Here is a 140,486-nt window from a genome sequence, read left to right on the forward strand (position 1 = left end):
AATGTTTCTAGGGCAACTGCAGTACTGTAGCAATGTCTCCAAACATTGGGTCTTACACAAGTAGAAGGTCTGTTGATAACCATCTAGCATCCTGACGGTGAGTTTTTTGGTTTTTGTCACAAGGGCACCTGAGTTCCCAGACCAGGGGTCAGATCTGAGCTGCAGTTGCAACCTAAGTTGCACCTTCTGCAGCTGCCAGATCTGTTTGAGGAGGATCCTTTATTCTAGTTTTGCTCATTTGCACCCAAGCATGACTTCACTAACTGTGGATATTTTTACCTCTCAACATAGTTGTGCTCTCATTTAACAGTTCATGACATGGCCTGCTGAGCTCAAAGTTCACTCTCACAGATGGTGCTACAATATGTAATTCTCAGTTGAACAAAAACCCTGCACATGTGAGAAGAGTCTGGGATACAGGTTGAGAACCACGGTGAAAATCGGGTTGAGAATTAAGGCATGAAACACTCTGCATGTATGGAAACAAGTTCTTTTAAAATCTAAATGTCTTTGATAGAATCAAGACATTGAGAGTATAAGTATCTTAGTATGTATGACTGATTATCATCCTCAAATTCCACTCATCGCTTTCGTATACTCCATGTAATTGCTTCGCGTCCTTTCTTCGTAACATTGTATGAAGGATTGAAGGAAACCAGGCAAGACCAAACATTTTCAAGCCTTTTTCACCTCAAAGTACTGAAAAACATATATCTTCCTAATGTTATTTATTGAACAATTGTTAAATTACAGGCGCACTAAGCCTTTTACATAAATTATACCATGTAAATTACATCTTCTTTCATCCTCGTAATTCACAAGAATTTTACCTGGATTCCACGTCGGATACCGTTTGTGTGAAATACTACACATCACACAAAAGTCTATTAGGAAGAGCTAAAGGGACAAGTCACTCAAAGTTCCCGCGGCCCTTAGCCATTTTTGTAGACTGTAGCCGACAAACCGAAAGAACAAAGCTCAGGCCCTTTCGATAGCTATAAATCGAAAAGATTTCCATTCAAGCTCAGCTTGGTTACCATTTTGCAGCGGTATGCTTGCTGCTCTGAAGAAAGTCTCTCGATTTTTCAACGAGATGAGTAAGACCCAGACTCTATCCTTAAACACAGCTCTCAGCGCTCAACAGCTCCTGGACTGAGGCTGTGGTCTTAAAAAGCCTCAGAACCCAAGAGGTAGAATAAAGCGGCGGGCGTTAGGGCCAAGAAAGCGGCAGACAGCTGACGATTCTAGTTTCCGGGTTTGGCGTAAGGTCGGCGGCCCGGGTCACGTGAACACGCCGTCACGTGACTGCGCCCGTGGGCTCTGCTGGGGAAAAGCCGATTCAGTTGGATCGAGGGGGGAGTAGGGGGCGGTGGGGCAAGATGGCGGCGCACCTATCCTATGGGCGAGTTAACCTGAACGTGCTGCGCGAGGCGGTGCGTCGCGAGCTGCGAGAGTTCCTGGACAAGTGCGCGGGAAGCAAGGTGAGGGACAGTGCGCGGCGACACCGCCCTCCAGCGCCGTCCGACTTGGCCTAACCCGGTCCTTGACCGCCTGAGCTCCGGGTGTACGAGGTCCCCTGGGGCTTCCAGAGAGGAGAGCCGGCGGGTATGATGAGGCGGGGAGAGGGGACAGCTGGTGGGGCCTGGGGCATCCAGCCTGGATTCTGCGTGGCATCGCGATTGTTTCGTGGAAGCGGAATAAGCCACTGTGCTACCTTAGTCCCTCACGAATCAGCTTGTGTCAGTGCCATTCAGGTCCAGAGGGGCGAATCCGGTGCCACCCCCACCCCTACACACTGTTGAGGCGGGCCGGCCCGAGGACGTAGATGATCCAGTGTCCATTCATTACAAAGATCATACGTGTGGTTAGAAACCATACCTTTGAAAGTCTGAAGCACCACTGTCTTACAACCTTTTCTTCACATGGATTATGAGAAGTGGTAGCATTTGAGGGTTTTTTTTTTTTTTTTTTTTTTTTTTTTTTTTTTGTCTTTTTGCTATTTCTTTGACCGCTCCCGCGGCATATGGAGGTTCCCAGGCTAGGGGTCTAATCAGAGCTGTGGCCACCAGCCTACGCCAGAGCCACAGCAACGCAGGATCCGAGCCGCGTCTGCAATCTACACCACAGCTCACGGCAACGCCAGATCCTTAACCCACTGAGCAAGGGCAGGGACCAAACCCTCAACCTCATGGTTCCTAGTCGGATTCGTTAACCACTGCGCCATGACGGGAACTCCAGCATTTGAGGTTTTTAACGTCAGCCTCTCGAAACAGAATTGTTTCTCCTGTTAGACATTTTTTTTTTTTTCCTGGCCACCCTGGGGCATGTGGAAGTTTTTGAGCCAGGGATCAAACTTTCACCACAGCAGCAGCGTGAGCCCTGCAGTGACAATGCCAGCTCTTTAACCGCTGCACCACATGGGAACTTCCAGTTAGACATTAATTAGCATCCAGCTCACAATGGAATGGGAAACATAGTAGGTAAGGGACTTCCCAGCATTTCGTTTAAGTGGTATTACCTTGACCCTCTCTCCTTATGATTTATCAGTCCCCATAAAGTAACTGGCAATAAAGCTCTGAAGAGAAAAGGAAAATTGGGAAAACTCTGAAACGAATATTAGAAAGAATAGCACTCTGTGGAGTTCCTTTTGTGGCCCAGAGGTAAGGAACCTGACTAGCATCCATGAGGATGTGAGTTGGATCCCTGGCCCTGCTCAGTGGGTTAAGGATCCCACGTTGTGGCTGTAGCATAGGCCTGCAGCTGCAGCTCCAGTTGCACCCCTGGCCTGGGAACTTCCATATGCCACAAGTGCAGGCCTAAAAAGAAAAAGAAAAAAAAAAAAAAAAGAATGGGACCCCAAGAGGTAGAGTAGGTGCTAGCAGCCATTGAGAGAAGACAAAAGCAGGCAAAGTCCTAGGTGCTCAGTTAAAAGTCGGGAAATGATGCTGAAATCTGAATGAGAGCATGGATTATGTCAATTCAGTATCCTGGTTGTAACACCTATTGTGCTGTAGTGTTGCAAAATGTTTTGTCAGAGGAACTGAGCAAAGTGTCTTAGGAATTGTTCTGTACTGTTTCTTACAGCTGAATATTAATCTATAGTTATCTAAAAATTTCAGTCGAAAAAAGAAAAAAATCCCACTGGAGTTTGGCAGCAGAAATGCTCCTAGGGTCCCAGAGCAATGGCCTGTGAGATTATAAGTCCTAGGTTGGAGTCCTGACTTCCTTATGTTATGTATGTCCAAGGTCCCTATGTGGCCTTGGACATGTTACTTAAACTTCCTGAGCCTTTTAAAATTTCCCCTTCTGTCAAAGTAAGATTTGTAGGAGTTACCACTGTGGCATATTGTGCCGATGATGTGGCTTGGTCTCTGGGGAGGTGCCACTTCCACCCCCAGCCTGACACAGTGGGTTAAGGATTGGGCATTGCTGCGGCTGTGGTGTAGGTTGCAGCTCCAGCTCAGATTCGACCCCTGGCCCAGGAACTTTTCTATATGCCTCGGTTATAGCTGAAAAAGAAAAAATAAGATTTATAGTATGGGTATCAGAGGTTTTAATTTTTGTAATTGGATTATATGACACATATAAAATACTAGGTTGCAATTGGCAGCTTCCAAATGGTTCAGTGTAATAATTAATACCATGACACAGATACTCAACAAACTATAGTTCCTTCTGTCTGTTTAGGACAGCAACTCTTAACTTTTCCTTGACTGACATTAACATCACTTGCCCTGATGTTATTTGTCTTAGACCTGTAGGATATGAATGTGATCAGAGCCAGTTACAATCTTTGTTAATTCAGACTTTGAGGGCAATATTTTTTACCATGTATGACTGCTATTTTCTGTTGATATTGTTGCACTTCCTGTTATTATCAGTAATAAGAGGATGTTTCTTCTCTCTTACAGGCAATAGTTTGGGATGAGTACCTCACAGGACCATTTGGCCTGATTGCACAGTACTCATTACTGAAGGTAAAATAACCTATTTGGGTTCTGTTCAGGGATTAATCATTCTGTATTTTAACAATAACAGTAAGGAGATTTTTTTTTTTTTTTTTTTGGTCTTTTTAGGGCCTTACCTGCAGCATATGGAAGTTCCCAGGCTAGGGATTGAATTGGAGTTACAGCTGCCAGCCTACACCACAGCCACAGCAGCAAGGGATCCATCCTGCATCCTGGACGTACACCACAGCCCATGGCAATGCTGGATCCTTAACCCACTGAGTGTGGTCAGGGATCAAACCCACATCCTCATGGATCCTAGTCAGGTGTGTTAACCACTGAGCCACAAAGGGATCTCCTGTTTGATCTTTTAAATACTGATACTAATGCGTGGGCTGTTTTGTACACAGTGGTCCTTTGGTCGGTGAGTCTGTAATGATTCAAATTACTTGCTAGTAACTGTTACATGGTATCTGTGGTAGTTCATCACCTGAGGGTCATTTAAATTCAGATCCAGTAGCGGTGGCTTCATCCTGAAACCGTGTCCTTTATACAACTGGCTCTGAGAAATCTAAATTTTGATAATAAAGTATTGATGTGCATTTGACTTGTTTATGGTGTCTGAGCCTGGATATGATAAGCAAGTTTCAATGGTTTTTGTTAATCTTTTGTGTATGTGTTTTCCTAGGAACATGAAGTGGAAAAAATGTTCACACTTAAAGGAAGTCGTTTGCCAGCAGCTGATGTCAAGAACATTATTTTTTTTGTCAGACCCAGGCTAGAATTGATGGATATAATTGCTGAAAATGTGCTCAGGTATCTCTAAGAACTTCTCTTTGAGCCAAAAGAAGCAGATTCTTCTAATGGTTTTAATGTCTTGAGTTTTTCATTGCAAACCCCTTCTCTTGTAAGTGCATTGGAAAGTGGTCTTTTTTTTAAATTATATTTTATTTTATTTTATTTTATTTTTATGGCCTTACCCACGGCATATGGAAGTTCCCAGGCTAGGGGTAGAATTGAAACTGTAGCTGACAGCCTACACCACAGCCATAGCAACACCAGATCCTAGCTGCATCTGTAACATATGTCACGGCCTCTCGCAGTGCTGGATTCTTAATCCACTGAGCAAGGCCAGGGATTGAACCCATATCCTCATGGGTACTAGTCAGGATCCTTACCCTCTGGGCCACAATGGAAACTCTTGGAAAGTGGTCTTTGGGAAAACTGGGATAGGCATGGAAGAATATAAGAAGGGAAATGGGAAACTTGTGACATTGTTCAAACTGAGAGGGTGGTTAATCCCATTCTTTCAGGACTGCTAAAAGTTTGGGCATTTATCAATAGAAGGGACACTGATTAAAAAAACAAAACCTATAATGGCTATTTTTCAATAACCTGAATATAGCTTTCTGGATTTTCATAAGCAAAGTAAGAGCTGATTAAAATTTCATAGAACATCTAGTCTAGAGAGGAAGTTATCCCAGCCCACTCTGCACTCTGTGGTCCAATCGATTGTTGTGGCCCCTGAAATCTTAAAAGCATATGGGCTATTTTGGGAAGATCACTGTCAGGGAAAGTAGAGTGAGGAGTCAGGAGTGATCTTTCATTTCAATATGAGACTCTGCTGCTACATTGGTTTGGTTAAAGAACCATTTGTTTTCAATAAAACATAGCTATCCTGTTTCGGGAAGCCTGAGAACTTTAATGCCCCCATAAATAGTTAAAGAGAAAGCTAGAAGATGCATCACAAATATTGAAGATGAATCAATGCTGCTTTCCTGTCAAGGACAAAAAAAAAGAGAGAGAGAGATTGAGTGAGAAAGCAACTGTAACAGTTGGTCTGAAAGCAGTCACTATTCATATGTTTATGGAACCAGCATTTATTTAGTGCCTGCTGTGTGCCAATGGGAATGAAGTAAGTGAAGTAGGCTGGGGCTCTAAAGAGCTCATAAGCTAACAAATGTTTCTTCTTTTGCAGTGAAGACAGACGTGGCCCAGCCAGAGATTTCCACATTTTGTTTGTACCACGACGTAGCTTATTGTGTGAACAGCGGTTAAAGGATCTGGGTGTCTTGGGATCCTTCATTCATAGGGAGGAGTACAGCCTAGATCTCATTCCATTTGATGGGGATCTCTTATCCATGGAGTCAGAGAGTGCATTCAAAGTAAGTCTGGCATCTTCTTTGTTTTTTTTTTTTTTTTTTTGTCTTTTGTCTTTTGTTGTTGTTGTTGCTATTTCTTGGGCCGCTCCCGCGGCATGTGGAGGTTCCCAGGCTAGGGGTTGAATCGGAGCTGTAGCCACCGGCCTACGCCAGAGCCACAGCAACACGGGATCCGAGCCGCGTCTGCAACCTACACCACAGCTCACGGCAATGCCGGATCGTTAACCCACTGAGCAAGGGCAGGGACCAAACCCGCAACCTCATGGTTCCTAGTCGGATTCATTAACCACTGCGCCACGACGGGAACTCCCCGCATCTTCTTTGTTAATGTCAGACTTTAATTTTCATCACATTTATGAGCATGACAGTGTCAATGAAATCAGTTTGCTTGCCTTTTTTTTTTTTTTTTTTTTTTTTTTTTTTGTCTTTTTAGGGCCACACCTGCAGCATATGGAAGTTCTCAGGCTAGGGGTCGAATCAGAGCTGCAACTGCTGGCCACAGCCACAGCCATGTGGGATCCAGCCCGAACCTTCGACCTATACCACAGCTCACAGCAATGCTGGATCTTTAACCCACTGAGCAAGGCCAGGAATAGAATCCGTAACCTCATAAATACTAGTCAGATTCATTTCTGCTTCGCCGCAATGGGAAGTCCTCTCAGGACATTCTTGATTTTGACATGTCATATGCAGTGACATGTTAAAATCATAGCCTTGGAAGAGCTACCTGGTATTACTTTCAGTAAAGACCAAGCACTCCTCACAGGCTCTTTCCGGGAACAGTCCCCCTTCCTCCCAGGGCCAGAGCACATGGGAAAATCTACACCATGTTTATAAAAATGGCCAGGTGTTCTGTGGTGTGGTCATCTGGGACTTTGGGGGGTTGCGGGGGGGTCAGAGTATATGCGCATTTATGGGTGTTGGCATGTGCCTCTCTCACAACGTCCTACCAACCTTTACACTCACCAAAGTGAAGGAGAGAACTCCTTCCCCAGGTAGATCTTCCCTAATAAGTAGCTTGTTCAGGAGTTGATAAACCGGGATGGAACATGATGGAAGATTAGTGTGAGAAAAAGAATGTATGTGTGTGTGTATGCCTGGGTCACTATGGTGTACAGCAGAAATTGGCACAACATTGTAAATCAACTATATTTAAAAAATACAAAAGAAAAACCTAGGCATAAATTTTTTTGTTTTATTTATTTATTTATTTTTTTGCCACACCCACGGTATATGGAGGTTCCCAGGCTAGGGGTCTGATCAGAGCTACAGCTGCAGGCCTATGCCACAGCCACAGCAATGCATGATCCAAGCTGCATCTGCAACCTACACCGTAGCTCACGGCAACACCACATCCTTAACCCACTGAGGGAGGCCAGAGATCAGAACCCACATCCTTATGGATCCTAGTCGGGTTTGTTAAGCACTGAGCCACGAGGGGAACTCCAAAATTTTTTAAGAAAAAGAGCTGATAAACTTAGAAGAGCTGGCATGCCTGGTGAACACTCTGCCCCAGGGAGAATTGCTTTCATTGGTACCCCCAACAGCAGAGCCGTTGGCCTTGTAGCCTGGGCTGCCAAACATCAGCTTTGTAAAATGGACCTGAGTCCCCAGCTTCCCTGGCAAAGTGGGGAGTAAGTGGAACAGGTCTTACCCAGTGACCGTCACATCCCATCACCAGACAGAGGCTGCACCCTCAGGCCCCAGGATGACCATGGCCTGACCATAACCGGTCCTTTCTTCCCAAAGGAATGCTACCTGGAGAGCGACCAGACCAGCCTATACCACGCTGCCAAGGGCCTGATGACACTGCAAGCTCTGTACGGGACGATCCCCCAGATCTTCGGGAAAGGAGAGTGCGCCCGGGTGAGAATCGGCAGATGATCCTGGTAGTAAAGGGAGGGGGAGGTGTGGGAATCTATTTACAAATACAGTTGATCATTTTTATTTGGGAGTTTGCCTACATGCTAAAATGTATCTGTAGCCCACAAATCGATATCCACAGTGTTTTGGGGATGTGCACAGCGAGGCCGTAATTTGAGCTGTTCACTGTCCATGTTCCCAGCTGAGGTCAAACCGACCAACCCTCTTCCTTCTTGTTTCAGCCCATACTGTGAACAAGTGTCCTTTTTTCGACTATATAGTGCCATGCACTACTCAATACCACTTTTTTTTTTTTTTTTCATTTTTGTGCTTTTTTTGTTGCTGACTTTACAGTTTAAAATGGCCCACAAGGGTGGTGCCAAAACACTCTCTAGTGCTCAGAGCTGGGAAGTCCATGGTGCACCTTAGGGAGAAGACTCATGTTAGGTGAGCTTTGTTCAGGCTTGAGTGATAGTGAATCTAAACAGAATGTGTCTCTAAACAGAAACACACATAAAACAAGGTCATATATTGATCAGATGATGAAAATGTTATAAGCAAAGGTTCCCGGAACCCTAACTGTGGATTGCCCATGGGAGCAGTGGTTCAGTTTTCGCTGATTCAGTATTCTCAGTGACTTTATAGTACAGAACCACTGTGCATAACAAAAATAGACTACGTGATTTTATGCCTTCTTGAGAAATAGCAGCTGCCACTGCTAAAGTGTAAGTATCACAAGGGGCAGCCTTCAGCATGTGCTTTTCTGGTAGCTGCTTGTTTCTTATCAGTCTCACTCTTTCACAGTTTTCCTCCTTTTTTTAAACTTTTTTGATGCTTTCCATTGTTAGCTGAATTTTTAAATCTGCTCAGTCCCAGGAGGGTCCCACCTGATCCAATGTTTTGTTTCCAGCAAGTGGCCAATATGATGATTCGAATGAAGAGAGAGTTTACAGGAAGCCAAAATTCAATATTTCCTGTTTTTGATAATCTCCTGTTGCTTGATCGGAATGTGGATTTATTAACGCCTCTTGCCACTCAGCTTACATACGAAGGACTCATTGATGAGATTTATGGCATTCAGAACAGTGAGTAAAGAAACACCAACTTTTACTAAGAGGTAATCTGATAAATATACTCCAAAGGCTATTTTTTTATAAGGCGTTTCCTTTCTAAATACATCAGAGAATATTTGAAAAAATTAAAGTACTGACTTTAGACCTAGAGACACTAGGATTAAATGACATCTGAGCGAACTATCGTCATTGGTCACACAAGGGCTGGCAGATGTTTAGTGCATGGGACTGTGCCTGCCTCTCTGAGCAGAGGGCAGGGGCTAAATATGGATGGCACTGCATTGGAGAATGTAGGCCCCGTGGCTAGAAGGCATTCAGGAAAGCTTCTGGAAAATGTAGCGTTTGTACCGAGTTTGGAAAGATGGATGGAGTTTAGAGGGGGTGCTGGGGAGTGGCATGATAACTGCAGTGAATTGTGGTACCACCAGCTTGCTGAGGCAGAGAGCACAGCTGGGGACATTCTGGAGAAAAGACTGATACAGGAGGTTGGGGATACTAAATGAAAGACCTCAAAGGCCTGCAAGATTTTAGGCTTGACCGACTTGGGGTCAGAGGTTACAAACATGTTTTATTGGGTTTTGGTCTATATGATGTTTGTTTGTTTGTTTCTGTCCAAATTTAAAATTAGGGAAATTTTAGAGTTCCCTCTGTGACACGGGGGGTGAAGGACCCAGCTGCAACAACTCAGGTTGCAGCGGAGCCATGGTTGTAATCCCCAGCTGGGCACAGTGGGTTAAAGGATCAAGCATTGCTGCAGCTATGGTATAAGTTGCAGCTGTGGTTCAGATTCAATCCCTGGCCTGGGAACGTTCGTATGTTTCCATTTGCTGCTTTTCATGGTGCAGCAAAAAAAAAAAAAAAAAAAAAAAAATTGGGGAAATTTAAAAACAGGAATTCTGATGTCTGCCAAGTCTTTAAAAACATCTGAAGCCCTGGCAACCCTGAGGCCACATTCCCACATGGCAGCTGGTGTCCAGTGGAAACTACCCTACCCCACCCCCACTTTAGACAAGCCCTTCTCCCCAGTTCACAACAGACTCCACCACTCCCTCTGTCCCATCCTGGCCTGCTTCCCTCATTTACATCAGTCTCTGGCCTCAGTTGCCATGGTGAATTACGTCACAGGGAGCCAAGGAATGGCCTGGAGGGAGAAACAGACAGAAAACAGATTAGTGGTTGCCAGGCCTCAGGAACAGGGTGGGAGAGGGACTGCTTATTGGGTTCAGGGTTTCCTTTGGGGATGAAAAATTCTGGAACTAGATACTAGCTGTGGTTGTACAAAGTTGTGCACATACTTAATGCTTTTTTTTTTTTTTTTTTTTTTTTTGTCTTTAGGGCCATACCTGCAGCATATGGAAGTTCCCAGGCTGGGGGTTGAATTGGAGCTGTGCTGGCCTACACCACAGCCACAGCAACTCAGGATCTGAGCTGTGTCTGCGACCTACACTGTAGCTCACGGCAACGTGAGATCCTTAATCCACTGAGCATGGCCAGGGATTGAACTTGGGTCCTCATGGATGCTAGTCTGATTTCGTTTCCACTTAGCCACGACGGGAACTCTGCTAAATGCTCTTCAAGTGTACACTAAAATGGTTAAAGTGGTAAATTTTTTGTTAGGTGTATTTTGCTGTAAGGGTGGATGGATGGATGGCCGAAGGAATAAAGACATAGATATGAAGAGGCGTTTCCACAAAATAAAGAGTCTTGAATGATAAGGTTGTAAAAAGTCTTATTTTTTAATTATTCATTCCAAAAGATGGCATTATAGATACTTTTAATTTTTATTTATTTACTTATTTGTCTTTTTTTGGTGGTAGGGGGGCACACCCGTGGCATATGGAGGTTCCCAGACTAGGGGTCTAATTGGAGCTACAGCTGCTGGCCTACACCACAGCCATAGCAACGCCAGATCTGAGCCATGTCTGCAACCTACACCACAGCTCACAGCAACGCCGGCTCCTTAACCCACTGAGCGAGGCCAGGCATCAAACCTTAATTCCTGGTCGGGTTCATTTCTGCTGTGGCACAACAGGAACTCCCATAGATACTTTTTAAAACTCTGTTTCTTTGACAGAGGAATTCATTTCATTTCATTGATAGAGGAATTCTGGTGGGTAGGAATCAAAGAAACAAGGTAGCCTCATCTTAAGGCCCCAGAGAGTGAAACACCCAGGAGACCATGGAAGGGAGCCAGGCATTAGGGCAGAGAGGTGGCCTGTGAGACAGCCTCAGCAAGGGCTTTGGAAATAGAGGATTCTCCAAGAAGAGAAGGAATACATGTGAATTCACAGTTTCTTTGCAGCGAATTTTTCATAATATATCAAACATTGATTAAGGGAAAATTGGGAAAATAAAGACAAAAAACATAGTTCTCCAATTATCCCTGTAACCCCACCCCCAAAACCTTGGCACAACCAATGTTAATGTTTTGATGTATTTCCTTATAGTCCTTTTTCTATGTAGAGTTTATTTTAGCTAACAAAAAACAGAACCAGCTTGTACAAATTATTTTGAACCTCTGTTTTGATCTGGCATGATATGAGCATTTTATCGGCATATGCATAATTTTAACAGCTTAATTAAAATCCGTAATATATATTATACTGTCATTTGCATTGTCGTTCTCCTAATGTTGGGTATTTTAGGTTGTTTGGGGTTTTTTTATGATTATAAAAGCATTGGTAGGAGTTCCCATTGTGGCTCAATGGTTAATGAACCAGACTAGTATCCATGAGGACATGGGTTTGATTCCTGGCCTCGCTCAGTGGGTTAAGGATCTGGCATTGCCGTCATTTGTGGTGTAGGTTGAAGACGCCACTGGGATCCCGAGTTGTTGTGACTGTGATATAGGCCGTCATCTGTAGCTCCAATTCAACCCCTAGCCTGGAACCTCCATGTTGCACCCGTGCTGCCCTAAAAAGACAAAAAAACAGGAGTTCCCATGGTGACTCAGTGGTTAATGAATCCAACTGGGAAGCATGAGGTGGCGGGTTCCGTCCCTGGCCTTGCTCAGTGGGTTAAGGATCCGGCATTGCCCTGAGCTGTGGTGTGGGTCACAGACGCAGCTCAGATCCCCTGTTGCTGTGGCTCTGGTGTAGGCCGGCGGCTACAGCTCCGATTAGACCCCTAGCTTGGGAACCTCCATATGCTGCGGGAGCGGCCCTAGAAAAGGAAAAAAGACCAAAAAAAAAAAAAAAAAAGCCATCTGTATACATAAATTTTTTTTTCCTATATCATATTACTTTCTTTCTCTGCATTCTCTGATGGAGGATTGTGGGGTCAGATGTGTTAATGTTATAAGCCCTTGGTTCATATTGCCAAGCTTCTTAGCTTATGTGCTATAGGTAGTTCATGGGGATGACTGGGGTGTTCCCAGCAATGGCGACTAAATTGTTTTGACATGAACAGAGTTGGGAGAAGTAGGTTCAGGCTGCTTAGTGGAGGAACTGGGTACCATGCTGAGGAATTTGGGAGCTTATTCTAGAGCAGGGTGGCTAACTTCTCTTAAGTATTTTAGGTCATGTGGTGTCTCTGTGGACTCTCACTTCTGCATTGTAATGTGAAAGCATCCCCAGATAAGACATAAGGAATAGACATGGCTTTGCACCAATAAAACTTTATTGTTAAATCAGGAAGTGGGCTGGGAAAAAAAAAAACCAAGGAAGTGGGTTGATAGCTTTCAAACTATTTTCAATAACAATCTATAGAAAGAAATGTATCTTATGTCATAACGTAGCACACATGCTGTATGTGTGAATCTGAAGCAAAATTTTATTAAAATAAAAAAACTGGAGTTCCTGTCATGGCTCAGTGGTTAATGAATCTGACTAGGAACCATGAGGTTGCAGGTTTGATCCCTGGCCTTGCTCAGTGGGTTGAGGATCTGGCGTTGCCGTGAGCTGTGGTGTAGGTCTCAGACGCGGCTCGGATCCTGCGTTGCTGTGGCTCTGGCATAGGCCTGCGGCTAAAGCTCCAGTTAGACCCCTAGCCTGGGAACCTCCATATGCCAAAGGGAGCAGCCCTAAAAGGACAAAAGACAAAAAACAAACAAACAAACAAAAAAAACAAAACTTCTCCTACTTCGTGTGATATACTATGGTACTTAATATTTTTTTTGCTGTTTTATTTATTTATTTGTTTGTTTATAATGCTAATTGCCACGCATCAACTTGATTTCATGATCCACTCATGGGACATGACCTACAGTTTGAATAACACCAGAAGATAATGGGGAGATCCTTAAGTTTTTTTAAGTGAAAAAGTGACCTAATCCCTGAATAAGTGGAGGAACTGGACATTGTTGCTGTGATTTAGATGGGTGCCTCCAAAGAAAAGTAGAACCATGATATTGCTCTTAAAGAGTTACTGCATCCTGTACTTTGATCATGGAAGAAGAAGAACCTCAGTGCTGTGCGCCATTTTTGTCTAAAGCTGGTTGCCATTCTCTCCTGAGATGGAAAATTCTGCTTTGTGTCTGGGCACTTGTTTGAACTCAGGGCCTTGTCTCCCTCCACTGTTGTTCAGGTTTCGTGAAATTACCTCCGGAGAAATTTGCACCTAAGAAACAGGGTGATAGTGGGAAGGATCTTCCCACGGAAGCAAAGAAGCTTCAGCTGAATTCTGCGGAGGAGCTGTATGCTGAGATCCGAGATAAAAACTTCAATGCAGTAGGCTCCGTGCTGAGCAAGAAAGCAAAGGTGATCTCTGCAGCGTTTGAGGTGAGATGGTCTGGTTGTCACCCTGCTTCTGTAGGTTCCACCCCACAAGGGGAAGAAGAGCCACCCTAAGGTGCACAAGGCTGCAGGAGTTGCAGTGGGTTAAGGATCCAGCTCTGTCACTGCTGCGGCTTAGGTCACTGCCATGGCGAGGGTTCATTACCTGGTCCAGAAACTTCTGCATGCTGCAAGCATTGCCAAAAAGAAAAAAAAAAGACAGGGCTGCAGATTCAGCCATTGGAGGACCCAAGGTTTTCTTTTTAAACCTCCTCAGACCCATGAGAAAAACTGTGAAGTTTTTCTCCTTTGGGGGGAGGAAGGGGTAGTATTTGCAGTTTATAAGCTTTCACCATAAATATTTGCCTTACTTTCTTTTTAATTATTTCCTGTCTCACTTAAGAGAGAGCCAGCTGTCCTCTAAATAAAAGATCCTCTATAATAGAACTTGCAGCTCGGGCCAAAAGCTCCCAGTTTAGCCAACATGCCAGGGGGACCCTGCAGAATCGGTAGGTGATAATGAGAGTGAAAGAGAGTGAAATCCCAGCTGCCCAGAGCTTTTAAATTGGGGGCCTCATTATCACCTTCTTGCCTCCTCTTGCCCGGCCACTGGTTTATTCTTGGTTAAGCTCATTTTTTAAACATGGGAATTCAATAAGATGATAAACTCTGCATATTTAGTCTTCAGAAACTTAAATCAGGAGAATTTTTTCCACTGAGTATGTCTTTCTAAAGATTGTATTCATTAATTGATTTTCTTCAAATTTCTGAAGTTACTTTTGGGTTAAATTATTGAATTTTATAAAAATAATTTTTTCGTCACTAAGTGAGTTTCACTTTTTTTTTTTTTTTTTTTTTTTTTTTATGGCCGAACCTATGACATGTGGAAGTTCCCAGGCTAAGGGTTGAATTGGAGCTGCAGCTGCCGGCCTATGCCACAGCCACAGCAGTGTGGGTTCTGAGCCACATCTGTAGCCTACACCACAGCTCACAGCAACACCAGATCCTTAACCCACTGACTGAGGCCAAGGATCAAACCTATATCCTCACGGATGCTAGTTGGGTTCATAACCTGCTGAGCCATTACTAGAGCTCCAAGGTTCACTTTATTCATGGACAGTATTTGAGATTGAGGTTCAGCAGTAAGAATGGATTTTTTTTTTTTTATGGAGGAAACTTTTCACTGTTTATGAAGCTCATATTTTCATTTTCATTTTTCATTCAGAAATGTTTGTGGATAACCTAGTACTGTCCCCTACAAAGAGTTATCACAGTATGATAGGAGTTCCCATTGTGGTGCAGTGGGTTGAGAACCAGACATAGTGTCCGTAAGGATACAGGTTCAATCCCTGGCTTTACTCAGTAGGTTAAGGATCCAGTGATGCCACAAGTTGGGGCACAGGTCACAGACATGGCTTGGATCCCAAGTTGCCATGGCTGTGGTGTAGGCTGGCAGCTGCAGTTCTTATTCGACCCCTAGCCCAGGAACTTCCATATGCTGCAGGTGCAACCATAAAAAGAAAAAACAAACCAAAAAACTCAGTATACGGAGTTCCCCGTCATGATTCAGTGGTTAATGAATCCAACTAGGAACCATGAGGTTACAGCTTCAATCCCTGGCCCTGCTAAGTGGGTTAAGGATCCAGCATTGCCGTGAGCTGTGGTGTAGGTTGAAGATGCAGCTCAGATCCCAATTTGCTGTGGCTGTGGCATAGGCTGGCGGCTGGCTGCAGCTCCAATTGAACCCCTAGCCTGGGAACCTCCATATGCTGCGGGAGCAACCCTAGAAAAGGCAAAAAGACAAAAACAAACAAACAAACAAAACTCAGTATGATCTGGTGCCTGGAAAGAACGAACTTTGGGCATTTGCTTCCTGAAGAAGTACTGAGGTGGATTTCCCTGATGGCACAGCAGATTAAGGATCCAGCATTGTCACTGCTATGGTATGGGTTTAATCCCTGGCCTGGAAACTTCTGCATGCCTCATACATGGCAAAAAAAAGTTTAAAAAAAAGAGAGAAGTATTGATGCAGTAATTAGGCACAGTGAGCTTATCTTTTCTGTTTTTCTATGTAATGGGGGTAGGTTTGGCCTGATTTATTTGTATTCTGTTTTCTTTCCACATTAGCATAAATTAAGTGTCCTCTAAATAATACAAAGAACAGAGCACTTAAAAATAAAATGTCTTCCCCACTTGATGGTTCTACTGTTTTACACGTTTCAGGAAAGGCACAACGCCAAGACAGTTGGGGAGATCAAGCAGTTCGTTTCACAGCTGCCCCACATGCAGGCAGCAAGAGGCTCACTCGCAAACCATACCTCGATTGCAGAGCTAATCAAAGATGTTACTAGTGAGTATCCTTGGGAGTGATCATGCTCAGCTGGGTGGGGAGGACGTCCACGCACCACGTCTGACCCCATGGTCATTGGCACCACCATATTCCCTTGGGAAAGTCAGCTCTGTTTTTAATACTGTGTATGATTCTCAATGTTAATTAAGTATACACATGTTCATAGTTAAAAATGTTCCATTTTGGGGAGTTCCCATCGTGGCACGGCAGAAACAAATCCGACTAGGAACCATGAGGTTGCAGGTTCGATCCCCAGCCTTGCTCAGTGGGTGAAGGATCCGGCGTTGCCATGAGTTGTGGTGTAGGTTGCAGATGCGGCTCAGATCTGGTGTTGCTGTGGCTCTGGCTTAGGCCAGCAGCTACAGCTCCAATTTGACCCCTAGCCTGGGAACCTCCATATGCTGCAGGTACAGCCCTAAAAAGACAAAAGGCAAAAGGCAAAAAAAAAAAAAAAAAGTTCCATTTGTGGTTAACTCAGTCTTTTTCCTTATTAAAATAGTATAATCATATAACAAAATATTTGGAATATCAAAATGAGAAAAAAAAAAGTTATTCCAGGGGTTGGGGGGATGTGCCTGGGCTGTGGGATGGAAATCCTGTGAAATCAGATTGTTATGATCATTATACAACTACAGATGTGATAAATTCATTTGAGTAATTTAAAAAAATGGAGGAAAAAAGAAAAAAGTTCTTCCATAAATTTACTTCCATAATATGGTTAATTTTTTTAGTTGTTTTTTTTTTTTTTCCTGTTGTTAAGGATTACTTAATTAGGGCATCACAATGTTTGTTTTAGTTTTTTTGGGGAGGAGTCTTTTGTCTTTTGGGGGCCGCGCTCGAGGCACATGGAGGTTCCCAGGCTAGGAGTCTAATTGGAGCTATCGCTTCTGGTCTACGCCACAGCCACAGCAATGCCAGATCCAAGCCACGTCTGCAACCTATACCACAGCTCACAGCCACGCCAGATCCTTAACCTGCTGAGTGAGGCCGGGGATCGAACCTACAACTTCATGATTCCTGGTTGGATTCGTTTCTGCTGTGTCATGAGGGAACTCCCATCTTTTAGTTTTTGTTTTTCCTTTAAAGACTGAAGAATTGGTGGAGAGCATATGTTAAGTATTTTGAAAGAAAGATGTATATTGCACCAAAGATGAGTTTATTCATTAAAGCAGAAGCTGGAGAATTTCCTGGTGGCTCAACAGGTTAAAGATCCGGTGTTGTCACTGCTGTGGTTTGGGTCTCTGCTGTGGCATAGGTTCGATCCCAGGCCTGGGAATTTTCACATGCCACAGGTGCAGCCAAACAAAAAAAAAAAACTCACAAAAAAACACAGAGGCTGTAAAAGCTAAGTAGGAGATTGCACAATGCCCTGTTTACTTTGAATCTTAAACAGTGTTGGAAAATCAATCCTTTGTTTTCATATTAATTGAAGTAGAAATTAGACGAAACTGGGTTGATCTGATGATGAAAGTGAAATGCTCTTGGAAAATTAGCTTTCATTGATACTGAGGAAAAATTCTTGAGATCTTATTAGAGTCCTAAAGATCAATGCTTTCTGATGTAATTTAAGAGTATAAAGTTATAGGTTTTCCATGTTTCTTAGAAAATTCTTTTCAGGAGTCAATTTAAACTTTTTGCATGTCTTGTTTCTTAATCATGCTCTGTGTATTAAAGCATTAATATTTATTTACTTTCTTAGTTACAAACTTGCTATTTCTGTTTTAGCTTCTGAAGACTTCTTTGATAAATTAACAGTGGAGCAGGAGTTTATGTCTGGAATAGACACTGATAAGGTATGTAAACAATAAAATTGTTCTAACAAATAATTGATACCTTATCATACATAAGATTACAGCTAGCAAAGCAGTTGCTTGGATTCCCATGCTTTGTCTAAATATTTTTAAGAGCAAATGCAGAAGGCGAAAACAGATTTTTATCAAGTATCATATATTTAACACGACTGTGTGCAAGGCACTTTCTGCTGTGCATGGAAAGGCGAGACCCTGCCCCTAAAATCAAAGATCTTTAAGGGCTGTAACATAAATTAATAGATTTTCTTTCTGAGAGAATTGGTCACATAATTTCTTTACAGATCCACCTCTATTACTGAATTTAAAATTATTCAATTTATGAAAATTCCCATCTTCTAAAAAGATTCCTGTTACTTTGTGCTGTAAATTGCTGCTATTACTGAGGTGGTCTAAATCACACACACCCTGGACATGCAGCAGCCTTTCGGGAGGTTGTCTGTGAGACGGATGAGTCCAGACAGGCCACTGGATTGCCTGAATGTGTCCTTGCCGGCCTCGCTCCCCATCACTGGTGTGTCTGTGTGGTGGCGGGGCTCTGTGTGGCAGGGGCGGGAGGAGCTACTTTGGAGGGGACTTTGGGGAAGTGGAAGAAGAATGAACCATTCTTCCACACAGCTTCTTTATTTGACTTTGAAAAGTAATAGTAAATATCAAGTTCTTTCGGTTCCCAAACCAGATGCTGGTACCTGTGTATACTTCACTTCCAGGTCAACAGTTACATTGAGGATTGTATTGCCCAGAAACATCCACTGATCAAGGTGTTAAGACTGGTTTGCCTCCAATCCGTGTGCAATAGTGGACTCAAACAAAAGGTTTTGGATTATTACAAAAGAGAAATTCTGCAGGTATATATATATATTTTTTTTTTTCTTTTTTTTTTTTTGTCTTTTTGCCTTTTCTAGGGCTGCTCCCGCGGCATATGGAAGTTCCCAGGCAAGGGGTCGAATTGGGTCTGCAACCTACACCATAGCTCACGGCAACGCCGGATCCTTAACCCACTGAGCGAGGCCAGGGATCGAACCCGCAACCTCATGGTTCCTAGTCGGATTCGTTAACCACAGCCACGCCCGGAACTCCAGTGTATTTTTTTAAAAGTACTAGTTTGCCAGGGGTAAAAACATCTTTAAAAAAAAAAAAAATTTCACAAAGCTGCTATTTTGGTATAGTGTTTCTGCTGTCTTTTAAATTTTTTAATACCTGAAGGGATTGTCCTTGGTATTAATCATTGTTTACTGGGTTGCCGGGCTTAACTAGAAGATACATATATATATACATATATTTTCATTTGTTTAATCCTCACAACAGTGCTGTTATATACTTCATATCATCCCCATTTTATAGACGATAAAACTAAGGCACAGAGGAGTGCTGTACCTTGCCCAAGCTAGTAAGTGGCAGAGCCAATGCTAAAACCTAGGCATCCAGGGTCTACTGCCCTTACTCTTAACCAGGTATTTGAAGGAGGAAGAGAACTTTTTATAAATTTCTGATTCTTCTTTAGCAGACTTACCTAAATTTAGCCTGCATTACTTTATAATAGGAAAAGCCCACTATGGTGTGTTTTCTTTTCTTTTGTTTTTTAGGGCTACACCTGCAGCATTTGGAAGTTCCTGGGCTTGGGGTTGAATCAAAGCTGCAGCTGCCGGCCTACACCACAGCCACATCAATGCGGGATCCGAGCCTCATCTTTGACCTACACACCACAGTTCACGGCAACGCGAGATCCTTAACCCACTGAGCGAGGCCAGGGATTAAACCCTGTGTCCTCATGGACACTGTTGGGTTCTTAACCCACTGAGCCACAATGGGAATTCTGACATCATTGTTTTTAAAATTCTCCCCTGTTTAAAAATCTCAGGCACTATTTATTTGCTATTACTAGTCATGGTTAAGTACATTATTGTTAAAATTGAACACTCATTCTGTTTTCAGGGGTTTTTTTCCTTTTAAAAAATTACACAAATTACATGTGCATTCTCATTATATAACATTTAAATAAAGCAGAAATACATGGTGCAAACTGTGACTCTCCCTGCCTTCGCCCCATGCCCCCCACCCTATTTCCCTCAAAGGGACCGATTTCAGCAGTTTGGTTTGTGTGCTTCCAGATTCCCTTCTTTGCATTTTTGTAATGTTTACATACAGGGACTGTGGGGTGGGACCAGCTGGATCCAAGTTGTGTGACCTTGGGCAAGTTATTTAAACTTCTCTGTAAGATGGATATAATAATATCTACCTTGTGGGGTTATAATAAGAATAACTGAGTTGAGTTCCCATTGTGGCTTGGTGGGTTAAGAACTCGACATAGTGTCCATGAGGATGCAGGTTTGACCCCTGGTCTCACTCAATGGGTTAAGGATCTGGCATTGCCACAAGATTGCAGCATAGGGTGCAGATGCAGCTCAGATCTGGTATTGCTGTGGCTGTGGCATAGGCCAGCAGCTGCAGCTCCGATTTGACCTCTAGCCTGGGAACTTCCATATGCCACAGGTGTGGCCATAAAAAGAAAAAAAATTAAAGAATGACTGAGTTAACATATGTAAAGCGCGCAGAACACAAGAGTTCCTTGCACATAGGAAGTGTTATGTAAGTGTTAGCTATTATTATTATTTACTAGATTTTTTTAACAAAAATAAAACCCTAGGGAGTTCCCTTTGTGGCTCAGTGGTTAACAAAACCAACTAGGATCCATGAGAATGCAGGTTCAATCCCTGGCCTCACTTAGTGGGTTAAGGATCCGGCGTTGCTGTGAGCTGTGGTATAGGTTGCAGATGTGGCTCAGATCCTGCATTGATGTGGCTGTGGTGTGGGCTAGTGGCTGCAGCTCCAATTCAGCGCCTAGCCTGGGAACCTCCATGTGCCACAGGTGCATCCCCCCCCCCCAAAAAAAAGGCAAAAATAAATAAAATCCTACTCCATGTAGTATTCTATTATTTTATTTTATTTTTGTCCTTAAGAATAACTCCAGAAGATCTTTCTTATTAGGATGTGTAGATCTGCCTTGTTCTTTTTTTTTTAAATAGCTAATTATAAAAATACACTGTAATTTATTTGATCCTCACTTAAGTTGGATCCAGATATTCTAACTTTAAAGTAAAAAAATAGACATCCATTCCTTGAGATAGGGAGCTGGCTTCGTTGTAATGGGCAAGCAGTTTTAGGGCAAGCTCATCCCTGCCCTGTTCCTGTGCCTGTAGACAGTCATTGCCTGGATTTTGATAACATGCCTCTGAGCACAAACCCAGTTGATTTGTTGGAAGCGCACTTTTTTACAAGCCACAGAAACTATTTTCCTGGTCTGACATCAAGGCTGCACAACTTCTCTTGCAGACCTATGGCTTTGAGCACATACTGACCTTACACAACCTGGAGAAGGCTGGCCTGCTGAAACCACAGACAGGGGGCAGAAATAATTACCCGACCATTCGGAAGACATTACGCCTCTGGATGGATGATGTAAACGAACAAGTAAGATGCTCCTCCTCTTCAACTCAGTTGGGTTAACCTGTTGACGATTTATTGCAATGGCCTATGTGACTTGATGCATGCATCCACCTTGCTTTCTTAACAGTCTCTAGAATGTTTGTGAAAATGTCATGTGTCTGAGTGAATCCCAGCAGGAAGCAGAGGGCCCTCTCACTTGGGATAGCTGGAGTTTCCTAAAGGTGGAATGGGTCAGCGAGAGGCAGGGCAATGGGGAACCCTCCGCAGCCTAGCCTGAGGGCAGGGGGAGGGAACTCTTCCAGAGCCTCCAGGGAAGAGCTGTGTGGAGAGGCTGTCTGACACAAGAGGGACATAACCACCCTTGGCAGCGTCACACAAGGAAGTCAGGGCAGCAGGAACCTGACCTCACGCTGCTGTCCTGTCTCCAGTTTCTCTCAGAGTGTGTTGGTGTAGATCCCCCAGGGCCACCTGCTGGGTGCCTGGGAGAAGGGTGGGGAGGATCAGAGAAGGGTCCAGTACAAAGGAAAGCACACAGTGAAAAGCTTCCTCCCACATCCAACTTCAGTTTCCCCTCAGAGGCAAGCATTATAACTGGCTTGTTATTTATCCTTCCAGAAAGAGTCTGTGTACAGACAAACATTTTTACATAAATGGTACATATTCTGCACCATTGGTCTCCAAAGCAGGTGCACTTTTCCTTATGTTTATTATTTATTCCAGTCTTTATAAATTTCATTTTTCTGGAGTTCCCTGATGGCCTAGCAGGTTAAAGATCCAGCTTTGTCACTGCTGTGGCTTAAATTCAATCCCTGGTCCGGGAACTTCTGCACACTACAGGCACATCCAAAAAAATAAAAGTAAAAAAAATTTCATTTTTCTTCTTTTTTCGTTCTTCATAAGGGTCTTTTTTAGGCTGTCTCTTGCCATAAAAGCTAATAATTAAACAGTCTCCTCTCTCAATGGTAAAATGGGTGTTTTTCCCCAGTGGGAATGTAGATAATTCCTGGGTTGCACAATGTAAAGAGCATATTAGTTTGGCTCTCTTCACTGCTCACACCTGCCTCACCCCAACCCCCACCTCTTAACTCTGTATCTTGAAGAGCCTTCTGTGAGCTACCCCATTCTTTTAAGTACTTCCTTTTTGTTGTTAGGACCACACCCAAGGTATATGAAGGTTCCCACGCTAGAAGTCAAATCAGAGTGATGGCCATCAGCCTACGCCACAGCCACAGCAATGCCAGATCCAAGCCGTGTTTGTGACCTACACCACAGCTTACGGCAACACCAGATCCTTAACCCACTGAGTGAGGCCAGGGGTCAAACCCTCATCCTCAAGGGTACTACTTGGGTTCGATAACCACTGAGCCATGACAGGAACTCCTTAAGTTCTTTTTCTGCATAACGGTTTTTCAGATAAACCTTATTTTATGATTTAACAGATTTCTGTTGATAGGAATTCGGGTTGTTTGCTGTCTTTTGCTGGCACATACAGCATTGAAATGTCTGTACTTTGGTCTTTTCTTTCCTGGAGTACAGGCCCTTCTGTGGGATAAATGTCTGAAAGGAGAACTGCCCAGGTCAAAGGCTATGTTTCCCAGCTAGAGAGTTCCCCTTTACCCTCCAAGAAGTTTCTTACCAAACCAAGTCACAATTTTTCACCTTCAGTACTTAGAGCTGTTCTGAATGGCTTTTCAGGATTTCAGTTGAAAGTGAACCCTGGGCTGCTGAGAGCAGACCCCTGCTGGGGTGGATTGGAGCAAGATAGTTCAGTATTGGAGCAGGATCTTTCAGGGATTTGTTTGTGTTCCTAACCCTCAAAGCCAAATCAAATAATTTTGGATTATCCCCAAAAGCCACAGTCAGGTGGCTCTGTGTGTGTCTCCCTCTACAGGCCTTTCCCCTTTATTTAATAGAATCCCACGGACATATCGTATGTGTACAGTGGCTATGCCCCTCTCAGTGTGCGGCTGGCCCAGCTGCTTTCCCGGCCCGGCTGGCGGAGTATCGAGGAAGTTCTCCGCATCCTCCCAGGGCCCCACTTTGAGGAACGGCAGCCATTGCCCACAGGACTGCAAAAGAAACGTAAGTCCACGGCTGGTATCTGCAGATAATTATGTACTGTCAGTGAGGTTTCCACCTATTGTGCAGTTGCTTTGCAAAATACATTGGTAAAGTACTTAGGAGTCAGAGTCCAGTATACCTCTTGTTGTGAATTATACTGTAAACACTAGAACCCATTATTCCCTCAGGAGTAGCAGCTTTTAATGTCGGAATTGAGGCTCTCAGAAAAAACATTGATCAAAATCATGTTCTTGAGTTTCAAATGAACCATCTGTACCAGGACATATATGACTTTTTCTTATGAATGGCGCAGTTTTTGGGTTGTTTTTTTTTTAAGAGGTGGGACGAGAAGTATCAATAATAAATAATTCTTAATCGTGAAATGTTTGAATTTTAGGTCAACCAGGAGAAAACCGAATCACTCTGATATTTTTCCTCGGGGGTGTAACCTTTGCTGAAATTGCTGCCCTGCGATTTCTTTCCCAGTTGGAAGACGGAGGTACAGAGTATGTAATCGCCACCACTAAACTCATGAACGGGGCCAGCTGGATAGAGTCGCTAATGGAAAAACCTTTCTAGGGCATTCAAAGTACACCTACCAGTGAACTACAGAATAAACTGCTCCTTTGAAGAAGTTGCTGGAAGGAAGTGCAACCCTATGGAGGAATAACACGAGAATATAGAAGTTACTCTGGGGTCAGCTTCTTAAATTATGCTGTTTTCTCCTTTCTGCTTCTCTTTTGTCTTCCTAATTTCTTAAAGAAAGAAGAATGGAAGAGAATCAACTTGTGTAAAAGAAATACCAGTTTTTAAATGTTAGGAGCTCAGGATCTTCATTAGAGACATCTGGAGATATATTTAGGATGGTGGGGCTGGATGATCTATACAGCCACACAAAAGGGGCCAGTTCCAAAACTGCTGTGGCTCTGGTTACAGCTGTGGCTCAGGTTCGTTCCCTGGCCTGGGAATTTGCAGCCAAAAAAAAGCAGGGACCAAGCAGGCAAGCAGGTAAAAATGAAAATCAAAGTGGGAAGTCCAACCCCCAATAATAGTGCTGAATTTCTGGAAGATGTACCATGCATATGGAAGTGGTTAAATGTTGAGGGGCCGAGAGTTAACATTATGACTGATTTGAGATTTCTTTTTCCCGCAGAACATGACACATTACATTCAGTGTCCCCAGTTTCTATTTTATCTGGTCGTTAAAGCAAGTTTATGGTTCTTTCTGGGTAGGTTTTTGTTTTATTTTGCCATTTCTGTGGCATGCAGAAATTCATGGGCCAGGGATTGAACCTGCGCCACAGCAGTGATAATGCTGGATCCTCAACTGCTAAACCACCAGTGAACTCTAGGTTCCTCCTGTTTTTTAGTATCTTGGTTTTTTTTGGCCACCCCAAGGTGTGTGAAGTGTCTGGGCCAGAGTTCAGATCTCAGCCATAGCCAGGACCTACACTGCAGCTGCAGCTACACTGGATCCTTAACCCACTGTGTGGGGCCAGGGATGGAACCTATGTCCCAGAGCTACAGATTCACCGCCAATCCTGTTGTGCCACAGCAAGAATTTCTTCTGTTTTTGTTTTTGTTTTGCTTTTTTTCCCCACTTTTTAGGGCCGCACCCGTGGCATATGGATGTTCAAAGGCTAGGGCTCGAATCGCAGCTACAGCTTCTGGCCTACACAGCCATAGCAATAGGGGATCTGAGCCACATCTGTAACCTACACCACAACTCACAGCAACACTGGATCCCTGACCCACTGAGCAAGGCCAGGGATCGAACCCACATCCTGGTGGATACTAACTAGTTGGGCTCGTTTCTGCTGTGCCGTGACGGGAACTCCCGTTTTTGATTCCTCTTCTTCTATAAAGCAAGAGGTGTGGAGGAGTTTCTTTCCCCAGAACATAGATAGGTTAATGATCTGTCTGATCAACTAAATTGGTTGATCCCATACTTACCCAGGACTTCTCACATTGAGGAACATAAAATTAGGGAGCAGCTTCCTGAGAATTTAACTGTTTTTTTATTTTGTTTTGTTTGTTTGTTTGTTTTGTCTTTTTGCCTTTTCTAGGGTTGCTCCCGCAGCATATGGAGATTCCCAGGCTAGGGGTTGAATCGGAGCTGTAGCTGCCAGCCTACGCCAGAGACACAGCATCACGGGATCCAAGCCACGTCTGTAACCTACACCACAGCTCACGGCAACGCTGGATCCTTAACCCACTGAGCAAGGCCAGGGATGAACCACAACTTCATGGTTCCTAGTCAGATTCGTTAACCACTGAGCCATAGCGGGAACTCCCTGAGAATTTAACTGTTTAAAGATGCTTTCTTAGTGCACGTGTTATTGATTCCAAGACGTTTCAGTTTTCTTCCCTGCCCATCCTGGGCCTTCCCATCCAGCTGATCCTACTGTAAGCAGCGGCAGCTGCAGACACTCCACATACAGCCTCTCACGTCCATTTTACTTGAAAACACCCAGTTCCAATTCAGTCCCTGGTCTGGTGACCTCACCCCCCTCTGGTGCAGCTTGTCTATACCCTGCAGTCCAGCGACCGTAGCTGCTACCCCTCCCACAGGAGACTGCAAGGCTGTGGACAGGTTGGAAATCTCCCTCCTGCTCTCTGGAGGAGGTAGGGCCAAGAAGGGGACCAAATGGATGGTTTCCAGCAAAGTTAGCTGATTTCTCCCTCCTTGCCAGGGACTCAGTTAGCATCCCTTCCCAGGTGTCATTTCTTTTATTAACTAGTACCCATACATATTTTCCTCACTTTTCTTCACTAGTGGAATTCTGTTAGCACACTGCATATTGTGAGGGAAGGAGAAATTCTGTATTTTGTAAAAAATCTCAGAGTCCCTGCTGTGGTACAAGGGGATCAACAGTGTCTCTGCAGCAGCAGGGACACAGGTTCAATCCCCAGCCTGGCACAGTGGGTCAAGAATCCGGTGTTGCTGCAGCCATGGCATAGGTCACAACTCCAGCAGTTCAGATCTGATCCCTGGCCCAGGAACTTAATATGCCATGGGGCAGCCAAAAAAAAATGGAGTTCCCACTGTGGCACATCAGGATCGGTGGTGTCTGTAGAGCACTAGAGTGAAAGTTCGATCCCTGGCCCAGCACAGTGGGTTCGAGATCCAGTGCTGTCACAGATGTGGCTCGCATCTCATCCCTGGCCTGGGAACTCTATATGCCTCCGGGGAGCCAAAAAAGAAAAATAAAAAATCTCTTTAAGAATGAGGAGTAGCAGAGAGAATATTTAAAAGGTTAGCTTCTAATGGATTTAACTTGGCTTTGACATCCAGTATTTGGAAAGGTCTTAAAGAAAACTCTTCTTATTTCAGGAATCCTTTTTCAAATACTTGCTATCCCAGGGAGATTAGCTTATACCTTCCAACCCCAGCAGTGGTCAGCCTCAGCTGCTTTAGATAATGAAATCTACCTTGTCCCTTGGTGTTTTCAGCTCTTGGGATTCGATTCAAGTCCAGTCAAGTCTCCTTGGCGGGGGTTTTGTCCTGTGAACAGATCCTCAGTTGTGTCTGCATTCACTCGTGACTCTATACTTGCTTGCTCGGAGCAGAGTTAGGTCAGCTCCTAAAAATGCATTCCACAGAAGACTTCAAAACATCAATTGCTTCATTTGTATGCAAATACAAAGTGGTGGATAATTATATATTATACGCCTTTGTGTAAGTTCATTTAATACTTGAAGTAGTCTTTGTCTCAAAGGAGTGTGCCCTTACTGAGAAAAAGGGTATGTGAATGGTACGTTTATTCTCAGAGAGGATGGATTGTTTACATCATGTCTGGACTTTTGTCTAGTTGGGTAGACAGTTCTCCTACACCACAAAAAAGAAGTCTTCATAGATAAAGAAGTCTACATAGGCACTGTTTTGTGTCTTATCGTACACTTTTGAATTTTAGCCAACAGAGAAATAAGCATTTGAACTTTGTTTAACTGTGGATCAAGAGACTAATGGTTGAAAGGAGGAGGATTAAAAACAACTCATTTAGTTCTTGAACTGGGAACGGAAGGTCTCTATGTGATCGTCCACCACAGCTCTGCCCTCAACTGCAAGTGGGTTATGGTTAATCTGACATGCAGTCTGTTTCTTGCTCTCGCCTGTAACCAGCAGGAAGTGTTTGTATTCAGCAGAGTTGAACTCAAGAGGAAATACTTTTAAAATGCCAGAACGAGGAGTTCCCGTGTGGCTCAGTGGGTTAAGGAGCCAGCGTCACTGCAGCTGCCGTGGCACAGATTTGATCCATGGCCTGGAAACTTCCATTTGCTGCAGGAATGGGGCAAAAAAAAAAAAAAAAATTAAATACCAGAATGGGGAGTTCCCATTTTGGCACAGCAGAAACAAACCCAATTAGTATCCATGAAGATACAGGTTCAATCCCTGGCCTTACTCAGTGGGCATCTGGTGTTGCCATCAGCTGTAGTGTAGGTCACAGGTTCAGCTCAGATCCTGTATTGCTGTCGCTGTGGTGTAAGCTGCCAGCTGTAACTCCGATTCGACCACTAGCCTGGGAACTTCCATATGCTGGGGTACAGCTCTAATAAATAAATAAGTAAATAAATAAATAAAATACCAGAATGAACTGCCAGGAAGAGGAGCCATGATCAAGATGGCAAGACAGAAATACAGGCATCAATAGACTGAATTATGAACAGACTGAATTATACTATAGAGCCTGGTGTATTCAGCCATATCATTTGACAATGAGGTACTATAGAAAACAGGATGCCTTTTTGTCGGGCTAACAATCAGAAAAAGGCAGTAATGGAGCTCCTGTCGTGGCTCATCAGTTTCCTGACATGGTTTCCGAGAAGATGCAGGTTCAATCCCTGGCCTCACTCAGTGGGTTAAGGATCTGGCATTGCTGCTGCAGTGTAGATTGCAGATGTGGCTCGGATTTGACCCCCAGCCTGGGAATTTCCATATGCTGCCAGTGAAGCTGTAAAAAGAAAAAGCAGTAATATAAAATTTCTGATTCTCTTATTTCTAAATGAATGCATGTGAACTTCAAGCTACATAATATTTCTCAGCTTCAGTTAACTCCGCTGCTGTAAAATACCCCAAACTGGGTGGTGACTAGAGGCTGCAAAGGCTGGAACACATAACTGCCTTGTGATATCCATTTGAAGGATGTGAGAGTTAAAGGGGAACAGTATCAGGGCTATTTTTAATAGCCTTCATCTGTTACTTTGGTGAGGGTATAAACCTCGCCATGCTTTCTTTCCCGTGACTTGGCAGGACACAGAACCCTCCAGATAACCAGTTCTCTGGGGGAGCAATTACTACTCACTGGCTTCCTGCGCAGCTTGATAATGTTCTGCTCCTGTTTTCAGCCCGGCTCCAGCGGGGCAGTGATTCGATAATAAGAGATCCTGATCAAATTAAAGAGCCATTTGCTCTTCTGGATGATGATGTTGATAAAAGGGTTGATGTCCACACTGCCTGTTTTTTTTTTGTTTGTTTGTTTGTTTTAAGGTCAAAACATAGTCTAACTATAAACTACTACAAAAAAACATAAGCAGCATAAAGTTTGCACTGTCTTTTCCCTTCACTGTTACTTCTGGGAAAGGGTCTGTTCTTTACTGGCTCAAATACTGATTGGCTTTTGCGTTGCATTTAAGTTGAAAATTGCAAGTGGGCACATTGGGAAGGCGACTGTGTAATGAGTCTCTAAACCGCTCAACTCTTAGTAGAAGCACTCAAGTGCTTTTCTTCTCTTGCTCTGTCTCACACACACACAGGAATGCTCGAACTTGCATGTTTTTTAAGACAACAGCTTTTGCTTTAGTTGGGCAATCTTAAGTGAATGTTTTATGTACCGTGGTTCTTGTCTGAGACTCTAGGATGGGACTTCTTTTAGCGGGAGTAAGAAAAGCATTTGGACTATGTCCCATCTGCAGTGTTTAGGAAAAAAGACAAGAGAGGCGTGAAATGCCCCCTAGTGTGCCCCTTGCTCAGCCCATCTAAGTCCGGAGCTTTTTGGGGAACCTCAGAGCTCTGGGGACCGTGATGGTGACACAGGCAGAGGGTGTGCAGAGTTGCCAGCTTCCGAACTGGCCTGGGATCGCCTGTGCGCAGCTCCCTGATAGCTCAGGGACCACGTGGAGATTGTGATTGGTCTCTAGACCACACCTAGTTGGTGAGAGCAGCTGCTGCCTGAAAATCCCTCAGCTCTACTGACATCACTGGAAAGTGCACACAAGCCTACCTTCAGACACCAGACCAGAGAGGGACCGTGGAGCTGCCCTGGTGGAGGAGCCGTTCAAACTTTGTTGAGTGAGTGAAATGGGGAGAGGGGGATGCTGGTGGCTGGCATTGAGGGGAGCTGGGCAGGGCAGCAGTGGAGGTAAAGAACTGGTTTGTGATTGTTACCATCTGATTCCATCTGTGGTGGAAGAGATGGGGCTGGAGCAGGTGCACAAGAGCCCGATGGGGAAGGAGATGAGCCCAGAATCCAATTGATACCCACCTCTTGGCACTCTGATCCTGGCTGGCCAGAAGGGCAAGCATGCCTGGCCACAAAGCAGGGATCCTCAGACTCGTGTGTACTAATAAGCCTTGGGGCTAGAGGTATTGCAGGGGGGGCTGCTTTCTTTTCTTCCCCTCCCAAGCAGTGCCGACAGCCAGGGGTGCAGCTTGAGTGATGGCAAAAGCAAGCTTTATTCCACCAGCCCATTAGCAGCACTCACAACATTAAAAATGCAGGAGGTGGATGGGAAGAGAAGGCTGAGGATGAAGACCAGTGCAGCGGCGGCGGGGGGTGGGGGGGGGGCTGGTAACAACCAGGCTTCTCTCCTCTAAGCCCAGGTCCAGGTCGGGAGCAGAAGAATGAGGGGAACTTTCAGTTTAAAAGAATTCTGTAGTGTAAATACAGTGTCCAGTGATTGCTATGAAGAAAATCAGCACTTTGGGTTTTCTTCACCTTAAGAAAAGTGTTTACTCTTTAGAGGGCCGGGACCTAGTCTAGCCCCCTGTATCCTCAGTGCCTAAAACAGTGCCTGGCTCAGCAGCGCTTGTTCAGTGTCCAGCAGAGGGTGGGCAAGGGAGGGAACCATCCTCTTTGCGTGCTCAGGGTCTCCCGGGTGCCCCTGCCCGCAGGTCCTCGGGCCTCCCGCGCAGGGCGATGCCGGCCTCGTCCACCATCCACGTGCTGCAGCTGCTGCGAGAGCTGCTGGCCTTCGTGCTCCTCAGCTACACCGTGCTCATCGGGGCGCTGCTACTGGCCGGTTGGACCACCTACTTCCTGGTGCTGAAGTGACAGCGCCGCATCCCAGCTCCCCGCCCCTCCCGCCCCCAGTCGCCTACGCCACCCTTCCCCCCCACCCCCACCCCCGCCGTCCCGGAGCTGCTCGTTCTGTGGCCTCTGTCCTGCCGGACCCGCAAGGCTGACTAACGAGAGAATCCTCCGCCTCACGGCCGGGCCGGGGCTGCCTCTCGAGGAGAAGCCCCGGGCCCCGATTCAACCACCCCTCAGGACAGCCGACTTCGCTCCGTCTGCTCCGTGCCCTCAGGCCCAGAGTCCGCCCAGCCAGAAGCGGAAGCTCGGGCGGTTGGGTGTTCTGCGAGGCCGTTACAGCCGTTACCCTCAGCCCCGCCCTTTCCTCCCCGTCTGTCCAATCCCGACTGCGTCACGGGGTGGGGGCGTGACCATGGGCCCAGGCCCACCCAAGTAGCGCCCGCGCCCCGCCCCCGGCTCACGAGGTGGCGTCACTTCCGACGTGTGCGTCCGGCGTCCGCCTTCCGCGGGATGGCGGCTCTGCGGAGTTGGCTGTCGCGGAACGTAGCTTTCTTCTTCAGGTACCGCTACGGTTGTATAGGAGGTCAGGGTCGAACCAAGAGAGTTGATGCTGAGAGCGCCGTGACCGACCGCAGCCCCGGCCCTACGGGCGAGCAGTTTCCTTTTCGGCCGAGCGGGTCACGGCGTCCCGCCTCTCTCGGCCGAAGACGTCCCGCCTCTGCCCGGGTCCGGAGGTCTCCCGCTTGCTGGGCTAGGCCCGGGCTTCCTCTCTTCCCGGCGGCTTTTTCGTCATTCCACCTACTGAAAGCGAATTTCCCCAACCTTGGGCTTTCTTTTAGGGGGCTCAAGGTTTGCCCGCGAAGTGACTCCCGTTGGCGCATCGAAGTCAATGGGGAGAGTAGAGGGAGAGCCCCGGGCAGGCGGCAAACCTGGAGGAAGTTTTCCCTGAGGGCAGAGGAACCCCAGGAACAGAGTCTCCCTGCGAGTCCTGTTCCCTACGGCCTCTAGGCTCCTCTCTCAGTGCCTGCGAGCTCCAGGTGTTGTGTCTCAGGGAGCATGAGACACCTTGCAGCCTAGGGTAGAGGACCAGACTTAATCTTCCCTGTAGAAAGCATTTTAGTATGAGATTTTTAAAAGCTTTGAGACACCTTTTAAACGTTCACACCTGGTACCTCTTAAACTCTGAAATCTTTCAGCCCGCATTCCCGCACGGTCATGGTTCTCAGGAGCCAAGTAGCGGTTGCTGATTTCTGCGAGTCCGGGCCTTTCCTGTCCACCACCCTCCCCTTCCCACGGAAGGCCATCCTACATCGTCATTTAAGTTCCACCGTGGCCCGAGTTTGAGTTTCCAACCCCTGCAGATAAATTGAAAAGATTTTTACAGATTGGTGGTTGTGCGGGCTCCTGCCATGGCACGGTGGGTTAAGAATCCGACTGCTGCAGCTCAGGTTGCTGCGGAGGCACGAGTTCAATCCTTGGCCCAGAAACTTACATATGCCACAGATGTGGCCATTTAAAAAAAAACAAAACAAAAACAAAACAGATCGGTGGTTGTGCCTTATTAAATTTGACTTCTGTTTCTAGGTACAGACAATGTGTTCCAGTCGTGGCTAACCTTAAGAAGCGCTGTTTCTCAGAACTGATAAGACCATGGCACAAAACTGTGGTGGTTGGACTTGGGGTAACCCTTTGTGCAGTTCCTATTGCACAGGTAAACTGTCTTGTCACTCAGTGTTTCTTGTTTTAGTGTATTGTGTCTTCTTGAAGTCTCAAGTGGGCACTGAAACATCTAACTAGCTCTCATGGTTTTACCCATGCATCCCATACATCCCCATGTGATCATATACTTTCTTCTATACCAGCATCATCTTTTAGAGTTGAGCTAATGTTATATTAATATTTTCATTTTGATAGTTTCATTTGGTAGGAACAATATGTCAAGTTCACCAAATTTTATAAAGAGGGAAGAAAGGAAAGAGCATATGACAGTATCAGCAAAATAGTCTTTCAACAAAAATTTATTGGGCACCTTTTTTTTTTTTTTTTTTTGGCCTTGTGAGGCATGTGGAAGTTCCTGGGCCAGAGACTGAACCTGAGCCACATCAGTGCAACCTTGAATCCTAAACTACTAGGCCACCAGGGAACTCCTATTGGGCAAGTTTTACGTGCCCTGCATTGAGACCGTAAGAGCACATCAAAGTTTCTGCTTTCATAAAGCTTAACATTTTGGAGACAAGGAAAAGGAGAAAGTGGAATGAGAGAGAAACAGTAATAGATGAGGCCAGAGAGTTACCTGAAGACCAAAATGTACTTTGATTTTTATACTTTGTGGGCCATTGTAAAGCTTTGGATTTTATCATGGAAAAGAATCCACAGAGGATTTTAACATGAAATTATTATGTTCTGGGAGTCCCTGTTGTGGTTCAGTGGTAACTGACCTGACTAATATCCATGAGGATGCTGCTTTGCCTCACACAGTGGATCAGGGATTCGGTGTTGCCATGAGCTGTGGTGTAAGTTGTAGGCACAGCTCAGATCTAGCATTGCTGTGGCTGTGGTGTAGGCTGGCAGCTGTAGCTCCACTTTCGACCCCTAACCTGGAAACTTGTATTTGCTTCAGGTGCAGCCCTAAAAATCAAAACAAAGGGTTATTATGATCTGACATAGGTTTGTTTGTTTGTTTGTTTGTTTTGTCTTCTTGGGCCACACCAGCAGCATATGGAGGTTCCCAGGCTAGGGGCTAAATCAAAGCTATAGCCTGAATCAGAGCCACAGCAATGCAGGATCTGAGCCATATCTTCGACCTACACCACAGCTCACAGCAACACCAGGTCCTTAACCCTGAGGAAGGCAAGGCCAGGGATCGAACCCTCGTCTTCATGGATGCTAGTTGGTTTTTTAACCACTGAGTCACGATGGGAACTCCTGACATAAGGTTTTATTTATTTATTTATTTATGGGGTTTTTTTTGGCTTTTCTGGGGCTGCTCCCGCGGCATATGGAGGTTCCCAGGCTAGGCTCCTTATGGTTCCTAGTTGGATTCGTTAACCACTGCACCACAGCGGGAACTCCCTGACATAAGTTTTTAAAGGTTGCTATGTGAAACTTAAAAAAAACCAAGGAGTCCAGACATGAAGAGGTCGTAGGCTTGGAAGTGGGCTGAAAGTGGTCAGGAGTTGCTGATGGGTTAGATGTACATAAATTAGGTTATATACTTAATGTAAGTTAGATTCCAGAGCTTTTAAAAGGCCTAAACAACGAAAGAATGGTGTTGCCACATATCCAGATGGAGAGGAGTAGATTTGGGGAGGAGGAAATCAAGAGTTCAGTTTTGGAAATGCCAGTCTGAGATATCCAGTAGACATCTAGGTAGATCAGTCAGCTAGACAGCTTATATGAAAATGGTACCTTCTTAAAAAAAAAATCATTAGTAATATGCTTTATCAGGAAGAGCTAAATAGGAAATCAGCAAACCCCCATTTGGCGAAATATTTCTGACACTTGAATGTGTGCTTATCACAACAAGATTAATTCCATTTATTGGGGGCTTCTGATGTGGTGCAACTGTAGGGACAGAATCCAACTGCAGAGGCTCAGGTTTGATCCCTGACCAGACACGGTTTGTTAAAGGATCCGGCATTGCTATAGCTATAGCGTAGGTCACAGATGTGGCTCAGATTGAGTCCTTAATCTGAACTTCCATATGCTGCAGGTGCAGCCATTTAAAAAAAAAAAAAAAAGATCAATTCCATTTATCACAAGTATTTTCAGTATCTTCTAAGGTTCAGTCATGGGCCCTTCCCTTTTTGTGCTTGCTTCAGCCCTCATCTTTGTGTACTGATGAATCTTTAACCCTAAAACCCTTAACTTGAACATCGAGCTATTTTCAGTCATACTTAGGAAAGCCTTTTTTTTTCACTCCTCCAAAAGGTTTTTCTGTGTTTGTCCCTTCTAGCTCATATACTGTTCTTAAACCCTAATAACCTCAGTTCTATGCCACATGCCAGGAGCCTGTAGTTGACAGGAGCCTCTAGTCATTCTCCTGCAGGAGCATCAGTGCCACTTCTGTTCTTCAGAACCTGCATGGCTCTCCATTATGTTTTACAGAACTAAAATACAACAAACTCTCTCCTGCACTCCAGTGCCCTAACCAGTCTCACCCCCCTTTTGCATCCACTCCAGCCAGGCCAGATTCCTGAACAACCCCTGCATGCAACATTTAGGGCCGTACCCATGGCATATGGAAGTTCCCAGGCTAGGGGTCAAATCAGAGCTGCAACTGCCAGGCTACACCACGCTACGTCGACAAGGGATCTGAGCTGCATTGGTGATCCTATAGTTCATGGCAAGACCAGATCCTTAACCCACTGAGCGAGGCCAGGGATCGAATCTGCATCCTCATGTATGCTCGTTGGGTTTCTTACTGCTGAGCCACAATGGGAACTCCCTCATTGTTTCTTCTAGTCCAGGAGGCCTGTCCGTTGTAATCCTAGTTATCTTCAGACCCAAATCCCACCTCTTTTTAAAGCATTTCCTAGTTACTGGCCAACAATCATCTCCCTTTCTGGCTGCTTATGTTGTACATTTGATAATAATCCTTTTTGACTCCCCTGAGTTAGCAGAGCATAATGAAAACTTTGGAGTGAGAAGATTTGGTTTGAGGTCTAGGTGTGTGACTTTTGGGAGAGGATACATAACTATTCTGAGCTTCCATTTCCTCACCTTTAAAAAAGTGGTAATACCTGGAATGTTGTGGGGAACAAGTCAAAAATACATTGTTAAGTGGAGGGCATTATGAAGATATCAATTATCAGAATATGTCAGAATTAGCTTCTCATAAACAGAGATGATGTCATTCTTTCTAGCCCCTCAATGCAAGGTACATAATGGATAAATAATTCTTTGAATGAAATGTAAATGTGATAATTAAAATTTGTGATTTGTTCATGTATTGAAGATATTTCTTGGCTGCTGCTTTCGGAAGGCAGTGATGCAGTGTATATATTCTAAATAGCAAAAACAAGACAAATGATAAAGAGATTGTTCTTTCTTTTTCCTTTTTTTTTTTTTTTTTTAAACCCACGGCATATGGAGGTTCCCAGGCCAGGGGTCTAACCAGAGCTGTAGCCACTGGCCTACTCCAGAGCCACAGCAACATGGGATCCGAGCCGTGTCTGCAACTATACCACAGTTCACGGCAACGCCAGATCCTTAACCCACTGAACAAGGCCAGGGATTGAACCGGCAACCTCATGGTTCCTAGTCGGATTCATTAACCACTGAGCCATGATGGGAACTCCTCTTTTTTCATTTTTTAACATAGTTTATTTACAATGTTCTGTCAGTTTCTGCTGTACAGCAAAGTGACCCAGTCTCACATTCTTTTTCTCAGATTAGCCTCCATCATGTTCCATCACAAGTGATTAGATATAGTTCCCTGTGCTGTACAGCAGGATCTCACTGCTTATCTACTCCAAATGCAATAGTTTGCGTCTACTAACCCCAAATTCCCAGTCCATCCCACTCCCTCCCCCTCAGCAACCACAAGTCTGTTCTCCATGTCCGTGGGTTTTTTTCTGTAGATAGGTTCATTTGTGCCATTTATTAGATTCCAGAAATAAGTGATGTCATATGGTATTTATCTATTTCTGACTTCACTTAGTATAAGAATCTCTATTTCCATCCATGTTGCTGCAAATGACATTGTTTTGTTCTTTTTTATGGCTGAGTAGTATTCCATTGTGTATATATACCACATCTTCTTAATTCATTCGTCTGTTGGTGGACATTTAGGTTGTTTCCATGTCTTGGCTATTGTGAATAGCAGTAAATATAGGGGTGTATGTATCTTTTTCAATGAAAGTTTTGTCTTGATATATGCCCAGGAGTGGGATTGTTGAATCATATGGCAGTTCTATATTTAGTTTTCTGAGGTACCTCCATGCTGTTTTCCATAGTGGTAGAACCAATTTACATTCCTACTAACAGTGTAGGAGGGTCCCCTTTTTTCCACATCCTCTCCAGCATTTGTTATTTTATATTTGCTAATGATGGCCATTCTGACCAGTGTGAAGTGGTACCTCATTGTAGTTTTGATTTGCATTTCTCTAATAATTAGTGATGTTGAGCATTTTTTCATGTGCTTTTTGGCCATGCCATCTCTGTCTTCTTTGGAGCAAAGTGTCTATTCAGGTCTTTTACCAAATTTTCAGCTGGGTTTGTTTGTTTTTCTGTTGAAGTCTGTATATTTTGGAGATTAAGCCCTTGTCAGTACCATCATTTGAAACTATTTTCTCTCATTCTGTAGGTTGTCTTTTTTTTTATGGTTTCCTCTGCTTTGCAAAAGCTTGTAAGTTTGATCAGTTCCCATTGGTTTATTTCTGTTTTTATTTCTATTGCTTTGGGAGACTGATTTAAGAAAACATTTGTATGGTTGACATCAGAGAATGTTTTGCCTACATTCTCTTCTAGGAGTTTTATGGTGTTTATATTTAAGTCTCTAAGCCATTTTGAGTGTTTTTTGGGATTTTTTGGGGGGGAGGTTGTCTTTTTTTATCTTTTTTAGGGCTACATCCACAGTATATGGAGTTTCCCAGTCTAAGGGTCTAATCGGAGCTGTTGCTGCCAGCCTATGCCACAGCAACGCCAGATTCGAGTGACCTACACCAAAGCTCATGGCAACCCTGGATCCTTAACCCACTGAGGGAGGCCAGGGATCAAACCTGCAACCTCATGGTTCCTAGTCGGATTCATTGCCACTGTGCCACAACAGGAACTCCGTTTTTGAGTTTATTTTTTGTGCGTGGTTTGAGAGTGTGTTCTAGTTTCATTGATTGACATGCAGCTGTCCAGTTTCCCCAGCACCAACTGCTGAAGAGACTGTCTTTCCCATTTTATATTCTTGCCTCCTTTGTCAAAGATTAATTGACCATAGGTGTCTGGCTTGTTAGTTCTGATACAATAAATCCTCTGCTGAGAAAGAAAAAGGCAGAGTTAGGGATGACTTGTCATCACAGTTGCCAATATTTATTCAAGTAGCCACATTGTTTTAACTTCTGAGGTGCTTGTACTGGCTTTTTTTTTTTTTTTTTTTTTTTTAACATAATAGCTGAGGTCAGAGGGAAGCATCTCCTCCCTCCCCCCAAAATTGTACTGCTCATTCTGCAGAATTGCCCTCCCCACCATTTATTTTCTTAGTCTTTCGTAAGTTATTCAACATAGAAGTGACTGTTCCCATATGTGTGCCTCTACAAACTTCTGCCACAGCTCCTACCGTACTTGATTGCATTAATTTCCAGGTCACTAATCCCCTCTCCCCCACCTGAAATCTTTGAAGGCAGAGAATATCTTATTTATCTTTAGATCCCAAGCACCTAGTACTGTGGTAATGAATGAATCATAACTTCATGAAATTTGTTGGCTATAAGTACTAGCCTTTTATATAAAGAAATGCTTTGCTTTTCAGAACAGAGAATAAAGAATAAAAGTAGGTAGAAAGCATACTGTAGAATTATTTTCATACATTGTCTTATATAGAGAAAATAAAACTTAACACTGAAGCAGTATAGTGTATTTATAGCATGAGAATTATGTTTTTCACTTGGCTGTCTATGATCTCAGCTTGAGCTTTAGGTTAGAAGCTGAGTAAAAATGTTTGTGTCTTTCAGAAATCGGAGCCTCATTCTCTTAGTAATGATGCATTAATGAGGAGGGCTGTGTCTTTGGTAACAGATAGCACCTCTACCTTTCTCTCTCAGACCACATATGCATTGATTGAAGCAATCACTGAATATACTAAGGTAAGTGTCCTCTTGTTAAGTCTCAATCATCTAAATCAATGGTTAGCAAATTATGGCTCACAGACCAGATCCAGTCTGATGCCTGTGTTTGTCGTTTGATGGAATCATAGTAAGGCTCACGTGATTGTGTAGTGTCTATGACTGCTTTTGTGAATTGAATAGTTGCAGCAGATTGAGGAGTCACTCTCTGGCCCTTTACCAAAAATTGGCAGAGCCCTGATCTAAATCACTGCTTTTTAGACTGTTTTTCAGGAACCCTTTTTATTTTTTTTTGCTTTTTTTAGGGCCGCGCCCACAGCACATGGAGGTTCCCAGGCTATGGGGTCCAGTTGGAGCTACAGCTGCCAGCCAACGCCACAGCCACAGCCACACCAGATCAGAGCTGTGTCTGTGACCTACACCACAGCTCATGGCGACGCCGGATCCTTAACCCACCGAGCAAGGCCAGGGATCAAACCTGCAACCTTATGGTTCCTAGTCAGATTCGTTTCCACTGAGCCACGATGGGAACTCCAGAACCCTTTTTAAAAGAAAAATCTTATAAGACAGGGGGATTATGCTGATCTGGTTCATTTAGGGGTAAATGAGTCCAAAAGTCTACCACCAGCAGCACCAAAGGCTTTTGTGGGAAGATTTTGAAAACCACTGATGGGAGTTAATACAGAATAAAATCAGTCACTTATATGTGTATTTACTTTCATTTTCCAGCCACTTTTTTCTCAGCCTTCTGAGTTTTTTTCTCTATGTCTGAAATGCCAACAAGCTTTTAAAAACACAAAAGTTGACAAGTGGAGATACTGATATCCCAGGATAATGCCTCTGCCTCACACAGTAGTGCAGTTGCAGTGAGGCAGAAGGACTGAAGAGTCAGTGGCTTCAGTGGCACTTCATCACCTTAAGGTTTAAGTCTGACTAACCCTAATATGCTTCACTTTACCCATTTTTTTTATATTTGTAGGCTGTTTATACCTTAATTTCTCTGTACCGACAATATACAAGTTTACTTGGGAAAATGAATTCACAGGAGGAAGATGAAGTATGGCAGGTGATCATAGGAGCCAGAGTTGAGGTAAACACAAAGTTACTTTCATTTCTGTGTTAGTGTTCTGTCAACTGGAAAAAAAAAAATTGCACAACCTGGAGTTAAGGTTATGTTTTATTCAGCAGACTTTCTGAGGACTATAGCCCAGGAGACAGGACTCAGATCACTCTGAGAGACTTCTCCAAAGAGGCAGTGGGGGAGCCAGGATACATAGGAGTTTTTGCAACAAAGGCCAGGTAGTCAAAAGCCAGGTTATAGTTAAAACCAGACACCTCCAGTTAATGAAATTAGCACTTTTCTATGTATGGGAAGATGCAAAATCTAGGCTCATTGAAATCATTCCTTTGAATATGTACCTCAGCTGTCTGGGGCCAGCCAGTATCCTGTGTTTTCTCCTGAGTCTCCTCAGGCTGTACTGTTTTGGGGATGGCTGCAGTGGTGGGCATTCTGTTTCTGTTCTCAGAGAGGCTATAATGTGATGATTTGATGGCTGTAGTTTACTGGTATGGCAGGCAATATCAATATCAATGTTTCATTCACAGCTCCTACCTCATCGTGATATCTAAGGTATTGAATGAAGGTGTCTTACCAGTAACTGTTCTCTCAATCCATGATTAAATTGAGTCCATTTAAATGTGCTTGATGACATAATGAAGAGTCATGTTGTCTGAAGCACTTGTGGTTAATTTATAGATGACTTCAAAACAGCAAGAATACTTGAAGTTGGAAACCACCTGGATGACTGCAGTTAGCCTTTCAGAGATGGCAGCAGAAGCTGCATACCAAACTGGTAGGTTAAAGTTTTTACTCTGAAGGTACTGTTTGAGTTTTCATCTAGCTGTAAAGTGAGGGATATCATGCCTCTAACTTTGTGAACAAATGTTCCCATTGCCAGTCTACTAACCAATATTTCATTTGGACAAAGGAAAAATTAATGGCCCTGTAGACCAGACCAGTAGAAGCTAGGTAGTCAATATCTAGAAAATGTTATAACACAAATTTTTATTCCTTCCAAATAGTTTTTAAGCATTTTTTATTTTTTAATAACCCAGATTATTTATGAATAACTAGTATCTATATTTCAAGTTTTGTGGTAAACATTTTATAGATATTCTTAATTCAGTCCCCATAGTAGGAGTTACTATCATTCCCACGTTAAACTAACAGAGGGATTAAGTAATTTGCCCAGTATGCTGAGTGCACCAGCCAAACCAGGATCCAGCAAAGTAGATGAAGTCCTGAAGCCCTTGCTCCTGGTAGCTAGGGCTTCATCCTCTCTGCCTTGGTGTCTCAGTATAGAAAATGCAGTTTTTCACTCACCAAGATGTTTTCTAACCATCGTTATCCATCCAGTGGGCTTGAGTTAAATGATTTTCTAATTAAATGTATTTTGAAGGAAACCCTCATTTGACATCTCACCTGATTGGTCCCAAACTATGTCACCACAGAAATTCTTACTTAGCATGTGGTTTGTTAAAACGTTGTTTTCTGAAATCTTATAAGATACAATAGATTTTAAGTGAAAACAAGTAATTTTAACAAAGGCCCACAGAATCAGAGATTCTGAAAACAGGATTAAAATGAAGACCAGAATAATAGAAGTATAAAAGCATTATGGTAGTGGCACACCAAAGGTGGGAGCAGGGTTTCCAAGTGCAATAATGAACAAGATTTGCTGAGAGTACTACAGCAGAAACATCCCCAGTCAGCCTTCACCACTCACTGGGCAGGTTAGATCTAGCAGGAAAAAAGAGGGAGAATAAAGTGTAAGTATTATCTGAAAAAACAGATGTTTTCCCAGAACTGACTGAAAGGGTTTACAAACTTTCTGAACAGAATTTAAGATATGACTATATTATGTGGCAAAGTAGATTCAGAATGTAAAATATACATAGAAAAATCTTAAAAACTAAGAAAAAAAACAGAGTTAGCTACAGTGGAAGTATGATTAAACATTAACCACCTTATCCACAACCCTGGATGCAAGGTGACAAATCAATAAACTAGAATTTTATGTCCATCCGAATATCATTAAAATGGGAAAATTAAAGTTATTTTCAGATAAAGGTTCAAAGCTTACCAACTACATGTGCTTTCTGGAAAGACTGAAAAAAAAATTAGAAAGAAATAACAGATACCCAAAAAAACAAAATTTAGTAACACCTGTCAAAATCTGAGTATTAAGTTTTTAAAAATTAGTTTGAGGGAAGAAGTTAAAGCACGCTAAACTTTCTTATTTGAGAAGAGAGGCACTGGCTTAACATTAGATATTGTTAACTGCTTCAAAAAGAATTAGGGGGTCAGCAGTCCCACTCCTGGGCATATATCCAAACTATAATTCAAAAAGATACATGCACCTCTGTGTTCATAGCAGCTCTATTTACAATAGCCAAGACATGGAAACAACCTAAATGTCCATCAAAAGATGAATGGATCAAGAAGATGTGGTACATATACATGATGAATACTACTCAGCCATAAAAAAAGAATGAAATAATGCCATTTGCAGCAATATGGATGGACCTGGAGATCATGATACTAAGCAAAGTAGGAAATATAAGGACAAACACCATTATGATATCACTTATATGTGGAATCTAAAATATGATACAAATTAGGAGTTCCTGTCATGGCTCAGTGGTTCAGGAATCCACCTAGAAAGCATGAGGTTGCGGGTTTGATCCTTTGCCTTGCTCAGTGGGTTAAGGATCCGGCGTTGCCATGAGCTGTGTTGTAGGTCAAAGACTCGGCTTGGATCTGGCATTGCTGGGGCTCTGGCGTGGGTCGGTGGCTTCAGCTCCCCTTAGACTGCGAGCCTGGGAACCTCCATCTGCCACAGTGCAGCCTTAGAGAAAGGCAAAATAAATAAAATATGATACAAATCAACTTATCTGTGAAACAACTGATGCACAGATTTGTGGTTGCCAAGAGGGAGAGGGAGGTGGGGTGGGGCAGGGGAAGGATTGGGAGTTTGGGATTAGCAGAGGCAAACTGTTACATATAGGATGGATGAACAAGGTCCTACTGTAGAGCACAGGGAACTATATTCAGTAATCTGTGGTAAAGATAATAGAACATAATATGAAAAAATATGTATAACTGAATCACTGCTGTACAGGAGAAATTCATACAACATTGTAAGTCAACTATACTTCAATAAAAGTTAAAAAAAGGGGGGAGGAAGGGACTAAGAAAACTTGATAAATTAAAGCAGAAACTGTTTAAGAAATAAAAACTTAATCAGAAAATGCAAAATAAAATAGAGGAACAGGAGTTACCGTCATGGCACAGTGGAAACGAATCCAGCTAGGAACCATGAGGTTGCAGGTTCCACCCCTGGCCTCGCTCAGTAGGTTAAGGATCTGGCATTGCCATGAGCTGCTGTGTAGGTCGCAGACGCAGCTTGGATCTGGCTTTGCTGTGGTGTAGGCGGGTGTCTACAGCTCCAGTTGGATCCCTAGCCTGGGAACCTCCATATGCTGTGGGTATGGCTCTAAAAAGACAAAAGAAGACAAAATAGAGGAACACATTTAAACATCAGTAATCACAATAAGAATAAATTTATTAAATGATATTTTTAGATTATATTAAAAAATAATTCTAGCTAAAATTGTTTACAGAGGCACATTTAAAACAAAGCATAGGATGGAGTTCCCGTTGTGGCTCAGCAGTTAGCAAACCTGACTAGCATCCATGAGGACATGAGTTTGATCCCTGGCCTTGCTCAGTGGGTTAAGGATCCAGTGTTGTCATGAGCTGTATAGTGTAGGTCACAGATGCAGCTGGGGTCCTGTGTGGCTGTGGTGTAGGCTGGCAGCTGCAGCTCTGATTTGCCCCCTAGCCTAGGAACCTCCATATGCCATGGGTGTGGCCCTAAAAAGGACAAAAAAACCAAAAAAAAAAAAAAAAAAGCATAGGAAGTTTGAAAATTATTAAAAGATAAACTGAAACATTAACAAAAAGGCTATCCAAAAAAAGGCGGCAGGAGTTCCTGTTGTGGTGCAGTGGTTAATGAATCCGACTAGGAACCATGAGGTTGCGGGTTCAATCCCTGGCCTTGCTCAGTGGGTTAAGGCTCTGGCATTGCTGTGAGCTGTGGTGTAGATAGCAGACATGGCTCTGATCCCACCTTGCTGTGGCTGTGGTGTAGGCCAGCAGCTACAGCTCTGATTTGACCCCTAGCCTGGGAACTTCCATATGTCACAGTTGTGGCCCTAAAAGGACCAAAAAAAAAAGAGCACATTGAAACAATGAAAACATAAACATACAAAAATCTAAAGGATGCTGCAAAAGCAGTTCTTAGAGGGAAGTTCATAGCAATACAGGCCTGCCTTTAAAAAACAAAATCTCAAATCAACAACCTAACCTACCACCTAAAAGAATTAGAACAACCAACAAAACCTTAAGTCAGCAGAAGGAAGGAAATAATAAACATCAGAGAGGAAATAAAACAGATTAAAAAACAATAGAGAGGAGCTCCCACTGTGGCACAACAGGGTTAGCAGTGTCTTGGGAGCACTGGGACACAGGTTCCATCCCCTGTCTGGCATGGCAGGCTGTGGATCCAGCGTTGCCACAGCTGCAGCTTCAGTCATAACTGTGCCTTGGATTTGATCCCTGACCCAGGAGTTCCACATGCCCCAGGGCGGCCAAAAATGGAAAACAAATAAACAATAGAGAAAATCAATAAAATCAAGAGCAAGTTCTTTGAAAGGGTAAACAAAATTGACATACCTCTGGCCAAACTCACCAAGAAGGGAGAGAGAATCCAAATAAACAAAATAAATGAAAAAGAAGAAATCTCAACTGATAACTGCAGAGATTAAAAAAAAAAAGAATACCATGAACAATTATATGCCAACAATTTGACAACCTAGAAGAAATGGACAGCTTTCTAGAAAAATACACCCAGAGTTCCCATTGTGGTGCAGTGGAAACGAATCTAACTAGGATCCATGAGGTTATGGGTTTGATCCCTGGCCTCACTCAGTGGGTTAAGGATCCAGCATTGCCGTGAGCTATGGTGTAAGTCGCAGACTTAGCTCGGATCTGGTGTTGCAGACTAGGCTGGCAGCTGTAGTTCTGATTAGATCCCTAGCCTGGGAACCCCCATATGCCATGGGTACAACCCTAAAAAGCAAAAAATAAAATAAAAATAAAAAATAGAAACATACAGCCCACCAAAACGGAATCATTAACAGACCAATCACTAGAAATGAAATTGAAAAAAACAAAAACAAAAACAAAACCTCCTTACAAACAAAAGTCCAGGACCAGATGGCTTCACAGGCAAATTCTACTAAACATACAAAGAACTTATACCCATCCTTCTTAAAGTCTTCCAAAACATTGCAGAAGAAATACTCCCAAAGACATTTTATGAAGCCACCATCACCCTAAAACCAAAACCAGACAAAGATATACTGAAAAAGAAAATTATAGGCCAGTATCTTTGATAAATATAGATGCAAAAATTATCAAAATTTTAGCAAGCCAAATCCAACAGCATATAAAAAAGATCATATACCACAACCAAGTGAGATTCATCTTGAGTTCACAAGGATGGTTCAACATATGCAAAACAATCAATTACACACCACATTAACAAAAGAAATGTCAAAAACCACATGATCATCTCAATAGATGCAGAAAAAAGCATTTGGCAAAATTCAACGTCCATTTGTGATAAAAACCCTTACCAGACTCAGTCGGTTAAGAACCCAACATAGTCTCTGAGAAGATATGGGTTCAATCCCTGGCCTCATTCAGTGGATTGAGGATCCAACATCGCTGCAAACTATGGTATAAATTGTAGATGTGGCTTGGATTCAGTGTTGCCATGGCTGTGGCATAGGCCTCAGCTGCAGCTCTGATTGGACTCCTGGCCTAGGAACTTTCATATGATGCAGATGAAGCCTTAAAATTTTAATTGATTAAATTAATTAATTAAAAGATCTTACCAAATTGGGTATAAAGGGACTTTACCTCAACATCATAAAAGCCATTTATGACAAATTCACGGACAATATAATACGCAGTGGAGAAAAGCTGAAAGCCTTCCCACCAAAATCTAGAATGACAAGGATGCCTATACTCACCACTTTTATTCAACATAACATTGGAAGTCCTAGCCATAGCAATCAGATGAAAATAAAGACAAGGTACCCAGGAGTTCCCATCGTGGCACAGTGGAAACAAATCCGACTAGGAACCATGAAATTGCAGGTTTGATCCCTGGCCTTGCTCAGTGGTTTAAGGATCTGGCATTGCCGTGAGCTGTGGTGTAGGTTGCACATGTGGCTTGGATCCTGTGTTGCTGTGGCTGTGGTGTAGGCCAGCAGCTGTAGCTCCAGTTCCACCCCTAGCCTGGGAACCTCCATATGCTGTGGGAGCAGCCCTAAAAAGGAAAAAAAGAAGGAAAGGGAAGGGAAAGGAACATAAATTGGAAGAAAAGAAGTAAAATTTATCACCATATGCAGATGATATGATACTATATATAGAAAACCCTAAGGACTCCACACAAAAACTACTCAATCTGATAAGCAAATTCATCAAAGTATCAAAGTGCAAGATTAAAATTCAGAAATATGTTGCATTTCTGTACACTAACAATGAAATATTAGAAAAGGAATATTTAAAAAAGTACCTTTTAAAATCACACCCCCAAAAAAATACCTAGGAATAAATCTGACCAAGGAGATGAGAGACATATATGCTGAGAGCTGTAAAACAATAATAAAGGAAATTAAAGAGGATTCAAAGAAATGGTAAGGCATCTCATGCTCTTGGATTGGAAGAATTAATACAGTTAAAATGGCCATACTGCCCAAAGCAATCTACAGATTTAATGCAATCCCTATCCAATTACCCATGACATTTCTCAGAACTAGAGCAGATAATCCAAAAATATACATGGGGAGTTCACATCATGGCTCAGCAGTTAATGAACCCAATTAGCATCCATGAGGATACAGGTTTGATTCCTGGCCTCTCTCAGTGGGTTAAAGATCCAGCATTGACATGAACTGTTGTGTAGGTCACAGATGCAGCTCAGCTCCTGTGTTGCTGTGGCTCTGGCATAGGTCGGTGGCTATAGTTCTGATTCAACCACTAGCCTGGGAACCTCCGTATGCCACGGATGCAACCCTAAAAAGCCAAAAAATGTTTATGGGACCATAAGAGATCCAGAATTGCTAAAGCTATCCTGAGGAACAAAAACCAAGCAGGAAGCACAACTCTCCCAGACCTCAGACAATGTTACAAAGCTATAGTAATCAAAACAGCGTGGTTATTCATACAAAAACAGACATACAGATCAATGGAACAGAATGGAGAGCCCAGAAATAAACCCAGACACCTATGGTTGATTAATCTTCAACAAAGGAGGCAAGAATATAAAATGGGGAAAAGTCTCTTCAGCAAGTGGTGCTGGGAAGACGGGACAGCTGCATGTAAATCAGTGAAACGAACACACCCTCACACCATGCACAAAAATAAACTCAGGAGTTCCCGTCGTGGCGCAGTGGTTAACGAATCCGACTAGGAACCATGAGGTTGCGGGTTCGGTCCCTGCCCTTGCTCAGTGGGTTAAGGATCCGGCGTTGCCGTGAGCTGTGGTGTAGGTTGCAGACGCGGCTCGGATCCCGCGTTGCTGTGGCTCTGGCGTAGGCCGGTGGCTACAGCTCCGATTGGACCCCTAGCCTGGGAACCTTCATATGCCGAGGGAGCAGCCCAAGAAATAGCAACAACAACAACAAAAAGACAAAAGACAAACAACAAAAAAAAAAACCTCAAAATGGCTTAAAGGCTTAATCAAAAGACATGAACCATAAAACTCCTAGAAGAGAACATAGGCAAAACATTCTCTGACATAAACCATAGAAATGTTTTCTTAGGTCAGTCTCCCAAGGTAATAAAAATAAAAACAAAAATCATCAAATGGGACCTAATCAAACTTTTAAGCTTTTGCACAGCAAAGGAAACCATAAAAAAAAAAAAAGATATCCTGCAGACTAGGAGAGAAAACAGTTGCAAATGATATAGCTGACAAGGACTTAATATCGAAATATACAAACAACTCATACAACTCAACAACAAAAAACAACACAAAAATGGGCAAAAGACCTAAATAGACAGTTCTCCATAGAAGACATGTAGCTGGCACATGAAAAGTAGGCACATCAAAAGATGTTCAACATCACTAATTATTAGAGAAATACAAATCCAAACTACAATGAGGTACCATCTCACACTGGTAAGAATGGCTGTCATTAATAAGTCTACAAATAAATGCTGGAGAGGGCATGGAGAAAAGGGAACCCCCCTCCACTATTGGTGGGAATGTAAATTGGTACAGCCACTAGGGAAAACAGTATGGAGGTACCTCAGATAACTAAATAGAAAACTACCATATGATCCAGCAGTCCCACTCCTATGCATATATCTGAGCAAAACTGTACTTCAAAAAGATGCATGCATTCCTATGTTCATAGCAGTACTAGTCACAAATAGCCAAGATACGGAAACAACCTAAATGTCCCTTGATAAATGAATGGAGTAAGAAGATGTACACATATATTCAGTGGACTACTACTCAGCTATAAAAAAAAAAAATAATGCCATTTGCAGCAAATGGATGGAACTAGAGATTCTCATACTAAGTTGGAAAGAGAAGGACAAATACCATATGATATCACTTACAAGAATCTAAAATAGGGAGCAAGTGAACCTATCTACAGAACAGAAACGGACTCACAGACACAGAGAACAGACTTGTGGTTTACCAGTGGAGAGGGGGTGAGGGAGAAGGATGGACTGGGAGTTTGGTGTTAATAGATGCAAACTATTATACTCAGAATGGATAGCCAATAAGATCTTACTGTGTGATAAAGGGAACTATATCCAATCTCCTGGGATAGATCGTGATGGAAAATAAAAGGAAGAACAGTATACATATATGTATATATGTATGTATGACTGAGTCATTTTGCTAAAATTGCAAAATCGTCACAGCAGAAATTGGCACATTGTAAATCAACTGTATTTTTTATTTTTATTTTTTTGTCTTTTTGCCATTTCTTGGGCTGCTCCCGCAGCATATGGAGGTTCCCAGGCTAGGGGTCTAGTGCGACCTGTAGCTGCCGGCCTACACCACAGCCACAGCAACACAGATCTGAGCTGCCTCTGCGACCTACACCACAGCTCACAGCAACGCCGGATCCTTAACCCACTAAGCGAGGCCAGGGATTGAACTAACAGCCTCATGGTTCCTTGTCGGATTCATTAACCACTGCGCCACAACAGAAACTTTTTTTTTTTTTTTAATTAAAAATATTGTGGGAGTTCCTGTGTAAGCCGGCAGCTACAGGTCCCACTAGACCCCTAGTCTGGAAACCTCCATGTGCTGCAGGTGTGGCCCTAGAAAAGACTAAAAATTAAAAATATTGGAGTTCCCCTCATGACTCAGCGGTTAATGAGCCCGACTAGCATCCATGAGGACGAGGGTTCGATCCCTGGCCTCACTTAGTGGGTTAAGGATCTGGTGTTGCTGTGAACTGTGGTGTAGGTCGCAGACGTGGCTGAGATCCTGCATTGCTATGGCTGTAGCACAGGCTTGCAGCTACACCTCCAATTCAACTCTTGGTCTGGGAACCTCTATATGCCACGGGTGTGGCCCTAAAAAGACCAAAAAAAAAATATTAAAAATATTTAGAACCGTCTTGGCAAGTCTAATATATAGCAGACCCAGGGAGTTGGAGACACAGTAGCTCTTAATTAGAAACTAACCCCCTTATTTAAAGGTATGTATCATAAATACAAAGAGGAGTAGCCATGAATGACAAGTAATAGTCACTGTTCCAAGACTGAAAATAAAATTTTAACCCAGTAAGTTAGAAAAAGAGCAAAATAAATTGAGACAGTGTAGAATAAAAGAAATAAAAAGATATAAGATTAAAAAGAAATAGTCAAAAAAGTCAAAACCTGGTTCCCTGAAAAGAAAAGGCTTTGGCAAGTGTAATTTTTTAGAGAGCAAAATTAACATCAGGAAGGGCTATTATAGATATGGAGGTTTTTTTTAATTCCATGAGAATATTATGATCTTTACGTAAATCCCAAATTGGCTCAAGAATTGAAGAATCCAAGTAAGACCAATAACTATGAAAGTTGAAATAGTATTCACACAGATTCTATGTCCCCAAAGTAGACACTAAAGCCTAGGCAGTTTTATGGGAGAGTTCTGTCAAATATTCAAAAAACTTCATGTGTCAAGAAAGTATACCAGACGATGATAAGCCTCCCAACTATTATAATTGTATGAAGATAGCATAGGCCTGATCCCAAACTGGACTTGGCCAGCACGAAAACAATGTAGTTCAGTATCACTTATGACTATAAATAATAAATCAAATATAGCCATTTACCTTTAAAATACAATGATAGTTCAGCATTTTAAAAAACCTATCAACATTTAATTCACTGCTTGAGATTATCCACAGTATATTAAAGGAGAATCATATATGTAAGTCCCAAAAGACTTCAGTAAAATGTAGTGCCCATTTTTTATTTAAATATAAGTACAATTACAAACAGAAAATTTTCTCTCTTTTTTTGGCTGTACTCCAGCATATGGAAGTTCCCAGTCCAGGGATCAAATCCAAACCTCAGCTGTGACTTGTGCAACAGCCACAGCAATGCCAGATCCTTAACCCACTGCACTGGGCCAGGGATGGAACCCACACCACTGCAGAAACAATGCCAGACCCTTAACTTGCTGTGCCACCGTGGAAACTTAAGGATAATTTTCCTAACATGATGAAGGTTTAAGTAATCCTAGTTCATAGAGAAATGAGAGAAGGATGCATGCTATTCTCCACTACCTTTCAACATTGTACTAAAGGTTCTTATTACTGCATTAAGCAAGAAAAGAACCACCCAAATGTTCTGTAGATGAATAAACATGCACATCTATAGATGAAATACACTAGCAGCAGGTAAAATGATAGTTTTGTTTAAAAACAAAGTTGCTGGGAGTTCCCTTCTAGCTCAGTAGGTTAAGAATCTGACTAGTGGAGTTCCCGTCATGGCTCAGTGGTTAATGAATCTGACTAGAAACAATGAGGTTGCAGGTTCGATCCCTGGCCTTGCTCAGTGGGTTAAGGATCCAGCGTTGCCGTGAGCTGTGGTTTAGGTCGCAGATGCGGCTCAGATCCCATGTTGCTGTGGCTCTGGCGTAGGGCAGGGCTACAGCTCCGATGAGACCCCTAGCCTGGGAACCTCCACATGCCACGGGAGCGGCCCTAGAAAAGGCAAAAAGACAAAAAAAACCAATCTGACTAGTATCCATGAGGATGCAGGTTCGATCCCTGGCCTTGCTCAGTGGGTTAAGGATCCAGCATTGCTGTGAGCCGTGGTGTAGGTTGCAAACACAGCTCGGATCTGGCATTGCTTGTGACTGGCATAGGCCGGCAGCTCTAGTTCCAATTTGACTCCTAGCCTGGGAACTTCTGTATGTTGTGGGTTGGGCCTAAAAATTTTTTTAAAAACCTTTATAAATGTCTATACCAAGAGCTGGGTAGCTAAGATGATTGTGGGAATGCATTTGTTAATAACTATAGGTGCTGATAGCTGGAGGAAGCTGGGGTTTTGACATTAAAGAGTAACATGCAGACCTGGATGCTGAGGTGGAGAAAAGGCTGCCAAGGAGGGCAGGGAAAGTGGCTCAAGGAAAGGCTCAGTTGACACCCCCCAGAGCTCTCAGGCTTTCCTTGTGTCTACTCAGCATAATTGGCCCATCTTCTGGCAGGAGCGGACCAGGCCTCTATAACGGCCAGGAGTCACATCCAGCTGGTGAAATCACAGGTGCAAGAAGTACGCCAGCTTTCCCAGAAAGCGGAGACCAAGTTGGCAGAAGCGCAGACGGAAGAACTCCGACAGAAAACACAAGAGGAAGGGCACGAGAGCGCTGAACCAGAGCAGGAAGCCTACCTGCGTGAGGATTGAGGGCCTGAGCTGCTGCCCACATCTCCCCACTCTGCCCGGGGAAAGCAAGGGCAGATGCCATCCAGCACAGAGTTGGCACAGCTTTCTCTGCAGAGGCAGGTTTTGCCCTGGCCCATCAGACCTGAGTCATTGTGAGCTGTGAGTGCCTGACCCCTGTCCCCATGGTCTCAGGCTTGTACCAGACCTGGTTCTTAGCCCATGGGCACTGCACCCTATTGAACATTTCACCCACTCAGCACAGCTGCCCTCTCACCCTTCAATCTTTACCTCCCACCAGAACATCTCACCAAGCTGGCCAGAGAGAGGGCACCTTCTCTGTTAAGTCCACAAGTTCAATAGTTGTTTAACCTCAGTTTCCCATCTTATTCACATTTTCAAATATGATTTAGTATTTGTTCCCTCCATAGGGATGTGAGTTTTTTGGGGGAGATGGAGCCTGTCCTGTAAGATTTCTTATTGTTCTGTTTCTAATGCCTTGGCACCACTGCCCTGTGAGGACAGCTCAGGCCAATGAGCCAAAAGTCCTCTGTTCTTAGGGGACTGAATGTGGAGTGTTTACCTGGTGCTCTCAACAGGACTTAATTCCAACACATGCTTCTCGTTTCCTTCTTTCCTTCAATTTTCTGTTGTAGCTGAAGAATAATTTTTTTTTTTTTTTTGCATTTAAAAACAAAACTGTGTGTCTTCTGGAGCCCTATGTAGCCTCCACTCCTTCACCTCAAAACTGGCAGAGCCCCAGGGGGCTCCAGGAGTCCCCCATGGAGTTCTAGCAACTTGTGCTAAGCTTTGCCCATTTAACATGTGCTGGTACAAGTTAGCTGGGTTTCAGCGTTTTAATCAAAATTAGCAAGGTTTGGGAGGGGGTTACAAAAATGAAGTCAGCATTTCCTGTAGACCATCAAGGGCCAAGTTTCAAGGTTCTCAATTTCTCCTTGTGATTGGAAAATTAAGTCCACTCACTCAACCCACCCCTCGAAGCTGGGACAAGGGGGCTGCTGCACACTTGAGCCCCTCATCTGTCACCAGTGCCCACATGGTCCACATCTCCAGGGGTCTGAGGCGGTGTACCAAAAGAAGCCCTCTGTACAGGCAGGGGTCCAGAGGGTCCAGCGGCCGCTGTATTCCAAATGTTTTGAAGCCGGCATGGTGCGTGGGGCTCACCCCCAGCTTTCTCAGGCACATCCCCACAAAGACATCATCAATGGGAAAGAGTTCGGCCTCTTCCACGGCTGCTTGGAGGCGCTGCACAGTGGCTCTGGACATGACGTACCCTCCGCCCCCAGCATAGGGTGGGTAATAGTTGGCCCTATACATGGTAGGAGGGATGAAATATTTGACGTTGGTGTTCCTGTTGGGTGGAGCCTGGCGGATGACATCTCCCACTAGGAGGTCCTGGGCTGGGTCCCAGCCATCCAGGAATTCTAGGACATTGGGGACATGGACAAAGACATCATCATCTCCCTTTAGCATGAAATGGGCCTGGGGACAGGCAGCTGCCACCCAGCGCTGCAGGTGTAGCTCCTTGAGTGTCAGGTTGAAGAAGTCCTCAGCAAAGTCCCACTGTAGGATGTCATCAAACTCCCGACTCTCGTAGGCCAGCAGCTGGGCTGGGGGTGTGGGTCCTGCCACTCCTAGGAGGAATACCAGCTTCAGCTGCCGGCCCTTAGCCCAGCTTCCTGCACGGCCCCATGTGTTGCGGATGGCTGCACGCTGTTCCACATGGCCAGGCTGTGACTTGATGGCCAGGAGCAAAAAGGTGTCCTCAGTACAGCCTGAAGGCGCCAGCAAGATGGAAAAGTTGCGGCAGTGGCGATAGGTCAGGAAGAGGCGGTGACGGTTAGGCAGGAACAGGAAGGAATTAGCCACTGTGTGGTTGGGTGGACACGAGCTGTGCCGGGGCCCTGAGGGAGCCCAGAAGGGCTGTCTCACCACAGGCCCCCTCGCTGGCTGGGCATCTCTCTTCAGGAAGAACAGACAGCTGAGCAGTACCACGAGGCTGTATAGGACCAGCCAGCCCACCCTGCGGAACATGGCAGGTCCTGCGAGGAGAGAGCTGATGAGTGAGCCAGCCCCCACCACCCATCACCCCGCCCTGCCCCGCCCCAAGAGCAAGTTACCAACATGTGACAGCTAATTCCTTTTTGTTTATTCTTTTCACATGTCCCTTTCCCAGATGACACCTGCTATGCCAGCCCTTGTTTCCCTTCTGCTGTCATTAGAGGGCTCCTGAGTCAACTTTTTTTTCTAAAAGGACTTGTAGTCACTTTAAAACTGAGGCACCACAGCCGTTTTCAGCATTTCCTAAGAAACCCAAGTACCTAATGAGCTTTAGTGAAAATGGCACAGGTTATTTCGAAAAAAGTCTTGAGTCTTGGTGGCAGGCCCTGTGTTTTGTGCCTTAGAGATGACAGCCCCTGGCACTGCCCTTAGGGAGTTTGCTCCAATCACTGCAGTGCAGCAGCAGGTGGCTGTGGCCACCACAGCACACATCCTTCACCTCTGCCTGAAGTAGCCTGGGTTTCCTGGGGAGGAATGGGGCTTTAGGAAAAAAAACACATACAGGAAGAGCAGGAAAGCAAGTAGGAAAGCTGGAGACTTGTACCGGGATGGCTCCCCTGCCACCTATGGAGCCCTGGTTTTCTCTGAGCAATCCAAAAGAGAAGGCTGAGAAAGGATAACTCGGCACAGTAACCTGCCAAAGGTCCACAGTAGCAAAGGCAGGCCTTCATCACTTCCTCTTTACCTCCCCTGCTGTGTCCTGATGCAGCTGCCATCACTTTCATCCAGTCTTCATGCCCCATTAACCTCATCCCGTCTGTTCCTTCTGCCACTACTGCAAAAGCATCTCTTATAGCTGCCAGGGATGCAGGCCAGACAGGCAGAGTCACAGCCCTCACAAAGAGACCAGAATGCCAGGTAGCACTTCAGAGAGTGCTGAGAAGAAGTTAAAGCAGTGTAATGGAACACGGTAACCGGGAAGGCCATTTTAGCCTCTGGTAGTTGAGAACACCTGGGCAAGAACTGAATGGAATGAGGAACCAAACTGCATTAAAGATCTGGGAGACAGTGTTCTGGGCATCAGAAATACTTAAGTATAGAGCTCCTGAAGAAGGAGGTGTGTAGTGTGGCTGGAGTGTAAAGAGCAAGGAGGAACGTGGTAGGTGGTGAATCACGAACAATAGCCTGAGGAAGGTCACCTGCAGGGACCACGGTGAGGGGTTTGGGAAAGAACTCTGTAAGCACCAGAGATTTAGCAGAGGCAGCAGAAGAATTTACATTGTTTGGAGGGTCACTGCTGCTGCTGCTGCTGCTGCTTAGATAATGGATGGTGGAAGGGCAAGTATGGAAACAGGAGACCAGCCAGCAAACTTGCATCAGTCAGGACGCGAGCACAGCTGAGACTGCTGGTGGCTGTGGAGGATGTAAGAACCATTGGGTTTCAGGTGTGAAAAATTACTTCCAGGTGTGTGAGGCACCCAGCAGGAGTTGGGAGGTGGGTCAGTGGTGCTGTTTACTGAGAAGGATGTAAAGCCAGTGGTTTGGTCTTTTTTGCTTTTTAGGGCCGCAGGTTCTGCATATTGGAAGTTCCCAGGATAGGGGTCAAATTGGAACTGCAGCTGCTGGCCTACACCACAGCCACAGCAACGGAGAATCCAAGCTGTGTCTGCGACCTACATCGCAGTTCATGGCAACCCAAGATCTTTAACCCACTGAGGGAGGCCAGGGATGAAACCGCGCGTCCTCATGGATACTAGTCAGATTCGTTCCGCTGAGCCACGATGGCAATTCCAGTGGTTTGGTTTTGACTTGGGCCTCTCAGGGGCCAAATAGGCACGCTGTGGACCCTTTACCCACAGAGTTCCCCAGGCTCGCATCCAGCGCTCTCCCCCCACGTCCCTCCACTGTGGGAATGAACCCGCAACTCCCAACCGCAGTGACGGGGGCCATTCATCTCCTCCCCACTCCACACACCTGTGAATCCAGTTCAGTACCTGCTAAAGCCTCCCTCTGCACTGCGAGCCGCCAAGCCTAGTCCTTAAACTGCAGGGGCTTAAGCGAGCACACGCCCCCCTTCAAGTGGGTGCTGAGCTCCAAGGTTCTGACATTGTCTCTAGGGTGACAGCTGCCTCGGGTCCTCCTCACAGGTCTCGGTGACCCATCACGCTCCAATGAGGGAAAGGGTCGAGAGCTGGTACATCTCCACTCGCGCGTGTCTAAGGGGCTGTTGTAGGGTCCCCAGAACCCCGCGGCGGACACCCCTCCTGGCCTGAGCACAGGGAGCTGCGCTGCCCGGTGGAGTCCAGCGCAAGGGCCCAGGTTGGCCCCGTCTACAAGCCCTGGCTCCGGCCGCCCAGCGGAGCGAAAGAAGCGGAGAGGCAGCAGGAGCCCACCTGGCCCCAACAGTCCACTGGGGGCCGGTGACCGCTCCCGCAGTGAGTGCGACCACGACGCCAGCGCGGCCAAGTCTGCGCCTCCCAGGCGAGGTCTTGGCGCCCCTCAGACCCTCCCAGCAGCTGGGTTCCAGGCGCCCCAAGCCAGACACCACTCATCCCTCGCGGACCTACCTGAGCCCTGACGCCGAGTCGACACCGACCAGGAGCTCGCTCCGCTGGGCTCTGACCTGGGGCAGGGCCGGGCCGTAGCCCTAGAGCGCTGGCCACACCCCCCCCGCCACCCCCCACCCCCCGCAGCCCGCCTCTCCAGCTTTGGAGGCCAGGCTTGGGGCGGGGCCTCTGGAGGGGCGGGCCCGGGGCCGCAGCAGGTGCCCTCACTCAGCTCCCGGCGAACCAGCCGGCGGAGGGGACCCGTTCTACCGAGGTCGCCACCTGCTCTCCCCCGCCAGCTCCCCGCTCCTTACCACCAGCTCCCAGTCCCGGCCACGCCCCCAGCGCCCCCAGCCAGCACCCGCTTCCCAGGACGCGCCACCGAGGCGGACAGAAGCGGAGCTGCGGAGTCGGAACAGCCTTTAATCCCGCGCTACAGAAGCGTCCGGAGCGCCTCCTCTGTCGAACGGCACTGGATCAACTGGATCTGGACCTCCACCGTCAGGGCGTCGGGGACGTAGTCACCGTCGTTCACTGTAACCGCAGATTTTAGCTCTGAAAAAATAAATGTGAATCTGGAGCGATAAGCGGGCTGGCAGTGCCCGGCTTCCCCAGACCGGCTCATTCCACATCCCCCAAGCGCAAATCTGACCCCGGTCCCAAGGCAAACAGGGTTTTGGAATCAGAATCCGCCCTTGGGTCTTAACTGTAATGAGGAATAATATTAAATTACATCTTATTAGAGCATTTAACAAGTCTGAGTTACAAGCAGAACTAGCTGCTTTTCCTTGGAACACCTGTTAACTTGAACACTGACAAACCGGTTATTTCGACGTGAATATTTGGCAAATGTTTTCTAAAAAACAAAAAAAAAAAAAAAAAAGAAAGAAGCAAGCCTTGCACTTGAGGGAAAAGAACTGAAAGGATTTTGATGAACACATAGCATTTGAAATTTTAAGTAGAAATTAGAATTTTGGAACACTGTATCAGCCACAATCAACTTAGTTTTCCAAACTCAAGACTTTTCTAATGATGAGAGTGATAATAAGGAACATATGTGACTGGAAGTTCGCTTGTGGCACAGTGGGATAAGGATCTGGTGTTGCCACATCCCTGGCCTGGGAATGTCGACATGATGCAGATGGGGCCAAAAAAAAAAAAAATTATTTTTGGATAAAACTGTATAAACAGATGAAAGATCTGCGTAATTCAGTATGTTACAATAACAATAAACAGGTGTGCATGAGTAAGACAGCAGTTCAAAATGCAATGTAAAAAAGAAAAAAAGGAGTTCCTGTCGTGGCGAAGCGCAGCGGAAACGAATCCAACTAGGAACCATGAGGTTTCGGGTTCCATCCCTGGCCTCACTCAGTGGGTTAAAGATCTGGCGTTGCCATGAGCTGTGGTGTAGGTTGCAGACGCGGCTCGGATCCCGTGTTGCTGTGGCTCTGGTGTAGGCCGGTGACTATAGCTCCAATTCGACCCCTAGCCTGGGAACCTCCATATGCAGCGGGTGCAGCCCTAGAAAATACAAAAGAAAAAAGAAAAAAATATTTCCCTTTTTTCCAGTTACATGTCCATGAGAGGATGGTTTTCTTCAAATACTTCAACTATAGCAACACATTAGAGACTGACTGCAGAAGCAGCTATGCAAATGCAACTGTCTTCAGTCAAGCTAGACATTAAAGAGATCTGCAAAAATGCTTTTTTTTTTTTTTAAATTTTAAAGCCCTTTTACCCCCCAGGGCCCAATCACAAATCTCATGTCCATATTTGTATGTGTCATGAATTCCAGCAATGTGAGTCCTTTGTTCTTTTTCAAAGTTTTGTCTATTCTAGGTCCATGAAATCAGCAAGCTGATTCTCACCCCCCCCAAAAAAAATTGCTCCAGGATTATGACTGAGATTTTGTTGAATCTGTAGATCAATTTGAAGAAAACCAACATCTTAACAATATTGAATCTCCTGATCTATGTACATAGTACTCTCTCCACCTACTTAGGTCTCCGATTTCTCTTAGCAACATTTTATAGTTTTCAGTATATAGAACTTCTACATCTTTATCAGATTTGTGGCAATTTTATACTTTTCAATCCTACTGTAAATGGTATTGTCTTAAAATTTTAATTTCTGATTATTCATTGCTAGTATATGGAAACAGTTTTGCATACCAACCCTATAGTCTTCAACCCTAGTAACTCACCTATTGGTTTGAGAAGCTTTTCTAATTTTTTTTTTTTGGTCTTTTTTTTTTTTTTGCCATTTCTTGGGCCACTCCTGCAGCAAATGGAGATTCCCAGGCTAGGGGTCAAATCGGAGCCGTAGCTGCCGGCCTACGCCAGAACCACAGCAACGCAGGATCCGAGCCGCGTCTGCGACCTACACCACAGCTCACGGCAACGCCGGATCTTTTAACCCGCTGAGCAAGGCCAGGGATCGAACCCGCAACCCCATGGTTCCTAGTCGGATTCGCTAACCACTGAGCCACGACGGGAATTCCCAGCTTTTCTAATTTAAGCACTAAAATTCTTTAAGCTATAAAATTATTTCCAAATATTGCTTGTTATATTTTACTAATTTTGATATTTTGTGTTTTTATTTCCATTCGGTTAAAAATGCTTCTTAATTTCCCTTTTGATTTCTTTGACCCATGGGTTTAGAAGTGTGTTAGTTTCTAAAAATTTGGGGATTTTAAACAATTTTAATTTTTATTAATTATATAAGTATAGTTGATTTGCAACATTCCTTCAATTTCCCCTGAACAGCAAAGTGACCCAGTCACACACATATACACAATTTTTTTCCCTAAAGGTGGTGGCTTTTTCTTTTTCTGCTGTTCTATGGCATATGGAGTTCTTGGGCCAGAGATCAGATTCAAGCTGCAGTTGCAACCTACGTGGCATAGGCAATGCAGGATCCTTTAACCCACTGTGCCATGCCATGATGGGCTGGGGTTGAACCGGTGTCCTGGCACTGCAGTGACACAGCTGATCCTGTTGCACCACAGCAAGAACTCCTAAAAATTGGGGGATTTGGGAAATATTTTTCTGTTACTGATGTCTAGTTTAATTCCTCTGTGGTCAGAGGATACTTTATATGATCTGAATTCTTTTAAACTTATTGAGACTTATTTTATGGCCCAGGTTATGGAATATCTCAGTTCCGCATGCACTTAAAGAATGTGTGTGGGCTGTTGGTGGGAAGTGTTGGTATAACCATCATGGAAGACATTAGGGAGATTCCTGAAAAAACTAAAAATGGAGTTGCCATGTTATCCAGCAATTCCACTCCAGAGCATATATATGGACAAAACTATAATTCAAAAAGATACACACACCCCTATGTTCACCGCAGCACTATTTACAATAGCCAAGACAAGGAAATAACCTAAATGTCCATCAACAGATGAATGGATAAAGATGATATGGTACACGTATATACAATGGAATACTACTCAGCCATTAAAAAGAATGAAATAGGAGTTCCCGTCGTGGTGCAGAGGTTAATGAATCCGACTAGGAACCATGAGGTTGCGGATTCTGTCCCTGCCCTTGCTCAGTGGGTTAAGGATCCGGCGTTGCCGTGAGCTGTAGTGTAGGCTGCAGACGCGGTTCGGATCCAGCGTTGCTGTGGCTCTGGTGTAGGCTGGCGGCTACAGCTCCGATTAGACCCCTAGCCTGGGAACCTCCATATGCCTCGGGAGCGGCCCAAAGAAATAACAAAAAGCCAAAAAAAAAAAAAAAAAAAAAGAATGAAATAATGCCATTAGCAGCAACATGGATGCAACTAGAGATTATCATACTAGGTAAAGTAAGTCAGAAAGTAAGTCAGAAAGACAAATACCATATGATATCACTTCTAAGTGGAATCTAAAATATGACACAAACGAACCTATCTACAAAATAGAAACAGACTTTCAGACATAGAGAACAGATTTATGGTTACCAAAGGGGAAAGGGGGTGGAGGAGGGATAAATTAGTAGTTAAGGACTAGCAGATACAAACTACTATATACAAAATAACAAGGTGCTACTGCATTGCACAGGGAACTATATTCAATATCCTGTGATAAACCATAACAGAAAAGAATATAAAAAGGAATGTAAGCGTTCTCTTGTGGCACAGCAGGTTAAGGATCTTGTGTTGTCACAGTAGCAGCAGCTGCTACAGCATGGGTTTGATCCCAGACCTGGGAACTTCCACATCTCATGGGCATGGCCTAAAAAATGTGAATCATTTTGCCGTACAGCAGAAATTAACACAACATTGTAAATCAACTACACTTCAATTTTTTATTAAAAAAATTTTTTTAAATTATTTTTAGGGCCGCACCCATGGCATATGGAGGGTCCCAGGCTAGGGGTCCAATTAGAGATCTAGCCACCGGCCTATGCCACAGCCACAGCCATGCTGGATTCTAGCCGCATCTGTGACCTACACCACAGCTCACGGCAGCGCTGGATCCTTAACCCACTGAGCAAGGCCAGGGATCGAACCCAAGTCGTCATGGATACTAGTTGGGTTCATTAACTGCTGGGCTATGACAGGAACTCCTATACTTCATACTTCAATTTTTTTAAAATGTATCTCATTGGATAGAGTTCTCTATAGGATTCAGTTAGCTCAAGTTCATTGGCTACGTGATTCAAGTCTTCTACAACCTTATTTTCTGTCTACTTGTTCTATCAATTACTTACTTGTGTTGAAATCTCTGAATGTAATTTCGGATTTGTCTATTTCTCCTTGTACTTCTATAAGTTTGCATTTTGAAGCTCAATTATTAGGTGCTTATATGCTTAGAATTGTTACATCCATCCGACGAACTGACTCTTTTATTGTGACATTACCATTTTTACCCCTAGTAATAGTGTTTGCTATGAAATCTACTTTGATACTAAACCAACTACTCCCATTTTCTTCTGATTAGTGTTAGTGTGAATATCTTTTTCCATCCATTTATTTCTAATATTTTTGTAATTTTATATTTAAAGAGGGTTACTGGTAGGCAACATACTTTTTTATTCAATCTGAATCATCTCTACCTTTTAACTGGATGCTTAGATCATTTATATTTAACATGACTGTTAATATAATTGGGTTTAATTCTATCATCTTGTTGTTTTCTATTTGTCTCGTGTTCTTTGTTTCTTCTTATTTCCAACTTTATATTAACTGAATATTTTTACGAAACCTATTTTCTCTCCTTTGTTGGCTAATTAGCTTTGTTGTCCCATTTTATTTTATTTTATTTATTGAAGTATAGTTGTGTTGTGTTGTTTAGAGTTTAAAATAAACCTTTGCTTATTTTACTTTATCTAAACTTATTGCTTAGACTTTAAAATAAATAACTTATCAGTCTAGCTACAAGCAATAGTAAACCATTTCATATATAGTGTAAGAACCTTACAATGACATGCTTCCATTTCTCTCATTACTCCCACCCTTAGCCTTTGTGCTACTGTTAACATACAATTTACTTCTCTATATAAGCATCATGATATAGTTATTTTTCGCATTAAACAATTAACTATCATTTAAATATATTTAAGTAAAAAGTCTTTGTATTCACCCATAGTTACCTTTCCAGTGCTCTTGATTTCTTCGTGCAGATCCAGGTTTTCATCTGATTTTTTTTTTTTAATGGCCACATCTTCAGCATGTGGAAATTCCCAGGCCAGGGATTGAATCTGAGCTGTAACTCCAATCTGTGCTGCAGCTGCAGCCATGCTGGATCCTTTAACCACTGCACTGGGCCAGGAATTGAACCTGCACCTCTGCAATAACCAAGCCACTGCAGTTGGATTCTTAATCTACTATGTCACAGCGGGGAGTCCTGACATTATTTTTTCCTTTAATATTTCTTGTAATACAGGCACACTGGTGATACACTGAGCATTTGTAGCTCTGGAAAAGTGTTAATTTCATCTTTTTTTTATAATTTTTTTTTATTTTCCCACTGTACAGCAAGGGGGTCAGGTTATCCTTACATGTATACATTACATTTTTCCCCCACCCTTTCTTCTGTTGCAACATGAGTAGACAAAGTTCTCAATGCTATTCAGCAGGATCTCCTTGTAAATCTATTCTAAGTTGTGTCTGATAAGCCCAAACTCCCGATCCCTCCCGCTCCCTCCCCCTCCCATCAGGCAGCCACGAGTCTCTTCTCCAAGTCTATGATTTTCTTTTCTGAAGAGATGTTCATTGGTGCTGGATATTAGATTCCAGTTATAAGTGATATCACATGGTATTTGTCTTTGTCTTTCTGGCTCATTTCACTCAGTATGAGATTCTCTAGTTCCATCCATGTTGCTGCAAATGGCATTATGTCATTCTTTTTTATGGCTGAGTAGTATTCCATTGTGTATATATACCACATCTTCCGAATCCAATCCTCTGTCAATGGACATTTGGGTTGTTTCCATGTCCTGGCTATTGTGAATAGTGCTGCTATGAACATGCAGGTGCATGTGTCTCTTTTAAGTAGAGCTTTGTCCGGAGAGATGCCCAAGAGTGGGATTGCAGGGTCATATGGAAGTTCTATGTATAGATTTCTAAGGTATCTCCAAACTGTTCTCCATAGTGGCTGTACCAGTTTACATTCCCACCAACAGTGCAGGAGGGTTCCCTTTTCTCCACAGCCCCTCCAGCACTTGTTATTTGTGGATTTATTAATGATGGCCATTCTGACTGGTGTGAGGTGATATCTCATGGTAGTTTTGATTTGCATTTCTCTTACAAGGCCGGCGGACCCCTGCCCCGCACCGCCCCTCGCGGGGAGACCACGGGACGGGACGCCAGGGGCCTCCCACTTATTCTACACCTCTCATGTCTCTTCACCGTGCTAGACTAGAGTCAAGCTCAACAGGGTCTTCTTTCCCCGCTGATTCCACCAAGCCCGTTCCCTTGGCTGTGGTTTCGCTGGATAGTAGGTAGGGACAGTGGGAATCTCGTTCATCCATTCATGCGTGTCACTAATTAGATGACGAGGCATTTGGCTACCTTAAGAGAGTCATATAGTTACTCCCGCCATTTACCTGCGCTTCATTGAATTTCTTCACTTTGACATTCAGAGCACTGGGCAGAAATCACATCGCGTCAACACCCGCCGCAGGCCTTCGTGTCATCTTTGTTTTTGAAAGATATTTTTGTTGGGTAAAGACATTTAAGTTGATAGTTACTTTTCTTTAAGTGTTTGAGACGTCCTCTGTTCTTCCACTCTCCCCTAGTTTGCATTTCTTTTCCGAGGATAAATCTGGTGTCATCTTTATCTTTGCTTCTCTGTATGGAATGTCATTTTTTTCCCTCTGATCTGCTTTAAATTTTTCTCTTTATGGAGTTCCCGTCGTGGCGCAGTGGTTAACGAATCCGACTAGGAACCATGAGGTTGCGGGTTCGGTCCCTGCCCTTGCTCAGTGGGTTAACGATCCGGCGTTGCCGTGAGCTGTGGTGTAGGTTGCAGACGCAGCTCGGATCCTGCGTTGCTGTGGCTCTGGCATAGGCGGGTTGCTACAGCTCTGATTCAACCCCTAGCCTGGGAACCTCCATATGCCGCAGGAGCGGCCCAAGAAATAGCAACAACAACAACAACAAAAGACAAAAAAAAAAAAATTTTTTTTTCTCTTTATCACTGATTTTAAGCAAGCCTCCTGTTATCTACCTTGGCTTAATTTTCTCCATGTTTCCTGGGTTTAGGATTCATTGAAGTGTCTGGATCTCTTTATGGTTTCCAACTAATTTAGAAATGTTTCAGCAATTATTTTCTCAGATAGTCTTTCAGCTCTCCTCACTCCTTTGGGGGCTCCAACTCCATGGACATTATTTCCTTGGAATTTTCCTAAAATTCTCTGACACTCTGTTCATTTTTCTTCCAGCCATTTTTCTGAGTTTAGTTCTGGATAGTTTCTACTGCTTCAAGTTTACTAATCTTTTCTTCTGTCTTGTCTAATCTGCCATTAATCCCACTGAGTGTATTTTTCAAATGACATTATAGTTTCTATCTCTAAAAGTTTGATTTATCTCCCATGCTACTATATAACGTGGTCAGTCTTTCCTCTGGCTTCTTGAAGATATGGAATACAAGAATAATAACTGCTTTGATATTCTTGTCTATGAATTCTATCATATACATCATTTCTGAGTCCATTATGATTAAAAACTTCTCATTACATACTGAATTTTCTTGCTTTTTTGCATGCCTGGAAATGTTTTAAGAATGGAAGACATTGCAAACTTTACCTTTCGTGCTGGCTATTTTTGTATTCCTGTCAGTAGCCTTGAGCTTTGTTTCAGGACACAGTTAAGTTTGATCCTTGCAGGTCCTGCTTTCCCTTCCCGCTCAAAGTCTGTAGTGTTCCCCAGGGCGCTGTGCTCAATCTTTCTCTATTCTCTGTCAACATACGCTTATGTATTTTCATGGCTTTAGACCCCACCTATATAAGTCATTCATTCATTCATTCAATGCTTATTGAAGGCCTACTATGTGCCTACTATCTGGGGGCTGGGGACTATGTGACTTTATTTTTTTGACCACATCCATAGTACACAGAAGTTTCTGGGCCAGGGATCAAACCCTCGTCACAGCAGTAACCAGAGCCACAGCAGTGATAATGCTGGATCCTTAGTTCATTGTGCCACCAAAGAACTCCTGTGTGACTTCAAATAACACAGGCATAGGCCTTGCCCCCTGCGACTTACAGTGTAGTGGACAGGATAAAAATCAAGCAATTACACAGATTCACATCTAGGTAATTAGCATTGCGATAAGTGCTGTAGAGGAAATCACAGGATGCTGTGAGGAAGACAAAGGACCTAGACTAATCCAGAGGGTCAACTTCCCTGAAGAGGGGTCACTGAAGTGGAGATGACCCATGAAGCAGCAGCTGAGTGAACAGGGTGGGAAGTGCCAAATAAGTACCCTGGGGAGACCTCTCAGGGCCTTGCAGGCCATGGACACGTGGATTTTGTGACGTGGCCAGCAGGAAGTCCTGGAACGATTTCCAGCAGGGGAGCGGCTCAACCAGACTTGCAAATAAGATGGCCTTGGGGACTGATGGAGAGCGTGGTTGGCTGGGAGGAGGGGGTGCAGGAAGGCAGCAACTACCACCATCTGGGTGAAGAGCAGGGTGGTCTGACTGGTGTGGAGTCAGGAGATGAGGACAGAGAAGAGGAGTGGATACTGCAGCACTGGCAATAGTGGGAAGGTGAGGGGCAGGCTTCCTGGATGCACTGCATGCTTCAACTTCACATCCCAAAACTGAGCTCATCTCCCCCAGCCCCAAGCAGCTCCTCGCCCTCTGTTCCCATTCACAGACCCCGGGCAGAAGACCCTCCTGCTCCCAGAGGGGTCACAGGGTCTGCAAGTCCCATCTCCCTCGCAGCTCTCAGCTCCATCTCCTCCACACCACCCCCGCCACCAAGTCCTAAGTCCAGGCTCTTACACCATTTCTTGCCTTATCCCCTTTTTCTTTCTTCTTCTTCTTTTTTTTTTTTTTTTTTTTTTTTTGTCTTTTTGTCTTTTTAGGGCCGTACCCACGGCATATGGAGGTTCCCAGGCTAGGAGTCGAATCAGAGCTGCAGCCACCGACCTACACCACAGCCACAGCAATGCCATATCTGAGCCGTGTCTGTGACCTACACCACAGTTCACGGCAATGCTGGATCCTTAACCCACTGAGCGAGGCCGGGGATCAAACCCACAACCTCATGGTTCCTAGTCAGATTTGTGTCTGCTGCACCACGACAGAAACTCCTTTACCCTTTTTTTCCTAAGGTGAATTATTTCTCACCATGCTAAAATTTCCATATAGCTGAACATTTAAACCATTTGAAAATGTACAGTTCAGTATTTTTAGTGTGTTCACAATATTGTGCAACCATCATCTCTGTCTAGTTCCAGAACATTCTCATCACCCCAAAAGGACACCCCACACCATTAAGCAGTCACATGTGCTCCCCACCTCCCAATCACTAATCTACTTTCTGTTTCTATGGATTTGACTATTGTCGACATTTCATACATGTGGAATTATACGCTATGTGGGCTTTTTTTTTTTTTGTCTTTTTAGGGTCACACCTAAGGCATATGGAGGTTCCCAGGCTAGGGGTGGAATCAGAGCTACATCTGCTGGCCTACGCCACAGCCACAGCAACATGGGATCTGAGCCACATCTGCGACCTACACCAGAGCTCATGGCAATGCCAGATCCTTAACCCATTGAGTGAGGCCAGGAATTAAACTCGAGTCTGCATGGATACTTGTTGGATTGGTTACTGCTGAGCCACAACAGGAACTTCCCACTACGTGGTCTTTTGTGTCTAACTTCTTTTCCTTAGCATTGTGTTTTCAAGGTTCATCCAGAGTGTAGGATGTGTCAGTGCTTCCTTTCTTTTTGGGACTGAGATATACTCCATGGTATGGATGGGATCACATTTTGTTTATCCATTTATCCGCTGATGGCCACTAGGGCTATTTCCACTTCTTGGCTATTGTGACTAGTGCTGCTATGTATGATCTTGCCTTTATACTTTGGCAGTGGTCTCCCAGCTGGGCTCACTGTCTCCTGTCTCTCCCTTCAAGCCAGACAGTTCTAAAAATCGAATCTAGGAGTTCCCGTCCTGGTGCATTGGTTAACGAATCCGACTAGGAACCATGAGGTTGCGGGTTCGGTCCCTGCTCTTGCTCAGTGGGTTAACGATCCGGCGTTGCCGTGAGCGGTGGTGTAGGTCGCAGACGTGGCTCGGATCCCGCGTTGCTGTGGCTCTGGTGTAGGCCGGTGGCTACAGCTCCGATTCGACCCCTAGCCTGGGAACCTCCATATTCCGCGGGAGCGGCCCAAGAAATAGCAAAAAGACAAAATAAATAAATAAATAAATAAAAATCGAATCTAAAACTGACCTACTTCGATGGCTGCCACTGGCCATACAATAGTTCCAGGCTTCCCCATGGCAAATAAGGGCTAAGGTCTTGCACGGACAGGACCACCGCTGAGCCAGAAGGACGCTGGGCCCTTCCCAACCCTGAGTCTCCCCACCCCCTTGATCCTGGGCCCTAACCCAGAAAGCCTTTCCTGCCTGTGTCAAGACTGCAGCCCGCAGCTGTGTCTCAGGGCTGCTGGGAAGACACAGGGTTTGGTCCTCAGGGAGGACATGACCCTCCCACCAGCTGGAAGATCCCATTCTCCATCCTTCCGTCCCTTTGGTCCCCAGTCAGGCTGACCCTTCAGCAGGTCTTGCTATATTTGTGTGTTCCCCCTCCTCCAATTCCTTTGTTGAAATCCCCCCCCCCCAAAGGTGATGCTATTAAGAGATGTGGCCTTTGGGAGGCGATTACGTCATGAAGGCGGAGGGAGACGCTCTCTCCTCCCACTGGGAGAGGAGAGCGGCCACGCGTTACGAACCGGTAAGAAGACGCCCACCTGATAGTGCTGGCACCTTGGTCTTGGTCTTCCTCGCCTCGAGAGCAGCTAGAAATAACAGAAAGTGTCCAGTTGTTCATAAGCCACCCAGGCTGTGGCATTTTATACCTTCATGAGCCACTAGGACTGGTCCTCGGTAACCACTCCCTCCCTGCGCTGCCCTGTTACCATCACCATCTCTTACCTTTTTTAGCCTTCTTACTCTTATTCTTCTTTGCATCCTGAGAGAAACAACCACAAAATAAGTTCCTCACTGGAGGGGGTGGAAGGAGGTGGGTGCAGGTTCCAGTGCCTTCTACTGGGTGTTCTCGACACCCCACCCCCACCCCGTGTCTCTCCTGGACCAGAAGGCAGGGCAGGGTCACCTGGGAAGGAGCTGCCCGACCTGCCCGCTTGACTGGCCCCTCGTACCCAAGCAGGCTGCCTGGCATGCAGGCCACTCTTGCTACGTGACCCCCTCCACTTGCCCCCACCCTCCAATGGTTCTGGGCCCCCCTCCCCCAGCTCGCCTCCCCCTCCCTCCCGCAGCCTGGCCAGCTCCCATCCCAGCCCTCGGCTTCCTTCCGAGGGCAGGGGCGCTGCTATACCCTGGCAGACGTCAGCTGGTCGGTCTCCAAAGTGCGGACCACCCCGAAGTTGCACACAGTGGACACGAAAGGCTCCCCCGCGAGCAGGGGCTCCAGGATCACCAGGCCGCTGCCCAGAACTCTCAGGATGGGCGGGTCCTGGCGCAGTTCCTTTGGAAGCTCTTTCTTCTTCTTGACACCCTTCGGCTCCTGTGGGGAGAGGGCCGGGGGGCGAGTGGGCGGAACGGGCAGGGGACCCCAGAGCACCTTCAGCTCCACCCCCTGGAGGGGGTACCTTGGCTGGTTCTTTCTCCTCCGCTCTGCCTGCCTTGTCTTTCACGTCTTTTCCCTTCTTGTCTTTCTCTTCTTTCTCCTTCTTCCCTTTCTTGTCCTTCTCCCCTTTTCCCTTCTTGGCCGGCAAGGGACTGTCAGGGGAAGGCGGCACGGATACAGGCCAGGAGAGAATCTAGAGAACAGAGGCCAGGTTGGGGCTAGCCCGGACCTTTCCGGAAAGGTGCCGAGACCCTGCCAACAAGGGAGCAGGGCTGCAGATCCCCGATAGAAGAGCAGGACAGAGAAGGGGGCGGGCAGTGTGTGAACCCTGAGAACTCCAGCCACCCACCTTCTCCTCCACGATGGTGACCGTGGTCCCGGACAGCAGGAAGGCCTTGAGCGGCACCAGGTCCTTGAGGGTGTGCTGCATCTCATAGCCACAGGGAATGACATCAGCCCAGGGCTTGCGGACTGTACTGAAGAGAACTGTCCTTGGGGAGGGAGATGGAGATATGGGGTCCATGGCCTGGGGGCAGTGCCAGGGACCAGGCTGAGAGGCCCTCTGAGATCTGCATGGGCGGCACAGAGGGTGACTGTGGGCCAGCACCACAGAAGGGTGGCCGGTTGGCCAAGAGAAAGCAGACCCTTAATGGGTATGTGGGGGGGGATGGGGGTGTGAAGTGTGGGGGCGGTCTGGGCCCATGCCACCCTGGTGTTTCTCCCCCCCCCCACCGCCCCCTGCCAGAAGGCTGGCTAGGTGTGCATCTTCACCCCGGGGAAGGGAGGAGCCGGGGGTCCAGATGCGGCCGCAGCTTGGCCAGCTCTTCTGCAGAGTCTGTGGAGCGCGGCAAGGGTGCTGATCCCCCAGAGGCCAGAGACTCTGCCAGCTCCCCCGACTGTGACAATGATTCAGGCCCAGACTCCACCGAGTCTTCAGTCTCTTCAATGACCTCTTCAAGAATGTCCTCGCCCAGCTGCTCGGTGCTGGGAGAAGGCCTGACGATCTGCCAGAGAAGAAAGGCAAACACAGGCAGGGCTGCCGCCCCAGAGCGCTTGCCTGACAGCAAGTAAGCTTGGTAGAAACAGGTGTCCAATTGGCTGGAGGGGCGGCACTGTCAACTCCACAGCACAGCGTGGACGTGGAGGCAGAAAGTTAAAAAACAAAAAACAAAAGACACCAGTCTGGTTTACTCTGAAAGTTCTATGTTAAGAGTAAAAATAGTAATAACTTTTGCACAAGATAGGGAACCCTTGCATTGTTCCTAGTTGGTGACATTGAGGGGAAGGGAGACGGGGCAGGGTGCGGGAGCTGGAGACCAGGGCTGAGAAGCCATCAGCCCAGCTGTGGAAGTCCCGGCTGCTCCCTTGGGAGGTCATTTGCTCCTATTTCAAGGGGGTCAAGGAGGGGCGAGCATGGTTGAGAATGGCTCCAGCTGCTAGAAAGGGCTCAGCAGAAGCCAGCCTCCTGCTCAGAGCAGGATATGAATTGGAAAGACCCACGTTAAGGGCTTTCCTAGATCCCCAAAGCCATTCTGCCTGCACAGGAGACCCTGAGGACCCCAGAGCAGAGCCCCCCCCCCACATGCTCAGGAACAGTAGGGGCGGGGATGCACCTCAGCCAGCACGCCACCGTAGTCATCTCCCTCGCCTTCCTCATCTTCCACAAAATCATAGGTTACATAATAGCTGTAAGTGATGAAAGGGCCTTGGGGCCCTGGTTCTGGGTCCAAGATTGAGGAGTCCAGAACCCCTCTGACGTTTCCAATAGTCACCACTAGCTGTGCCTCATGTGCCAGGAGATCTGCAGCGGGGAACGGGCAGGGGTGAGGAAGTGGCGGAGAGGGTGTGGGCAGACGGACAGTGAAGGAGGGAGGGCAGATGAGAAGGGCTCCTGCCTTCTTTCCTCCGAACCGGGCTGAGCCTCACTTTGCAGACTTGGGTTCAAATCCCAGCTCTGCCAAGCTCATCACACAGTGATTTGGGGGTACAAGACACCCCTCAAGCCTTGTTTTCGATCTGTACACTGGGAGTGGCAGTGGCTGCTTTAGAGGACAGTTTTGGATGGAGAATATGGTACCTTAGTGCCTGGTAGACAGTAGGTATAGCTTTTCTTATCGGTGTTTTGTCACCCAGACCTTGAGAAGGTGGTGATACAGCTTGTGGTATGAGCCACCAGGGGGTGATCTCAAGCCACCATGGACGTGAAGAAAGTGCTTTAGAGAATGTTTCCTGTTTGTCTAAGATGGGACGGTCCCCTCCGCCCTAACATTCCTGTCCCTAAATCTCAATTGCAAGGAAGAAAATCTCGGAGAGAAATCTGACCAAGAAAGTGAGCCACACCTGACCAGGGTCTGGGTCAGCCAGGGAGGGTGGGTGACGCAGACACCAGTGCACCCAACAGGGTGGTGGATGAGTGAGCAGGGCACCCCCCACCCCGCCCACCAGCGCCCTCACCCCCGCTGTGACCAAGCCCCCGGAACTGATGCTTCTCACTGGACGCCACGGTGATGTCGTCCAGCACGCAGAGTCCAGACAGGCTGTCGATGGTGAAGCCCCGGTAGTAGGGCACCAGGGCCAGCGGGTTCCCCTGCAGCACCAGCAGCCTCAGGTACTGCAGTGTCCTCAGGCTGGCCACCATGCTCTGCAGGTCTGTCAGGTCATTGAAGCCCAGGTCCAGGGAGACGAGGTTGGGCCTAAAAGGTGAGCAGGACCATCCAGGAGCTGAGAGGCCAGCTGAGAAAAGCAGAGGGGTCCTGCTGCTGTGCCTGCCCTGCCCAGCCTCCCCTGGCACCCTGCGTCCAGGACTCGAGAGGCCCAGAGCTGAGGGCAGGATGGGAGACTCTGCCCATCCTCCACTCATGCCTGAGCTGCCCTTGACCCAAGTTAGCCCCCTGCCGAGAAGGGCCTTCTGGTTGTCCCAGCTCCCTCTCTCCTCACGGTGGCACAGAAATGGCCTCACATCCCCACTCCACCCCACTATGCAGATCTCTTCTCGGTTAACCATCTGGCTATCTCCCATAGAACCTGATAGCGTGTTCTGCATCCAGAAAGTTCTCAGCAGAGATGGACAGACTGGTGAGGAAAGCAGAGGAGCAGTGGATGGGGGTAGGAGAGGCAGGGAAACAGGGGCCGGGCAGAGGGTATGGGCTTGAGGGGGTCTCAAAGCTGAAGGATGCACTCCGGAGCCAGACCCACACAGGACCAGAGGAAGCTGTTTGGTTCAGATCTTGGGACACGTGGGTGAAGAAGGGGCCGGTGAGGGCAGAGGAGGCACCTGGCATCCCGGCCTGGTGAGGAGGAAGGGGCAGGGGTGGCCTCCCTCCTGCACAAGCCAGCAAATCAATTTCAGCTCTGAGAACAGAGGGGGGAGAAACAAACAGAAAACCCCAGGGGCCACCTCATTCGCACAGTCTCTTCGTCACACGTCTCTCCACCCGGTGAGCTCAGGTACATCACGTCCCCCTTCCTCCCTCCGTTCATCCTGCCCGTGATGCTGGCCAGCCAGTCATGGAAAATACCCGAGAAGAACATTTCATGGGGACCAGCACACAGATTTTACGCAGTATCAGCCTCCTTCAAGAGAACTGGTAGAAACATCAGCAAAACTGATTTTCAAGAAGTGCAGCCTCCTTTTAACTTGACAACAGCGAAAAGACAGAGGTTTCACACACGTTTCTATGAAATCCACACTTAGCATTAAGCAGATTGTGTTATGGCAGGCATGTGTTCCGAATCAAAAATCAGAACCTCGGAGTTCCCGTCGTGGTGCAACAGAAACGAATCCGACTAGGAACCATGAGGTTTCAGGTTCAATCCCTGGCCTCGCTCAGTGGGTTAAGGATCTGGTGTTGCCGTGAGCTGTGGTGTAGGTCGAAGATGCGGCTCAGATCTGGCATTGCTGTGTTGTAGGCTGGCAGCTACACCTCCAATTAGACCCCTAGCCTGGGAACCTCCATATGCTGTGGGTGTGGCCCTAAAAAAAAAAAAAAAACTCAGAACCTCGTATGATCCAGCAATCCCACTCCTGGGCATATATCCAAATAGAACATTCATTCAAAATGATACATCCACCCCTATGTTCATCGCAGCACTATTCTCGATAGCCAAGACATGGAAACAACCTAAACATCCATCGACAGGTGAATGGATTAAAAGATGCAGTACATGTATACAATGGAATACTACTCAGCCATAAAAAACACAACTAATGCCATCTGCAGTAACATAAATAGAACTCGAGATTCTCACACTAAGTGAAGTAAGCCAGAAAGAAAAAGACAAATACCATATGATGCCACTTACATGTAGAATCTAAAATATGGCACAGAAGATCCTACCTACAAAACAGAAAGAGATCACGGCCAAGGAGAGCAGACTCATGGTTCCAGGGAGTAAGGGCGGCGGGGAGGGGATGGACGGGCAGTTTGGGGTTTTGGATGCAAACTGTTACGTTTGGAATGGATGGGCAACAGGGCCCTACTGTACAGCACAGGAAACTGTGTGTAATTGGGTCACTTTGCTCTACAACAGAACCTGATGACACACAGGAAATCAACTATACCTAAAAAAAAAAAAAAAATCAGAAACCCTTGGAACTCTGTCCATGGTACAAGTGTGAACTCAGCTGTCACAGAGAGTCCAAAGCCTGTGTTTCCTTCCTGTGTCACATGGCCTGACAACTGAGGTTAGTGGAAGAAAGGGATCTGGAATCCCACGAAGCCAAGACTGGGTAGAGGCAGCTTGGCCAAGAGTGGAAGAAAGAGGAGGAAGGAGGTAAGTGGGGTCAGAGAGACAGGCCTTCCATCCCCGGGCTACCTGGGCAACAGGGGAGTGATGTTGCCCTGTGCCCTGTGCCCCTGCCAGGCTGTGACGACAGGAACAGCAGTAAACCTGACTCCCTGGAAGTGCTGCCCAGGATGCAGAACCCCTGGTAGTTGTCCCAGCTGGTTCTAACAGCTGCCCTCCCCCCACCGCAGCCCTACGTCCTCCGATGGCCTCTCACGGGTGGTCTCTGAAGCCCTCAGACTCCTCAGATCCAGGGTTTCCCTCTCCCACTGCTCCCCCACCAAGGACACAGAGTCAAACCCAGAGTTATCTGTAGGGCAGCGGTTCTCAACTAGGGGTGCTTTCGCCACCGCCCCCTCCCCTGCCACACACATTTGGAGCTGCCTAGAGGCCTTTTGGTTGTCATAGCCGGTGTGGGGTGGGTGCTATTGGAAGCTGGTGGGTAGAGGCCAGGGATGCTGCTCAACTTCCTCCGGTGCCCAGCACCCCCCCAAACCCCCCATGAAGAACTCTCTGGCCCCAGCACCCACAGAAACCCTGAATCTAGAGCATGCCTGCAAAGCAAAGGTCCCACTCACTCCCACTCCCTCTCAGTGTCCTTCCCTGGGCTTCAGTGAGATTTTTGGTTCATTGGGTAGAGAAATAAATCCTAGGTTTGGCGTTGGCAGCAACCAAGAATTATGATACAAAAGAGTAAAGCAGGCTTCTCCAAGCCACCAGCGTAGGCCAGCCGAGATCCAAAGCTCAGTCCTGTCCTCCCTCTTTCCACATGGGGCTCCCAAGTTACCAGTGATCGCTGGTGACGTATAGGCTTTCCATGGGGCCCAGAAGCTTGTTGTGACCCAACCCCAAGTGCTGGAGCCCCGGGGGCGGGTGGGCACACAGACACTCCATGCTGGTCATCTTGTTGCCGTAGAGCTCCAGCACCTGCAGCACGGGCAGGAAGAGGGCCGTGAGCCTGGTCAACACAGAACCAACTGCCTGCCTCCTCCTGCCCTGGGCAGCTCAGCGAGGACTTCCCAAGGACTCATGCCGCATCTCCCTCGTCCATATGGATGCCTTTTTAAAAATCCAGAAAGAGGAGTTCCCACTGTGGCTCAGTGGGTTGGGAACCACAAAGATGCGGGTTCGATCCCTGGCCTTGCTTAGTGGGTTAAGGACCTGGCATTGCCATGAGCTGCAGTGTCGGTAGCAGGTGTAGCTCAGATATGGTGTTGTCGTGGTTGTGGTGTAGACTGGCAGCTGCAGCTCCAATTGGACCCCTAGCCCAGGAACTTTCACATGCCCCAAATGCAGCTGTAAAAAGAAAAGAAAAATAATAAACAAGGAAAGAGGTGTTCCCTTGTTGCTCAGTGGGTTAGAGACCTGGCAGTTGTCATTGCAGTGGCTTGGGTTACCTCAGCGGTGTGGGTTCAATCTCAGGCCTGGGAACTTCTGCATGCTGCAGGCGCAGCCAAAAAAAAATTCAGAAAGAAAATATTCCTGCAGCAGGTGTTGGAAAGTTTCTTTTCCTTTTATGAAGGAAACTTTAAAATCTGGAGCAACACAACATTGTAAATCAACTGTAGGCTAATAATTTTTTTTTTTTTAATTTGGAGCAGAGGTGATGTTGGAGATGGTGGGAGGGGACATGCGTAACATTTTGGCAACTTCTCAACCCATGAAAACATCTCTCTGGGAAAGCCAAAAGGAACCTGTGTGGAATAGGGAATATACCCAAAGATAACAGAGTTCTCATATTTCTCCTCCAAAGCCTCGCCTGTTTTTTCCTGAGCCCAGCACTGAGCCATATTTATGAGTTTCCTCTGCCATTAAATCCACTAGTTTTAGCATTTAATTTAAAATTAAGACCATTTTGGAGTTCCCATTGTGACTCAGTAGTAACGAACCCAGCTAGTATTCATGGATGTGGGTTTGATCCCTGGCCTTGCTCAGTGGGTTAGGGATCCAGAGTTGCTGCAAACTGCAGTATAGGTCACAGATGTAGCTCAGATCCTACGTCACTGCAGCTGTGGCATAGGCCAGAAGCTGTAGCTGCAGCTCGTGGCTCTGTGGGTTAAGGACCTGGCATTGTCACTACTGTGGCATGGGTTCGATCCCTGGCCAGAGAAATTCTGTATGTCATGGGCACAGCCAAAAAAAATAGGTATTAAAAAATTAAAAAGAGAATCCGTTTGAGCTGTATAGAACAGGGAACTATATCTAGCCACTTGTGATGCAACATGATGGAGGATAATATGAGAAAAAAATATGTATATATATGGATGACTGGGAAACTTTGCTGTACAGTAGAAATTGACAGAGCACTGTAAACCAACTATAACAGAAAAAATAAAAATAAAAAAAAAGAATCTGTTTGAGTCCCTGCCTTCACTTCTTTGGGGTGTGTACCTGGGAGTAGAATTGCTGGGTCATACAGAAATTCTATGTTGAATTTTTTGAGGAATCTGACCTACGCAAAAGCCTGGGGTTGGTCCTTGGCACGCAGTCATGATGGCCAAACCTTCTTGGGGTGGGGTTTGGAGCACTGGCTCCAAGACTGGAAATGGAAATGGGCTCCTTTACCTTGAGAGTTGGGGGCAGGTTGGCAGCATTGACCTCCTTGATCCGATTTGCACTCAGTATCAACTCTTCGAGCTTCACAAATTTCAGGAGGTCTTTGTCCACCAGGCTCACCTGGAAGGGAAGGAAAGAGAGTTCAGAGTTCCACTGGGTGAAGGAGCACTGGTACATCCATCTTTTGACCTCCCTGCGGCATATGGAATTCCTGGGCCAGGGATCAGATCTGAGCTGCAGTTGCGACCTACACCACAGCACCAGATCATTTAACCCACTGTGCTGGACTGGGTCAAACCTGCATCCTGGTGCTGCAGAGATGCTGCTGCCCATTCCTTTGTGCCACAGGGGGAACGTGAGTGTCCATCTTCGAGAGGGACCACCCTACACCCAAACCTCTCCCCGAGCCAGCACGCCTTGGCTGCATCCTTTTGCCAGAATCCAAGACTTGGCCATTGCAGTGGCCTCTCACCTCTCAACCCTCACCCTTCCCCTGAATATAGGTGTTATACAATTTCCAGCTCACTGTCCTGTGTCCCGTGTTGGACTGTGAGCTCCCGAGGGCAGGAGTCTCATTTTCTTCACTGTCCAGAGCCACAGCAAACCCCATGGTCTTAAGGAATCACTCTAGCGTACACTCAGCAGGGTCAGACCAGAAGCTTCAGGGGCCTGTCTGACTCCTCAATTGGCTTTGGATTCAAGGACATTAGGGGCCCTTCCTGGCTGGGGATCTCTGGGTGACAGACTGTGCCAGCTTGCCGGGACCGTTGGCCCTGTTCAGTGGACAAGGTGGTGAGATTAATTAGCAGGGGGCAGAGCTAGGTCTTACCACTGAATTCTGAAAAGGCAATAGCCCTGTACTCTGGTGTTCGCTCCCAGCACTTACCTGTTTGTCCACCACCCGGAGCGACCTAAAGTAGGTGTACAAGAAGCTGTCTTTGAACATCAGGGGATTCTGGATGGCCAGTTCTTTCAGAAAACGGTCCTCTGCACTTGAGTCTTCCAGCAGAGCCCAGGGTGAGTGGGGGCTTCGCACCAGGCCCAGCAGGGCCTCCACGGTCTCCTCCCCAGGGTTCACAGCCTCCTCCTCTCTGGGGATCAGCTCCCGCCATGCTCGCCAAGTTTGAGGAAGAAAGCGTGACTTATTCTGCAGGGGTGGAGGCAGAAAATTTCTCTGAGGCTCAGCTCCTCTCAAGGATTCAAAACTCTCAAAATAGAATACATTGTAAAACAGGACAATGAGGGATAGTTTAGAAGGTGGGGAGGGGCAGCGCAGAAGGCAATCTGTGGGATGGAATTCTTCAAGGAAAGGTTTCTGAGGAAGAGGTGGTAAAGGCTGAAAAGGTAAATTCAGAATCTTTAGATGACATAAGTGGAAGATGAAAGGATTTGGAGTTTACTTTCTCCCACCTTTTCCTCTATGAAACCCTAAAGCTCAGCACAATGTCGGGTACATAGTAGGAACGCAATCAGTGTTTGTTTTGGGAGGGTCTTAGCCACTCACCTGCAGCACACAGAAGGTTCCCAGGCCACCGACTGAACCCGAGCCACAGCAGTGACAATGTGGGATCGTTAACTGGCTGAGCCACCAAGGAACGCCTCAATGTTTGTTGACAAAACAAAAAATTCAGTTCCCTGATTGGGGTCTCAGTTTTCTAGGAGAATGGGAGTCAGCTGACAAGAGAACTGAGCTGATAAGGCTCAGTTTTCTCTTCCATGAGAACAGGAACCAGATGACAGTCCATGGGAACCAATGAGGACTCGATATTTCTTCGCACGCTTGAGAAGCCCTAGGTTCTAGATGTTATGCTTCTCTTGCACTTAGCGGGTGGCCTCTGGCCACACTGCAGCAGGGTCCTAACTGCAAACCTCGCTCTCAGGAGGATCTTTCACTCTAGGAGGAGCCTGGTGTCTTTAAGAGAGCCAGGGGCCTGCCCCAGATCAGCATAATGTGCTCAGGATGTCGTCCCAGGGAGGCGGGGTCCCTGCCCTCCACCCTGGAGCAGCGCCCACAGGTCCTTGTGGGACCCATTCCGTCCACCCCTGCGGTATCCCAGTTCGCACGGTCTATCACCATTCCCACGCGCCAGGTCAGGGCGTCCCCTTAACACCCAGATCCAGGCGTCTCCAAATTAGCCAAACTCTGGGCTGGAGGCCCCCTCAGCCAGACTGGCCGCTGGTCAGTCTCCTCCGTCCCCAGACCCCCGAGCGCCTCTTCCAGCCGCCCCTCCAGCTCCGTACCCAGCTGCCCGTGCCGCAGGGGAACTCCTGCAGACACAATCGCCGCAGGTGCTCGCGGACCGCAGCGCTCACTGCCCTGGACGCCTCCATACCCGCGCCGTAGCCGCGCCGGCCGGTTGCTCGGCAACCGCCGGCACGCGCACGCGCCAGGGCGGGACACATGCTCCCGCGGGCTGGGGGGCGCAGCTGCGCAGGCGCTCTTAGAACCCACTGCTTCACCTTGTGAGCGAACTTTTCCACGGTCGGGAATCAGAGACCTCACAGTCAGCCCCAGATGGTCTGGCTTAATAATACTCTTCTGAGCACAACTTGGGGCGTATAACTGTGGTGGCCCAGCAAGTATTGAGCACTTCCCAGATGCTAATCTGTTTCTATTTGTCCTCCCAAGCACCCTCAGAATAGAGTGTGTTAATTCTTAACCCCATTGACAGAACCGCGAAGGAGAAACCAGCCCAAGATCTAACAATATTAACACGCTAATCAGTGGATCCCAAGGGAGATCTCTTTAATCCCTGGGTCAGGGGTTTTCATCACTGTCCACCTATACAACTGGTTTAGCACCAAGGCCCCACTTGAGAGTGATCAAATCTCATTATCTCTCCCTCTTCAGGGAATCTAGCCCACTGCCGGCCAGCCACTCAGTAGGTCACTGGTTTGTGGAATTAATGGGTTAAGGTAGTTCTGGTTCCTATAATTTGGAAATGCAGCATATTGATTGAGATATAATTTACATAGCTAAAACTCGCCCATTAAAAGTATATAATTCTGTGGGTTTTAGTATATTCACAATGCCACTATATAGTGCTGATATTATTGTAATCTAATTGTCAGCATTTTTCTCATCCCAAAAGTAAACGCCCTATTCATTAGCAGCCAATTCCCCATCCCCCCATTTGCCTAGCCCCTGGCAACTACTAATATGCTTGCTTTCTCTGCATTTGCATCTTCTAGATATTTCATGTAAGTTGAATTACTCAGTATTTGTCCTTTTATGACGGCATCTTTCACAGCTTCATGTTTTCAAGGTTCATCTGTGTCGTAGACAGTTGGTACTTCGTTCCTTTTTATAATATTCTGCTATATGGGTAGAAGGTGTTTTGTTCATCCATTCATCGGTTGATGGACGTTTGAGTTGTTTCCATTTTTTGATGCTATGAACAATTGAGTACAAGTTTTGTGTGAACATATGTTTTCATTTCTCTTGGATAGAAACTTAGAAATGAAATTGCTGGGTCATATGGTAACTCTATGTTTAACATTTTGAGGAACTGCAAACAGTTTTACACAGAAGTTGCACAATTTTACATTTCTACCAGCAATATATGAGGGTTCCAGTTTTTTCAAATCCTCACCAACACCAATTATTATTATTATTATTGTCTTTTTGCCTTTTCTAGGGCTGCTCTCGAGGCACATGGAGGTTCCCAGGCCAGGGGTCCAATCGGAGCGGCAGCAGCTAGCCCATGCCAGAGCCACAGCAATGTGGGATCCGAGCCGCGTCAGCGACGCACACCACAGCCCAATGCAACGCCAGATCCCCAACCCATCTTAATAGATGTGAAGTAGTATCTTATGGTGACTTTTCTTATTTTTTTTATTTTTTGGCCATTCCTGCAGCATGTGGAAGTTCCTGAGCCAAGGACTGAACCTGAACCACAGCAGTGACAATGCCAACTCCTTAACCTGCTATGTCACAAGGGAACTCCTTCATTATAGTTTTTATTTGCATTTCCCTAATAATGTTGAATATCCTGTGCTTATTGGCCATTTGTATATCTTTTTTGGAGAAATGTCTACCCAAATACTTTGTTGTTTTGTTTTGTTTTGTTTTTTTGTTTTTGTTTTTTTTGCTTTTTAGTGCCACACTTGCGACATATGGAGGTTCCCAGGCTTGGGGTCCAATCAGAGCTGCATTTGTGACCTACACCACAGCTCACGGCAACGCCTGATCCTTAACCCACTGAACGAGGCCAGGGATCGAACTAGCAACCTCATGGTTCCTAGTTGGATTCGTTTCCGCTGCACCACAACAGGAACTCCTACTTCAGTCATTTTTTAAATTGGGTTGTCTTTTTACTGTTGAGTTGTAAGAGTTTTTATTTAGTCTGGATATTAGCTCCTTATCTTTTGTGTGTGTGTGTGTGTGTGACAAAATTTCGATACAATTTTTAAACACTTTTTAATGATTTTTATTTTTTCCATTATAGTTGGTTTACAGTGTTCTGTCAATTTTCTACTGTACAGCAAAGTGACCCAGTCACACATACATATATACGTTCTTTTTCTCACATTATCCTCCATGATGCTCCATCACAACTGACTAGATATAGTTCCCAGTGCTATACAGCAGGATCTCATTGCTTATCCACTCCAAATGCAATAGTTTGCATCTATTAACCCCAAGCTCCCCAACCACCCCACTTTATCCCCCTGCCCCTTGGCAACTACAAGTCTGTTCTCCAAGTCCATAGTTTTCTTTTCTGGGGAAAGGTTCATTTGTGCCGTATATTAGATTCCAGATATAAGTGAAATCATATGGTATTTGTCTTTCTCCTTCTTACTTCATTTAGTATGAAAGTCTCTAGTTTCATCCATGTTGCTGTAAATGGCATTATTTTGTTATTTTTTATGGCTGAGTAGTATTCCATTTTGTATATATGCCTCATCTTCTTAATCCATTCATCTGCTGATGGACATTTGGGTTGTTTCCATGTCTTGGCTATTGTGAATAGTGCTGCAATGAACATGTGGATGCATGTGTCTTTTTCAAGGGAAGTTTTGTCCGGATATATGCCCAAGAGTGGGATTGGTGGATCATATGGTAGTTCCATATTTAGTTTTCTGAGATACTTCCATACTGTTTTCCATAGTGGTGGTAACAATTTACATTCCCACCAACAGAGTAGGAAGTTTCCTTTTCTCCACTCCCCTCCAGCATTTGTTATTTGTGAGCTTATTAATGATGGTCCTTCTGACTGGTGTGAGGTGGTACCTCATAGTAATTTTTATTTGCATTTCTCTAAGAATCAGGGATGTTGAACATTTTTTCATGTGCTTGTTGGCCATCTGTACATCTTCCTTGGAGAAAGGAAGATGTACAGATCTTTTGCCCATTTTTCATTTGGGTTGTTGGCTTTTTTGCTGTTGAATTGTATAAATTGTTTGTATATCTTAGAGATTAAGCCCTGGTCAGTTGCATCGTTTGAAACTATTTTCTCTCTTTCTGTAGATTGTCTTTTTTTTTTTTATGGTTTCCTTTGCTGTGCAGAAGCTTGTCAGTTTGATCAGGTCCCATTGGTTTATTTTTGCTTTTATTTCTATTGCCAGCCCCTTGTCTTGTATATGATTTTCTCCCATTCTGTGGGTTGTCTTTCACATTCTTGGTAGTGTCTCTTGATAAGCTAAAGTTTTTTGTTTTAATGAGATGTAATTTATCTGTTTTTTCTTTGGTTGTGCTTTTGATGTCATTTTGGAAATCGCTGCCTAATACATAAACTTGAGTCTTGAGCATCCTTTATATATCCTGCTCACAAGTCCTCTGTCAGATTTGCAATTGGTAAACATTTTCCTCCTAGTCTAGGCTTATATTTCCATCCTCTTAACAGTGTCTTTAGGGGAGTTGCCCTTGTGGCTCAGTGGTAATGAACCCGACTAGTATCCATGAGGATGGGGGGTCAATCCCTGTCCTCACTCAGTGGGTTAAGGATCCAGTGTTGCCACGAGCTGCAGTGTAGGTGGCAGACGTGGCTTGGATCCCAAGTTGCTGGTGCTGTGGCTGTGGTGTAGGCTCATGGGTGCAACCCTTAGCCTGGGAACTTCCATATGACATGGGTGAGGCCCTAAAAAAAGTGTCTTTAAAATAGAAAAAAATTAATTTTTTCCAATTTATTGATTGTGATCCTTCCAAAAACACTCTTGTGGACATCAGTCATTCTTTTTGACTGACCTACATTAAAATACCTTTACTATTATTAGAAAAATTTTCCAAAACTGGGGAATAAGACAAAAGAGGAGCCATATGTCCATTTATTATTATTATTATTATTAATTATTATTTTGTCTTTTTGTCTTTTTAGGGCCGCACCCGCGGCTTACGGAGGTTCCCAGGCTAGGGGTCCAATCGGAGCTGCAGCCGCTGGCCTACGCCAGAGCCACAGCAACGCAGGATCCAAGCCATGGCTGTGACCTACACCACAGCTCATGGCAATGCCAGGTCCTTAGCCCACTGAGCGAGGCCAGGGATCGAACCCGCAACCTCATGGTTCCTAGTCAGATTCGTTAACCGAATAAAACAAATATCCAAGCGTCTATAGTGGTATAAACAAGTCAAGGAGATGAACCAGGGAGGACTCCTGGGATTTTGATGAAACAACTGAGTGGTTTTATTTTTTTCCTCAATTTCCGGACACCACAATGTGGCTTACACCCCGCCCCCAACAACTTAGTCAAACCCCTAGCAAAGTTCCCAGTGACCTCGTGTCCTCAAGCCTAGTGTATCTCTTCAGCCTTTATCTTATTTGATCTCTCTGTGACTTTTGATGGTGCCAATCATTTCCTCCTTTTTTTTTTTTTTTTTTTTTTTTTTGTCTTTTTGCTATTTCTTTGTGCTGCTTCTGTGGCATATGTAGGTTCCCAGGCTAGGGGTCCAATCAGAGCTGTAGCCGCTGGCCTCCGCCAGAGCCACAGCAACACGGGATCCGAGCCGAGTCTGCAACCTACACCACAGCTCACGGCAACGCCGGATCGTTAACCCACTGAGCAAGGGCAGGGACCGAACCCGAAACCTCATGGTTCCTAGTCGGATTCGTTAACCACTGCGCCACGACGGGAACTCCCATTTCCTCCTTTTTGAAAACCACTTTTCATCTTTGTTCCATGACCACATGTTTTTCTTGCTCATTTCTTTCCCTCTTGAGTGTATCTTCTAGCGTTTTAGACTAAATCATCTTCCCCTCCCTATTCCATTGATGGTTCTGTCTTACAGCTTATGGTTTTAGCAGCACAATATAGTGATGCTGCCCACATATATGTCTCTGGTTCCTTCCTTCAAGCTCCAGATCCAAATGTCCAGTGGCTGGCTGTACATCTTCACCTGAAAATTCCATAACACTTCCAACTCACCATGTCAATAACTGAATTTTTCATGTCACCCAAGCCCTGTAATCCTCTCTTAGTTTGGAGGATCAACATCTATCCAGTTGCCTAAACCAGACACCTGGAAGTTGTCTTCAACTCTTCCCTTTCCACTGTCCACAGATCCAGTCACCTCCTAAAGACTGAATTCGACCTCCTACAGATTCCTCCAATCCATCCATGTGTCTTCATCTCCACTCTCACTATTATCTTCGGCTATATCGTGTAGGATACAAGTGGGACGTTCTGGTGAAGATGTCCGTTGGGCTGTTGGACATTCAGATCTGAAGGAGAGTGGCATTAAATTGTAAGGAACCAAGTTTGGGGCTCCTGGAGGTGTGTCCATTAAAGAGCCAAGCAGGAAGATGATTCAGTCTCAGAAGTCACCGTAGGAGTCTGATATCCAAAACGTTATCAGGATAACACTGTCACAAACAGAGAGGGATAAAAAGTTTTCAAGAAGGAGGAAGTAGGAGTTCCCACTGTGGTACAACAGGATTGATGGCATCTCTGCAGTGCCAGGACAGTTTCCCTTAACCCAGCACAGTGGGTTAAAGGATCCAGCACTGCTGCAGCTGTGGCATAGGTAGGCTCGGATCTGATCTCTGGCCTGGGAACTTCATGCGCAATGGGGCAGCTAAAAAATTTTTTTAAGTAAAATAGAAGTAGTTGGCAGTATTGCACGCCATGATGGGATTAAGTCAAATGAAGGCTTCAAAGAATCCAGTAAGTTTAGCAATTTGAGGTCACTAGAATCTGTATTGGTTCTCTATTGCTGTTGTAACAAATACCATGTATTTAGCAGTTTAAAACCACAAAGTTACTCTTACAGTTTCTGTAGATCAGAAGTCCAGTATGGTGTAAGTAGATTCTATTCTCTTCTCGGGGTCCTACCAGGCTAAAGTCAAAATATGAGCTGGGGCTGCAGTTCTCATCCAGGGCCCAGGATCCTCTTCCAAACTCACTGATTGTTGGCTAAGTTCATTTTCTTCTCATGCTTTGCGCCTGGACCCCTCAAGCTTCAGGCCAGCAGTGGTGGTTGAGTCTTTCCCACGCTGTGAGTCTTACTTCTTCTTCCTTCCTCTTTGTTTTTAAGGCTCATGTGACTACACTGGACCCACATGGTAGTCAATCCATGTTAAGATCAACTGCAACCTTAATTACATCTGCAGAGTACCCTCTGCCATGTAATGTATCATAATTATAGGAGGAAACACCAGAGGGTAAAAGTCATGGGGGAAACATTTTACCTACTGTGGACTTTTCTAGAAGATTTTGAATAAATTATTGGAGTGAAAACCATATTGTGGAAGTTTGGGAAGTGAGGTCAAAGCGAGTGTAGACCTCTCTGTCAAGAAGCTTGAAAAAGGGAGTTCCCTGGTGGTCTAGTGGTTAGGACTTGGTGCTTTCAGTGCTGTGGTCCAGGTTCAGTTCCTGCTCTGGGAACTGAGATCCCACATCAGGCTGCTACTTGGTGCAGCCAAAACAAACAAACAAACAAAAAGCCTGAGGAATTCCCACTGTGGCTCAGGGGTAATGAGACCAACTAGTATCCATGAAGATGCAGGTTCGACCCCTGGCCTTGCTCAGTGGGTTAAGGATCTGGCATTGTTGTGGCTCTGGTATAGGCCAGCAGCTACAGCTCCAATTTGACCCTTAGCCTGGGAACTTCCATGTGCCATGGGTGTGGCCCTAAAAAGAAGAAGCATCTTAAATAAAAAGAGAAAATAGACAGCAATGACTTGAGAGGGTCTTGGGATTAAAGGTGGAATGTGGTTCATGACTGTCTCTTCTGCTGTGAATTGGGTTCTGTGAACCACCCAGAACACCCAGGTCTGATCTCATCCCTCAGCTCTTTTTTTTTTTTTTTGGCATTATTTCATTTTATTAGTTACAATTAAGGATATCTGCAAGCATACTGTTTCTGGAAGAAATTCTTTCTATTTATGCCTATATAATATAGACATCTGGTTGAAAAGGAAGTATGTTCAAACCACCTGTTGTTTTTTAAATGTAGACATCATATAGACAAACATACTTGATACTAGAATTTTCCCATTTTCATCAGTTTTGTAGCATAGCAGTTTATTTTTATTTTTTTATTACTCAATGAATTTATCACATTTGTAGCTGTATAATGATCATCACAATCCAATTTCACAGGATTTCCATCCCACAACCCACGCACATCCCCCACCCCCCAAACTGTCTCCTTCGGAGACCATAAGTTTTCCACATCCCTCAGCTCTTGACTTTTATCCAATGGCTGCCTTGACATTAAATAGATGCTCAGTGGGCATCTCAAACTTAACTCATTCCACACACGACTCTTGACTTCCCATTTCCAGACTGTTCCTCCATCGCCCATCAGCCACTCAACTGCTTCTTTAAGATCCCAGGAGTCATCTTTGATTCTCCTCTTCAATTAATCTACACACCCGTCCTCCAGACAGTTCCGTAAACTCCATCTCCATCCACTCTGTCCTGGTCCAAGCTTCCATCATCTCTCCCCTGGACCACTGCATCACCTCCTAAGTGGTCCCTCTGGTTCCATCTTGGATCACACAATCCATCCTCCACTCAGCAGCCTGTCTCTTTCTCACCCTTTAATGTACACCAGATGTTACATTTCCCCACCTACAGCCATGCAGTGGTGCCTTATCACACTTGGAATTAAACCCAAGTTCTTTATCATGGCCTTCTAAAGCCGTCTGTGACCTGGCCTTTACCCAGCTCACCACCACACTTTCCTTCTCTCATTTCACTCCAGCTACCATGACCTTCTTCCTGCTCGCTGCCGATAAAACCCCAAAAAACAAAAAACCTCATTTTTGCACTAGGGACCCCCCCACTTAGATCACTTTGTCCCCACAGCAAACTCCTTACCATCTTTTGGTCTCAACTTAAATGTCATCTTATCAGAGAGACTTCCGGATCACCTGACTTAGACATCTCACGCATCACTCTAGACCATCACTCTATTTGTGATCATTGCCTGATACATTCTTTTTTTTTCTTTTTGGTCTTTTTGCCATTTCTTAGGCCACTCCCGCGGCCTATGGAAGTTCCCAGGCTAGGGGTCCAATCGGAGCTGCAGCCGCTGGTCTACGCCAGAGCCACAGCAATGCCATATCTGAGCCGTATCTGCGACCTACACCCCAGCTCACGGCAACACTGGATCCTTAACCCACTGAGCGAGGCCAGGGACCGAACCCGCAACCTCATGGTTCCTAGTCAGATTCGTTAACCACTGAGCCACGATGGGAACTCCGCCTGACACATTCTTATTTATTAATGGTGTTTGTTGTCTGCCCCTTTGCCCACTAGAACACCAGCTTCCTGAAGGTGGAGGAATTTGTCTAACATTTTAGCTGCCACTTCTGAGACCCAAGAAGAGTGGTCGAAGCTGGCACTTAAAATACAAGTATGTGGTTTCCACAAATAACTCTGGAGCATGGATTCTGGCTCGAAGTCCTGAAGTTGCAAAGACACCATGGGAAATCCAATGACGCTGAAGGCCATGCAGAATGGAGAGGAAGCCTTTGATTCACTATGTTCATGGTGGTTATCAGGGCCGTCTCCGCACCCTGGCACAGGCATGCTTCAGAAATTTCCAGAGATAATACATTTTACAAATTTCAAGCCGGCTTTCCGCCTACACGTGCTACCATGACCCTCGCCAGAAATTCCCTGTGGGGCGCTGCACCTCAGCTCCTGAAAGTCACATGTTCCTCGGGGGTTGCACCTGTCAACCTGGGGCTTCAAGATCTCTTCTAGTCAAATCAACAAGTCCTTTCCAAGAAGAAATCACAAAGACATCTTCTCCTTCCTGTGTGTGCCTGTGTGTGTCTACACTGAGTCAGGCGTCTGCCCACCTTGAGGGTAACCTCAGCATTTCCTTCCAGCCTTGCTTTCACCCAGTCCTGGGTGGCAGTGTTTTCTGCAGAAAAGCTGATTAATGATTTTTTCATGGACCCATGGGCGGGACGTTGACGGTCCTTCCTTGCAACTGGCCCTTTATATATCTCCTGAAGACCATGGCAAGTACATCTGGCTTGAGAAGCCTTTGCTGGAGCAGCTTTGCCCTCACCCCACCATGGTCTCCCAAACAGGTACCAGCAGGTCCTGCTGCTGCCACTGCCGCTGCTGCCGTGGACTCTGGGGCACAATCCGGTCTCACCCGACAGAGAGGAAGACTGGGGAGGCTCAGCCCCGGGGCTGCTTGACTACGGCTTAAGTGCTTGAAGCTGGGCGGGCAGGGGTGTGCGGTCCAGGCGTCTCACAGTATCACTTTCTTTCTCCAGGATGTGCCAGGTTTGCCCTGTTCCTGATCTGCTGTTGGGGAACCTTGTTGTCCTCCCATATGGCACCCACCTCTGTGCCATCTCCAGAAGAACAAAAAGGCATAATCAAGGAATTACAGGCCTCAGTGAAGAAAGTTTTGAAAGACTACGTAAGTGCCCTTGTGATTTCTTTTCCAAATCATTTTCGTAAAATGCCTCCCCTTGGTCCCCAGGGGAAGCCTAATCTTTTGAGTCCTGGAGCGAGGGCTGTGGATACACCACAGAGGAATGGGAAGAGCTGGACAGACTAAAAGGGATCTTTATGAGGATGGGGTCAGAGGCAGAGGTTAGCCCAGACAGCCCAACAATTTCTTATGCCCTGCAAGATCTGCTTCGGTAGTGTTGTTCATCCCTAACCTATTTAGATGCAGTAACAGTAAGTGAGTTTTGCTCCTTAGCCCCTCCCCAAAACAGTAAATGCCAGCCTAAGCTGTAAATGTTAGCCCAGCAAATGCAGGATGTTAAAATCCTGATGTGAGTCACACAGAGTGTCTCTTACGGTAGAGAAGGGCGGTTAACCGATTAGGCATCTGATTGCATGCCCCTTTATTAAATTAGGACCCGGCTGGGTCTAGCAGGGGCTCTGCTGAGCCTGGCCCACTAGAGGGGAGAGGATGAGGCTGAACAAATATCAACACTTTTTCAGTTCCTCAGGGTTGTGGTCCAGACAGAAGGTCTTAGGCAGCTTTAACTAAACAAACAAATAGCACGTGGAAACGAATGGTACAACTGGTCTTGCTCTTCCCTTCCACCCTGACATTGAACCCTTAGCTTTGGCTTCTATGGACACAAAGCCAGAAATTGTCATCAGCCCAGGCAGATCAGGCTGATGAGACGCTCTAGTCCTCAAGAAGAGAGACGGGCGAGGGTGTGGTCCAGAGTCCAGAGTGTGTTCAGAGAAACTCCCTCTGGCATCTGGGAGGCCTTTCCCAACAAGTGTAGACCCCCCACTCCGGGAGCAGGGCTATCCTGGCTGGAACACAGAATCACAAAGAGCAAGGAACAGCATGGAAACCCGGGTGCTCTCCTCTCTCCACCGCTCGGAGCCCTTGAGCTGCAAAGAGAAGGTTCCAGAGGCTCTTGGGACCTTCGCCAGAGTGGGCAGTGGTTGTTAGCACAGGCTTGGGCGCTGCTGCCGGACGCGGGTTGCAGTTCCCACCTGTCACCTGGTCTTGGGCCAGCTGCACAACCCAACGGAGCCTTAGTTTCTTCTGGGAATGGGGATAATGATGACCACGGCCTTGCAGGCGTGTCGCACCGATCAGATGAGACGGCAACGGGAAAGCACCGCTCAGGACTTCACGGAGGAGGTGTTCAGACGGTAGCTGTTGGGATTTCTGTCTGTTTTGCCAAACTAACCCTCGCCTGTCGCTCCTCCTTGTTCCACAGGAAGAGAAAGAGAAAGGTGTGCAGGAACAGGAGCGGTTCCAGATACCGTGTCTCACTTTCAACCCCCAATCGCCACACAACATCGAGAGCTCAGCCATCCTGCCTTATCTCAGAGCCATCAAGCGTTCGTTCGATAACGACGATGACATAATTGACATCATAAACCATCTCCACAAACTCAAATTTCAGCAGGGGCCAGAAACAACAGTTCCTGTGCCTACAAATAGCTTTGAAGGTAAAAGCTTCACCTTGTCTATTTTAAAAGCATTTTCAAAGTGTCTGACATCTGACTTCAATTCCCACGATCCTCGGAGGGGCCAGTCTTGAGAGCTGAGATTGACCTGTCTGAGCTAACCTGAGAAAGATTTCAAGTTCCGTCATTGTTATTTGTCTTCTTATTTATTGAACATTGTTCTTCTGAAGACTTAAATCTTGTTGTACCCTTGGAAGGGCCGGAGGTGGCAGCTATGTTAATTTATTGATATTTATCATATTAAGATTGTTATTGATCCTTGGAGGAGCCCTTGGAAACTATTTAATAAATTATATTGAATTTTTCTCATAATCTGTTCTGGATTCTGTGCATGGGTGAAAACTGGTGACTGGAGATCCGGGTGGGGCAATGTTCTGGCTGAGGGAGTTTGGGGTGTGCAGTAGAAATAGATGCTACGTCCGTCCTTCAGGGCTATTTCTCCCCACCCATCAGGCTTAGTAGCTTAGTAGCAAACGATAATAATTCTAGCAGCAACAACCACTGACTGGACATTTTCTTGCTGGGCTCAGTAAGTACCACTCTTGTCCTCTTTTTATAGGTGGGGAAACTGAGGCAAGAAGTTATTTAGTCACTTGCCCAAGGCCATTCTGCTGTTATGCAGCGGGGGTGGTGCGGGACACAAGCCTACTCTTCATCACCCTTGCAACCTTTGTCCCTCCCTGGGCAGTGGCTGGGTCTTGGAGGTACTTAAACGCCATGCTCGGCACAGAGCACTCATGCAGGAGCCACTGCACGGTTCCCCACTGGATTCCCAGTGCCTCTGCCCCTGCAAAGGTCTGTTCATCATTTCACCAGTGACCATAGCCAGGACCAAGGATTTAATCATTTGAAGAGATGGGTCCAAAGCTGTTAATGGTTCTTAGAGATCATCTGGACCAAAGGTTCTCAAAGCATGTCTCGGGACCAACAGCATCAGCATCACCTGGCAACGTGCCAGAAACACAAATCCCTGGGCCTTTCCCAGGATGACTGAATCAGATATTTTGGGGGTGCAGCTGGCAACTTTTGTTTGAATGAAACCTCCAGGTGATTTGTATACATGCTCCAGCCTGGGAACCACTGATTCTGGGTTCACCAGAACCTTCGTCTTTACCTTAATTGGGGGGAAACTGAAGCCCAAAGACAGCATGTGCAAGGAAGACAAGGTTAGGACTGTGAGATACACAGGCCAGCCTCTGCTTCTCACTCGGACTCTCGTGGGCATTTCTACTCCAATTCCACACCAGGCTTTTCAAGCCCCCACATGGCCTAGCCTCTGGTGACAGTCAATCCTTCCAAAAATATCCCCTGTGCTTGGACATCTGTCATGCTTTTTGACTGTTCTATATTGGAACATGTTGACTATCATTAGAAAAGTTATCCAAAACAGGGAATCAAGGCAAAAAGATGACCGTATGTCCTTCCAAAGAATGAAATTAGTGTCTACTGGTCTGTAGAGATACAAATAAATAAATGAAGGAAAAAGGACAGATGTTCCTTACAGAATTTTTCTTCCTTTTTTCTGAATGGCTGCACCTGTGGCATATGGACGTTTCTGGGTCAGGGATTGAATCTGAGCTGCAGCTGCTGTGACACCTGATCCTTTAACCCACGGTACCACAGGGCTGAAGATGGAACCCGTGCCTCTACAGGGACCCAAGCCACTGCAGTTGGAGTCTTAACCCACTGCGCCATAGCGGGAAGCCCTCCTTATAGAATTCTAACTTATAAACACAGAAGGAATAAGGAAAATGGAAAATTACCATTAAGCACCCCAGTAGTAACTGCTGCAGACAAGACCCACAGTTGACAGCTCAAATGAACAGGGGAAATTTGGAGGAGAAACAGGAAATGTGCAAAGCCTCCCAGCTATTGAGCCCCAATATTTTCTGATCATTGCAGCCGTTTTAACTTTCATCCACAAATGCTTTGATAGTCCACCTCCCCCACAGGAGGTGCAGCTGGACCCCCTTCCGCTTCACAGTGAGCGGGATGGTGACTTGCTTCTAAAGCACAGAGTAGGGGTGGGAAAGACAGCAACTCGGTGGAGACACGCCTGACACCTCCCGGGAGTGGGGGTGGGGGGTTGACGCAAGGTCAACACCACCCCTAATGATATAAATACCCCCACCTGGGGGTGGCGGGTGCCCTCTGTGTCATGTGGGGAGGGCACCTCCTCACTTCTGTGGGACTTTTCCCCCAAATCCATGAGCCCAGCCCCGTCCTGAGACAATATCAGACGTACCCAAATTGTGGGACATTCTGTGAAAACCCTGACCAGTGTTCTTCAAAAGTGTCAGGCTCAGGAAAACCAAGGGAAGACTGAGAGATCGTCACAGGGTGGAGACCAAGGAGATGTGACAATTGGATGCGATCTTGGAGGGGATCCTGAAAAAGACATTAGTGAAAAAACCAATGACAGTTCAAATTAGGCCTCTGCTGGTGTTAATGTCTTAGTTGGTTTGCTTCGGGGCTGTGTCCCCCCATGTGGAAGTTCCCAGGCCAAGGACTGAACCTGTGCCACAGCAGTGACAACACGAGATCCTTAAACATTAGGCTACCAGGGAACTCCAATTTCTTAGTTTTGAGAGATGTGCCACAGTTACACAAACGTTCACATTTAGGAGAACCTGGGAGAAGTTTGTATGAGAACACTGTATTTATGACTTTACTGTATATCTACATTTATTTCAAAATGAAACATTTTTTAAAAATCCAGTTTCTGAGAGTTCCCATCATGGCTCAGCAGAAATGAATCTGATGAGGATCCATGAGGACACAAGTTTGATCCCTGGCCTTGCTCAGTGGGTTAAGGATTGGGCGTTGCCATAAGCTGTGCTGCAGGTCACAGACATGGCTCAGATCTCGAGTTGCTCTGGCTGTGATGTAGGCCAGCAGCTGTAGCTCCGATTCAACCCCTAGCCTGGGAACCTCCATATGCCGAAGGCTTGGCCCTAAAAAGACAAAAAACAAACAAACAAACAAACAAACAAACAAAAAACCTCCAGACTGCAGGAGCTCAGAAGTGCTGGGAAGGTGCTGGTTCAATCCCTGGCCCAGGAACTCCCCATGCTGTGGGTGCAGCCATTAAAGAAAAAAAATAAATCTAGTCCCTCTGGCTACATTTTTTTTTCTTTTGCTTTTTTAGGGCCCCTCCCGCAGCATACAGAGGTTCCCAGGCTGGAGGTCTGATTGGAGCTACAGCTGCCGGCCTACACCACAGTCACAGAAACTCAGGATCCGAGCTGTGTCTGTGACCTACACCACAGCTCAAGACAATGACGGATCCTTAACCCACTGAGCAAGGCCAGGGATTGAACCTGCATCCTCATCGATGCTAGTCAGGTTTGTTAACCACTGAGCCATGACGGGAACTCCCACACTGGCTACATTTTAAGTGCTCAGTAGGTACATGTGGCTGATAGCTTCTATATCAGACAGCAGAAATCATCCCACCACCTCAGAAAGTTTTATCAGCACCGTTCTCAGAGAATGGGACTTTGGCATGATTTATTATTGATTAGACCCCGGAGTCTATAGAAAGTTGATAAGATGATACCTACCCAGTAGAGAAGATAACCACAGGAGTGATGTGTTTTTTGGGTTTTGTTTTTTTTTTTAATCATTTTAGGGCCATACCCATGGCTTATAGAAGTTTTTAGACTAGAAGTTGAATTGGAGCTGCAGCTGCCGGCCAACATAACAGCCAGAGTAATGTGGGATCTGAACCACATCTGCAACCTATACCACAGCCACAGCTGCATTAGTGCTTTGCAGCAACCCTGGATCCTTAACCCAGTGAGGGAGGCAGGGATTGAACCTACAACTTCATGCATACTAGCCGGGTTCTTATAGGAACTCCGATGGCTTTATCTATTTTATTTATTTATTTATTTATTTTTGTCTTTTTAGGGCTGCACCCATGGCATATGGAGGCCCCCCAGGCTAGGGGTTGAATTGGAGCTGCAGCCGCTGGCTTACACCACAGCCACAGCCACAACAAGGTGGGATCCAAGCCGTGTCTGCAACCTACACCACAGCTCATGGCAACACCAGATCCTTAACCCACTGAGCGAGGCCAGGGATCAAACCTGTGTCCTCATGGATCCTAGTTAGTTTCGTTTCTGCTGGGCCATGACAGGAACTCCCCAATGGCTTTATTGACTGTAGGACACTAACAGGGTGAACAGCTACCTTTATATTTTCTTCCAATCTTCATTTTCTCCACTGATGATGGATAAACAGTTGAGAGGGTGCTGTAGTTCCTTTTGCTGTTGGTTGTTCTTCATGGATGAGGTAAACAAAGACTTGGCCCACTCTGTCTTTTTACAAGAAATAAGTGTGGATAGTCTGAGACTTAGGTTCAGTGGAAAGCAGAGCCTGCTTTTTGCTGCTGAGGCTGAGATCTGCCCCTCAGCACTCCTCACAGCTAGGGTGTGGGTGCATCAAGGAAAGCTGGCTTCTCCCCTCACAGAATACTTCTCCACCAAAGGTGTGAGTTTTCCCCTCCAGGCAACTCTCCAGTCCTGTGTGGATACCACCTGGGTGTCCTATAATTCAATTCAGTTCTGACACTCACTCCCCGGGGTTAGCACAGATCCCATGGGTTAAGGGCTCAATCCCAAAAGACCACCCCCCACCCACTTCAGACATCAATCACAGGTAGTGGGTCCCCAAGGTTACCCACACTTCTGTCTTGGTTACAAATCAGGGGTTCCCACAACCCAATACTCAGGCTCAGTAATTTGCTGGAATGGCTCATAGAACTCAGCAAACACTTTTCTTCTACTTCCTGGCTCATAATAAAGGATACGATGAAGGATGCCAATGAACAGCCAGATGAAGAGGTGCAGAGGGTGAGGTCTAGAAGGGTTTCAAGCCCAGGCGCTTTTGTCCCTGTGGAGTCGGGGTGAGCCATTCTCCTGGCACATGGACGTGTTCGCCAACTCAGGAGCGCTTTGAAGCCCTGCAATTCAGAGACTGATATAGAGGTTTTTATCATGTAGGCATGATTGATTTTGAACTCAATCCCCAGTCCCTCACCCTCCCCAGAGTTTCAAGCTTGCGATCAAGGCTTAGTCTTTCTGGCAAACAGCCTCCATCCTGATGCCACCCGGAGTCCCTTCGTTAGAACCAAGACCTCCTACCACGTAGGAAGCTCCCAGGCATTTAGGAGGCCTGTGTCAGATGCTCCCCCAGCCCCCACCACTCAGGAAATTACCAGGATTTCAGAAGCTCTGAGTGAGGAGCTGGGGCAGAGACCGAGGGTATGTTTCTTACTCTGTCACAGCGGGTGATCAAGGCAATTCGATCAGACTTGGGATCAGGGGCCAGGGACACAGAGCAGCGGGATTGTGGGAGGTTAACAGTTGCAAGGAGAGGTGGCAATTGCAATAAGACCCAGTCTTGGGGCCGCAGGGGCAGCAGCTGCCAACCCCTCACCCGGCTCAGACAGGTCCTTTCTGTTCCGTTTGCATCGCGTTGCTCAGTCGATGGAGGACCCAGGATCTCCCGCAGACCTGGCAGCAGCCCCAGGCTTTCTCCTTCTTTTTCACTGAAAGCTCACAGTTCTGGAGATGACTCAGCCATGGGCTGGGGACTCCGCCACGGTCTTCTGACTAAAACCAGCTCGTGGCTCTTGGAGGGAGAGGAAATCCACTCTTGAAGTTTTTTATTTCTCCTCTCCCACTTCCAGCTCCTCCACCTTCGGCTTCTCCAATGAGGAAACATAGGACCCACTCACCAAATTCCCTCCTGCCTTCAGGTGGGACAGCCCAAACTGGAGACCGAGCTGCAGGGCCTTCTTCGTGGGCCTGCAACCCGGGCAGGGGGTGCTCAGGGTCCTGTGCTTGGAAGGGGCCCACACTTGTTTCAATATCATGTGGCCGCTATCTTGAAATTCTTTTTCTTTTTTTTGAGTTCATATGAAATTTATTTTTTAATAGTTATTTCCCCAATACAATTTTTTTCTACTGTACAGCATGGTGACCCAGTTACACATACATGTACACATTCTATTTTCGCACATTATCATGCTCCATTACAGGTAACTGGACATAATTCCCCGTGCTACACAGCAGGATCTCATTGCTAATCCATTCCCAAGGCAATAGTTTATATCTGTTAAACCCAAGCTCCCCAACCACCCTGCTCCTTCCCCCTCCCCTTGTCTTGAAATTCTTAATGATTTTTGCTGCACTTTCATCTTGCACTGAGCCTGCAAATGATGTAGCTGGTCTTGCTGGGGTGTTTGGGTGAAAAGTAGATTTCTGGATTTTACACCTTGATCCTGACTGAGTAGGTCTGGGCTAGTGCCTTCGAGTCAGTATTTATTTATTTATTTTTTTTAGGGTGGAAGTTCCTTGCTGTGGCTGTGGTGTAGGCCAGCAGCTACAGCTCCCTAGCCTGTGAACCTCCATATGCTGAGGGTGTGGCCCTAAAAAGCAGAAAAAAAAAAAAAAGGATGGAAGTTCCCAGGCTAGGGGTTGAATCCCAGCAGCAGCTGTCAGCCTACACCGCAGCTCACAGCAACACTGGATCCTTAACCCACTGATGGAGGCCAGGGATTGAAACCAAATCCTCATGGGTGCTAGTCACGTTCTTAACCTACTGAGCCACTACTCCGTAGAGTCAGTATTTTTAAGTTTTATTGACGTGTAATTTATAGACCTTAAAGTTCACCCAGTTAAGTGCGAAATTTGATGTTTTTTGTTTTTTGTTTTGGCTGCACCCATTGCATATGGAAATTCCTGGGTCAGGGATTGAACCCAGACCACATCAGCAACCCAACCACTGCAGTGACAATGTTGGATCCTTAACCCACTGCACCACAAGGGAACTCCTAAAGTGTATAATTGGATGTTTTTAGGGATAGTCAGAATTGTGCAACTGTCACCACTAATTCCAGAACATTCTTACCCCAAAAGAAATCTGTGCCCCATTAAGCAATCACTCCCCTTCCTTCCTCCCCTCAGTCCTAACCTACTTTCTGTGTCTATGGATTTGTCTTTTCTGTACATTTCCTATACATGAAATCATACACTCTGCATCATTTGCGTCTGGCTTCTTTCACTCAGCGTTATGTTGTCAAGGTCCATCCATGTTGTCGCCTATGCTAGGCTAGTGCTTGCCTCCTTTTTCCTGTTGAATCTTATGGGAATCAGCATGTTTTAAACAAGCTACTGAGGCCTGAGATAGGTGGTCCACCTGTATGGTGACATTTGCCTTGATGCCTACTTTCCCTATTTCACAGAAACAAGAAAAATTTGGAGGGGAGATGACAGAGGAGATTAGGGGCAGAAATTCATCTCTGAATCAAGACCACCTACCACAGTATCACCCAAGATGAAAAATTCCCATTCCCTTTCCTGAGAGCAGCAATTTAGGACACAGATGATCACAGGTGATAAGGGTGATGAGTCCTGAGTTACCTGGAACTCGACTAACAAGAACTCTCAAATAATGAGAATTTCTTTTGGGGATGATCTGCCAGAATGCAGAAATAGGCAAAAAGATAAGCAGATGTTGGCAAGTGGTGACATGTTTAATATCTCCTCCTCCAAATGATTTCCAGCGTCTGTCTTGTGATGGAGACCCTCCAAAATGATGATGTTTAAAAAATCAAGCCTGGAGTTCCCATTGTGGCTCAGTGGTGAAGAACCCAACTAGGATCCATGAGGATATGAGTTCGATCCCTGGCCTTGCTCAGTGGGTTAAGGATCTGGCATTGCCACAAGCCATGGTGTAGGTTGCAAACACAGCTGGATCTGCATTCCTGTGGCTGTGGTGTAGACCGGCAGCTGCAGCTCCTATTTGCCCCCTAGCCTGCAAGCATCCACATGCCTTGGGTGCAGCCCTAAAAAGAAAAAAAAAGTCAAGGGGCAAACAAACAGAAATGTAGGTGACGGTCTGAGGCAGCACCGCCAAGCTGAGAACCGAGGAGATGGTCAAGACTGAGCCCAAGACCCCGTAGGATCTCACTTGGTGCCGCAGACACTCCTGCAAGAGATACAAGACAAATTTCAGACCATGTCCAAGCGGATCATTGGAGGAACTGATGACATGAGCAGTCGCACTGATGACCTGGAAGAAAACATTGCAGACCTCACGACACAGGTTGGGGTGGAAGAGCTAGAAGGTGAAAACAATGCCTCTGCCACACAGAAGAGCCAATGAAGTTGGCTCATTTACACTGAAATCTGGAACACCCTTTTTACAAGCAAGAGAAGACTGATGGTTTTTGGCAACTAACCAGTCTGTGTAAACAGGTTTCATATTATAAAATGTGTTTTCTTCTTGCCACACACCATAGCATCAGTCTATAGAGTGACTTCCCTCCCCCGCCCTCACGCATGTTTCTTGAACGTGGTTAACTTCACATCTTGGACCTTGGTCAGTTATGCCATTAAACACTAAAACGTTAGCAAAAAAAAAAAAAAAAAAAAAAATCAAGACCATCGACTCTGCAAAGAAAGGAAAACAGGTACTCAATGGTCACAGAGAAGCAAACACACATACAATAATAGGACTTACTTTTTTCAGGGGGCACATTTTGAGACTGAGCTCAAACTTAAAAGCTTTAACTTTAAGGCTGAAATGTGCTCAATTTATAAAGGTAAGCCTGGAATATAAAGCTGTAAGAAAAAAGAAATCACTTTTGGGCGATGTCATGTTCTTCCTCTAGAGATTTAAGAAGTGAGAGGAAAAGTCAAAAGGAAATAGAAAAAGGCAATCAGATAATGAGAGCGGGGAGAGAGGAGGAGGAGAAGAGAGAGAAATGCTTAAATGTGAAAATAGAAAATCAAACAATAGTAAACGTGAAACTAGGCTGCGCCTCACTAAGAAACCGAGAAAGGCAAATAAACAGAAGGCTCTGTTTAATGCCCATTCAATCAGCAGGTTTAACAAGTCATCACCCTAAAATGGGCAAAAGACCTGAATAGACATTTCTCCAAAGAAGATATACAGATGGCCAACAAACACATGAAAAAATGCTCAACATCGCTGATTATAAGAGAAATGCAAATCAAAACTACCATGAGATATCACCTCACACCAGTCAGAATGGCCATCATTAATAAATCCACAAATAACAAGTGCTGGAGGGGCTGTGGAGAAAAGGGAACCCTCCTGCACTTTTGGTGGGAATGTAAACTGGTACAGACACTATGGAGAAGTTTGGAGATACCTTAGAAATCTATACATAGAACTTCCATATGACCCTGCAATCCCACTCTTGGGCATCTCTCCGGACAAAGCTCTACTTAAAAGAGACACATGCACCCGCATGTTCATAGCAGCACTATTCACAATAGCCAGGACATGGAAACAACCCAAATGTCCATCGACAGAGGATTGGATTCGGAAGATGTGGTATATATACACAATGGAATACTACTCGGCCATAAAAAAGAATGACATAATGCCATTTGCAGCAACATGGATGGAACTAGAGAATCTCATACTGAGTGAAATGAGCCAGAAAGACAAAGGCAAATACCATATGATATCACTTATAACTGGAATCTAATATCCAGCACAAATGAACATCTCCTCAGAAAAGAAAATCATGGACTTGGAGAAGAGACTTGTGGCTGCCTGATGGGAGGGGGAGGGGGAGGGAGTGGGAGGGATCGGGAGCTTGGGCTTATCAGACACAACCTAGAATAGATTTACAAGGAGATCCTGCTGAATAGCATTGAGAACTATGTCTAGATACTCATGTTGCAACAGAAGAAAGAGTGGGGGAAAAACTGTAATCGCAATGTATACATGTAAGGATAACCTGACCCCCTTGCTGTACAGTGGGAAAATAAATAAATAAATAAATAAATAAATAAATTTAAAAAAGCATTAAAAAAACAAAAAACAAAAAACAAGTCATCACCCTGAGGATGAGGCTGGGAAAGCTCTATTTAGCCACTTCTGGAAACAGGTACCGGTCTTGTGAAAGGAGACTTTCCCTCATGGGCACCCTCCCCTGGTTGTCTAGCCTCAAGGAATTCCCTAAGGAGATGATCACAACCCGGTCAGGACACACACACACACACACACACACATGCATATTCCTAACAGCACTCGTGCGTGAGACCATCAGACACAGACGAGGACATGAGAGGGGACGCATCTGTGTTAGTCCGAGGTCCACTGAGGCATATGGACACCGAGACAGGATTGCCATGAGCAAAGGTTTCTCTGCAGACAAGGCTGTGAAGGAGGCAGAGGAGGGTCTGGCCCCTGCTAAAGGAAACATGGAAAGAAGGAGGGTTGGGGCAGTGTCTTACCCTGGAGAGCTTTTCTCAGGAAGATGGGTAAGGCTGTCAGGAGACTTTCCAGGTCCCTGTCAGAGGAAGCTCCGATGAGGCCCCTGTATGATGAGCTAACGGGCTTCAGACCCTCAGTCCATCAGTTTCCCAAAGGAGGGGCTGAGAGGCACATTTTCAAGGCTGCCATGTGACCCATAGGACTAAAAATAAGGAAATGGCTAAAAAAAAAAAAAAAAAAAACCAATCCCATGGTGTCTCTATAAGATGGCATTATGTGACCATTCAAAATCATTTCCTCCAAGAATACTTCATGGAATGATAAAACGCTCCGAATGTGATGTTTATAAAATTAGGATACAAAACTGTATTTATGATGATTCTCATTGAGTTAAAAAATGTGTGTCTACAGACATAGAAAATACACTTGTGGTTGCCAAGGGGGAGGAGGAGTGGAGGAAGGAAGGGATTAGCAGATGCAAACTCTTAAATATAGGATGGATAAACAACAAGATCCTACTGTATAGCACAGGGAACCATATTCCATATCCTGCAATAAACCATAATGGAAAAGAATATGAAAAAGGATGTGTGTGTGTGTGTACAGCTAAGTGTATATATACACTTTTATGTATAAATATATATAAAACTGAATCTCTTACCTGTACATCAGAAACTAATACAACATTGTAAATCGAATATACTTCAATGAAAATAATCTTTTTCGGCTGCCCCAAGGTATATGGAATTCCCTAGACAGGGGTCAGATCTGAGCCGCAGTTTCCACCTACACTGCATCTATGGCAACACTGGATCCTTCAATCCACTGCACTGGGCTGGGGATTGCACCTCATCCTGGTGCCACAGAGATGCCACTGATCCCATTTGTGCCACAGTGGGAACTACAATAAAAGCAAGTTTTAAAAAATGTGTGTCTATATGGGAGTTCCCATCGTGGCTCAGTGGTTAACAAATCCAACTATGAGGTTGCGGGTTCAATCCCTGGTCTCACTCAGTGGGTTAAGGATCCGGCATTGCCTTGAGCTGCAGTGTAGGTTGCAGACGAGGCTCGGATCTGGCGTTGCTGTGGCCCTGGTGTAGGCCGGCGGCTACAGCTCTGATTAGACCCCCAGCCTGGGAACCTCCATATGCCACGGGTGCGGCCCTAGAAAAGACCAAAAAAAAAAAAAAAAAACTTAAAAAAAAGTGTGTATATATGTACATTATATATGGACATAAGGCAAGACTATAAAACACTATCTTTGGGAATGCGGGTAACTTTCTTGTATTTTATTTTCCAAGTTTTCTAAAATTGGAATGCATTATTTTAGAAATCAGTAAGTGAATACAACTTCCAAGTTTGAAACAAAAGACCAGTGAGGTAGAGATGAAAAATGGAGAGATTTGAAGGGGTTTACATGTCTCTGCAAAGGTGAAATACTTTGGCTGCCCCAAGTATAGTGGGTTTATAACGTTTTTTGTCTTTTCTCACTGATCTCTGAAATTAGACCAGGGTCCACTGTTCACAGCTCTTTATCTGGTCTTCAGATTCCCAGCTGAACGGCACAACCAAGTCAGGGCAGATTCTTCCTTGTGTGATGGTGAAATCAATTTCTCAGTGTGAACAACATTACACTCACAGCTCTTCTGACTGAAAAACTGCAGTACTTTATAAAGGGGAGGAATATTCAAAACGACAATTCTGAGGATCTTTGAGATCCCAACTTCATTAATTTACTTATTCAAGGGTCCTGGAAATATTCTGCCCCAACAACATTGGTGTTAAAGTAGATATTTTGGGGTTCCAGTTTCTGGTCTCTACCGCCTAGGCCTGTAGCCTTAGACAATTTATTTCATCTAAAATATGCAGTTTAGGAGTTCCCGTCATGGCTTAGTGGTTAACGAATCCGACTAGGAACCATGAGGTTGCAGGTTCGGTCCCTGGCCTCACTCAGTAGGTTAAGGATCCGGTGTTGCCGTGAGCTGTGGTGTAGGTTGCAAACGCGGCTCGGATCCCGCGTTGCTGTGGCTCTGGTGTAGGCTGGGGGCTACAGCTCCGATTCAACCCCTAGCCTGGGAACCTCCACATGCTGCGGGAGCAGCCGAAGAAATGGCAAAAAGACAAAAAAATAAAATAAAATAAAATATGCAGTTTAGGGGATGTGTATATGTGTATGAGTTGTGTAACCATCACCACAATCTAATTCCATAACACTTTCATCACCCCAAAATACGCCCTGTACCCCTTAGCAGTCATTCTCCATTCCTGTTTTTCCTTCAGCTCCTGGCAACCACTAACCTATTTTCTGTCTCTGTGAATTTGCTTATTCTGGACACTTCACATAAATGGAATCATACAGTATGGGACCTTTGTGCCTGGCTTCTTTCACTCAGCATCCTGTTTTCAAGGTTCATCCATATTGTAGCCTGTGTCAGGACTTCATTCTTTCTATGGCTAAATAATATTCCACTGTATGTCTTGTTCATCCATTCATCAATTCAAAGACATTTGTGTTGTTTCTGAATTTGCCTTTTTTTTTTTTTTTTTTGCCACCCCACCCCATATGGAGTTCCTGGGCTAAAGATCAGATCTGAGCCACAGTTACAACGTGCAACGCTGATCTGGGTTGGGGATCAAACCTGCGTCCCAGTGAATTTGGCTATTATGAATAATGCTTCTATGAATATTTTCACATAACGATCTGCCAGTATCATACTGTCTTAATTACTGTAGCTTTGTAGGAAGTTTTTGAATTGGGAAGTGTAAGCCCTCAAACTTGTACTTTTTCAAGATTGTTTTGACTATTCTGAGTCCTTTGCATTTGCAGATGAATCTTAGGACCACTTTGTTCATTTCTGCTACAAAGGATGGTGCAATTTTTTTTTTTTTGGTCTTTTTAGGGCCTCACCCATGGCATATGGAGGTTCCCAGGCTAGGGGTTGAATCGGAGCTGCAGCTGCCACCCTACACCACAGCCACAGCAACGCCGGATCCAAGCCTTGTCTGCAACCCACTACAGCTCATGGCAACGCTGGATCCTTAACCACCTGAGTGAGGCCAGGGATCGAACCTATGTCCTCATGGATGCTAATCAGATTCATTTCCTCTGAGCCACAGGAACTCCGGAAGTCGTAATTTTGAAGGCAGATTACACTGAATCTGTAGATCACTCTGGGGAGTAATGCCATCTGGGCGATATAATCTTCTATTCCATGAACACAAGATGTTTTTCCATTTATTTAGGCCTTCTTTAGTTTCTTTCAACATTTACAAAAATTGAGGTGAAATTCATGTAACGTGAAATGAAGCATCTTAAACTGTACAATTCAGTGGCACTTAGGACATTCACAATGTAACTGGCACGTATATGAAGTTCCAAAATGGCATCACCCCAAAAGGACACCCCATATCCATTAAGTACACTTCTGCTCCGCCTCCTTGCTGCCAATACCAATCTGTTTTCTATCCCTTTGGATTTACTATGCTGGGCATTTCACATATATGGGATCATACAGTACGTGGCCTTTTGTGTCTGGTTCCTTCCACATAGCATCATGTGTTTGAAGTTCACCCATGTTGTTGTATCAATTAATCCCTTTTTATGGCTGAATAATCAACAACGTTTTACAGGTGTCAGTGTAGAAGTCTTGCCCTTCCCTGATTAAATTTATCCTAAAACATTTTATTCTCTTTGATGTTATTGTACATGGAAGAGTTTCCTTAGTTTCATTTTTGAGTTGTTCATTGCTAGAGTTCAGAAATGCAGCTGAATTTTGCATATTGATCTTGTTTCCTGGGACCTTGTTGAACTCACTTACTGGCTCTTACATGTGTATGTGTGTGTGTACTCTTTAGGGTTTTCCATATAAAGCATCATGTCATTTGCACAGAGCATTTTCACTCCTTTCTAATGGGAATGTCTTCCTAACCTGATCCGACTAAACCTTCCAGAAAAATGCTGTATGGTCCTGGTGACAACAGACATCCTTGCCTTGCCCCTATTACACATGGAAAGTATTCAGCCATTCATCATTAAAAATATGTTTACTGTGGGGTGTTCTTAGACGCCTTTATTAGTTGAAGAACTTCCCGTCTTCGGCCAGTTTGCTGACTGCTCCACCATGGGAGGTAAGCATTAGTTTCCTCCTGTGTAAAATGAGGGTAATAATCCCCACTGTGCAGTCTTTTGAGGCCTCACTCAGTGTGCTAAGGATCCTGTGTTGCTGTGGCTGTGGTGTAGGCCAGCAGCTGCAGCTCCAATCTGACCTCTAGCCTGGGAACCTCCATATACTGCTGGTGTGGCCCTAAAAAGCAAACTAAGTAAATAAGTAAATAGACAAAAGCAAAGGTGGACGCACAGGGAGGCGTTGTGGTTGGTCAACACGTCTTCTGTGAAGGGAGCTCCCCCCGTGGGTCTCGCCCTCTGCCTGGCAGACGCTGGTGTCTCGCTGGGTCCTGGCTGGGAGCCACCTACTGGGCGATCCTCCCACCCAGGAGTGGTCCCTGCCACTCTTCTTCTATGGCATGCTGTATGTCTCCCTTCACTCAGTATCAAGATCGGTTTTGTCCTCTTTGTCAATAAAGTCACCGTTATGTCCCCTGAGCTGAGTTCAAATTCGGCCTTCAGCACACGCATCTTGATGGCAGACTGGTGGGAAGAGGGAAAAACTGGATGAACTTGTGGCACGTGCCGGGGGAGGAGGCACAGAACCAGAGGATCCTTTGTATTTGGGGGAGGTTGCTCAGGTACGCTGAGGAGCGGGCTGGGGGTTGGGGAGACACCAACAGGTTGGATTCTGGACAGGTGGGGGGCAGGTGGGAAGCCCCCCCACCCCAGACCTGTCACGGTACTGCCCGGCTCTATTCTGTCACATCCCCCAGGAGCCAAAATCAGTCAGACTAGATCAAGAGATTAGACTGTTTGCTGTACATACCTATTAAGGCAGGCAAGTAGACTTTTATCTTAGAAGGTGCTTCCCCTCTCTAAACAATAAGGGTTTTCTAGCTCATGATTTATTGAAACAGAAAATCTGATCAATCAGAACTCCTCATTCCCCAGGTTTCTCATTAACTATGACTCGGTAGTTTTCGCAGAGCCTTCCTGAGCCTTCAAACGACCCACACTGCAGGCATGGATGCAATTCTGGAAATGAAACTCAAAAGCACATTTGCTATTAACTAATTAAATACCTAAGGCATCTGGGCTTTGCTTCTAAATAATGGGAGTGAGGTGAGGTATGTATCAAACAAAATTGGCCCTGAGTTGGTGATTGTTCAAGTGGAGGTCGGGCACGTGAGGTTTCATTATACTCTTCTCTCTGCTTCTGTGTATGCTGGCAATGTTCTGAAATAAAAAGGTAAAAGCACACATTACATGTCATCACACCACCCTACACCAGGCTAAATTCAGAGCCTGACACAACAAAAAAAGAGCTACTAAAGATGGTAAACTGTATTCTATAGAATCAAGGCCAAGTCCAAGATGAAATGCTTTTAAATGCCGTTTGGAGGCTATTCTCATCACATTTACAACCTGAATTACTAAAGTTTAATATTAAATCTGTAATCATAGGATCCAACCTTTAAACCTTGCTCAACACCTACCTGAGTTTGACGTCTGCATCCAATAGTTGCCCCCTCCTCTCTCCTCCTGTCCTATCTGGTCAGGCTCCCCACACCCTGCGCCTGTCTGACTCGGAGATGGGGAAGGGCGGCAGGCACAGGGCCAAGGGCGCACAGAACAGGTTCCCAGGGGCACCTGCCATGTGACAATTCTGAGCTGGGCACAGCAGTGGCCACAGGCACCTTGTCCCAAAGGGTCTCGGAACCTGGTGGGGAAGGTGAACGATAATCACAAACATGACCTGCACCCTGAGAAAATATGAGGTGCTCCGAGGCCTGACTGGATGTGTGCATGTATGTGTGTGTATGTGCACGTGCACGTGCGGACCTGTGTTTTGGGGGGTTTGGGGGATGACACACACACTAAGGCTGGTTTCTGACATTTAATATATATATATATTTTTGGTCTTTTTAGGACTGCACCCACGGCATATGGAAGTTCCCAGGCTAGGGGTCGAATGAGAGCTGTAGCCTCTGGCCTACACCATAGCCATAGCAACTTGGGATCCGAGCTGCATCTGTGACCTACACCGCAGTTCACGGCAATGCAGGATCCTTAACCCACTGAGCGAGGCCAGGGATCCAACCCTCAACCTCATGGATTCTAGTCGGGTTCACGGCAATGCAGGATCCTTAACCCACTGAGCGAGGCCAGGGATCCAACCCTCAACCTCATGGATTCTAGTCGGGTTCGTTACTGCTGAGCCACAACCGGAACTCCCTGACATGTAAGGACTAAGATGGGAAGAGAGAGTAGGAGCTTGATAGGAAAAGGGGTAGAGAAGGGGAAAGATGTGGGCAGAGGAAGGAGACCTGGGAAAACCTAGAGTGAAACAAAGCAAAGCACAGCATATTCAAGGAACTGAAAAAAGCAGAAATGAGGTTGGAAAGGCCGGCGCGGGCAGGATGGACTCAGTGGGGTCGGGGGGACTGGCCTTTATCTGGAAGCCCTGGAAGGACGGTGGGGAGGCCTGTGGGGGGTGGGCTTCCTCAGGTTCCCTGACCAGAAGAGGCCACCAGACAGAAGGGATGGAGGACACTGTTGTGTGAACTTGAGAAACAGTGGCAACTTGGACTTGGGTACTGGGGACACTGGGGACGGAGTGAAGTGGACTATGTGTTTGGAAGAAATCTGGAGGACAGACTTAACAGCGCTTGGTGTCGGGGAAGGGGAGGGAAGGGGAGGATACCATGGATAATCTTCCAACTTGGTGGATGGAGAGGCCCTTTGCAGGATAAAAAAATGAAACCAGCCTTCTCACTCTGACCAGTGCAGCCCTGTCACCTTGGAAACAACTTCCATTTCTTCCTCTGTGAGGAAAAACTTGAGAACTGTCCAGGGGTGTCCCTGTCCCCGAGGTGGCCCAGCACCTGACGCTGAGGAATTGAAGCTCCAGTGCCCTGGCCTCCCCCTCCAGACTCTTCTCCTCCCTTCCCCAGATCCGACCTCTCCCTTCTTCTAATTATGCCCCAAGTTATCTTTTAAGGTTCTGTACATGACATGGGGTGGGCTCCCAAGTTAGAAGAACCAACTGGACAGCCACTGATTATCTCAATAGTTGAGCTCCCTCCAACCCAAAGGCACAACCACTTACCTCTCCCTCTAGGGCCCCCGGTTCTCAAGGCCCCAAATCTTGCTTTGTGTCATGAAGACTTTTTCCCTTGGGGGAGGAGTGGGGGTTTGATCAGACAAGAGCCTGTGTATCAGCCCACTGCATTTTAGTCGAGATATGGATCTGGGCAGCTGTTCAGTGAATAAGCCAGCAGCCTGAGATGGGATGGCATGGTTCATCTTACCGGGTCACCCTGCCCAGACACAAGGCGCTGGGGGGCAGGGGGGCGGGCACGGAAAGATGGCAGAGCCAAAAGAAAAGCTTCTAGATTAAACAGAGATCAAAATCCCAGCACAACAAAGGGACATCTCTGCGGTCAACCTCCTAGTGTTCTCTGCCTACAGTACTGGGTCAGCGTCAGCAGGGAGCCCACAGCCACCCGGGCACCTCCACAACATGGACCCCATTCTGTGCAGGGGCTGGTGCTGGCCACGTTGGTGGTAACATGCGCTCTCTTAAGCACTGGATGCATCCGACTACATGGGAACCTCACCACCTCCTGTAAAGAGTGCGGGGGGGTGCTATTTGCCCATGTTCCACACTAGGAAGTGTGCAAGTCTGCACAAGCATCACTGGACTCTGTCCACCTGGGAAAGGCCTGCAATACCACAGCCTGGTGCATTCCCAGGTAGAGTCCATCCTGCTGGGCCGTTCAGCAGAGGCTTCTCTTTAGGCCCACTGTCCTCCAGGACATACCTCCTGAGCCCCTGCCATCCTGGGTCTGTCTCCTCACCCACAGCACCGCCAGGCTGCACCCACACCCCCAACCCTAGAATGAGGGAGCCACTTGTGGGCATCACTTTGCCCTGATCTCATTTTGTCACCTCCTCCATAGCTCAAGGGGAACGACAAATCACAGGGTTTTCAAAAAATATGGCCTTTTATTGTCTTGGATGCAAATATAGTTTTCAAACTGCATTGTAGTGTTGAATACAGCTGGTGGAAAGGTGCTTCTCAACAGCAGAGCATAAACGGCCTTGCTCTGGATGGCGCAGGCCTGAGGCTTGGGGCCTCCGGTGAGCAAGACTCTTCTTGGGTTTTGTTTTTCTGCCCACGAGGGGTGACTGTTTGCTACAGAAGCCCTGACACAGTCACCGGAGCTCACAAGAGAAAAAAATGAACCATTTACACAATGAACTGAAAGCAGAAAAAGGAAAAGAACGTGCTGTTTCAGCTGTGGCGTTACAGAAGAAGCCCACAAACACGAGTGTGAACAGATTCAGATAAAGCAGCAGCAAGGGCGCCGAGGGAGGGGCCTCGTGCCAGTTCCCTCGGGGACACACAGCCTCGGCTCCATGTCTCCTACCTTTTAACTGCAGGAAGGAAACTTTATGGAAATGTATCTAACTTCAGTTTCTCCCAACCCTCTCCACCACCTCAACTCTTGAGGATGGCACCTCTCTGTTCACATACCCAGGAGAGAATTCTTCCAATTAGCGACACCCAGGGTTGACTCTGGAACCAAAAGGTTGACTGGGAGATAAAAGCGAATTTTGCTACATAATTGTCAAGGTATTTCACAAAAATAAAATCCATTAAAAACACCCACAAACACGCACACACACACACACACACAGAGCCAACATTCAACAGGAAAAGTTCCCTTTTCTTTCTCAAAGGCTGATTTTTACAAGCCTCGACAGGAACGGCCCCCACGTGGTGAGCTGGGAAAGCCAAGGCCTCAGAAGGGAAAGACAATGGGGCAGGTGATGGAGGGGGTGTGGGCGCAGCTGGGGGTTCTGGGGCCTGTCTCTGCTCCCAGAGCCCCTCCGCTCCCCAAACCTGCCTGCCCAGCAGGTCAAGGTGATGGCAACCACGGAAACACGCGTGTTGAAGGTCCAAACTCCTCTACCCCTGCTCTCCTCTCCTGCTGTCTATGTTCAGATGTGGTGAAAATCTTTAATATACAAGGCATCAGGGACATCGAGCCAAAAACCATGGCCCACCACTGCTGCGCACCCACCTCAGGGCTCGCCAGCTCCCTTCCTCGTTGTCAAGGCCACTGCAGAGGAAGCACTTTGCAAAGTGGCTCCGACAAGCAGCAGACCGGGCGGGTTTCACCTGCAGCAAATCAATCAGCGGAAGCAAGGCATCTCTAGGGAAAGGCAATTCCTCCACCAGAGAGAGGAGAGCAGCTATACTCAGCTTAGTTAGGGGCCTGGGGCCGTGAGAGAGACAAAAGACGCAGGCAGAGCTAGATGACCATGGGAGGGGAAGAGCATAGGGGTGCTGTGCCAAGGCTGCCCACCCAGAGCTGACCCCGGATGAGATAAAAGAACTGACGTGGGGCAGTCAGCCAGCACCATGCCAGGTCAGGCTGGCCAGGACTGCATATGAGAGGGGAGGTGGGGACCCCCTCCTGGCAGTAGGCCTCCCAAGATCAGGCCACCACACCCCTAGACCTGGGGAGGGACAGAGGGGTTTAGCACCATACTGGGGTGCCAGGTCCCTTAAGAATCTAATTTTTCTAGGAGTTCCCACTGTGGTGCAGTGGAAACAAATCCGACTAGGAAACATGAGGTTGCAGGTTTGATCCCTGGCCTCACCCAGTGGGTTAAGGATTCAGTGCTGCCATAAGCTGTGCTGCAGGTCACAGACATGGCTCAGATCTCGAGTTGCTGTGGCTGTGGTGTAGGCCAGCAGCTGTAGCTCCAATTAGACCCCTAGCCTGGGAACCTCCATATGCCGCGGGTGCAGCCCTAAAAAGACAGAAAAACAAAAAAAAGAATCTAACTTTCTACTCCTATTGGCCAGAGGGAGGAAAAAACCCCTCAAGGGCTGACCTCTGTCTAGAAAGGGGAGGCTGCGTCAGGTCACAAGGACAGGAAGTGGAGGGAGCTGAGTGTGCAAGGCCACGCGGGCACCGCAAAGCACCCCTTCCCCTTGCACTGGCTTCAGGGACACCGCAGCCCTGACAGTCCCTCCCCAACAAAAGCCAGTGCTCACATCAAACCAACCTCTGACGCTGGGACAGCTTCCCCTGTGCCATGAAAAACCACGTGATGCGTTGGTTGGGGGGCCTCCTGGGGGGTGACAGTTGGCGTGTAACCCGCCTGAAACCGAGGGAGGGATGGGCCAGCCAGCTTCAGAAAGCCCCGCTCTCCCTGTATTTCCCAGTTGTCGTCAAAGAGCAACCCGCAGTGGGAAGGGAGCTGATGGCACAGAAAGATTTCACAGAAACACTTTCAGAAATTTATGTGCTAGACAAGCTTTTTTTTCCCTCTTGAAATTCATTTTCTTATTCTCCAAAGTGTCAGCATTTTCATGGGAGCAGGGACAGGAGTGGGGGTGAAAGGGAGTGTAAACAAACCGCAGCGTCCACTGGAGGCGGCTGGCAAAGGGGCCCCGTTGGCCTGCACTCCAGCCTGGGACCCCAGGACAGAGGTCAAAGCTAGGCTCCTGTCTGGCCAGACTAATCAGGCAAGAATCCAAAATAAGAAAACTTCCGAAGCAAGAAACAACCGTGTCTGTAATAAGAGATACAGCCTTGTGGCCCGAAAGCCGTGATAATGGTGAGCACCAAGAGAAATGGATTTAAGTAAATACTTCAAAACAAAACATGCATCTAGTTAACCGTCTGCTGTGACGCACCCCCCCCGCCACACACACAGACACACACACAAAACCTTCAACGCCTCACACAACCTAACAGCCTTAAATATTTAACAAAACAGAATCATGAACATTAAACCTGCCAAAGGGAGAGAGGGAGAGGTAGGCCAGAGAAGCAAGAGGCCAATTTTACATCCCACGGAGTTAAAACAAAAAAACCTCCCAGCAAGGGGTAGGGAGAAAGCTACTGATTTCGGAGAGGTGGCTGGGCCAAGCTCTGCGGCCACCTAGGCGGTTTACAAAGGCACAGGAACCGGGGTGAGGCTGAGCATGGGACTCTCCGAGAGCCTGCATGGAGTTTTCTCCCCGTGGTGGTCCTCCCCTTTTGAAGGATGACCTCAAGTTCATCCCGGGGAAGGCGGCGTTCTCTTCCCACCTCCCAGGGGAAACGAAGGGAGAGAGTGATGGGAAGGCCTGTAAACACATTTTCTGGGGAGGCTGAGGGGTGCCGCCGAGGGTCTCTTGACAGGGCTGGAGCACAGACAGGGAGCAGCTGACCCGTGGCAGAGGCGGTGGCACCTCTGGTGGCAGGGAAAGGACCCCACTTCCATCCTCCATCAGTGAGGCTGAGGTGGGGATGGCCACCCCGGAGCACCGTCACAGGCCTCCAGAACCAGCGGGAGCCTCTGAATGGATCCAAACTTGGCGCCCCCCTCACGTGGCTCCCGAGCTCTCTCCTGGCCTGCCCAGATCTGCCCAGGGAGGACAGAGGTCTCGCGGGAAGCCTGCTGGCCTCTGAACTTCACAGCAGGACGTGAAAAGCACATTCTTTCAAGGAGAAGGTACCCTTGGCTGGGCTTCCTGAGTGATAGAGGACGTCCCTCCACCTGGAGCTGCTCTTGCAGACGCAGTGACAGGACGCCCAGGCCCTCCCCCCAACGCAACCCTCACATTCGGAAACAGCCAGCTGCTCTGTCCTCCTCCTCCTGGACCACATCTGAGTACCACTCTTGACTGTCTGATCTGGGAGCCACCCAAATACAGCTCAGGCAGCCACCTTGGAGCTCTGTGTCAACATTTCAATTTCTGCCTCCAAACACAAGACAGGGCAGGTGCTGGGTCATGGTAGTGCTTTAGTCTGAGAATTACTGTTAGTTTGGGGCTCCAGGCCGGACAATCCAGACAAAGTGACCAGGCTGATGGCAGCCTTGTGGAGCCCGGTCTTTTAAACATCACACTCGAAGGGCTAGCAGCAACCATCAAGCCCAGACATTCACCCAGCTGCAGCTTGGAGGCAGGTGGAGAAGGAGGGAGCAGGCCCTGGCTGAGCCCCCACCACTCGACCCTCAGGTCAGCACTGCTGCGGATGCTGCAATGCCAAGTGAAACCAAATCAGAACAGATGCAGCACCGCCGAGAGGCTCTCCAGGCCAGCAGCAGCTCTGCGATGTTCTGTCCCCCATCCTCGGGGACACACACCCATGGCTCTGCACACGTGTTGCAGGTCTCCCTGCAGCCAACCTTGCGAAGCCTGAACCTATGTCCAATCTGTTTACAAGGTCAGAGTCAGGGGAGGAAGGATGCCTTCCAACCGCCCCACAGGCAGGGGCAGGCCGAGCCATGCCAGGAGAGAGTGTCTCTAAATCCTCAGACAGGAGCCAGGAAGGACCTTCACATGACCTGATTCTGGGAATGTCACCTCTGCTTGCCCCCTCTGCTCTCTGCACTGGACCTGTGGCCCCAACACCCCACCAGCAGGACAGGACAGGACAGAAACAGCGGTGCTGCCCTTTGTCTGGGCCACTCCGAGGGGAAAGGAGGTCGGTACTGAGGTCGCTGAGTCAGAGTTCACAGCAAGGGGTTCCCAAAGCTGGGCTATTGCTGTTGGCAGGACCTGAACCTGCTTCAGACCTGAGCATGGTGTCCTGTGCAGCCTGGTGGCCGAGGTTGGAGGGAGGCCCTGAGGATCTGGGTCAGGAGAGGTGTGGGCGCGGCCTCCTCTCCGCAGGCAGGAAAGGGTCTCCACGGCATCTCCTGTCACCGCGTAGCCACGAAGTGCTGCTAAGACTCCCCAGGTCTCTTGCCAATTCTGGTGACGGCCTCTGCGGCCTGCTCAGGCAGCTGGGACGGGTTGGTCAGGATGGATGTGGTGGTGCTCAGGTGCCGGAGGGTGTTCAGCACAGCTGGAAGACAGGAAGGGTCAGCCTGCAGGCGCAGCACGCACCAGCTCCAAGCCCCCGAGGGACTGAACACACGGTTACATGCCTGGCGATTCTCAAGCACCCAAAAGTAGAAGAGGCACGGACATCAGGAGAGCCTTTCTGCTGAGGTCTGGACTCACACCTCTCCTTTAAGACAGCCCTGCAGGAGTTCCCATAGTGGCCCAGTGGAAATGGATCTGACTAGGAACCATGAGGTTGTGGGTTCAATCCCTGGCCTCCTCGCTCAGTGGGTTAAGGATCTGGTGTTGCCATGAGCTGTGGTGTAGGTTGCAGACGCAGCTTGGATCTGGCGTTGCTCTGGCTGTGGTGTAGGCCGGCGGCTGTAGCTCTGATGGGACCCCTAGCCTGGGAACCTCCATATGCAGCAGGTGCGGGCCTAAAAAGCAGAAGAAAAACAAAACCAAACCAAAACAAAAAACAAATAAGACAGCTCTGCAATCCCACCTCCTACCTGCAGGAAGGCAGGGAATCCTCAGCTGTTCCTGCTTGTCCCCTTGTTTTAACATCACACTTCTATGACTTTATATACTGGCACAGCTCTGGTCATTATTTCAAGAGTAAAACAAGAAAATATCTGAAAATACCTGATACAGAGTCTGGTAAATAGTAGGTGCTCAATAAACACAAGCTGGATCTGCTCAAATGGACACACACAGACGGCAGGAAGCGAGGAGACACCCTGCCATGTAGGGGGGCCCCTGGCTCAGCCTCACCCTTCTGCCCTAGCTGTTTGCCTGGTGTCTGCAGCAGACCTGGGGTTCTCTGCAGCACTAAATGCGGCCAAGGGCCCTCCCCGGGAGGACAGCATGAAAGGGTCAGCCAAGCCCCACAGCCCCACAGCCCCACGACCCCACTCACTCGGCCTGAGGACGGGCAGGGAGCAGTGCTCGTCCAGCCAGGACAGTGCCGTCCGGTGCAGCTCCTCCAGGCTGCTGGTGGACACCACACCCTTGAAGGACTCAAAGAGTGGCTTGATGATGACGCTGAACTGCACAGCAGGCGGGTTAAAGAAAAGGTAAGGGAGCATGGAGAGAAGGAAGCCCAGTCACAGGCTTGCCTGTGACCAGCTCCCCTTGGGTCTGGCAAGTAACTGCGTGGACAGGTGAGAAAGAGAGTGATGGGCCTGTGTCTTCCCAACCCCCAAATGTCCCTAATTGGTCCTGTGGTCCCCACGGCTTAGTCTGATGATGAGGAACCTGCCACTGACCACAGAGGTTCTGACTCATCCCAGCTCTGCTCAGGGACCAGGCCCAGAACAAAGTAGGGGCCTGGAGCCAGTGCCTGTCGTCTTAAATGCCACCCACTGGTGCCCACTGGCACCACATGCCCTGTGGAGCTGCTGCTGGAGCGCCACTCTTCCCAAGCGACCCCTGCTCAGCCTGTCAGACCCAAAGCCGGGGTGCACATTGTGCACACTGTCAGCTCAGAGCCACCGCGGTGGCAGGAGCTGGGGGTGGGGGGGCGACAAGGCCAGATCTACTCCCATAAGGGCCCCACTACCATCTAGGAGACCAAGTGCAGAGAGGTTTGGGCCCCAGAGGCAGAGCCCAGCACAGACCAGAGAACAACCTGGAGGGAACTGGCTTCAAATCCAAGCTGTGTTGTTTAATTGTTTTGTGAGCCCTGGTTTCATGTGACCCCAGTGCTCCCCGCTGCTGCTAGGACAGGGCTGGTGCCAGGTACTTTAGACCAGATCCCACCTCCTTCCCACCATACTGCTTCTGCAAGCGGCTCGGCACTGTCTTGATTTCTCAAGGACCCAGAGCACAAAGCTGGCCTGTTTTGTGTCCCCAGGAAGCCCCAAGCCTGGATAGTCACCAAGGACAGCTCGCTCCACGCTGCAGGCCTGTCCAGGCCCTTCTCTCTTGAGACAGAAACGAGAATCACCTGTCTTGACAAACTCAATAATGACCATTCAGAATATCTTTCTAAAGAAACTGAAAGGCCAGTGTCACTGGGAGGAATGGGGGACAAGCAAAGATAACCCAAAGATACAATCCAGAACTTCCAATTCTGCAGGGTCCGGCTTTTCACATATTCATCAAACATGTCTCTCATGTGATCAAACTGGCGTCGGGTGACGGGGACGCCTGTGGCAGGGAGCAGCTGCTGACAGGAGCTGAAACGGCAGGAAGAGTGGGGGGAAGCTCAGTGTAGCAGGTGGCAAACGTGGGCCCTGGGAGCTGAGCAGGCAGGCCCACGAGGAAAGTCTGGGGCAGAGAAGGGCCAAAAGCAGCAGTGCTGAGCGAGGAGGCCCCTGCCAGCAACAGGGGAGGACGAGCCCCGCCCCCACCCCCCCACCCCCCCGCGGCCCAGCCTCACAGGATGGTGGCGTTGAGCTCCTCGATTTCCTCTCGAAGTCGCCGGGCCTCCTCCTGCATCTGGCTGCGCTCCTGCTGCAGCTTGGTGATGTACTCCACGGTCTTCTGCAGCGTGATGGCGTGGCTGGTCTGGAAGGGGCGGCCGGGTCAGGGATCAGGGGTCAGGGTCTGTGCCCCTGCCCACCCTAGAGGCCACTCACCAGCTTGGTGTTATTAGAGATCAAACTGTTCAGGGTGTCAAAGCCCATCTTGATGTTGAAGCGTCTCTTCTGCTCAGCTGAAATGTGCTTCATCTGCCGGTTCTGTTGGTGAATCAACCTGTCACTGCCACACAGGGACCCTTCCCCTCACCCCCACCCCATCCTGCAGGCCAGAGTAGGGGCAGATTAGGACCCTGCGGCCTCTAGAGAGCTCTGTGTGTGTTGGGTGGTGACAGAAAGCTAAAAGGCTCTAGCAGGAGCCAGAAGGGGACAGGGTGGGACTCTAGAAAACCATCTCTGCAGAAGGAAGCATAGCCACCCTCACACCTCTCATCCACAGGTCCACAGGCATAGTTCTGACAGCTCCCCCACCCCCTCCCCAGGGCAAGGTCACCATAGGGCTGGGTAGTGGATGGGGGATGGGAGGGGCTGACAAGCTCAAGGTTAAAGCAGCAAACATCCCTGTTTCGGATGCTGCCCCCTCTTGGTGGGACTCCCATTGAGCCTGTGGTTCCTTCCAGTGTGTCTCTAAGTAAGAGACGTAGCTGTCCCAAAGGTCCTTTGATAGGCCTCTCCTTGCCTCCCCATCCTTCCAAGTGAACCACAACCTGAGAGGTACCTTTAAAGCAGCCACATTTTTGAGGTCTGCAGTAGATTTCCCTGAGCAGTTGTTCTGGGGAGACTGAGGGCTGGGGCTCTGTTCTGAAGCACACGGAGAGGCCTGCCCTGAGTTCGGGCAGTCTCGACCTAAGAAGAGCAGAGACTCCCCTCAGGCACAAGGCTGCCCAGGCACACGGGGGACTTGCCCACGAAGGGAACCCCCGGCAGGTCTCGAGTCTCAGAAACCCACCCTTAACCTCCCAGAGCAGCCCCAGTGCAAAAGCTAGAGAAATCCTGGCTGACATCCCGGGTGGGGGCAGGTCCTGTTAGGCCTGCTCAGGGAGGCTGGCTGGGTGCAGGGCTGGGCTCAGGACAGATCTTGGCCGAGCTCTGCAGTCACAGGTCCAGGGGAGCTGAGAGGAGGCTCCACTCCTGATGCCTCCTGCAAAGCCACCTAGGGCTCCAGGGGCCCCTGAGCATCTAAAGGTTCTAGTTCTCACTGAGTGGCGAGCATGCAGCTGTCTGTTCTTCTTGTTGTTGTTATTTAAATTCTACTTGTATGTTTTCTTACACTTTTTTTTGATCTTACCCATCCCCACACAATTTTTAATGGAAAAAAACCAACCAAACAAACCAACACACCTCTCTTTTTACCCAAGAAGGATGTGACAGAGGCAAACTGTGTGTGTGGCCTGGCTAGCCGCACTCCAGGCTCTGAGCTCAGGAGACACGCCTGGAAGCCCTGCCCAGACCCTCTCGGGACCCTGTCCCCCTTCACAGTATGGACAACTTGGGTTCAGGCCCCTCCACCTGGCTGTTCTCCCCATGCACTTCGAACTTCCAGGGATCCACACCTTGGTGGATAAGGCAACATTTACCGAGCCCCCCTAGGGTACCTCAGGCCCAGATCATAGCTAGTCTGTGTATCTTCCCAGATAAGGGTCCTTATTCTTCAAGGCCTGTCCTGGAAAAAGCCCCTCTGTCTGACCGCTGTAGGTAGAGACTCCTCCCCTCTACATTGGAAAGACACCTCTGCACCAGAGGTGGTTTTATTAAACACAACACACTTTGGTCTCCCTTCCGAGGTGCCGTCTGACTCCACTTCACCCCCAGCAGCACAGCCTCCCCTGACCTCTCGGCTCTAATGAAAGGCCAAGCCAAAGAAGAAGGCAGGCACTTGCGAGGCCTGATGGGCTGTGCTGATGCCACCCCAGGCTCATGCTTTCTGGAAACTGACGCCAAGGGCTCCTCCTGACTCCTTTTGTGGGTCAAAGCTGGCAGCTCAGAGGCAGGCCTCTCGGAAAGAGGCTGAGCATACTGGCGCCGCCTGACCACAACACCCTGTGCTCCCCTGGTTTGTCCTCCCTTCAGTGAGCCTTCCCCTTGCCAGGACCGCCGCACTGCCAAGCCTGCAGCCCAAGCTCAGTCCCGGGCACGCATGGCCACCTCCCCAATCCAGGAGCAGCCCATTCACTCTACTCACGCAATCCCGACCGATCCAACCGAAGAGAAGACTCACTTGGGCCCGTGGCAGGGACCGAGGGCGCACCCCCGTGCAGCGGAGCCTGCTCGCCCTTCACCAGGGAGTCTGGCACTGTGCTTGGAGAGAAGAGCCGTGAGACGGGGGCAGGCTGGCTGCCCGTGCTGTGACCAAGGTCTGTCACCAGGATGCTGCTATGGAACTCTGTGACTCCAGGAGCCTACGGGGACACAGGAGATAGAGGTCACCCCCCGACCATAGTCATGCTGGGCGATGGCCCCTTGGGGTTGGAAAGATGCTGAGGGTCTGTCTGGACCCCTTACCCTGGTAATGGCAGCAGGCGTGATGACCATGTTGGACTGAGACACGGTGGAAGCCAGCATCCCTTCTCTCTTCAGAGGGCCTGATGTCATGATCACTGCTTGTGGCGGTCCTGAAAAGGCAGCTGCCAGGACAAGGGGAAGGTGAGGGTGGAGGTCTGCTTCAGGCCTACTCCTGACCCCAGAGCCTGGGCCTGGCCAGGTCACATGTGGGGCCACCAGAAGCAGCACACAACCCCTTTGCCACCACTGAGACATCGCCTCCTCACTGCAGGGCACAGACAAAGCTACCAGGGGTTTTTTTGGCCACACCCATGGCATGCAGAAATTCCTGGGCCAAGGACTGAACCCATGCCACAGTAATGATCTGAGCCACAGTGGATCCTTTAACTGGTAGGCCACCAGGGAACTCTGGACAAAGCTACTTTTTGTAACTTCTCCTTGGATGGGGACAGATTACAGACCACGGAAAGAGGTAACAAGGCAGGACCGTGTTAGTCTCAAACTGGGTTGAGACTAACTTTAAAAGAATGACACAGGATAGAAAAAACAGGCTAGATCACACACACATAGTATTTCATAACTCTTCTGTTTCACATCACAATATGCATGTCACAAGTTTGCAAGCCTTGGGGACAGAAAACATCCCAGGTGGGGGAGGGGGACACCATACCTGCTTCCCTCCACCCGACTCACCTGGGGCGATGCGAGCATTCTTCAATACCAAGGACACAGGCTCTGGTTTGGGAGCAGGCACTATTTTGGGGGGCTGCTTGTGCCTCACCCCAGGCAAGGATACAGGCTTGGGGTGCACAAAAGTTAAACGAGGTTGGGGAGGCCCGACAGTCATGGGCCGGGTGACTGGAGACAGCGCCAGGCCACAGGCGGACATGGAGGGGGTGGGATAGCGGGTTGTGATAATGAGTCCCTGGCTCTGGCTGAAGGTGGTGGCAGAGGCATCATGGGTGAGGGTGGCGGAGGCCGTATGGGTGATGACAGAGGGTGATTTGCTGACTTCGGCAAACTTCTGTGGCTGCAGGAAGGCGGGTGGAGTTGGGGGACTCAGGGCAGTGGCAGGAGGAGGACCTAAGTGCAAGGCAGGAGACACGGGTGCCGGGGCAGGGCTGGGCGAGAGCAACGGCATGGTAAACACGGGGAGGAAAGACTGGGGGACAGTCAGTGGTGGTGCAGAGGGACCCAATTCTGCAGGCTGGACAAAAGGGTCCCCAGGCTGGGAGGTGTGTTCACAGCCCTGCCCATTTGTGGGGTCCAGGGCAGTGACCACAGGGGGTGCGATGAAGCTGTCGGGGAGGCTGGAGGTGGGGAGAGCAGTGGTTGGCAGGATGCTCTCCTGAGAAAAGAAGAGACAAAATGAGGATCAAATGCTGGAGTCACACGGCTGCTGTCTCTCCAGCACCACATGCCACAGAGTCCAACAAGGTACGTGGGGTGCCTGGGATAAAGTCTTGGGCAGAAGGGACTGCTAATCTGGTGGGTCTCCCCAGGTGTTTGCAGGGGCCTTGTTTCCATTAGGAACTGAATGATAACACAGGGCCCAGACACAGTGAATGTCTGCACACCCTTGGCTCTCAGCCTGGGAATATCTTATTTCTGGAGTCCAGTGGGGTCATCCCAAAGGCCCCGCAATCTTCTGTTACAGAGCATAGGCGGCCTGGACTGCAGCTGCTCATGAGGCTCCCCAGGACGTCTCACGTATCCACTTCTAGAGGCCACCCCTTCCTCAAAGGGAAATGCTATAAGGAATCAATTGTTCAGATCCCAGCCTCTATAGAAAAAATTCTTCCCAGAGCCATATGGAAGAAGAGGGGGCCAAGTCGTGGGCACCTCCCTGGATATGGGTACCAGCCTGAGACTCTCTTGAGGGCTAAGAGCCACATCTCACTTAGCAAAGTGGCCCCAGCACCTGGTAAGCAAATGGTGTTGAGTGCTGAGTAAAAAGTCAAAGAAATACATGGAACTTACTAGCGATCCACATTATTCTTTGCTGTCTCCCTGACCCTGTTTTAACCAGTCAAGACAGAATTCGCCACACGCAGGTTATCTGGGGCCTATGCAGGAGCACAATGACAGAGTCTCCCACCTCATGGGTACCTATGGATGCTTTCAAGGAGGGCTAGGATAACTTATTTACACTTTATACTGAGCAACCCCCAGCACTTTGCTTATGACTTTGCTTATGGCTGCAAAGGTTTGTTGCCCAGCCCAGTGCCCCTTCCCCAAGCTCTCTCTACCTGAGCAGGCGGGCTGTTGGGGTCTGGCGCAGCTGCTGAGGCGGGTGCAGGCAGCATGGAGCCAAAAATGGAGCGGCTGGAAGAGAAGAGGTCTGCAAGACAGCATCAGGGGTCTGTGAGCTCTGTGTGCCCATCACTTCATTGAATTGAGATCCAAACAAATCAGGCACTGAACCCCACCTTACCCTGAAGAACGCCACAGCCAGAGGGCATTCCCCCTGAGGTAACTGCAGACAGAGGCCTCTGATTGGAGCTGCACATGCTGGCAACCAGTGTGGGCTCTACAACACTCCCAGGCCTGTGTGGCACCTACTCTTACAACAGCGGGAGCTCAAGGACCAGTTCTAACCCCAAGAAACAGCACGGAGGCAGGTGTGTCATCAGCGCCCTCTGCTGTCTACAGGGAGAACTGCTTACAGTCAGGGCCAAACCTGAGGTTCTGAGACAGGGACAATGAGAGAGCCCACTTCCTTCAGAGAGAACAATGTCCCAGACAGGCTCCCCAAGCCTTGCAGCTACAAAAAATTTAAGAAAAAAAAAAAAAAAAGGCAGTTCTGAAAAACTAAGCCCTGGCCCACTTTAATAGTTTCTTCTCAGAAAGGGAAGCACTGTCCACATTGCGCCAGGCTCACACTCTGCCCCAAGTCCTCACCCTGGAAAGGCTCAAAAGTGTCCATGAAGTCCAGGTTGGGTTGCAAGGGCATCAGCCCCGGCTGAATCATGTCTGCATTTCCCAGATGTGCTATAAGAATCAGAAAGGAGACAGAAGGGTCATTCAACCTTCTCAGGCCTTGCTGTAAGAAGATCTGTTCCAGCCCCTGCTCACATTCTAGATTCTTCCAAGGAGAAAAGTCAGCTACTGGATGGAATGTCTACTGTGTTGAGGGCTCATGGCCATTCTCCACCCTCAGAAGGCAGTAAAAAAAAAAAGGCTAAGTTTTCATAGGAAAGGTAAATTTGAGTATCTGGGAACAGACACTCCCCAGAAGATGTGAACAGCTGTGCAGAGACCCCTTGGTTCCAATTTTCAGACTGTGGGCTCTTCCTTGAGAGGTGATCTGAACGTCTGCACACTGCCGAGTGAGAGGCAATCCCAGAAACGTACCAATTTTCTTGGGAGTGAGTCAGAAGCCCTGTCACCACCCCAGGTACAGGTCCTCTGCTGAGGGGACAGCATCAGAAATGTGAAAGTGGTTCAAGTCAAACTCCCCAGTGTTTTCTGGAAGTGGCTCCACAGGCCTGACAGCAGCCCAGAAAGACTCAGGACACAGGGCCCTCACATATCAAGGAGGTCAGCCAACCCTTCTCCTCACAGCTCACCCTAAACAAGAGGAAACCTGCCTTGGGGGCCTGGCAGAGAAGGAAACATTTCCCATTAAGGGTCTAGGGGCAGGTTACCTATTTCACGTGGGTTGGGCCAAGCCACAGGCGGGTGGGAGGAAAGCGTGGAGAAGAGGGTGTCGCTGAATTCCGACATGAGCATGTCCGTGTCCAGCAGTGTGTCCTCCTCCATGGGGACAGGGGTCTTCCAGCCATCCCCATGCTTATGCCAATACAGCATGTCATCGTCCTAGCACCAACAGGGGGAAGGAACAACCAAAGGGGCCATAGTGACTCAGAGTTCCCAATACATCACACCAGGGCAACAGGCTGCGCTACTTCACAGAGCAGCCAGGCTGCCATGTAAGAGGTGTGGCAAGGTGGTGGGAAGTGTCAGGGAGAAGTCCCTCCAGGCCCCCTAATAGGGAACTGGCCTGTTTCCTTCACATCCTTCAGTAAGAAGGGGGCCCTCCAGCCACAGGGAGAGTCTCTGTCCCCACCATCTTGTGCTGTACCACTGGGCCACCCAAGTCACTGCTGTTTCTTGGCAAAGGTGGGGGGTCCCTGAGAGTCCTCGCGGCTCCCACACTCACTCACTTGGGCCAGGCTGGAGAGGTCCTCATCCTTGTGCTGCTGGAGCTGTGGAGAAAAGGGGAGGGAGGGACAAGGTGGTCACTTGGGGGCCTGGGAGGGGACAAGGCCCTCAGCCTTGCCTCTCCAGAAGTGGGTGAGCTCCAGAAGCACCCGGGCCTGCCCTCTCTGGCAGGGGAGGTCGGTGGGAAGAGGGATCCTGCCCCTGCTATGCCCAGGCCAATGCTGGGCACAGAGGAGATTCCCAACCAGCATAGCTAGGATAAACAGCCCCGGCTCAGAGCTGGAGAAATGTCACACGCAAAGGTCACATGACCAAAGCAAAGGTCACATGACCAAAGCAGACCACCACTTGGGCTGGGCTAGAATGCTGCCCCCCATTCCGGGGGCATGGGGGGGTGGGTGGGCGGCAGCTCCAGCCACAGTCTCAGGGGCCAGTGTCCTGAACTTGAACTGGCTTCTTCCCTCCACTATGGGGCTTCCCGAACGTCTCTCAGGAGCCCAAGTTGGATACCCTTTTCTTGAAGTAGGTTCTCCACTTGTGATACTCTCGGATCACGATCTCAATGCGGCTCTTCCAGTACTTCCCCTCGGTGGTGATAGCCTGTGAGAGAGACACAGGGGGGAGTGAACAGGCAGGGGTTCACCAGCAGAGCCCCCTACAAACAAGCGCGTGCTTGGCTCTGGAAGGCCGGCCCAGGCAATCCAGTTCCCAGAGCCCCACTGTGGGCCTAAGGCCTCATTCAGAGTGCGGCCCATCTCTGCTATGCCCAGCTGGCCTCTGAGAGAATGTGGGCTTTCATTTCACGACCTACGAAAACCTAGGGGATTTGGGGACCCGGGGCCCAGGGGTGGGTCTGAAGCAGGGACAACAGAGTTCCTGGTGCCAGAGGAAATTACAGAGACCAGCCTGGCTCTCCAAGGCCCATGGCCTCTGCCATGTTTCCAAAGGGTGACAATGAATAGCTAGTCCCAGAACTTTCAGGTGGAAAGTGACCTCCAAGATCTAGCATAACCTTCCCATTATGCAGGACGGGGGCCCTGACCAGGATATCCTTGAAGATCCTCCAGGAGCCCACGTCACTTTCAGATTCCTTTTTTCTTTAATGGCTGGAGAATATTAACACAAGTCTCAGATATCCTATCATAATCCCATACAATTTCACCTAAAAATACTTCACTGTGTCTCACAGTGAATAATACACTGTTATTACCAGGCCTAAAAGAGTGTTATTCCTTAGTGCCATCCAGCACCAGATCACATTCCACGGCTCCAAACCACCGTGCAGTACGTTACTTTCCAAGTTTTCCCCCTTTCGTTGTAACCGTGAGACATGCTGGGACAAAACTAAAATGATGCAAAAGAGTGTAGTGTGAAAGAGTCTTCCGTCCTCCTCACTCTAATCCCACGAGTACAAGATTTCTGCACAGCCTTTGAGACACTTCCTATACATACGTGTAATCACACAGGCACACGCTTTAAAAAACTAACCTAAAGACACTAAAATACTGCTGTGCTACTTGCTTTTTTCCATTTACTATCTTTTCAACATCTTCCCCCCTCAGCATATGAAGATCTTGGGGCCCTTCTTTAATGGTTACAGAGCTCTGCTTCTAAGGAGTCATGATGTTAGAGGGAAGGAGAGGGTTGGTCCCCGGGTCTGAGAAGGGGGAGACTCTGGGGGGGGTGTCAGGGGCCACCTGCCTCCCCCGTATCACCGTCACTTCTCGGGGGTCACAACAGCTGCCAGCCTCCCTCTGCAGGACCCAGCCTCATCCCACCATGTGAGTCACCTCCTCTTGAGTGAGGGCGTGTCATGAGCCAAGTACCTCTGGCCGGCGGTGCTCATCCACTTCCACAGAGCCATCCAGCGGAGTGACAAAGTGACACACGGGATTCTTGCGCTTTTCCAAATCTGGAGGTGAGCAGTGAGACCTTGTCACTATGGCTGAGACCCCTACAAGAGCCTTGCCCCTTCTGTCCACACCTCACCCTCAGGGAGCCCCTTCCAAGGGTTTTTTCCTTCTCCTTCCCTCAGAAAATGAGATTTCAGGGAAGTAAAGGGGTCCAGGTCAGAGGAAAGGAATCTGTCAGTGATGTGTGGGCAAGAAATGGAGTCTGGCTGATCAAGAGGAGCACCAGCCTGAACCAAGGGGACCCTAAGCACGCTCACCTGCTGCAGAGGTCACCTGTCCCCCGGCACCCAAGCCAGCTGGACACAAAGCACGGCCTGGGCCTGCATCCTCTTAGATCGGCTGAAAAATAGGAACTGTTCCCTGACTCTCCAAAAGTCACCCACCCTGACGTCCCAGCAAAGGACAAACCCCACCCTCCTCTTCTGCCTTTAAAACATTGGCTTTTGTCACAGTGAGCATGTTAGGGTGAGAGCAACTGGCTAAAGCTTCTGCCTCCTGCAGACTATGGGCACCTTCATGACAGACGCCTGACTCTGCTGATGGTGGTTAAGTGTCCAGTTCACTGGGATTTGGCTTGGTTTTCCTATCCTGCAGACTGCCCGAGAAACTTCTGTCTGACACACAATGTTCCAAAAGCAGGCTCCGGGGCCCGGAAGTGCAGAGGCCTCTGGATGGCAGAACCTGGAGGGCCTCCTGCCCAGCCACATGGCACTTACACTGCATGTACCATGCCCGCCAGATGGCGTTGTTGAGCCGGATCTTGTCTCTCCACTGGAGCTTCAGGCCCTTGAAATTCTTCCACTTTGGAGACACCAACTTGCCACTGAAAGGTAAAAGGAAGAGGGGACACTTAGTGGTTTCTCTGAAAATGAAATGAAATAAAAAAGTACCACCCTATCATTCCAGGTCTCAAAATTGTGGATTAAACCATTGCAAGCCACAAGCTAGGCTTCAAAGAATATACAAGGTACTTTGGGATTTCTTCAAAGTGATATGGATGGGGGCCATGGTGTTGGGTATGGAGGGAGCAGGACTGGCCATAGGTTTGTAATTGCTGGAGAGGGTTCACTATCCTAGTCTGTCCACTTTTGAGTATGTTTAAAATTTTCCATAATTGTGGAGCTCTCGTCGTGGCACAGTGGAAAGGAATCTGACTAGGAACCGTGAGGTTGTGTGTTCAATCCCTGGCCCTGCTCAGTGGGTTAAGGATCTGGAGTTGCCATGAGCTGTGATGTAGGTCGCAGAGGAGGCTCGGATCCTGCCTTGCTCTGGCTGTGGTGTAGGCCGGCAGCAACCGTTCTGATTCAACCCCTAGCCTGGGAACCTCCATATGCCTCAGATGCGGCCCTAAAAAGACCAAAAAAAGAGCCCTTGCACACAAAGCTGAGAGCAGGCAAGGAATGCTCCCTGGTGGCACAGCCTTCTCAGTTTAGCTTTCCAAGGGCTGTGCCTGGAGCCTCCTTGAGCAGGTGGCCTAGGGCTTCTCTTTCTCAGATGGTTTGAGATGGGCAAGGCACTATTTCTGGCCCATACCAAAGGGGGTTCTGTGGGTTCTACATCACTTCAGGCCACAGCCCTGCCCCTTCTCCAAACCCATTCAGAAATTCCACGTGACAAGCAGTGGTATGCCAGCAGTCACAACAGCTAGTCTTCAAAGACAGCACCCAAACAACAAACACTCCCTCAACCTGAACACCTGGTTTATAAAGCAAAAAGCTCCTTGCTCTGCACCCCGCAAACCTCATGCCCATCCACCCTCTGTTCCCAAAACCCAACACCAGGCCAGGCTTTGGATTACAGGCCAGAGGGTTGTGAGCATCCCCCAAAGAAAATGTCACAGCAAATCTTCAGGGAATTTGAGGGACAGACAATAGCAGCCTCAGCTCACAGGGTCAGGGGCTCCTTAGTCACACACCTTCCTCCTCCCACTGCACTGCCACTAAAGGTACTTCTACACATCAGCTGTCATCCCAAGTTCAACAGCCAGCAGCCTGCTTTGGAACCTCTATAGCATAACCTCATACTAGCCATTAATTTCCACAGTCACTTAACTTCTCAGACACCCCAGTTTCCTGGGTAAAATCACAATAATACCACTGTCTCCAGAGTGTTTTAACAGGGATTAAATGTATAAACACACACACAGGATTAAATATACAGGATTAAACACGAAGGATTAAATTCACAAGGATCAAAAAAACACACGCGTGTACAGACATACATAGACATACAGACAACATACACATTCTTAGACACAATAGGACAGGTAAACCCTAAAGTAAAATATCAATGTGACATATTAATAACCGCCTCAATGATATGGATTTAAGTTATTATTGAAAGGCCCGGGTTTTTTTTGGGGGAGGGGCATACCCACATGCAGAAGATCCCACAGATGGAACCTGAGCCACAGGAGTGACAATGCCAAACCTTTAACTACTAGGCCACCAGGGAACTCCTAAAGGCCTGGTTTTTAACACCTCTTAACTTGAAAAGTCCTTTCTTTTTGTCTGCCAAACTCCTGGGGCTCTGCTTCCTCCATAGGAGGAAAAGGTGCACCTACATGCCTCTTGATACCAGCAAACAGAGACATGACCAAAGGCCAGCCCTGACTTCCATGCAGCTGCAGAGCCACTGGCTACTTTAGTGCCTTGAAGGCAGAGCCTGGGTCCACCTTTTTTTTTTTTTTTTTTTGTCTTTTTAGGGCCACACCTGCTGCATATGTAAGTTCCCAGGCTAGGAATCAAACTGGAGCTACAGCTGCAGCCACTGAAATGCAGAATCCGAGTCACCTCTGTGACCTACACCACAACTCACAGCAACACCAGATCCTTCACCCACTGAGGCAGGCCAGGGATCAAACCCAAGTCCTCATGGATACTAGTCAGGTTCACTACTGCTAAACCATGACAGGAACTCCACCTACCCATTTAATAAGCTTTGAGCACCTATTGTGTGTCATGAACACACTAGGAGCGGAGGAGAGAGAGCACGAGGAGGTGGAGAGGTCCCAGCTCCCATGGAGTGTGTGAGTTGCTGAGGGGAAGTCCTGCCTATGAGCTGAGTGTCTCGAACAGGAGCCAAGGGCTATGGGAACAAAGCTGGACTAACTAACCCTGTCTGAGCAGTCATGAGACGCCTTCTGGAAGAGATGATGTCTAAGCTGAGGCCTAGAGGATAAGGAAACTTCGGCTAAACCAAGGAGAGGGGGAGAGGTCTATACTGGTCTTTCTGCCTGGCTCTGAGGTGGGCAAGACAGGCTGGGTCAAGGTGTGGAAAACACCCAGCTTGGTCAGGGCCTGAGGGCAGGGGTGCTTCTAGGCCAGGCTAGAGAGCAGGGTAAACACCAGAGTGCATCAGGCCCCTCCTCTGGGCAAAACCACCCCCCTTCTTGTCCTCTGCCAGATCTTTTAGCAACATGGCAGGGAGTTCCAGGAAAAAACAAAACAGGAAACTCTCCCTATCTTTTTATTTCCTTAAGGGAAAAAACCTTTTCTATAACTAACAAATTCCTTGCATTGAAGGCCAGAATTCAAACACCACCTTCTCTGTATGGTCAGCAGGCCCAGAATCTGCAGAGGTGGCAGCAGGGGACAGAAGCAGAAGGGACAGGATGGAAAAGGAGGACCCCCGGGAGGAGAGCCTTTGCTGTCCTGCATGTTCTATTAAGCACTAACCACTGGGCTCAAATATAAACCCACCCTTACTCCTGCTTTGTTACGCAAGACAAAGTGGCTGCTGGGAGCATAAGAGGAGTCAGATTGTGCTGACAGCTTAATTACTCACCACAGAGGGACTGGGAGATGCAGAGAGTGATCAGACCTTGGACACCAGAAGTCAAATCTGAGAGGGTAGAGTTCTGGCTTCTCATCTTCCCGCTCAGCTGCTGGGCTATTTCCCTCTTGCTCAGTGTTTATGTCCAATTGCTATCACCTGTCACCCTAGGTCCATAATATCCCAACAGCCAACAGGCGGCGCTCAACCAACACTGAGAAGTCAGTCTGAAACCAAAACCAAAACCTGAACCGCCTGGAGGTGGGGAGAGTGAAAGAAGAGTGTCCAGGACCCCTTAGGGTGTTGCACGGCCCTCCCCCACAGCAATGTCAACACCAGGTCTGAAGAAGCAACACAGCAGCCCTCTGGCATAGAGGGATTGATTACTGGGCAAAACGGACAGCTGGGAGAACTCTGGACACATTTCTGGACTGTTCCTCACTAAAGGGCTTCTGGGGGCCTCTGATGTGACATCAATGTCACCCCTCCATGAGGAGGGAAGACATTCCTATGCAGACATTTGCACACCGGGACCCTTCCCATGGAGGTGCCTGGAGTCTAGTGTCCAAGGAACATAAAGCAAGAGCTATTCTGAAAGCTCTAATAGGGAACTCACAGCTCCCTGGTGGTGAGTGGTATCCCTGCAAGGCACCTAGGGTTGGACTTCTGCTCCCCTCAGGCTGCACCAGATGCAGCTGATGGGGACACTCCTCAGTGTAACTCAGGGTCTGCCATGTTCCTTCTTTAAAGTGTCACCAGAAACAGAGTATCAAAATTTCTGAGCCCACTGGCTTCCCCGCAGTGAACAAAAAGACCTCCCCTGGCCTTACCTCCCATCCTCCTATATGCCGAGCAGCCCCCAGGGCTTCTTGTCAGACAAGGACCTCGCATTCACCCTCCTCCACTCTCCTGGGCTGGGAAGGCCCGGGGTCTGGGTCTGATTGGCACGTGGGAGGTGTATTTAAATAGCAGATTACTAAGTGAGGGCTAAACTTTTCCGTAAAGAAAATCTTCCTGTTCCCCTGCCACAGCCGCCCTTCCTAGAAGATAGGTTCATGGCACGGAGCAGGAAGTCCAGAGCACAACAAAGGCCTCTCTCAAAACCGCTGTCTCTTCAGAGGTCTCTTCAGCGGTCTGGCAGGAGACTGCTTTGGAATGGAAATGAAAAGGCAAGCCCTGCACAGACAGGAGCTGGAATTAAGGGGGGTGGGTACTGGGACAGGGATTTGGGGCTCTGTTGGTCCCAGGTAGGAATGGCTCCTAACTCCTGGTCAGACCCCTCTCTCCAGAAGAAGGCAGGCAGGCAAAGGCTCTGTGGGGCCCAGAGGGTGGAGTCCATGCATTTGGTCATGAAACCGTATTTGCGTGTTGGGAGGCAGTACTTCTCCACCATTCCTGATGCTTCCTGGAAACCCATCAGCAAAACATTCCTCCCCCTGCCTCCCCCTTCCTCCCTCCCAGGGAGGTGGAGTGGGTGTGCTACAGCAAGTGTGCTTCCAGGTCCTTCTCCTTTCCTCCTGAGAGCAAGCTGCCTACAGAGGGCCCACACCCCTCTGAGGAGAGCCTGGGATGGCGGAGGCCTCTCTTAGAGCCCGACGCCCAGGGCTGCCTGGAAAGGAGTCTGGGGTTCCCTTAGAAGCAGCAACTCAGCTTGATCAACAATACAGGGAAGAGTTTAGCCAGCATCTGCTGAATCTTTTTTGTTGTGGGAAAATACAAGCAATATAAAAGTGGCCATTTTAAAGTCTACAACTGAGTGGCGATAAGTACATTCACAGTGCTGTGCAACTATCACCGCTACCTGGTTTCACTGCTGATTTCATCACCCTAAACGGAAGCCCCATCTGTCCCCATTAGCAGTCACTCCCTGTTATTTCCTCCCCTGGCCTCCGGCCACCACTCATCTTTCTGTTTCTATGGATTTGTTTCTTCTGGACATTTTGCATAAAATGACAAAATATGTGGCTGGGCTTCTTTCACACTTTGCACAATAGTTGTAAGGGTCGTCCACATTGTAGCCTGTATCAGTACTTCCTTCCTTTTTATGGCTGATTCATATTCTATTGGATGGAGAAACCACATTTTGTTTACTTCTTCATCTGCTGTTGAACATTTGGGTTGTTTCATGCTTTGGCCATTGTGAATAATGCTGCTGTGAACCAACTCCAGTTTTATTTCCTTCTCAATCAACTCAGAATCTGGCAAGGGAGAGAGGTCTGATCACTACAGGCACTGGGGATAGAAGGATGGGCAAGTTTAACAACTGTGGACTTTGTTGGAGGACGAGTAGATAACTGTCTATCGACACTCCAAACGCACATCCCCTCTGACTTACGATGCCGCTGTTAGGAGTTGAATCTACAGAGCCATTCACACATGGACACAAAGACACAAATAGAAGACATTAAAACTGCAGCTCTGTTTGTGGCAGCCAAAGGCTGGGAACAACCTGGACGTTCATCAAAGCAAACAATACACATTTACATGGGCTATTGTACAGGCAAGAGCTGTAAGATGTATGAAGCTGGCCGGGGGGGTGGGGGACAACCAAGGTACAAGATATACAGGATGGCCATCATGTGTATTTGCAACAGGGAGATACGCTCACAGACACACACTCAGGAAGGGAGGGAGGAAGACCACCAGCCAATCAACGAGGACACACAAGAAACAGGGAACAGTGTGAGCTGAAATGGAGAATTACCTGGGCTCGGTCGGAGAGTTAGTGTTCACTGTTTATCATTTTATACTGTTTAAATATGACATAGGAATTTTTTTTCTTAAATAAACAAGGGGAAAACCAGGTATAGTCCAAGACCTTGTAGGGCTTCTAGTTAATTGGGGAAGGCAATTAATCACATGAGCAGATATAATACTTGTGCACAAGTCAATTCTGTGCCCCAGATCCAAATACAAGGATAATGGTTATTAAGTGGTTTCTTTAATGAGTGAGTGGATGAATAATGCTCAGACTGGTCTCTCTTCCAGGATTCCGACTCTTTTTCTTCAAAAGAGCGGTCTCTATTGGCTTTTCCTGGGATCTGGGCCTGGTTCCACAGACTGCTAGGAGCCAAAACTAACAGGCTCCAGACAGACAAAGGTTCATTGAGGAGCCAAGGCGTGGGGAGCAGCCACGGCAGGGGTAGGGCAGGAGGAGAGTGCCATATTTTGTGGAATCGCCCTGGAGCCATGGGCCCTCCACCCTGGGCCACCTGCCCAAGCAGAGTCTCCGCCCAGAGAAAGCCTGTGAGGTTTTCAGACCCTGCTCCCATGCCCAGACAGGGACTTCTCTCCTGCACCCCAAATTCGTCCTTCCCCTTGAGCACCTGGCTTTTTTTTTTTTTTTTTTTTTTTTTTTTTGTCTTTTTGTCTTTTTGCCATTTCTTGGGCCGCTCCCGCGGCATATGGAGTTTCCCAGGCTAGGGGTCTAATCGGAGCTGTAGCTGCCAGTCTACGCCAGAGCCACAGCAACATGGGATCCGAGCCACGTCTGCAACCTACACCATAGCTCACAGCAACGCCGGATGGTTAACCCACTGAGCAAGGGCAGGGACCGAACCCGCAACCTCATGGTTCCTAGTCGGATTCGTTAACCACTGGGCCACGACGGGAACTCCTTTTTTTTTTTTTTTAACATTCAAAGAAAGTCCTATTGGGGAAGCAGGCTTGGAGGGCAGTGGCAGCAAGGCAGGAATATGGGTTCCTGAGGTCCTCATTCCTGGTATGTTCTACTGACAAGGTGAGTGGGTGGGTATGTAGTGTGTGCTGAGCATGTGTGTATGGAGTACACATGTGTGTGGTAGAGATGAGCATGGGTGTTCTGTGTGTGCTACATATGGCATGTGTGTGAAATAGAATGCACCTGCAGGTGTAGGTGTGCTAGTGTGTCTAGGTGTGTGTCTGCTCGTATGTGAGCGTGTTTGTGAGGACTGTGGTAGTCTGTTTTGTGTAAAAGCAGGGAGTAATCATCTCCACGACTATCAAAAATTGGAGCACCCTGATGGAGCTGAAAGGGCCAAATGGGACCAGCTGCAGCAGTGACTCCCCTTTGCCCTGGCTGTGAAAGATGGCGACTTGTGTCCTTGCTGGGGGCACTCCCTCCTGTGCTCTGGCTCCCGCCTGGAAACCACTTCCAAGCAAATGAGAAAACAATGTGGTTTCCATTTCTGGACGCATGGCATAAGCTGTTGGAGCCCCCCCTTCGGGAGAAGGGTGACAATCTTGGCCTCCCCCACAGGGAGGGCCACAGGTAGGTGTGGGAGGACCAGGCCTCCACGGAGGCAGTGCTGGCCACATCCAGGCCATGTTGCAGAGAGCTGGGGTTGAACCTTGGGCATGTTTCTGAGTCTTCCAGCCTGGAGTTTCCCATCAGAATATAGCCATAACTGGGCTTTCAGCTCAGTCAGAAGCAGGGATGTGGAGCGGGGCAGGGCACCAGCTAAAGCCATAATCATGTTTATTTGCCAGGAGAGTGAATTTAAATCCAGAACCCAGGGTGTTACCGACTCCTCTAAACTGAGGACGGGACCAGATTTACAACAGGAAAAAGTGTTGCCTCACTTTGCATCACTTGCCAATAAAATACTTTAAAAAATTTGCATATTAGCCACATCTCTTTAATTTTATGAGCTGTTTGTGCCTCTCTAAAAAAAAAAAAAAAAAAAAACTTTTGAGTTCTGTCGTAGTGCAGCAGCAATGAATCCCACTAGGAACCATGAGGTTGAGGGTTCAATCCCTGGCCTCGCTCTGTGGGTTAAGGATCCGTCGTTGCTGTGAGCTGTGGTGTAGGTCGCAGAGGTGGCTCGGATCTCTCGTTGCTGTTGTTGTGATGTAGGCCAGAGGCTACAGCTACAATTTGACCCCTAGCCTAGGAACCTCTATATGCCACAAGTGCGGCCCTGAAAAAAAACCCACAAAAAAACAACTTTTTTATTTTGAAATAATCACAGACTCACAGGAAGCCCAAAAAAATAGTAAAACGCACCCCATGTACCCTTGGTGGTGGCACCTTCTCTAGCTAGAGCACAATCTCAGCAGGAAACCAGCTTTGGGACATTATTATTAACTGGATGACAGATCTTATTCAGTTTTCACTATCCTTTGAAATGGTACTTGTTTTTTTCTTGCTATTTCATATCGGGAATACTATAATATTAATGATATTAATGCTTTGTGGTATTTCTGCAAATGTTCCCCCGAGGTTTTGGGTTTTACTTCTTTTTATACCATGTCTTTGGATAAGTAGGTTATATTTTGTGTAGTCATATCTAATGGTGTTCATTTCTTTTTTTTCCTTTTCTTTTGGGTCTTTTTAGGACTGTACCTATGGCATATGGAAGTTCCCAGGCTAGAGGTCAAATTGGAGCTGCAGCTGCTGGTCTGAGCCATGTCTGTGACCTACACCACAGCTCATGGCAACACCAGATCCTTAACCCACTGAGCGAGGCCAGGGATTGAACCCTCATCCTCATGGATACTAGTCAGGTTCCTTACTGCTAAGCCACAATGGGAACTCCATCTACTGGTCTTTAGAGTTTCTTTTATTGCGTCCTGCATGCCCACCCACCCTATCCAGAGATTTACTTTTCGTTTTAACATTTTTTTAGTTCTTTCAGCCTTACTGATTTTTAAATAAATTGAAAGAAAATTCAAACAATATGGAACAGTACAAAGAACAAAAGCAAAGTTGCATGTAATTCTACCACTTAGAAATAACCATTGTTTAAATTTTGGTGATAACACTGCGTAGTGAAGAAATAACCTTATCCAAAGAGAAGTCTCACCCTTGTCCTGGGTGGAGGTGACCTCTGGGCCACTGGAATGTCCTGCCTGACAGGAGTATCTTCCTTTGCCTGGTGCTTTAGCCCCAGGACAGTCTCACAGTGTGACTTATGATGGGCGCTCTGCTATGGAAGTGGGTGGGTATAGGTTACAATCTCCAAAGTAACCAATGCCTGAAGGTATCAGCTGTCTTGGGCAGGGGTTGGAGACTTCAGGTCAGCCACAGCAGAAACCTTGAATACCAAAGACTCGGTGAGCTTCCCTGTTGGCTGTCCTCTGAGGGCACTATCACACAGTGAGGCTGGGGCAGGTACTGCTGACCACTGCAAGACAGGCTACATCTGAACCTGCCTTGGGCTCTGCCCTATGCATGTGTCCCCTTGGCTGTTTTCATTTGAATCCTGTCCCTGTGAAAAGCTGTAACGGTGAGTATAACAGCTTTTAGTTGAGTACTGCAGTCCTTCTAGCAATTACAGAACCTGATGATGGTTTTGAGAACTTGCAATTAGTGTTACAAGTGAGGGAAGTCTTGTGGACTATTCTAACTTTGTAGTTGACCCTAAGTGCTTGCAATATATGAAATATATATTTATTTGATTATGTATATACGGGTATACATATTCAGATGAAAACATGAATAAAAATATTTAAATACAAGAGATTAGCATATGGGAAAAGAATCTGAAAAATGGGGATATATAAAAAAACTGAATCACTTTGCTATACACCTGACTCTAACACAACACTGTAAATCAACTTACTCCAATATAGAATAAAAATTAAATTCAAAAATATGTATTATATATAAGCAATCATTATTTTGTTTCATAACCTGTTTTTCATTACAGAATCTTAGATACAGAATATATGATTATATATATTTATCACAGTCTACTTAAGTAGGAATTTGTTTATATTACTGAACAGACACTGTTTATTTTTTACTATTATAAACAATGCTGAGAGAAACATACTGCTACTTAACATTTTTGTGCAATTACAAGTTGGTTTCTGTGAGACAAATTCCTAAAAATTAGAGAGCTGAATCAGAGTGTATGTGTACATTTATAATTTCGCTATACTCAAAGAATCTTTCAAAGTTTATACTAATTTACACGCCTAATAGCAGTTCTCATTTCCCCAAAGTATTACTCATATTAGTTATTATTAATGTTTGCTAATCTTAGAAGCAAAAGTTTAGCTTATTAACTTTTTAGTTCCTGCTTCTTAGTATCTTTTTATGTTTATTAGCCATTGTTTTGTTTGTTTATTTGTTTTGGGGGGGCACCCTACATCATATGGGCATATGGAGTTCCCAGGCCAGGAATCAGATCTGAGTTGCAGTTACACTGGATCCTTTAACCCACTGTTCTGGGCCTGGGTGCCAGAGCTCCAGAGACACTGCTGATCCCGTTGCACCACAGAAAGAACTTTATCTAGCCATTGGATTTTTAAATATTAGCTGTCTGCATGTTCTGTTCATTTTCAGTTCAAAACCTCTCAATTTGATTGAAATGTCTGCAATACACATGGCAGTTAATGTGCCCATCTTGACTATTTGTCATTGCCTTGACTATTTACAATGTGCTTTGTTTTGGTTTGGTTTTTTTACTCTATTTAACTGTTCTTTTTTCTTTTTCTTTTTTGTCTTTTTAGGGCTGCACCTGTGGCATATGGAGGTTCCCAGGCTAGGGGTCAAATTGGAGCTGTAGCTGCCGGCCTACGCCAGAGTCACAGCAACACGGGATCTGAGCTGCGTCTGCAACCTATACTACAGCTCACGGCAATGCCAGATCCTTAACCCACTGAGCAAGGCCAGGGATCAGACCTGAATCCTCATGGATACTAATCGGGTTCCTTAACCACTGAGCCACAAAGGGAACTCATTCACTTTTTATATTTAACTGATTCGTCTGGGGAAAAAAAATAAATTTAGTTCTTTACACAGCTCACCAAAATAAATTGTGACCAATTATTTATCTCAGTTTCCCTCACTATCTTATGCTATTTCCATTAACATATATTAAATTATAATACACACCAAGGTCTGTTCTGGGGCCTCATATCACTGATTTGTGTTGAATCCTGTGCTGGTATTACAGTGATTTAAGAATGATAAATTTGTGGAGTTCCCTTTGTGACTCAGCGGTTAACGAACCCGACTAGGATCCATGAGGATGAGGGTTCAATCCCTGGCCTCGCTCAGTGAGTTAAGCATCCAGCGTTGCTGTGAGCTGTGGTGTAGGCCGTAGCTCCAATTTGACCCCTAGCCTGAGAACTTCCATATACCGCTGGTGTGGCCCCAAAAAGCAAAAAGAAAAGATAAATTTGTGATACACTTTACTATCTAAATAGTGTTAGTCCCCATCATCTTTTAAAACAAATTTTAGAATCCTTGCCTTTTTTTTTTTCCTCCAACTTTACAATCATGTGTGTTGTCAAATCTCAAAATAAAACTATTGCGGTATTTTGATTGAAGTTGCACTTGGTTAATATATCACTATGGGCAGCCCTGACCATTACAGTGAGGTAATGGCCCTAGATCAGCCTATGTTTCTCAAATGACTTAACCTATTTAAAAAGAGTAATCTGAAGCTGCCTTGTATGTCATAATTTTCTTTATATATGTCCATCACAGTTCTAATAATAATTAAGATAATGTAAAAAAGTTTAAAAAAAAACAAATCACATAGTTACACACCCAAACACAAGTCCTATCCACATTTTATTGTATTTAGCACAGCCCCACCTAGGTGATATGGTAACTGCCACCCTCGCCCTAATCAAAGTGGCCAACCCACAGATACAAAGTGAGAAGTTTCTATTATACTCAGTACCAGGAATAGCTACGCTCAAAGAATACAGCCTTTCCCTAGCACTTTCATCCACCTACGGGAAAAGGTAATTAGCAGGTTCAGGTATTCACAAAGGTTAAGATTTTTATGTAAGGAAAGAAAAACTCCACCCCATCAGACACCTGGCATAAAGAGGAAGTAAGTTAACAGAGGTCTCTGGCCAGGGTACACACCTGGAGTCAAGAAACTGGCTGCCAGGGATGTAACAGAAACAGATCATGCTTGCAAATGTTTCTGAGTTCCTAAGAGGACTGGCACGAAACGTGTTTGTTATTATCATCATTATTCGTTATTTCTGAGGCACCACCGGCTACATAACCCACTTAAAAGGCAGAGAAATCTGAAGCTGTCTGATACATTTCAAAGGATAAGGTAACACTCTCCAGGTAGCCAAGACCTATAAATAGGTTTTAAAAAGCATTGGCTCCTTTTCTAAAAGCCAACTCTGACTATTAAAGAAAAATCATGGAAATCAGTTCTCTAGTTAATTTGTAACCCCAAACCTTTGACAATAACTTTGACAACATGACAGTAAGTTAACTAAAGTTGGTATGGGTATCTCTATCAAATTCTAACCTTTCTGGGGCCAGAAGCTGGAGCGAGTAGTTAATTCTACATAGCACCTCTCATCATGCCCTGTGTAAAGTGGAGCTTAACACCAGAAAAAGACTGACAATACCTGGAATACTTTCAGGCTTTTTTTTGCTTGCTTACTGTATTTCAATTTAGGTTTTTTTTTTTTTTTTTTTTTTTAATGATTATACAGAACACATCAACATCTGCCGAATTACAAATTAATCAAATGCAATGGGAAATATGTAAATTCCAGGCCCTTTCCAGTGCTCTTACAATCTGTTCTCTTGGAAGGAATTCACGAGCTGTAATTCTCGAGGAGATTCTCATCTGTAGGTTTTAAGATTTTGCATCATGCACGTGGGCTATCCACAGCACGAGTTCTGTAGCCAGAGTAATCTGCTGAAATACCACTTTCTTCATGATACTATCCTGATTCATCCACCCAAATCAGTTATTTAGCATTGTTCTAGGTGCCATGGACAGAGCAGTGAACAAAATCAAGTCCCTAGCCTCTGAGAGCTTATATTTTCTGGGGGATGATAGACAGGCAGACAAGCATGCTGTGTCAGAGTAGGACGGTCACTCAGTGGCCTGAGGCAAAAGCTAGGGGGAGGGAGGAGGTGAAGTTTACACTGGGCTACCTCAAGGTCCTCCAGGCTTGCTCTGGGCTCCTCCCCTTGGCCTCCCTAGCACCCAGGAAGTCATAACAACCAGGACAACACACATCTGTTCATATCTCTCTCCTGCTGAGACTCTGCGGGGGTTCCCCCACTTGTCAAAAAGACCTGGGTTAAACAAGAACCTCATTCACCTTCCTCCTGGACGGCTCCCAGTAAAAATGAGTCAGTTGGACCTCACAACACCCTGTGCCCACCACAATCTCGGCTCCCTATGTGCATGTGTATCTGTGGACGATGTGTCTCCACAACGGACTGCATTTTCCACGAGGTGCTAACTCCGTCTGTTTTGCTCACCAATACTCACTCCGAGTCCAGCACAGCGCCACCACACAGCACATGCTGAGGGAGCTCCCTTCTGCCCATGGGGCCTCCCTCTGCAGGGTCTGGCCCGCACCCCCTGCCCAGTGGCCCCTCCCGGTCACACCCCCTGCCCAGTGGCTCCTCCCGGTCACCCAAGTCCTTGTACAGGTGTGTTATCGTCCTTTTTTCCTCAGTTTATGCTTCCTCCTGTCCCACCTCCCTTCTCCGCCCCCCGCCCCGTCATTTAAAATCAGACCATACAGCTTTGTAAATTAACTGACTGTACCTTTTCCCAGGTTTGCTTCACTGTAGAGAGCTGGCCTCACTGAAAAGGAAGGTCTATTACAAACTGAAAAAGAGGAACCCAGGAGCCAGGCTCCTGCACTGCAGTCCCAGTTCCCATGCTAAGTAGAGTGTGACGCCATCTCTCTACAAGTCCTTTCTTTGTCCTGGCCTCAGTTTCCCCTTTTCGGATCAGAGAGAAATGCATTAGCATATCCCAACTTCCTTTCAAGTTCATAAGGTCTAGGACCGCACCCTTCCCAAGAAAGGGGACGGCTGGCCCGAAAGAATACAATTGAGGGGTGTGTGAGGGCAACACCACTTACCATTAAGCAAAAGAGGGACTAGAAAAGTCTGTGCCATGCCTACCACAACCACAGACTTCTGGCTTATCTCTGAAGAGGGGAGTTTTAAAAAGCACATAAACAGGAGTTCCTGTCGTGGCTCAGCAGTTAACAAAATCTACTGGCATCCATGAAGACATGGATCTGATCCCTGGCCTCACTCAACGGGTTAAGGATCCGGCGTTGCCATGAACCGTGCTGTAGGTCACAAGCGGCTTGGATCTCAAGTTGCTATGGCTGTGGTATAGGCCAGTTGCTGCGGCTCCAATTCAACCCTTAGCCTGGGAACCTCCATATGCCACCGGTGCGGCCCTAAAAAGACAAAAAAAAAAAAGCACATACACAAATAAACAACTTGGCATAGCCCTCCTCACATAACAGAAATTCCCAAATAAAATCTGTTCTACCTGAGCCTGCTAAAGAGAATTTCCCTTCCACCTGCTGCTGAGGATCAGCTGTCACCCTCTTCTCTTCCTCTTTTCATCCTCCTCCCATGCATGCTTTGGAATCGACTCGTTCACCTTCTGAGTGGCAGAGGCTTTGGGGATGAGCAGGAGAGCTGGAGACTAACCCACTAAACTGAAGGCAAAGTGGATCATCTCAGTTGGATTGGTCTCTGCTTCAGAAACGCTGTACATCTCCACCTGGACCCAGGTGAGATGAACAAGCCCCTCTGCTGACCTTGTCCCCAGAGACACATGTACACATTACATCTTTATCGCATCCAAAACACCTACATTTTTCTCTCTGATATACCCATTTTCACGATGCCCTTTCTGTCAGAAGGGAGAATTTGATACTTAGAAAACCAAACTTAAAATCAGTGGTGACAGATAAAAAGAAGTTGTGATTTATTATCATATCCGAATTTTAACCTGAGACCTTTATGAACCCAGCTGCATAGTTATTTCTCATCTTAACTGTCGCTGCAAATGCTTAAAAAGAGAAGTGTGTTTTTTTATGGCTCCATGAGAGGGTAAATACACCTTCGGTTACCACAGTGCCATAAAAATCAAGGTCAGGGTAACTTATCTCTTTCATTTACCCCTGCCTCAAGGTCTCCTAGGAAAACAAGACAAAAATAAAATGAGACAATCTAAGGCACAAATAATTCAACAAACTACAGAGCAGGGGGAAAAGTCAACCCGGGAAGTGATAGACATTTTATTTTGTCAAAACTGAAGTTCCTGGTACACTGAGTTTTTCCCTCAACATTCATATACAAAATCAGCAAATGGGGCCAGCAGGAACTTTGTGGGCTAATGACAGATGGAATCAAATGGCAAGGAGATTTTGTGCTTATTATTCCACAGATCTTTGGGACTAGTGTGCACCTGGGGGGAGAGGGGGGGAGGTACTAACGAACGAAACTTGAAGTCAACCACGCACAGCAATTTTTTAACTGTAAAGTTTCAGAGTCTTCACACTATTGCAAGGGCTACGCTTCCTTGGCATAGGGAAGGGACCTTCTGATTCCTCTGAGGTCAATGTTCCAGACTTTACTGAGGAAATCTGACCCTATCCCTAAGCCTGCCCTGATGTCATAGAAATTCATCTATCAGACTCTCAGCAGACTCTCAGGCCAGGCCACCTTCACACATGGACATGCCATGTACCTCCCAACAAGGGCTGGCTCTGAAGTACAGCAGCAGCTCTACTACTCAGAAGGACGCTTTCCTAACCACTCTGTTACCTGCCCATCAGTGTCCCCAGCTGCCAGTCATGTGGCCTTGGGCAGACACCTGGCCTTTCTGAACTTCACTCACTTTGGGGAAATGAAAAACTTACCACAGCTTTTACATTACAGAACTGTGGTAAGAATTAAAGAAGATATTTAGAACAGTGTCTGGAGAACAGGATTTCTCAATAAAACAGTCTTATGCATCCAGCTGACATTCCCCATGATGTTCAAAACTGCTCTGACCCTGTGCGGCGATAAAGCACAATTAAAGGTCTCCTGGACACAGCAGCCAAGCGTCCCTGTGACTCGACTCTGGGGACAGAGAGAGAATGACTAATGGCGCGGCGGGGGTAGGGGGTGGGGGGGGGGGTGAGCAAAGGTCCTTGAGAGCAAGAGAGAACTACCATTTAGAGATTAGATACCCAGTTTGTCAATGAAAATACAATCAGATTCCACTGATATCAGCGGCACAGATCAACTGTCTTTTTTTTTTTTTTTCCCCCTTAGCACTGTTTTACTCTCACCACAGACTATTACCTAGTAGAAAGGCCTAACAGCTCTTCAACAGGAATTGATGGGGTTGAGGTCCCAGCCTCCTCAGCAGGAAATGCCAGCAAAGGACTAATCGCTTACCCCTGGAGGCAGCGCTCAGGCACCCTCCAGAGCAGTGATTCCCCAATCCAGAATCCCCTACCCAGGCCCACTCAGCCAGGCTAGCGAGGGGAAACCTGGGAGAGGGCAGGAGGGAGAGGGGAAACCCGAGGAGGAATGCTGAGGATGCAGTTCCAAACTCCAAACCCTTCAGGTGCTTGGAAAGAAAGTGGACAGGCCCTGTAGGTTCATACATTTGGTAGTATCGCTGATGGCTAAGCCTCCATTCAAAGCCCATCATTCTATGAATTCCTAGAAGAATAAAGAATAATGAAAGGC

General features: G+C 46.9%; 7 protein-coding genes, 1 long non-coding RNA gene and 1 pseudogene across 24 annotated transcripts in view; 5 read left to right on the forward strand and 4 right to left on the reverse strand.

Moving 5' to 3' along the window:
- Positions 1–1,303: 1,303 nt before the first annotated feature.
- Positions 1,304–27,086, forward strand: VPS33A (VPS33A core subunit of CORVET and HOPS complexes). Of its 2 annotated transcripts, none has more exons than XM_013981307.3 (13): positions 1,304–1,481; positions 3,912–3,977; positions 4,636–4,763; positions 5,926–6,112; positions 7,859–7,975; positions 8,883–9,057; positions 13,570–13,763; positions 15,981–16,107; positions 17,833–17,900; positions 18,626–18,763; positions 21,249–21,386; positions 23,254–23,444; positions 23,821–27,086. In XM_013981307.3, exons 1-12 carry the CDS (start codon positions 1,380–1,382, stop codon positions 23,404–23,406), a joined length of 1,593 nt encoding a protein of 530 aa, XP_013836761.1. In that variant the 5' UTR covers positions 1,304–1,379; the 3' UTR covers positions 23,407–23,444; positions 23,821–27,086.
- Positions 27,087–29,611: 2,525 nt separating this feature from the next.
- On the forward strand, positions 29,612–30,784 carry LOC146396551 (uncharacterized). Its single transcript, XM_084996334.1, has 2 exons — positions 29,612–29,712; positions 30,535–30,784. The coding sequence occupies exon 2, from the start codon at positions 30,560–30,562 to the stop codon at positions 30,692–30,694; it is 135 nt and encodes a 44-aa protein (XP_084852460.1). The 5' UTR covers positions 29,612–29,712; positions 30,535–30,559; the 3' UTR covers positions 30,695–30,784.
- Positions 30,785–31,130: 346 nt separating this feature from the next.
- DIABLO (diablo IAP-binding mitochondrial protein) lies at positions 31,131–52,106 on the forward strand. Its single transcript, NM_001190216.1, is given in 6 exon segments — positions 31,131–31,233; positions 32,258–32,384; positions 38,341–38,472; positions 39,431–39,541; positions 40,208–40,304; positions 51,318–52,106. Coding segments are annotated over 6 exon segments (714 nt in total). The 5' UTR covers positions 31,131–31,183; the 3' UTR covers positions 51,515–52,106.
- A 227-nt stretch (positions 52,107–52,333) lies between these two features.
- Positions 52,334–56,132, reverse strand: B3GNT4 (UDP-GlcNAc:betaGal beta-1,3-N-acetylglucosaminyltransferase 4). Of its 3 annotated transcripts, XM_084996281.1 has the most exons (4): positions 55,507–56,132; positions 54,258–54,406; positions 53,833–54,036; positions 52,334–53,553 (listed from the first exon to the last, which is right to left on the reverse strand). In XM_084996281.1, exon 4 carries the CDS (start codon positions 53,543–53,545, stop codon positions 52,475–52,477), a length of 1,071 nt encoding a protein of 356 aa, XP_084852407.1. In that variant the 5' UTR covers positions 53,546–53,553; positions 53,833–54,036; positions 54,258–54,406; positions 55,507–56,132; the 3' UTR covers positions 52,334–52,474. The 3 variants fall into 3 exon arrangements, with proteins under 3 accessions (XP_084852407.1, XP_020928646.1, XP_020928641.1); XM_021072987.2 differs by lacking the exons at positions 53,833–54,036; positions 54,258–54,406 and having other exon boundaries at positions 56,080–56,132; XM_021072982.2 differs by lacking the exons at positions 53,833–54,036; positions 55,507–56,132 and having other exon boundaries at positions 54,258–54,468.
- Positions 52,334–78,000, reverse strand: LRRC43 (leucine rich repeat containing 43). 3 transcript variants are annotated; one of them, XM_084996218.1, is made up of 16 exons: positions 77,894–78,000; positions 76,539–76,799; positions 75,662–75,772; positions 73,884–74,023; positions 70,766–71,004; positions 69,925–70,112; positions 69,083–69,315; positions 68,661–68,802; positions 68,334–68,504; positions 68,060–68,248; positions 67,657–67,693; positions 67,473–67,520; positions 56,076–56,613; positions 55,507–55,678; positions 54,791–54,925; positions 52,334–53,553 (listed from the first exon to the last, which is right to left on the reverse strand). In XM_084996218.1, the coding sequence occupies exons 1-13, from the start codon at positions 77,981–77,983 to the stop codon at positions 56,492–56,494; spliced, it is 1,971 nt and encodes a 656-aa protein (XP_084852344.1). In that variant the 5' UTR covers positions 77,984–78,000; the 3' UTR covers positions 52,334–53,553; positions 54,791–54,925; positions 55,507–55,678; positions 56,076–56,491. The 3 variants fall into 3 exon arrangements, with proteins under 3 accessions (XP_084852344.1, XP_084852345.1, XP_084852346.1); XM_084996219.1 differs by lacking the exons at positions 52,334–53,553; positions 54,791–54,925; positions 55,507–55,678 and having other exon boundaries at positions 56,462–56,613; positions 70,805–71,004; XM_084996220.1 differs by lacking the exons at positions 52,334–53,553; positions 54,791–54,925; positions 55,507–55,678; positions 73,884–74,023 and having other exon boundaries at positions 56,462–56,613; positions 77,157–78,000.
- Positions 78,001–87,389: 9,389 nt separating this feature from the next.
- On the forward strand, positions 87,390–89,177 carry IL31 (interleukin 31). Its single transcript, XM_084997475.1, has 2 exons — positions 87,390–87,483; positions 88,763–89,177. Exons 1-2 carry the CDS (start codon positions 87,390–87,392, stop codon positions 89,083–89,085), a joined length of 417 nt encoding a protein of 138 aa, XP_084853601.1. The 3' UTR covers positions 89,086–89,177.
- A 1,411-nt stretch (positions 89,178–90,588) lies between these two features.
- On the reverse strand, positions 90,589–95,472 carry LOC146396552 (uncharacterized). The gene is made up of 4 exons (XR_014827372.1): positions 94,454–95,472; positions 93,825–93,991; positions 93,206–93,440; positions 90,589–91,399 (listed from the first exon to the last, which is right to left on the reverse strand). It is a non-coding gene; the product is annotated as an uncharacterized LOC146396552 (long non-coding RNA).
- A 1,481-nt stretch (positions 95,473–96,953) lies between these two features.
- On the forward strand, positions 96,954–97,186 carry LOC100739848 (heat shock factor-binding protein 1 pseudogene; annotated as a pseudogene).
- Positions 97,187–102,487: 5,301 nt separating this feature from the next.
- MLXIP (MLX interacting protein) overlaps positions 102,488–140,486 on the reverse strand; it is a 76,030-nt gene continuing 38,031 nt past the window's right edge. Inside the window, exons 2-19 of one of the 12 annotated variants that reach the window (XR_014827256.1) lie at positions 124,000–124,106; positions 123,197–123,282; positions 121,881–121,970; positions 121,373–121,414; positions 120,854–121,025; positions 120,108–120,197; positions 119,456–119,547; positions 117,900–118,554; positions 117,207–117,328; positions 116,923–117,103; positions 115,423–115,550; positions 114,804–114,905; positions 114,605–114,732; positions 114,278–114,401; positions 113,141–113,270; positions 111,972–112,243; positions 104,465–104,618; positions 102,488–103,922 (exon numbers count right to left, since the gene is read on the reverse strand). Coding sequence is in view for 4 of the 12 variants with exons in the window: in XM_021073760.2 (XP_020929419.1) it covers positions 112,122–112,243; positions 113,141–113,270; positions 114,278–114,401; positions 114,605–114,732; positions 114,804–114,905; positions 115,423–115,550; positions 116,887–117,103; positions 117,207–117,328; positions 117,900–118,554; positions 119,456–119,547; positions 120,108–120,197; positions 120,854–121,025; positions 121,373–121,414; positions 121,881–121,970; positions 123,197–123,282; positions 124,000–124,106 (2,407 nt within the window). In the remaining 8 variants the exon portion in view is untranslated. Of the gene's footprint in view, positions 104,619–104,878; positions 105,103–107,370; positions 112,244–113,140; positions 113,271–114,277; positions 114,402–114,604; positions 114,733–114,803; positions 114,906–115,422; positions 115,551–116,886; positions 117,104–117,206; positions 117,329–117,899; positions 118,555–119,455; positions 119,548–120,107; positions 120,198–120,853; positions 121,026–121,372; positions 121,415–121,880; positions 121,971–123,196; positions 123,283–123,540; positions 124,107–140,486 lie in introns of those variants that run through there. The other 11 variants (XR_014827257.1, XR_014827254.1, XR_014827260.1 and 8 more) reach the window with 11 other exon arrangements.

The sequence above is a fragment of the Sus scrofa genome, chromosome 14, assembly GCF_054392235.1.
Source record: "Sus scrofa isolate SSC_HxYL_T2T_F1_AM1 chromosome 14, Sscrofa_HxYL_maternal_Yorkshire_Landrace_v2.0, whole genome shotgun sequence".
Lineage (NCBI taxonomy): Eukaryota > Metazoa > Chordata > Mammalia > Artiodactyla > Suidae > Sus > Sus scrofa.

Excerpts from the sequence above, each read along its gene's own strand:
- LOC146396551 (XM_084996334.1), top strand. The coding sequence starts at position 30,560 with ATGCCGGCCTCGTCCACCATCCACGTGCTGCAGCTGCTGCGAGAGCTG.
- LRRC43 (XM_084996218.1), bottom strand. The coding sequence starts at position 77,983 with ATGGAGGCGTCCAGGGCAGTGAGCGCTGCGGTCCGCGAGCACCTGCGG. Across the intron at positions 74,024-75,661 it reads ACCTGCCCCCAACTCTCAAG|GTGCTGGAGCTCTACGGCAA; the intron begins GTAAAGGAGCCC and ends CCCGTGCTGCAG. Across the intron at positions 69,316-69,924 it reads ACGGTGGCGTGCTGGCTGAG|ATCGTCAGGCCTTCTCCCAG; the intron begins GTGCATCCCCGC and ends CTTCTCTGGCAG.
- B3GNT4 (XM_021072982.2), bottom strand. The coding sequence starts at position 54,324 with ATGAGGTTAATGGGGCATGAAGACTGGATGAAAGTGATGGCAGCTGCA. Across the intron at positions 53,554-54,257 it reads ATCAGGACACAGCAGGGGAG|GACCTGCCATGTTCCGCAGG; the intron begins GTAAAGAGGAAG and ends CTCTCCTCGCAG.
- VPS33A (XM_013981307.3), top strand. The coding sequence starts at position 1,380 with ATGGCGGCGCACCTATCCTATGGGCGAGTTAACCTGAACGTGCTGCGC. Across the intron at positions 4,764-5,925 it reads ATTGCTGAAAATGTGCTCAG|TGAAGACAGACGTGGCCCAG; the intron begins GTATCTCTAAGA and ends CTTCTTTTGCAG. Across the intron at positions 9,058-13,569 it reads GATTTATGGCATTCAGAACA|GTTTCGTGAAATTACCTCCG; the intron begins GTGAGTAAAGAA and ends ACTGTTGTTCAG.
- IL31 (XM_084997475.1), top strand. The coding sequence starts at position 87,390 with ATGGCACCCACCTCTGTGCCATCTCCAGAAGAACAAAAAGGCATAATC. Across the intron at positions 87,484-88,762 it reads AGTTTTGAAAGACTACGTAA|AGAAAGAGAAAGGTGTGCAG; the intron begins GTGCCCTTGTGA and ends TTCCACAGGAAG.